Source organism: Felis catus, chromosome C2, assembly GCF_018350175.1.
Source record: "Felis catus isolate Fca126 chromosome C2, F.catus_Fca126_mat1.0, whole genome shotgun sequence".
Lineage (NCBI taxonomy): Eukaryota > Metazoa > Chordata > Mammalia > Carnivora > Felidae > Felis > Felis catus.
In genome coordinates, this window is record NC_058376.1 from 88,100,224 (window position 1) to 88,244,402 (window position 144,179).

General features: G+C 37.2%; 1 pseudogene; it reads right to left on the reverse strand.

The window, feature by feature from the left end:
• Positions 1-46,276: 46,276 nt before the first annotated feature.
• LOC101099897 lies at positions 46,277-85,236 on the reverse strand (annotated as a pseudogene).
• Between the last annotated feature and the right edge of the window lie 58,943 nt (positions 85,237-144,179).

Below are 144,179 nucleotides of genomic sequence, written 5' to 3' on the forward strand. Positions count from 1 at the left end.
CTCATAGGGTATTATAATGAATTCAGTAATCCTTGTTGAGCAAATACCATGGGCCAGGCATAATGGTAAAATCTGAGTGATAAGTAGGAGTTAATTAGGTAAGGAATGGAGTAGAATAGGTCTGCAAAGACAAACTAGCACAGAATGGTAGGCAAAGCACATGGAGAGTATGAGCGTCTAAACGCGGGTACCTCTGCTAGGGCATGGAGAGCAGATGAGTGCCCTTCATGCTTCTGTAACTTCTCTGAGGCAGGAGCCAAGTCTTACTCATCTTTGTGCTGCTAGTGGAGCTAAGCCAGACACAGAGTAAACATTCAGTGAAGGTTTGCTAAATTAATAAATGAATGACCAGATCATATGTCTCCCCAAGACTTTTGTCTGATGCTTGAGCTGGAGGAAATAACTGAGGCTTAATTTCCTGTTCATCAGCTCAAAGCCATGATATAGGAACCACCTTTAATTATTGAGCAAAATTTCCTGTATCCTCACACTAATAATCCAATGTTGCATTGATATGATAGTGGTGAATTAACTTCAAAAGTATTGTCTTGGATAATTATTCAGGAGCCATCAGTTTACACATCTTTAAAAGCCTATTAACACAGCAAATATTTGATCTTTTTAATCTGATCCTGTCATCATAGCAACCTCACAAATCAGCTCTTAGTGTTCTAACATTATAGCTTGGGCAAAAAGGGGCAAAATGGTTTTCTGTTCATGACACTGGAATTAGATGCATAATCAGGAATCATTCTTTCTCTAAACCTCTATTTTGAAGCCATGGGTCATCTTTTAGTAAGAGAGCTATCAAATGAAATAAAGGCCGCATATAAATAAAGGCCAATCTGTGTATGGTAGTGTAGACGCCTCAAGTAGCTCCATACTTCCAAGGTACAGAAGAGAGGCTTTCTGGCGGGGGTATAACTAGAGGCACAGAGCTTTACAGTGCTTGTTATTGAAATGCATACCATGCTGCTTTGGACAATTCTGAAAACCTCCTACCATCAGATAGCAATGACTTTCCTTTGATTTGGTACCAAAGTTATGCTGAATTTTAATCACCTCCTTAATGCTTAACTTCACAGAGAAACAGACTGAGTATTAGGGATATCTTTCTGATGTTTTCAGTGAACCAGAGGCACAGACGTGGCTGTCATCTTCATCCAAGGACAAATCATAATTGGCTAGACTAGCAAATTGCTTTTTCTTATTGGAAATTGCCATTGGCACATTAGATTGAAAATAAAATCCTTACTGTATGGATGTGATGTGGTTCTTCACCATGCAGCTGTAAGTGGAAAGTTGTTTTTCTAAACGAATGTTTATAGAGATAATTCAGTTTGTGATACTGAGAGATATAAATTTGGGAGATTACTGAGGATGATTCAGCCTTCATTTTTTTTTCTTGAACTCCTACAATTGCCTCTTTTCCCCCCTCCCTAAACGTAAAATGGTACATCCATCTTGTTAGGAACATCCTCAGAGGATATAAATGAGCAGTCTTCCTTAAGAAGAAAATGAGAATTGAAAGGAGGAATATGCCATCATCACAAACATTGTCCCCAGATGGCAGACGTGGGACTTCATATTGGCATCATTAATCATGGTGGGGCCCTGTGGCTGTCTGCCATACAGCTCTCAACTAGACACACTTCTATGTGTCTCTGAGGCTCATTTGTGGATGTTAAAGATGGTGGGTTCTGTGCTGTACTTAAGTGGAAACTCTGCCAGTGAGTGGGGGTCCTTCTCCTAGCTTGAACATAAGCACTGGAAACAGTATCCTCTTTAAAAAACAAGGTACCGCAGGTTTCTGAAGCAGAATAAAAATGTTCTTCCAGTGCAACCAGCCATTCTACGCCTAGCTGAGAACAATTGGCTAACTTTAATAAGCCAGTGATGGTGAAACTAGAACATCTATTTTTTAGAGTCCAATTTGAACCTCTCAGAGCTCTTTACTGTCTTCTATATCTATACTGCAGACAAGCTTAATAAACAAACATCATGGCACAGCAGAAACAGCAGAATTTAAAAGCAGACTGTGCAAATCAGGCTTTACTAAGGTAGGAACACAATTGTGTGACTAATGGACATTTTCCATGCCATTTGGTATTTAACAAAGTCTTGTCCTGCAGGAAAATAAAAGTTGAGTTCAGTATTCAGGTGTCACCCTAAGCTCTTAGATTCTAGTTTCTCTACCTGTGTACTCTTATACAGTGGGCTTTGAAGACAGACTGTTGGGATTTTGATCAGGGCCTCACCATTTACTGCTATGTGGTCTTGAGGAAGTTATTTGGTCTCATTTGGCTTACCTCTAAAGTGGGGACAATAGAATGTCTTTGAGGATTAAATAATGCCCATTAAATGATTTACACAATGCCTGGCACATGGTAAGAACTCAATAACATTTAATATTTTCTAGACCTTATAACATCTCTGCAAATAGATTTTGCCTCTGAACCCCAGTCATATGGCTGGGGTTTGGTTTAACTGCTGTCAGTCTTCCTGAATTCATCATGCCTAGCTGATGTTTCTGAGGTATATTAGAGTGATTGGTTGGTAAGGGGACTCTGCCTGTTCCTATTCTTGGTATGGTATCTGAAGGCTGAAGGAACCTAGAGCCCTTGATATTCACTTAGGGAGGTTGTGAGACAAAGGCTACACGTGTATGTGTGTATGTGTGTTTGTATGTGTGTGTGTGTGTGTGTGTGTATGTGTGTGTTTTGTATATGCATGTAGGGGCATTATAAATTTATGTAAGATGTGAAATTGGATGGTTAATAACTTGGGGTATGTTTGTGGTAAGGAATTGATTATTTTAGTAAAAGGCTAGGAGCTGCTGAAAGAATCATCTGAAGTATGAGATTGTTGGACTTTGAGAAGATATGCAGAGATGATAATACCAATTCACTAAGTACAGAAAGGGTTGGAGGTTGACTTGGGCAGTCTGCTCATCAATTATGTAGACATTTATTGTCTACATAAATTGGCATAGATGTGAGCAGTATAATTATTTGTTAACTCATCTGATTGATGATGAGCTCCTTGAGAGAAGGAACATAGTTTGTCTTTGAATCCCCACTGTTGACTTAATGCCTGGCACAGAGTAGGTGCTCACTACAAGTTTGTTAAATGAATTAATAAGTGGGGCCCTGAGAGGAAGGATTCCCTATAAGTCACATGGGGCTTGCAGCTTGGCAAGTTTTGTTGTACTCTTGGGGAACTTAACATTCATGAATACCCTTAATACCCTTGAAGGAACCAAATCTAAGTAAGTTTTGTTTTTTGATGTTCCTGTTTACATGGGACACTATCAACTTTGATTTTGGGGCACTAACAATCTTCTGACTTGGAAATATATCATAAGACAAATTTGGAAATGGAATAAATCTGGAGAATCATTTTATCATTCTTAGTTACATGTTATCCAGCATAGGATTGTGTTTCAGCTTGGTGATTGATCCACAGAGTGAAAGTTTGGGATACCTGCTATAATTAGTATTGCCAGACCTTTAAGTTGTTCTTTAGAGTCATAAACTCATTTTCATAGTAAATAGTTTTTTCTGGCCGGAGTGAGTTTAAGATTAAGTGAGTACATGAAAGTGTCTGAATTTCTGAATTAATAGCATATAACTGTGTCAGGAGAAACATAACAGGATGCCAGTGTGTTGTGAACAATCGTTTATAAAAGTTAAAGCTCCTTTGCATGTTGGTAAGATAGTGCTGATCAGTAAACCAGTGGTTCTTCCATACTACCTGGTCAAGGGGACAGTTAAGGAGCTATTTGTATACATAAGCATCTTAAATTGCCCTCATCCATCTCCCTAATGTTGGAACAATGATGTTAATGGACCAATTTGAGATTGCACAGGACTTTCTGACTCTTGGAAAGTTTTCATATCTTTCAGAAATAGGGGTATTTTAGAACTTTGAGTTGGGTCTCAGATGATAATGAGAGTCATTTCAAATGGAGTGTGCTGATATAGGTCACAGAAGTAAAATTAGGATTTATGAATGTATGATGGTACAAAGTCATGGATGATGAACTGGAAAATCTTCCATGTATTTCTCTTTCTGAGATCATATAGCTTTCTTTGTCTCTTTTGGGCTTAAGTTCAAACTTAATGGCCACTTTGTTAATTAGAACTGGACCAATAATTCAGAGATCAAGAGCAATGGGTATTTCTTACTGATGATGAGTACATTTAAAACCTACGATTTCCCGCCTCTTTTTTTCCTGATAATGAAAACTCATATTCCTGAAACCCTGCTGGAGAGGTTAAGGCCTACTGGATAAACCTGTGCTTTGCAATTTGGACAGTTTTCTCATCTGTAAAATAAGAGAGCTGGACAGATGATTACCTAATGTCCTTAGCCCTGATATTCGAAGGGTCTAGGATTCTGTGTCCCATGAAGCTCCATTTCCAGGGATATCCAAAGAACACATGTTTACAACAAGGAAGATCTGCGTTGGCATGACGGTGACATATTCACCTTTATAGGACCAAGGAATCTCTGGTTGATTGACTTAAAATACAACTATAAAGACTACATCCCTCCATTAAGTAAGTGCTTCTGTTGCCTCTGGTACTCCTGACAGTATATTGACAATCTTGATGCTTGAGTAATGCTGACACAGTTAGCTTGGAACATGTCATAGGAAAGTACCTTGAAATTATCTTTCTCTCGCCCCACCCTCAAGCCCCTGCCATCATTATCTCCACTATGCAGTTTCCTGATTGACTCTTTCAGAAACCGGAGCCTACTTGTCAAAAGATTGTAATATTAAAAATCTATTCTTCATTATATATACAGTGTGACTTCAGTAGTTTAGGTCCACTTAGTTTAATATTTTTTTAATGTTTACTTATTTTTCAGAGGGGAAGGGGCAGAGAATTTGGGAGACAGAGGATCTGAAGCCAGCTCCAAGCAGATAGCAGAGAGCCCAATGCGGGGCTTGAACCCACAAACCATGAAATCATGACCTTAGCAAAATCAGACGCTTTACTGACTGAGCCATCCAGGTGCTCCTAGGTCTACTTAATTTAAATCACAGTGTCATAAAATCTGAAGATTGGAAGTCAGTAGACAGATTTATTGTGATGCCTAATTCTCTGATAGTTTCTGTTAAATCATGTGGTATATGGATCAGGGATCCAGAATCAGATGTCTCAACAGAAGCACATACTTAAGTTAAATCCTCTTCAGCTGAACCAACAAAAGCTTCCCCCCGCACTCCCCCCCCCAGATGCTCCCTTGGACTGGGTTCATGCAGCTAGCTGGTAGAACAGGCCTAATAGCTGTATGGATAGGTGAGTCTCTCCCCAAGAGTCGGTGGGAACTGCAGATCTCAGAGGAGCTGCCTTGTATTCCTCTCTTAGAGATTAGAGATTGGGCTAGAGTGTGGAGAATGAAGTCTACTGTGTGATCAACAAGGTGGACTTGGGCTACACAGAAATCTGCATGGAAAATCATCAATGCTGACTTTCCTGTGCAAATCAGGAATCCAGCTCATGACTAAGACATTTTGGATGAGGTGACAAAGGATGGAATATAGATATTACTATTCCAGGGTATTGATTTTACTTAAAATGACAAAGTCTAAAAATCTAGTAGGAGATGGTATCCTATGAAAAGGAAATATAACCTCTGAGTATTTCTTTAGAAGATAGAAATAAAGCATATTATTTTCAAACTCTTGGTTGTTATCTCATGAATAGTAGATAATATATAGCCAAAATATCTTGGCAAGATTTCTTAAGTGAGGCAATATGTACATAAATTTCTAATGTGTTTGAACATAAATATGAGTGTACATTAGACAGAAAAAGAAAATAAAGCAGACACCACTTTTAGCCATATTTTCCTATTTCTTGTTGCAAAGAAAAGTAATTATATTTTATAAGATGAAACAGAATATAATTTTACATTGTGTTTCTACAAAGTAGTGAAAAGCAATATTTGCAATTATGATGAAGATATATGTGTCAAAGTGTAGTCAAACATGACAGCCATTAAATGCTTGGTTGGAGAAAGATCTTTAATTACACAGGACATTAGATACAGTTGGATTGAGAAGGATTATTGGCCAAGTCAACAAAATTATTTTTGAGGCTACATCCATGTTGTACCAGTGAATGAAATCAAGATGTACATTTTCAGCCACACTCAGATTTTAGGTACCATCAGGGTACACCTTCCTTACTGTTCCTCATGATCACTGGCCATGCCTCCTTGAAAGGGATGTTCTCAAACATAGTCACTGAGGCTTTGGGGAGTGTGAGCTCTCAGAATGCTTACTGATGTTTAAAAACACAGATATCTCAAAGGCTTCTTAAGAAGGAAGGCTGATGGCATGGAAACAAACAATATGGGAAAAACAAGGGAAGGTAGAGGTCTAGAAGGACTCCATCTTAGGATTTGGGGGTGGGATTTCTCTCCCAGGGAAAGGATTGGTAAAAACAAAGTTACCCTCCAGTCTTGGTTGCGTTAAAAGAATTACGGGCTGAGTGGGTCCAGAGTAATAATATTAGCTAAAGTATAGTGTGTGCTTATCGTATGCTAAACACTGTGCACACACCTCATTTAATCTTCAAAATGATCTAATAGGGTAAATAATAAGATTTTGCCCATTTTACACATCAGGCATTGTTCATGGTTGCAGAGTTGGGTAAATTCAGGGTGACTAACTATCTGAGTTTTCCCTCAACTTGTGGATTTCCTGTGACTGTAGACTTTCAGTGCTGAAACCAGAACAGCCCCAGGCAAACCAGGATGGGTTGATTACCCTAAAAGTGATGGTACCCACAGTCAAGCTCAGATCCTAATGTATTCTCCTGATTTTTACTGCCTTTCCAAGGCAGAAGTTCAAGTTCAGGACAACATGACAATGAATCCAAATGACAAGTACCTATGACAAAGGGAGGTTTTGTCTTGAGGAAATAAGGCTCAGCTACAATATTGACCAGAACAGCCAAGAAAGTGAATGTATGTTAAATCACCTAAAAGAGTGAAGAATGGCTCCAGACCCTTAGAGGGAAGGGAGCTGAGTTTGTAGGTCTGCTTTAGAAATTACAGGTACAGAGAGGTTCCTGACAGCAGGAAGCCTTACCAGTCATTTCCTAGTCAAGAACATCTGATGTTAAGAAGGATTAATGCCCATGATTTATTCTGGACTTTACCTTTGACACTAATACTATATAACAGTAATCATAGATGATGATCAAAACCCATAGAGTTTTATTGGAATGTCCTTTTGAGGACTTCGATATCCTTGGGAGTGGCCTTAGTGGGTATCCCTGTTCTCACAAACTCAGGGCAGATGCTAGGTTGATGCTTATTGGACCTAGTATGGCACTCTGGCCACCCTTAGCTGGCATAGAATAGAGCCTGGACAAGAGAGAGATCCTGGAGTTTTTGTGTCTGTTTTTCAACTCTTGCCTATTTATTTTATTTGATGTCTTCAGAATGTATGGCAAAATAGAAATTGCACAAAATTTGATGTCATATAGTTCTGTCTTTGAATACTAACTCTGGCTCTTATTGGCTGCCTTGGGAAATTGACTTGGCTTCTTTGAATCTTGACTTTTTCAATTGTAAAATATGAATTTAAATTTATAGAGGGCTATTCTAAGGATTACAAATAATTTATGTTAAATGTCTAGCACATATGAGGCATTCAACAAATGGGACCTTCTATATGACTATAAATCCAGACCTATAGGTTTCAAAATGGAGGCTTGGAATCTTTAATTGTTTTAAATTAAAACTATCTCCCAGTGTTGGATTTATCATTTTAGCCCAAGGCTGACACCTTGTGGAATTCTCTGACAAGTAAGAATTTACTTGCTGGTTTGTATATGTTACTAAATCTTTTCTGGAGGCTGAAGCAGAGATGCATATTGAGGGGAATATTCTAGTTACTTAGGTAATAATAATGGACAGAGTAAAAATAAATTAATTTTTGGAGTCATTTTGGGAGATTATTTCTGAAATTAATTTAAAATTTTTCATATTATTTAGTTATTTAGTGTTTTCCCAGAAAATACATTATTGCAGAATTTTAAACCCCCCATCTTTGCTTAAATTATCCAATTCCTAAATATTATTCAAAGTCTGACATCTGTCTTTCTTTCCATTTACTTCCCCTGACTTCCTGTCACTCAATGACAACCCACATGAGAAATTCTGTGTCACTTACAGGCAAAAGCAGGTATATAATTTGTAGGGCCCAGTATAAACGAATTGAACCTTTTGTTCAAAAATCATTAAGAATTTCAAAATGGCAATAGCAGGACCCTTCTAAACATGGGCCCTCTGTCTTTTATTAAGCACTTTAAAAAATAATGATCTATCTATAGATGGAATATAATTATTGACTAGCAGAAACAAAATACATTTTTTCTTTTATCTTAATTTCTGAGACCATTTTCCTTCCTCAGAACTTCCGCATTAGAAATAAAGGATCCAGCAATTGCATTATTAGATATTTACCCAAATGATGCAAAAATACAGATTCAGAGTAGTACATACACCCCAATGTTTATAGCAGCATTATCAACATTAGCCAAACTATGGAGAGAGCCCAAATGTCCATCAACTGATGAATGGATAAAGAGGATGTGGTCTATATATACAATGGAATATTACTTAGCTATCAAGAAGAATGAAATCTTGCCATTTTCAACAACGTGGATGGAGGTAGAATGTATTATGCTAAGCTAAATCAGAGAAAGACACCATATGATTTTACTCATATATGGAATTTAAGAGACAAAAAAGATGAACATGTAGGAATGTGGGGGGAAAGAGAAGAGAGGGAAATAAACCACAAGAGACTCAACAATAGAGAGCAAGCTGAAGGTTGATGGAGGGAGTGGGGTGGAAGATGGGCTAGATGGGTGATGGGTATTAAGGAGAGCACTTGTGATGAACACTGGGTGTTGTATGTAAGTGATGAATCACTAGATTCTATTTCTGAAACCAATATTGCACTGTATGTTAACTAAAATTTAAATTAAAAATAGATGAAATAAAAAAAGAGAATAGATTATTTTATTATTCACTGCTCCTCAACCTCAAACTTACTTTGACTTCCTTTTTTTTTACTACAACTTCCTCTTGCATGAGGTAGAGATATATGATGATACTAATAACAATAATAAAGATGATACTTTAACAGTAAATACACTTAAAACATTAAAAAATAAAGGAAAATTTTAAGAAGAAATTCTTTTTCCATCACATTTCTATACAGATAAAGTTTAGAGAAGGCAATCTGGCTCTGGGGGAAGTGTTAAGTTGTAAGTGACCTGTCTTGAAGCTGCATTAATATAACAAGCATTTTATTTTATATTTGTATGATTATTTGGGGCAGAACATTGTGGGGGCCTTACTGATGTAGATTATGGAGGGGTTAAATTATCTATAAACTATGCTTTTTTAAGATTTACATTCATCAGTGTAGAGACCAGGTTTTTACTTGAACCACATTGATCTAAATGATAGGTGGATTCAGACTTCCTGAAAGAGAATCGAAAACCAGTTCTTGAAGGGGACAAGCAAGTGGAGACTGCTCAATAGATGCATTGATCATGGTTCATAATGATCATTTTGTTCAAGTTCAAATTACTTAGGATTTTGATAGGATCACTTATCATTGTGCTTAGAAGATGACAAATGCTAAGTAACTGTTGACCCAGTGGAGATAAGGATACCCAGATGGTTCAGCATGACTGTTTGGTCAGTTGAGAACCTGGATGTCTTTGATAATGGCTCTTCTCCAGCCCAAGCTAGTAGGCATTTGCAGCGAGAAGAGCTGGGCTGTGTGGTTAGAAGCAGATACTTTCAAATGGTGGGCATTAGGGGCATTCATCTTTCTTTCCTCTGTTTTCCTTAATTCTCCTTGCCCTTTATGCCCTTATAATTCTAAACTGTCTAGAGCTCCCAGGGCACATGATTTTCTTTCTCACCTCTAGGCTTTTGCCTGGTTGTCTCCTCTGCTTTAGTTGCCCTTGCATGGTCCCATCCTCCTGAGTCCTCTCCTCCTGGCTAAAGCCTGCCCATCCTTTAAGAGAAAGCACAAACATCATCTCCTACTTCACTCATTGTCATCATCATTAAGAAAAGGGAACATCTCACTTAAGTTTTCCCTTATTCAGTACTGGGATAATATGCTTTTCCATCATTTTGAAATTTTAGAACTGTTCTTGCAACATTTTTTTATGGTGAGTTGTAGGAATAATAAGAAAGGGAAAATGAAATTATTTTGATAGGGACTAAAATGAATTTATGTAATATTAATTTTTCTCAAATTGAATGAACTAATGAAAGAGTTTCATTAAAGGTCTTTAAGGATCCCTTCTAACTAGAAACTACAATTCTAAGTTCCCCAAATGGTCTGATTTTATGTAGAATGGTTTTATGCTGCGGTCTTTATTTAATTTTCTCTATTTATTTAAGCCACGGCTTAGAGTGTGTTATTTGCAAGCTGGGAATTATAACTAGTGCCAGAAGAGGGGCAGTGAGCTGCATACTGGCAGGGAAGTCATCTTTGTAGTGTTCACCCACATGTCCATCCACAGCACTTTGTATAGTCAAAACAGTGTAGTTAGAAGCAGGGGAAAACACATTTGTAACACAGTTCTGCCGAAGCCATCCTGAGGGTACTGGAAATCAAGACAAAGATTTTACTTTATGGAGGCCCCTGTGCTGTGGTAAGTCCAACATGGCTGAAATTAGTTGGCAAGATGTGGAAGAGATAATTTAAGGTTTTTAAAGTTGTCTTCCATGTTTATGTGTATAGCGTGTTTTCCATACATAGAAGAGTGCCTTGAATTATTTTTTGAAGCAAGGTGACACATTCAAGAGTTTCACTGCAGTCTTCCTGAAGACTGTTTACAGAGATTTAGATAGACTCAAAGGATCCAATAAGGGATGATGACATACTCAAGGTCTAGCATGAATGACATTCACTTTTCCTCCCTGGGTCTGAGGGACAGGTGAGAGCCCAAGTGGCTGTGAAAGAGGGACTGTCAACAGAAGCCGTTGCCACAAAGAGAAGGAGCAAGAGGAATAAATACTCTGATTCTCTCTCTCCAACCTCCCCTAGCACCTCCCATTGTCCAATGCTAGCCACAAAGTCAGAGGCAAGGAAGGTCAAGGGTGCCGTTGTTAGAAGTGGGGCTCAGCACAGGAGATAAGTGTGGAGAATGGATGGGGTGCAGGAGTAGGTGGTGCTGTCCAGCAGCCCCTAGGCAGCAGTAGATAGCTGTTAGGTTGGCTCTTGACAATTGTATAGATTCAGTTGGTGAGGATGCAACAAGCCCAGATAGATTTAGACAGTTGATTGCTTGGTGCAGTGGGCAGTATGAGCTGCACGTCTGCCTCAGCTCCCATGGCTCCCCAGGGTCCATGAGGGCAATGTGGAGGAGTCCATGTAGATACTGTGCACACAGGGAGTTGTGCCACTGCTGATGAATAGTGAGTGTAGGAAACCCCCTTAGAGGGATGTTTCCCTCTAAGTGAACACACCCAACTTTTGTACCTTGTGGACAAAGTCTACACTTATCCTGGTAAGAAAACAAATCTTCTATCAACCCTGGAGGGGGAGACACTACCTCTGTTTTCCAAGGCTGTTTGCTGTGCACACATCTTTGAAAAGATGATTCTGAACAAAATCTGTCACAAGACTCAGAAGTGCCGTGGAGAATTGCCTCCCATCTGGTGCAAATGGAGATCAACCAGCACTGGCATGAATATGTTTAATATGTATATAATTTGTAGGTGAGCCTGGCTGTCTGACTTCATGCTGAGTTTTGCCCTGCTCCACATTCAGGCCTAAAGTTGTCCCTATGCCACAGTCCTCTCCTTTGCCTTCAAAGTGTGATTTTGCTATTTTTTTCCACCATGTTTTAAATGGACTTGGGAAAGTAGTGCATCTTAGTGAACCCAAAACTGGCTTCAGCTGAGACGAATCTGAGTTTGATATCCCTTACAATTCATTAGCTCATTCACCTTGGGTTTTGTTTTCCTTTGACAAACAGAGATCATCACATATATTTTATGTAGTATTTGTAAGGATAAAATGACAAAATGTTAAGTATCTAGTCCAGAGCTCAGCCCAGAGTGGGATACTATTATTGTTAATAATGTGGTAGAGGAAGGAGAGTCAGATCGTGTGATTGGCCCTTAGATGCTCCCCTCCCCCTTCATGTTTCTTAGGATAGTGTTGAATTTTTTCATATAATGGTTAAGACACAGAGATTCCACTGATGTTGAAAAGTCCAGGGGCACCTGGGTGGCTCTGTCAGTTGAGCCTCTGACTCTTGATTTCAGCTCAGGTCATGATCCCATGGTTGTAGGATCAAGCCCTGCATTGTGCTCCTCATTGAGCATGGAGCCTGCTTGGGATTTTCTCTTACTCTCTCTTTCCCTCTCTCTCCCTCTCAAGAAAGGAAAAGTCCAGGCAGAAATCCCTCATGACTTAGCATAAGCTAATGTCCATTCGTTCTAGCCATGCACCCATGCTGACTCTCCACACACCCCCCCCCCCACTTGCAGGTGCTTTCCACTGCTTGAAGGAAAGAGAGGTCCCTGAGGGGTTCTTATTCAAGTGCTTGAATTTAGATTAATGTTTGGGGAATAAATACACATTTTAATAACCCTGTGTATTCAGTGAAATAATATAACATGCATTTGTTCATTATCTAAAGTGTAGACTATTCATAGAAATTTATGAAAAATAGCACCTGGGGATCTGAGACCAAATAAATCACTAAAACTCTTTTCATAATGTAAACTCTTGTGGGCCAAATATGAAGAGAGGATGGTATATATTTGTTTAATATTATTAATGATTTGGAAATCACAAACTTAAGTTAATATTTAATGAAGTACATTCCTCTAAGGCAGGTGTAAATTAATGTCAGTAAAATAATATTGCAGATAAATATTATAGCAGAATGACTTTTGAGTAACATGAAACTAGACCGATGGAAATGAATTGTTTAATACATTTTGTGTAATTGAGAATGGATGCAGGTCGATGATGATAAGTTCAAGGTTGCAGACTGCAGAGATTTTCTGAAAGGTCCTCCAGCCTGCCTTTCTGGCCTTAGAGCAAATCACTTTCACCCTCATGCACACCCCCATACTCTGTGTCTCCATTTTAAGGACCTAGTCTACACAGTGCTATCACTCCTATTCTTCTGAGTCATTGCACATGCCTGGATTTCCTTGTCTTTTCTAATGTATAAGCCCATCCCGCAAGCCTGGCACAAAGTAGGAAATAAATACATGTGTGCTGAATGAACTGATTCATATATTTTTTTGAGCTAAAATGATTTTTATAGGCACAGTAAGAGGAGCAAGTAAGAGGAGGCACAGTAAGAGGAGACAAGGATGACATTCTTGTCTCAGCAAGCTTGAGGCTGTCTCCCCCAAAAGGTCATCTAAAGTTTTGCATAAAGGGATGTTATGACATCTCACACAGGTTGTTCTGTCTGTCATGATGGGTGGGAGAAGGACTTGTATTTCCCCCAGGTTAAACACTGAATAAGTAAGTTCATGTGTCATTTGGGAAATATTTTCTTCCCTCTGTGTCTCATATTTGATGTTATGGCAAAAAAACACATATTCTTATTTGTAAATGCGTAGTCTTGCTTCTGCTGTGAATATTCTGTTAGTGACTTGCATAAGGGATTTGAAATCCAGTATTAAAGGCATTTTTTGTGATACTTTACTAACTATAAAATTCTGTTCAATGACACTCCTATCCCCAAAAACCTCACAATTATTCTTGTGTAAATTAAATATTTATTGATTTTTCAATATATCTCAATGACCCATACAGATTTATATCAGTATTTTAAGAGAGAGCAAAAACAAACAAACAAAAACCCTGATAACCTGTCTCACATTATCTTCCCTCATAAAATCATAGAATCTCAGGCCTAGAATGGGCTCTGAATGTGGTCCCACCTTGAGACTAAAGTCATTCTGGACAGTAACTATTTTAGCCCATTGCTTCTTCATTAGTAATGTTCATATATCTCTTGGGGATGGTGTTAAAATGCACCTCTTCATGTGAAACCTAAGTTTAAGTATATTCTTTTTTTTTTTTTTTAATTTTTTTTTCAACGTTTTTATTTTATTTTTGGGACAGAGAGAGACAGAGCATGAACGGGGGGAGGGGCAGAGAGAGAGGGAGACACAGAATCGGAAACAGGCTCCAGGCTCTGAGCCATCAGCCCAGAGCCTGACACGGGGCTCGAACTCAGGGACCGCGAGATCGTGACCTGGCTGAAGTTGGACGCTTAACCGACTGCGCCACCCAGGCGCCCCTCAAGTATATTCTTAATGATGCTCAGGGAAGACCCCTTCCCAGCCCCTTTTTCTTCAACTGAGAGGAATGCACACTGAAAGAGACTGGGATAGGGTTGCCAGATGAAATACAGGACACAAAGATAAATCAAATTTCAGATAAACAACAATTTGTAGGTAGAGGTATGTTTCAAATATTTCATGGCCGTACTTACCCTAAAACCAAAACCAAAAACAAACCCTGTTGTTTAAGCAGAAGTTTGAATTTAATGGGGTATCCTGTACTTTGACTAAATCTGACAACTCTAACTGGGAAGTAGAGAAAAAAAAAAAAGGATGGGCTTTGGCATAAAGATTGAGCTGACAATAAAGATTGAGTCCTGGCTTGTCAATTACTCACTGGGTAAATGAGGCAGTCTTAGGACTTCAGGACCTCTCTTTCCTTGTCTATCTTCAATAAGAGAGAGAGAGAGAGAGAGAGAGAGAGAGAGAGAGAGAGAGAGAGAGAGAGAGGGAGGGAGGGAGGGAGGGAGGGAGGGAGGGAGGGAGGGAGGGAGGGAGGGAGGGAGGGAGGGAGGAGAGCACTTGCCATCAGGGGCTGTTGTGAGGACTAAGTGCGTTGGTGCATAGAAAGTGCTGGGTTCCTAGTTGGCCACTAATAATAAGGCCCACGGCAATGAGAATTGATAAGGTTTGCCCACGCTATCCATTCTGAAAAGACAGCAAGCTTTGTGTTTATTAGGATGTAACATTTGTAACGTTGTACATTTTAGTGTTGCCTCTGTAGAAAGTTAGTCGGATTTTCATGCAAACCTGGTTTTCTATGAATAATCCTTGTCGGTGTTTTTCACATTTTAGGATGCGACAGCATTACCTGGATGACTTGTTAAAACCCAGATTACTGGGCCCGGCCCCTAGAGATTATGATTCAGCTGGTCTTGGGTAGGTCCCAAGAATCTGCATTTCTGACACATTCCCAGGTGATGCTGATGCTGTTAGTCTGGAAACTGAGATTTGAGAACCACTGATCCCCGTCACAAGCAACATAGCCTTTTCAGGGTTCTCTTGCCTTGTATGCTTAAAGTGGTGCCACCTACTGGACACAATAGTATGTGCTTGGGTTAGCCTCAAAAAAGAGAAAGAATCACACTTAAGATAAAGGTCTGTTGTCTGACATCATGTAATCCTCCTGTTATATAAAAACTAACCTAAATGTTTTTGGGACTCCAAAGTACTTTTGCCTTTTCTTTCCAGGCCACAATTTCTATATCAGTAAAATGATGATGATGATGATGATGCCGCCAAACTTCCCTTATAGAACTATTTTAAGGATATATTGTATTTATTTGCTACAACTGCCATAAGTACTCCAGACTGGGTGGCTTACACAAGTATCCGCAGGGTTGGTTCCTTCTGAGGCATCTCTTTTCAACAGGTAGATGGCCGCTTCTGTGTCTTCATATGGTCTTTCCTCTATATCTGTGTCCAAATTTCCTCTTCTTATGAGGATACCAGTCATATAGGATTAAGGCTCACCCTAATGGTTTCATTTTAACAATCCCTCCGTCCAAATGTAGTCACATTATGAGATACTGGGAATTAGGGCTTGAATATAAGAATTTTGAGGAGACACAATTTGGCCCATAACAGTTGTGCTTAAAGCACTGTACAAACATCCTTTTAAAACTGTACCGTATCTCCTTGAGTTTCACGTTCCACACTTGTAAAATAAAGGTGCTTTCCTCTGGGAGTTCTGAGAACCTCCCAACTATTGGGTTCTGTTGTGCTAGCCTTTCTTTATCCCCTCACAGTCTAGAATTACAGAGAAGTTTCTCCAGTAGCCACTGTGTAGCAGGTCTAGAAGAGGAGACCATTCACATAAAGCAGCATAGTGGAAATAGATTGGAGTTAGATGACTGGATTTGATTCCAACTCAGCCATTTTCATACTGAGAAACCTAGGATACAATACCCTATCCCTCTGGGGCTCAGTTTTCTCCTGTGTGAGATGGGGCTATAGCATCTGCCTTGAGTTCTAATGTAAGGGAGAGAACATGCATAGAGCACCCAGCACAAAGGTCACTTGATGACAGGAGTTCAGTAAAAGGTAGTTTACACATTGTGCATTCAGCCTTGCCTTGCCTCTCCTAAGGGGGATGGCTGAGTCTTGCAGAAATGCCTTGATGGCATCTTGGAGACTATGTCATATCTTTCTTTCTGTTGCAGTCAGTTCTCTCCTCTGAGTCACACTGCAGACATGGGGAGCAAAAAGAAACCCACCTCTGTCCCTATTACAGAGCCCAGCTCCTTCCATAGGGCCCATAGAGAGCAAAGTTTATTCCAGTTATTCCAGCAGCTGCCCATCATTACGACATCAAGTGATTTTGATGCAAGCCCCTGAATTCGAACACCAGCCAGTACTTTACTTTCGAGGTCCCACCAGGAAGGTAAGAAATGCTATGTCCGCTCCAACAGCAACTCTAGAGGGAAATGCTAGGAAAATCAGGCTCTAAAGATTGGAAGAGGTAAATTTTTTTAAAGCCAGACCATCAACCAGAACTTTGGGGAGTCTTAAGTCACTTTAACCCCCTTTCCCTATTTTAAAATTGCCCAAAGTACAGGCTATCCAGGTGCTTTCTGGGAAAGGCTGTCTTAGGAGGAGAAGCTATCATATCATACTTAGGCAATTACAATATTACTTAAAATGTGAAAAACAAGTAAAGGCATTAATAACCCTAGCACCCCCAAAACAAGTATCTTCATTCTTTGTGCAAAAACTTTCAGTCTAATGTTCATGTGTGTGCATTTATATATTTTACAGAGCAAGATTGTATTACAGAAATACTTTTTGTTAAACTATTTACACTGGATCTTAGCTAAGAAATATTTTTCCACATCTGTCATTTTGATGGTTGAATTATATTCTGTAGATGGGATGGACAAAAATGTTTTCATTCTGCTATATAAGAACATTAGGTTGCTTCTAATTTTATAAATCATGCAGTGTGCATCTTTATACATATATATTTTACTTCCACTTTCTCTTAAGCTCTTTCCCTACAATAAATTTCTAGAATCGGACATGAACATTTTAATGTAGTTTGGACTTTAGAATTAAGTACCCCTGCCTTTCCTGCAAAGTGCTGTCTTCTTTACAATCTTTGATTCTCTGTGAAAGACAGCCTCTCCTATGATAAAACCTTTTGTTCTGATGCATAGGAGAGAGTGCCATCTGCTGCCTTGAAAACATTACTTCCTGCAATTTCCTGCTTCTTTCCGGAGAACATGAACAGATAAAAGCCCAAGTAGGATTTGCTCCAGGTTGAGTATTAAATGATAGAAAAGTGCTCATTAAGTGAAGTCACACTGCCAAATTGCCAGGCCCAAAGTAGCCCGTTATTTACAATGTTGAGTGCAGTCAGGCACTATTTCCTGCCTCCTTTGGGAAACACCAGTTGGTTCTAATAATTGGTTGATGGGAGCTTGTGACGCAAACCACTGTAAACTGTGTGCTGTGCTCTGGGCTGCTGGTGGTTCTGTCCAGGCTGTCTTCCTCCTCTTACCAACGCAGATCTGACCACCTGCATCTTTGGTCCAGCTCTGTGCTTTGGCCATATTGCTCTACTTGTGAAATGGCTTTTTCTCAGCTATGGATTCCAGTTAGCTTTGATGTCTCATCTCAGTGTTCCCTTTCTCCTCCCCAGGAGGCTTCCTATCCCTTTTCCTATCCCTACTTTTTCCTATCCCTGCAATGGACCTACAGTCAATACCACATCACCTCCCATGACTGCTCTTTGATTACTACATGGGGATTTTTTAAAGAGCAAGTTGAGAATATTTTCTGGGTCACAAAAGATTCTTTATGATTTAGCTCCTGATGATTTATCCAGCCTTAATTATCACAATTCTTTTGTTTCCAACACTCTAGGACAGCATTATCCAATAGAAGTATGTAATTTTAAACTTTGTAGTAGCCACGTTAAAATGGGAAAAACAAATAAACCAAGCAAACTATCCTCAACCAACAAGAGGTGACCCAGAATATTATCATTTTAACACTTGGCACTGTACACATTTCAGGTGTTCAACAGACACATGTATCCCTAGCTCTAGGAGTTCTAAGCTACATATAAATTGCTCAAATACATGGATTTGGCTTCACTGTTCATGCCTTTGTACGTGCTCATCTTTATTTTTGCTTGCACTGAACTTTCTCCAATGTGGCAAACCTTTACTTGTGTTTAAACACCCAGCACAAATACCACCTTTTCCAGCAATTCTCCCTTGACTCTGCAAATGGGATTAATCTCTCTGAATCTCTCCTTTGTTCTACCACTCTACTTTGCACATGCTTCTGCTTGATATTTATAACTCTCTATTGTAACATATTGATTTGCATTTATAAATGGTTTCTTCATAGCTTTATACTTGAGTTAGGGCTTCTAAAGGGCAGGTGTTCATTTATCGTCTCTGTATCCCGAGAGTCAAGAGCAGAGGGTGTTCTTACCGTCCACGTGCAATAAGTGGATGAATATCTATTAATTGAGTTAGTATCACTTGTCTATGTTGAATGCTTAAGTCTTTTTTAATGTTTATTTATTTGAGAGAGAGAGAATGAGTGGGGAAGGGGCAGAGAGAGAGGGAGACACTGAATCTGAAGCAGGCTCCAGGCTCTGAGCTGTCGGCACAGAGCCTGACATGGGGCTGGAACCCATGAACCTTGAGATCATGACCTGAGCTGAAGTCACATGCTTAACTGACTGAGGCACCCAAGCACCCTGAATACTTGCATACTTAGTCTTTATTCCTATGTCACCTTACAGGGCTTTATTATAAACCTGATGGAAAGATTTACCCAGAAAAGCCATCATTTTTTTTTTATTGTTCCATTTTTTTCTCAGAGTTAGAAGCAAAATGAAATAACTGATAAGAGAAAAAAGGTTGATGGCTTGATTTTGATGCGTCTCCACACTGATTTTCTGGGAGTTTTATGAGAATTGGCTTTTCAGGTTAAATTGAAAACACTGTTTTAAAGTATTCAAACTTGAGTGTCTTCGTACTTTAAATAAGGTGTTTCCTTGAGAAAAGCTCCTTCTTCACAAAAAATCTGCTCTGATGTGTAATGAGATGTGACCCAGCCTCATTTATAGTTAGATCAAATTCTCTTCTCATTAAAGTCTTCTTCCTAGGATTCTGAAAGAAAGCTATTGGGGAAGGCTGGAGGCAAGATTACTGGCATTGTATTTTGTGGAAAATATGAAACAGTTGCCTTTCTTATTTTATTCCACTTCATTTCATCTTATTTAGTATTTTTTTTTAAAGAGCACTTTAAAACCATTTAATTCCTGAAAGTTTGTGTAGGAAAGCAGCAGTATGAAAAGTCTCATTGTATGTTTCGTATTATCCCTACATAGAGTTACATAGATGACAAAAGACCAAGTCTGTGTTTGAAAATGTTGCATACCATAGGGAAAGAAACTTCAGTGATAGGCCTGGGTTTCATTTATCCTAAGATGAGAGATTTGTTACTGAGACCAGGTAAAGTGTTAAAATGAAAGATGATAAATATAAATATGAAATGTAATATAAAAGTAAATATGTTTGTGTACCAGCTCCTGTAACTTGGCCTTACTATTTTAAATCTACATACCATATATCCATAGGTACCTACAGATAATATATCTTTTAAGTAGGTCCATTTTATACAGAAGTGTGGATAAATAGATAAAATGCCAGGCATCAATAGCTTTTTAAGATCTGCAAAAATGGTTGGGAGTTGAAAGATAAAATACACTCGCCCTCAAATATGGAAAATCATGGTAAAATTAAACTTAAAAATATCTACTTGTCTCAAAACATAACACTATATAAACTTGGTCTGTAGTTAATTAATATTCATAAACATTTTATTATATTTGAATAATTTGTGGGTTAAATTTCTTCACATCACAAGAATTCTTGAGGATGTGCCATGATTGCTAGATAACTGGTGATCATAATTAAAAGAGTTAGTCACGCTCAAGTAATTTAAAAAACAAATTATGGAAATATATAAATTATAAAATATTTTACAAAAATACCTTATAGCGAAAATAATATTTACTGTGGGATGTGGGGACATTTTAATAGATTTGATATAATGTGAGATATAGCCTTGGGGCTTACAGCAACCTTAAAATGGCCCTAATTTTTAAGTTTTAATTAACAGACTTTATTTCTGAGAGCAGTTTTACATTAACAGAAAAATGAACGGAAAGTACAGAGTTCTTCTCTACCCCTCCCCAACGTTGCTTTCTTGTATTATTAACACCTTGCATTTACATTCATTACAATTGGTGAGCCAATATTATTATATTATTATTAACTAAATCTATAGTTTATAGTGAGGTTTACTCCTGGTGTACATTCTGTGAATTTTGACAAATCTATAATGACATGTATTGAACATTGCAGTATCTTACAGAATAGTTTCACTGCCAAGTGGCCCTAATTTTAAGACTCAGACATCTGTAACAAAAGCTCTCATTGCAAGTTGCACATGAGAGTTACATTTTTCATGGCCAATTAGGACACTGCTCACCTGCAGTGTTACGAAGCTATAGTCAATAACTAGTATGAATCTGTCCAAAATTATGTTTCTTATTATTTTTGAAGAGGGAGTTCTAAGGTACTGTTTTCCTCATTAGTATTATCCTGCTTCCTTTTATTTTATTCTTTTAATAGTTATTTATCTGGCTTGGCTCTTTTTCTCCTTTAAAATTTGTTTTTCCTCTTAGTGGCATCATAATTGGTCTATTTTTATGGAGACTAATTTAATCTTCTGGGGTGTGTTCCAACATTGGAGATTTAAAGTGCTTTTATTGCTGCCAGGGTCATTACTATGTTTATTCAGGACATCTAGGTGCTTAGTTTCCTTTCTTTTACAGTTGGTCACCTTAGATGCTAGGTCTTTATTTCCTGTTGTGTTCCAAAGTCATTTTCATAGATTATTACTTATTTTTGGATTTCCTTCCTTGTAGGTAAGACTCCTTACATATTCTGAGATAAACATAAAGGTATTATCTTCCTTTCCTAGAAGAAAAGAGATCTAGTAACTTAATCAAAGACACTCAGATACTTTGGTAATTCCTGGTCCAGAGCTCTTTTCTGCCTTTTAATCTTACCCACACCCATAGCATACACTCTGCTTTTAGGTTGCCATTTGTACATAGGGAAGTCCTCTCTCCTATTTCTATGACATTCCACTATGTATTGTGTCATCAGTCCCATCATGTCTTTTATGAAACAATTGTGTTTTCCTTGTAACGAACCCATTACAGTTTACTTCTTTCACCTGTACAATTATCCTCTCACAGAAATGTAGAGTCCCATTTAACCCTTCCTCTTTTGCCAACATTTTCTCTCACAACTTATACACCAATCTCTTTCCATTATTTCTCCTAGTGTCCTTTGCTTCAGCCTCCACTGCTACATTTTTCTAGATGGGACTTTTGCAATAGTCTCTTAGTTTTTCAATTCACCTTGTACTAAACTGGGTCAACCTTTATAATACTCATTTTGCATGTAACACAGAAATCTCCAGTGGCTCAGGATTGGGTATAATGAAGACTAAGTTGACTAACACTGAAAGATCTCAAGTCTGAGGAGTGCTATCATTTGATCATAGTAGGATCGGCAATTATGGGCCTAGTTGACCAAGAGAAACCAGGATCATGAATCTAGCCAAGAGAAAATAATGCCAGTCTAGACAGACAAGGCTCTCGTAGGTCTTCTCCCTAATTATTTAAACTGATCTGTTATTTTCCTCAACATAAAAATCTTTTTTCTACACACTCAGTTCTTTGAATAAAACTTGGACCCACTGTGCTTATTTAACTCTGTACCTTTGCTTATGTTGCTTTCTGATCACTTAAAATTGCATTCAACAAACATTTATTGAGCACTTTCAAGGCAAGAGGAATATAAAAATGAAAAAGATCCTTTGCCCTTAGTAGCTCAGAGTGAAGTAAGGAGGGGGGACAAATAAGTGATTAATTATAATGAATTGCACCAAATGCCACTGCTTGTAAAGTGTTTAATGGGGACACATAAAATGTGTTCAAGGCAGGCAGGAAAGGCTAGAAAGTGGAGATGACATTTGAACTGCTCTTCTGCTTCTCCTCAATCTTTCCAGATCCTGTTCAGGCTTCCATCCAATGGTGCTATGCCTCTCAAATGCCTGAGGCCTCCGTTGAGGTGTCAGCCTGCATTTATCAACTCCCATAACTCTCTTGGAAATTACTGTCGTTATCTCTTGTTTTGGCATTGATCATCGCCTGTTATTTCACTGTTCTCTGTGTACTTTCCTCAGTTCCTCCAAATAAGTCACAAACTCTTAAACACTACAGATCATGTTTTATACTCCCTAATATCCATCTCCAGACACAGAAACTAAATCCATGTTTATTAGAAGATTTCTTCTGATCCTTTATGTACATATTAATTTCCATGATTAACGTGCAGTCACACAATAGTGACTACAAGCTATAATGATAAAAATGAATTTTTCAGAGAGAAGAGTACACTCTGAAAGCACAATTATAATTTCTAGTGGAATGTATCATCAAATAATTCAGGTTATACATAGAAAATCTTAAGCTGATTATTATGATAGTGATGGCTCTGTTACTTAGTGCTCAGGGAGAAATGTACACATATTTAAAACAAGTACTGTAGGAAAGACAAAGTGATGCCATGTTGTCAAAAATGTATGTTGGGGCGCCTGGGTGGCTCAGTAGGTTAAGCGTCCAACTTCACCCGGGGCACGATCTCGCGGTCCGTGAGTTCGAGCCCCGCGTCAGGCTCTGGGCTGATGGCTCAGAGCCTGGAGCCTGCTTCCGATTCTGTGTCTCCCTCTTTCCCTGCCCTTCCACCATTCATGCTCTGTCTCTCTCTGTCTCAAAAATAAATAAACGTTAAAAAAAATTAAAAAAAATGTATGCAATGTTATTGCAACAAACATGCTGGGTAGAATGTATATTGATTTTTTCAGTCCTTGAGTAGGATTTCAGGTCTATAAAGAATTTCATATTGCTTACCAGTATCAAGTTTCCTTAAGCAAATACAGCTGACTGCTCTTTCCTGATGCTTTTCATCAGTGATTACCAGACTGCACCATGATGTACCCTTTTTCATTCTTCCCTAAGTACTTGAGGAAAGCATGAACGATGACTATTTTTGTTTTACTTATTTAAAACAAAAGATATAGATGAAACTGAACAAAAGTGGGCAGCTTTATAGCAGAGGAAGTGTGCATGCCCGAAAATAAATTAACTATTCAAATTGACTCAATTTGCAATTTAGGGAAAATTCAATCTAAACAAATTCAGTCTGTCTGGATTTGGATTTTCTGGATTCAATGCTCAGTTTATTAACCATCCTGTAATTCAAAAAATGTGAATCCAGTATTACTTTAAGTGTTAGTATTGGGCAATTACTTTGCTTTTTTCAGGAAGGAACTCATAAGATAAAACTGAAGCAAATTTTGCACAATACTTTAAAGGCATTGACAATGTATGAATTTGTCTCTACAAGCAGTTGTATCTCAAGATCCATTATGGGGGAACACTAGCAAAATTTAAACTAATAAAACTAGAATGTATTTATACTGGTTGCCCATTTGGGGATTTAAATTTATAAATGATTTCTTTCATAGACTTCTTAGTAGAGTTAAGAAACAGATTGAAAAGCTCATCTAGCACTTTTAAATTATTATATAAAAAAAAAACTATACAAAACATTTCTAGGTTATTTAAAAAAAACAGCTCCAAGTTGCAGAAAAGAAAAAATGTTTGTAAAATTGGAGTAGATGGTTACCTAGTTTTACTGTGTATCATATTATGACATAATCCACATGTCAAGAAATCGCTTTGTGTATGGGTTATAACATTTGCTCCTTTTATACGCACTAAACAACAGAGGACCCAAATTACACCATTACATGTAGTGAGGTCTAGAAGTGTGACCCATCACATCACCTCATTTCACAAGAAAACTTCTGCCAATATTGTCAGCAGTGTATTGGCTATGAATGATCAGGAAACTAGAGGCAACTCCTAAATATAAATTTTCATGTTCAATCTGCATATACATTTCATCAATATTCATTTTCATGTAGCATTTGCTCTTGCACTATGGCCATTCTGTCTGTTCATCTGCTTCCTTTTATGGTGAGGTTTATAACAGAGGTATTCTTCTCTGTTGCCCTGCACTACTTGAAGAAAAGTGTTTCATATGTTCTCAGCCAGGCTCTTACTTTAAAAAATTTTTTTTAATGTTTGTTTATTTTTAAGAGAGAGAGAGAGAGAGACAGAGTGCGAGCAGGGGAGGGTCAGAGAGAGAGGAAGACACAGAATCGGAAGCAGGCTCCAGGCTCTGAGCTGTCAGCACAGAGCCTGATGCAATTCAAACTCATAAGCCTTGAGAGCATGACCTGAGCTGAATGAAGTTGGAGGCTTAACTGACTGAGCCACTCAGGTCCCCCTCCAGGCTTTTACTTTAAGTTCATTTTGTTATGAGGCTTAAAAGTAAGACATAATTTATCTAAATTTTCATGGTGAGTTCTAACCAAATTCATTTGTTTTATTAATGTCTCAATACTGTTTCAAATATTATTCAAGATAAATCAGACAGTAATTTTAAAGCAAGATAGCTCAAGTACACCTATTCTGAAATTTATTTGTCATATTTTGACATTGTTCACTAAAATACATAGCACTTCCTTAATAGCATGGGTTCATTTTTTTCTTCTAGCACCTGATTATTCCTGATATTAATGGAATACCTTCCAAGCAAGACCTTGGAATAAAAAGTCAACTTTTTTTTCTTATCAAGTGCAATTTCACCAGAGAGAACAGTAAGTAAAAGTTTAGATGGCTCACTTGTAAGTTGTGGTGTAAATAATTAACGGATTTGATTGCCTTTAAGTTTTCTTATACTTTTTACTCTTCTACATAAATCAAGGGGGAAAACACTTTATCAGATGCTCATATACCATTTTTTTTTTGTTTTGCTATTACAGTGAAGTCATGTTTTCCTTTTGGAAGTGAGAAGAGTTAGGCTGATATCCAATAGGCATACCTTATAATACAGTAACACTACTCCTTTCAAAGTTATTCTGCTAATCATTAAAAAAAATTACTTACCTAACTGTATCGGTGTGAGGTTTAAAGTTAAAGTTGATTTTTTTCTGGTAGTAGGGAGGCTTCTGTGCTGAGCATTTTCTGGCTTGTTCATAAAACTGTGTTTGGTAGAAGAATAGGAAAGCAGTGAGTAAAACAAACATACAAACCCAGGAGAAAAGATGTGCCCTGAAGACCTGTGCTAGTAGCAACGGAGAGAGGGCAGGGACAGGGCTGCTCCTCTGGCACTTTCTCCTGATTTACAGTCTGTGTTAGCATAAAGGGCTCACAGGCAGACACACTTTTTAGATGAAATCACGTTTTTGCCCCTTCCTAAATAAGGCACATCGCACATTCGTACACCAACATAGCACGCAGTGTGCTAAGGTAATAGCTTATTGACATCTCTGAATTGCATAGAGTGATATAAGGAGCATGCAAATGTCACCTGCTGCTTGTTTTAGTAACTGTTGGAAATGCTTTCATTTGGTCTTCAACTCAAGTCATAAAACAGACCTACTGTTTTAAAAGCCCACTTTTATGGCAATTTCTGGCTGTAAGGCCTGGAAAAAAAGATCATATAGGCAAAGTGGTTGGTTCTGAGAATAAGTTACCCAGTCAGGAAAACATGAACTAGTTTCACTGCTTTGAAATTATTGACATCTTTGATGTCTACATCCATGTGTAATAAGGTGAAAAGGCAATGTTTTAACTTCAAAAGAGGAAAAGGTGTTTTTGTCGTAGATTTATTCCTGTTGTTAAAAAACAAAATTCAGCTGAGTAAATCTGAAGATCTAATGGGGTTTAGTAAGCAATTCATGAATTGGGCAGCATTCCATCTAGCAAGTGGAGGGATGCCCCAAGGAGTTGTACAAAATGGAAGATATTTATAGGAAGGTGATGAGGGCAAGCAGTATTAGCAAACAAAAAGAAAAGATTGTTTCAAACAAGGTCTCCTTCTTTTAGTGGGGAGCGCAGAGGGTCTTATTAGGTGCATTACCTCATCTTCCTTTGGGTATTGGAGAGCCTGTGTGACAGATGACCTCATGGGTGCCAATCAGAAAATTCCTCACTGACCAGTTAAGACTACATTTCTGCCACAGGTTAAAAGATAATTAGATTAGGTATTAAGCCTTGGTTTGATGACTTGGCCTAAGTGCTACTGTTTTGAGCCTATGGTTTTGTGTGTTTGTGTTTGTTTATTTGTTTGTTTCTTTAACACTGTGTATGTCATTTTAAACAGAAAGACTCTCAAAATGTTACACTGGAAATAAATGAAAAAAAAATCAAAATAACGTATTCATTAAAATGACACCCTATGAATGTCTTGTTCTTCAAAACCTTTACTGATGATTTTGCAACCATAGATGACTCTTGGCTGAAATACTTATTACAGTGGAGCTATCAATGGTGATCTTCTAAGTCAGTCACTCGCTTTATGTGTTTTTTTTTTTACTTTTTTTATTTTTTAAAAATTTACATCCAAATTAGTATATAGTGAAGCCATGATTTCAGTAGATTCCTTAATGCCCCTTACCCATTTAGCCCATCCCCCCTCCCACAACCCCTCCAGCAACCCTCAGTTTGTTCTCCATATTTATGAGTCTCTTCTGTTTTGTCCCTCTCCCTGTTTTTATATTATTTTTGTTTCCCTTCCCTTATGTTCATCTCTGTTGTCTCTTAAAGTCCTCATTTGAGTGAAGTCATATGATTTTTGTCTTTCTCTGACTAATTTCACTTAGCATAATACCCTCCAGCTCCATCCACGTAGTTGCAAATGGCAAGATTTCATTCTTTTTGTTTGCTGAGTAATGCTCCATTGTGTGTGTGTGTGTGTGTGTGTGTGTGTGTGTGTGTGTGTGTGTGTATACATATACATACATACATATACATATATACACCACATCTTCTTTATCCAATCGTCCATCAGTGGACATTTGGGCTCTTTCCATACTTTGGCTATTGTTGATAGTGCTGCTATAAACATGGGGGTGCCTGTGTCCCTTTGAAACAGCACACCTGTATGCCATGGATAAATGCCTAGTAGTGCAATTGCTGGGTTGTAGGGTAGTTCTATTTTTAGTTTTTTGAGGAAACTCCATACTATTTTCCAGAGTGGCTGCACCAGCTTGCATTGCCACCAACAATGCAAAAGAGTTCCTCTTTTTCTGCATCCTTGCCAACATCTGTCATTGCCTGAGTTGTTAATGTTAGCCATTCTGACAGGTGTAAGGTGGTATCTCATTGTGGTTTTGATTTGTGTTTCCCTGATGATGAGTGATGTTGAGCATTTTTTCATGTGTCGGTTGGCCATCTGGGTATCTTCCTTGGAGAAGTGTCTATTTATGTCTTTTGCCCATTTCTTCACTGGATTGTTTGTTTTTTGGGTGTTGAGTTTGAGAAGTTCTTTATAGATTTGGATACTAACCCTTTGTCTAATATGTCATTTGCAAATACCTTCTCCCATTCTGTTGGTTGCCTTTTAGTTTTGCTGATTGTTTCCTTCGCTGTGCAGAAGGCTTTTATTTTGATGAGGTCCCAGTAGTTCATTTTTGTTTTTGTTTCCCTTGCCTCCAGAGACGTGTTGAGTAAGAAATTGCTGCGGGCAAGAGCAAAGAGGTTTTGCCTGCTTTCTCCTTGAGGATTTTGATGGCTTCCTGATTACACTGAGGTCTTTCATCCATGTTAAGTTTATTTTTGTGTATGTTGTAAGAAAGTGGCCCAGGTTCATTCTTCTGCATGTAGCTGTCCAGTATTCCCAGCACCACTTGCTGAAGAGACTGTCTTTATTCCATTGGATATTCTTTCCTCTTTGTCAAAGATTAGTTGCCCATACATTTGTGGGTCCGTTTCTGGGTTCTCTGTTCTGTTCCTTTGATCTGAGTGTCTGTTCTTGTCCCAGTACCATACTGTCTTGATGATTACAACTTTTTAGTACAGCATGAAGTCTGGGATTGTGATGCCTCCTGCTTTGGTTTTCTTTTTCAAGATTGCTTTGGCTATTCAGGGTCTTTTCTGGTTCCATACAAATTTTAGGATGATTTGTTCTAGCTCTGTGAAGAATGCTGGTGTTACTTTGATAGGGATTGCATGGAATATGTAGATTGCTTTGGGTAGTATCGACATTTTAACAATATTTGTTCTTCCTATCCAGGAGCATGGAATCTTTTTCCATTTTTTTTTTTTTGTGTCTTCTTCAATTTCTTTCATAAGCTTTCTATAGTTTTTAGTGTATAGATTTTTCACCTCTTTGGTTAGATTTATTGTAGGTATTTTATGTTTTTTGATGCAACTGTAAATGGGGTCGATATCTTGGTTTCTCTTTCTGTCGCTTCATTGTTGGTGTATAGGAATGCAACTGATTTCTGTGCATTGATTTTATATCCTGCAACTTTGCTGAATTCATGAATCAATTCTAGCAGTTTTTGGGTGGAATCTTTTGGGTTTTCCATATAGAATATCACGTCATCTGTGAAGAGTGAAAGTTTGACCTCCTTCTGGCCAATTTGGATGCCTTTTATTTCTTTGTGTTGTCTGATTGCAGAGGCTAAGACTTCCAATACTATGTTGAATAACAGTGGCAAGAGTGGATATCCCTGTCTTGTTCCTGACCTTAGGGGGAAAGCTCTCAGCTTTTCCTCATTGAGGATATTGGCATCAGGTCGCTCGTATATGGCTTTTATGATCTCGAGGTATGCCTCTTCTATCCCTACTTGCTTAAGGGTTTTTATCAAGAAAGGATGCTGTATTTTGTCAAATGCTTTCTCTGCATCTATTGAGAGGATCATATGGTTCTTGCCCTTTCTTTTATTGATGTGATGAATCATGTTAATTGTTTTGCAGATATTGAACCAGCCCTGCATCCCAGGTATAAATCCCACTTGGTTGTGGTGAATATTTTTTTTAATGTATTGTTGGATACTGTTGGCTAATATCTTGTTGAAGATTTTTGCATACATGTTCATCAGGAAAATTGGTCTATAGTTCTCCTTTTTAGTGGGGTCTCCGGTTTTGGAATCAGGATAATGCTGGCTTCATAGAAAGAATTTGGAAGTTTTCTTTCCACTTGCATTTTTTGGAACAGTTTCAAAGGAATAGGTGTTAACTCTTCCTTAAATGTTTGGGAGAATTCCCCTGGAAAGCCATCTGGCCCTGGACTCTTGTGCTTTGGCAGTTTTTTATTACTAATTCAATTTCCTTACTGGTATGGGTCTGTTCAAATTTTCTATTTCTTCCTGCTTCAGTTTTGATAGTGTATATGTTTCTAGGAATTTGTCCACTTCTTCCAGATTACCCATTTTATTGGCATATAATTGCTCATAATATTCTGTTATTATGGTTTTTATTTCTGTTGTGTTGGTTGTGATCTCTCCTTTTTCATTCTTGGTTTTATTTGGGTCCTTTTTCTTTTGGATCAAACTGGCTAGTGATTTATCAATTTTGTTAATGGTTTCAAAGAACCAGCTTCTGGTTTCATTGATCTGTTCTACTGTTTTTTTGGTTTTGACAGCATTAATTTCTGCTCTAATCTTTATTATTTCCTGTCTTCTGCTGGTTTGGGGTTTTATTTGCTGTTCTTTTTCCAGCTCCTTAAGGCATAAGGTGAGCTTGTGTATCTGAGATCTTTCTTCCTTCTTTAGGAAGGCCTGGATTGCTATATACTTTCCTCTTATGAGTGCCTTTGCTGCGTCCCAGAGGTTTTGGGTTGTGGTGTTATCATTTTCATTGACTTCCATATACTTTTTAATTTCGTCTTTAACTGCTTGGTTAGCCCATTCATTCTTTAGTAGGATGTTCTTCAGTCTCCAAATATTTGTTACCTTTCGACATTTTTTCTTGTGGTTGATTTCAAGTTTCATAGCATTGTGGTCTGAAAATATGCACAGAATGATCTCGATCTTTTTGTACTTACTTAGCGCTGATTTGTGTCCCAGTATATGGTGTATTCTGGAGAACGTTCCATGTGCACTGGAGAAGAATGTATATTCTGCTGCTTTAGGATGAAATGTTCTGAATATATCTGTTAAGTCCATCTGGTCCAGTGTGTCATTCAAAGCCATTGTTTCCTTGTTGATTTTTTTATTAGATGATCTGTCCATTGTTGTGAGTGGGGTGTTGAAGTCTCCTACTATTATGGTATTACTATTGATGAGTTTCTTTATGTTTGTGATTAACTGATTCATATATTGGGTGCTGTCATATTTGGCACATAAATGTTTACAATTGTTAGGTCTTCTTGGTGGATAGACGCCTTGATTATGATATAATGCCCTTCTGCATCTCTTGATACAGTCTTTATTTTAAAGTCTAGATTGTCTGATATAAGTAAGGCTACTCTGGCTTTCTTTTGTTGACCATTAGCATGATAGATTGTTCTCCATCCCCTTACTTTCAATCTGAAGGTGTCTTTAGGTCTAAAGTGGGTCTCTTGTAAACAGCATATAGATGGGTCTTGTTTTCTTATCCATTCTGTTACCCTATGTCTTTTGATTGGAGCATTGAGTCCATTGATGTTTACAGTGACTACTGAAAGATATGAATTTATTGCCATTATGATACTTGTAGAATTGGAGTTTCTGGTGGTGTTCTCTGGTCCTTTCTAATCTTTGTTGCTTTTGGTATTTATTTATCTGTGTGTGTGTGTGTAGTTTTTTTTCATCTTTTCTCCCCTCAGAAAGTCCCCCTTAAAATTTATTGCAGGGCTGGTTTAGTGGTCACAAACTCCTTTAATTTTTGTTTGTCTGGGAAACTTTTTATCTCTCCTTCTATTTTGAATGAGAGCCTTACTGGATAAAGAATTCTTGGCTGCATATTTTTCTGATTAAGCGCACTGAATATATTCCACCACTCCTTTCTGGCCTGCCAAGTTTCTGTGGATAGGGCTGCTGGAAACCTGATCTGTCTTCCCTTGTAGGTTAGGGACTTTTTTTCCCTTGCTGCTTTCATGATTCTCTCCTTGCCTGAGTTTTTTGTGAATTTGACTATGATATATCTTGTTGATGGTTGGTTTTGTTGAATCTAATGGGGTCCTCTGTGCTTCCTGGATTTTAATGTCTGTGTCTTTCATCAGGTTAGGAACGTTTTCCACTATGATTTGCTCACATAACCCTTCTACCCCTATTTCTCTCTCTTCTTTTTCTGGGACCCCTATGATTCTGATGTTGTTCCTTTTTAATGAGTCACTGATTTATCTAATTCTTAAATAGTGCTCTTTTGCCTTAATCTCCCTTTTTTTCTGCTCATTATTCTCTATAAGTTTGTCCTCTATATCACTGTTCTCTGTTCTGCCTCATCCATCCTTGCTGCCACTGCATCCATCCGTGATTGCAGCTTATTTATAACATTTTAAATTTCATTCTGGCTATTTTTTATTTATTTTATCTCTGCAGAAAGTGATTCTAATCTATTTTCGACTCCAGCTAGTATTCTTATTATCATGATTCTAAATTCTGGGTCAAACATCTTGCATGTATCTGTGTTGGTTAAATCACTGGCTGTCATTTCTTCGTGTTCTTTCTTTTGGGGTGAATTCCTTCCTTTTGTCATTTTGAAGGGAGAAAAGGAATTAATGAGGTAGAAATTTTGAAATTGAAAAAAATCAAAATTAAAAAAAAGTAAAATTAAACATTACACACACACACACACACACACACACACACACACAAATTGAATAGATGATGCTAGATCCTAGGTGTGTTTTTGTCTGGGTGTTGAAAGTGGTTTGACAGAGTAGAGAAAAAAGAGGGGGGGAGGAAGAGAAAAAAAAGGAAATCACTTGAGAATTTGAAAAAATGAATACACTGAAGTAGACTAAAATAAGATGATGGGGGTAAAATAGAATTTGAAAAAGTATATACACAAGTAAAGAATATAGTAGAAAAATATTAAATAAAAATATTTTTAATAAAAATTAAAAATAAATATGAAATTTTTCTTTTTATCTAATTGAGAAGAAAAGAAAGGAAAAAGAGAAAAAAGATTAAATAGAAAAGAAAAAAGAAATCGTTTGAAAATCTGAAAAAGTGAATACACTGTAGTAGACTAAGATAAAATGATGGAAGTAATATAGAATTTGAAAAAATTTACCTAAAAACAAAAAATATAGTAATAAAAATTAAATAATGTTTTTAATAGAAATTGAAAGTAAAAATTAAGTTTTTCTATTTATGCATTCAAGAAAAAGAAAAGATTAAAAAGATAAAAAAGAAAAATAAAGAAAAAGAGGAAATTGTTTGAAAATTTGAAAAGGTGAATACACTGAAGTAAGTTAAAATAAAATGATGAAAGTAATACAGAATTTGAAAAAATTTACACAAAGATAAAAATGTAGTAATAAAAATTAAAGAAAAATATTTTTAATAAAAATTGAAATTAAAAATGAATTTTTCTTTTTCTGTATTCAAGAAAAAGAATTGTAAAAGTGAAAAAGAAAAAAGAAAAAAAAGAAAGAAAATTGAATAGATGAACCTGCTAACAGATTGAAGTAGGACTGAAATTGCTTCTTTTTCCCCTAGAAGTCAGTCTATGTAGTTTTTTATAGTCCATAAATTAAGCCAGCAGTGACACTTGTGTTTTTGAAGAAGAAAGTTGGCCCAGTTGGGCAGGGCTCCATGTAACAACTCTGCTCTCCACTAGATGGCACTGCTAGCCTACTGAGGTGGATTGTTGCGGTGCTCATAGGTGTGTATGCGCATGGGCAGGAGTGGTGAAAATGGAGCCACCCAGCTACCCAGTCTGTTCTCCCAGATCAGCAATTGTGCACCCGTCCTCTGTCTTCAGCTCTCATCCACTCCCCGCTTTTCCACTCTCTGTGACCAGGTCCCAGGCAGTACCTCTCTCCCAAGTTTTGTCTCAGATGTGGCTGTTTTCCCCCTCCCCTTACTTCTGAAGGACTGTGGCTTTGCCCGTTATGCCCCTCTGTGGGAAGGTCTCACCAAGCAATGGCTCAATGAGCCACGGCCGAATATTGGCTGCACTCAGGAGCACCAACTGGACCCTCCTGCTGCCGGTGCCCTGAGACTGTGGCCAGGTGCCAGCTGCCCCAGAAACAGTTTGTGAGACAGTGTAGCAGCAGTGTTTCAGGGATGGAAAATCACAACACACATCTGGCACCAGGCTTCACCCTTAAAGACCTTGTTCCAGCACCAGCGAATGTGGCCATTTTCTGGGGTCTGCTGGGACCTGATGGCCTCAACAGTCTCTACCAAATGTCCTTCCAGCAGTGGAACCGCTTTTCCCCGTGGGCCCTGAGAACCTCCTGGACCCCACTCTCTTCCTGAGGATTTGCCCTTCCCACCAGAGCACCGCCAGGTATTGAGCTGAAGAGTTGCAGCCTTTGCACTCCCCTTGTTTACAGTCTTAATGGAATTTAAACCTTTCCCTTTCTCCTTTATCCCTTTTTAGTTTAGTCCCTGTGACTGTTTCCAATTTTCTACTTTCTCTCCAGTTGTTTTTGGGGAGGGGTGCTTTTCCTGTATTCTCCCCCCACCCAGTCTCTGTCTTCTCTCTGCCCGGAAAAGCGATTCCCTACCTTTTGCAGCTTCTCACTCCCCAAATTCATCTCTCCGCACCATGTACCTGGTGAATTCTGTGGTTCAGGTTGTGCATATTGTTGTGTTAATCCTCCAGTCAGTTTTCTAGGTGTGTAGGATGGTTTAATGTTGGTCTGGCTGTATTTCATTGGAACAAGACACACAAAAAACTTCCATGCTGTTTTGCCATCTTGGCTCTTCCCCTGGGATCAGTTGCTTGATTTCTCTTTTTTTTGCTTCATTATTGGTGTATAGAAATACAACTGATTTCTGTACATTGATTTTGTACCCTGCAACTTTGCTGAATTCCTGTATCAGTTCTAGCAGTCTTTTGGTGGAGTCTTTTGGGTTTTCCATGTAGAGTATCATGTCATCTGCAAAGAGTGAAAGTTTGACTTCTTTGCCAATTTCGATGCCTTTTATTTCATTTTGTTGTCTGATTGCTGATGCTAGGACTTCCAACACTATGTTACACAACAGTGGTGAGAGTGGACATCCCTGTTGTGTTCCTGATCTCAGGGGGAAAGCTCTGTTTTTCCCCATTGAGGATGATATTAGCTGTGGCCTTTTCATATATGACTTTTATGATATTTAGGTATGTTTCTTTTAGTCCAACTTCCTTGAGGGTTTTTATTAAGAAATGATACTGTATTTTGTCAAATTCTTTTTCTGCATCTATTGACAGGATTATATGGCTCTTCTCTTTTCTTTTATTAATGTGATGTATCACATTGATTGATTTGCAAATATTGTGTCAGCCCTGCAGCCCAGGAATGAATTCCACTTGATCATGGTGAATAATTCTTTTTATGTGCTGTTGAATTCAATTTGCTAGTATTTTGTTGAGAATATTGCATCCATATTCATCAGGGATATTGTCCTGTAATTCTCCTTTTTTGTGGGATCTCTGTATGCTTTGGGAACCAAGGTAATGCTGGCATCATAGAATAAGTCCAGAAGTTTTCTTTCTGTTTCTATTTTTTGTAACAGCTTGAAAAGGATAGATATTAACTCTTCTTTAAATGTCTGGTAGAATTCCCCTGGGAAGCCATCTGGCACTGGACTCTTATTTGTTGGGAGATTTTTGATAACTGATTCAATTTCTTGACTAGTTACGGGTCTGTTCAAATGTTCTATTTCTTCCCATTTGAGTTTTGGTAGTTTGTGGGTATCTAGGAATTTGTCCATTTCTTCCAGGTCGTCCAGTTTGTTGGCATATAATTTTTCATAGTATTCTCTGATAATTGCTTATATTTCTGAGGGATTGGTTGTGATAAATCCATTTTCATTCATGATCTATTTGGGTCCTCTCTCTTTTCTTTTTCAGAAGTCTAGCTAGGCGCTTATCAATTTTGTTTATTTTTTCAAAAAACTAGCTCTTAGTGTCATTGATCTGTTTGTTTTTTTGTGGGGGGAGGGAGCGGATTCTATATTGTTTATGTCTGCTCCAGTCTTTATTATTTCTCTTCTTCTGGCCTTGGGGTTTCTTTGTTGTTCTGCTTCTAGTTCCTTTGAGGTGTGCTATTAGATTTTGTATTTGGGATTTTTTTTTGTTTCTTGACATAGACCTGGATTGCAATGTATTTTCCTCTTAGGACTACCTTTGCTGCATCCCAATGTGTTTGGACTGTTGTGTTTTCATTTTCATTTGTTTCCATATATTTTTTTAATTTCTTCTTTAATTGCCTAGTTGACCCATTCATTCTTTAGTAGGGTGTTCTTTAACCTCCATGCATTTGGAGGTTTTCCAAACTTTTTCCTGTGGTTGATTTCAAGTTTCATACCATTGTGATCTGAAAGTGTGCATGGTATGATCTCAATTCTTTTATACTTTTTGAAGGCTGTTTTGTGACCCAGTATGTGATCTATCTTGGAGAATGTTCTATGTGCACTCAAGAAAAATGTGTACTCTGCTGCTTTAGGATGAAAAGTTCTGGATATATCTGTCAAGTCCATCTGGTCCAGTGTATCATTCAGGGCCATTGCTTCTTTATTGATTTTCTGTTTAGATGATATATCCATTGCAGTAAGTAGAGTATTAAAGTCCCCGGCAGTTACCACATTCTTACCAATAAGATTGCTTATGTTTGTGATTAACTGTTTTATATATTTGGGTGCTTTCAAATCCGGTGCATAAACATTTATAATTGTTAGCTTTTCTTGATGGATAGACCCCACAATTATGATATAATGTTCTTCTTAATCTCTTGTTACAGCCTTTAGTTTAAAATCTAGTTTTTCTGATTATAAGTATGGCTACTCCAGCTTTCTTTTGACTTTCAGTAGCATCATAGATAGTTCTCCATCCCCTCACTTTAAATCTGAAGGTGTCCTCAGGCCTAAAATGGGCCTCTTATAGACAGCAAATAGATGGGTCTTGTTTTTTTATCCATTCTGATACCCGATGTCTTTTGGTTGGAGCATTTAGTCCATTTACATTCAGTATTATTATAGAAAGATATGGGTTTAGAGTCATTGTGATGTCTGTAGGTTTCATGCTTGTAGTGATGTCTCTGGTACTTTGTGGTCCTTGCAACATTTCACTCACAGAATCCCCCTCTGGATCTCTTGTAGGGCTGGTTTAGTGGTGATGAATTCCTTCAGTTTTTGTTTGTTTGGGAAAACCTTTATCTCTCCTTTCTGAATGACATATTTTCTGGATAAAGGATTCTTGGCTGCATATTTTTTCTGTTCATCACATTGAAGATTTCCTGCCATTCCTTTCTGCCTGCCAAGTTTCAGTAGATAGGTCTGTGACCAGTCTTATGGGTCTACCTTTGTAAGTTAGAGCCTGTTTATCCCTAGCTGCTTTCAGAATTTTCTCTTTATCCTTGTATTTTGCAAGTTTCACTATGATATGTCATGCAGAAGATCAATTCAAGTTACATCTAAAGGGAGTTCTCTGTGCCTCCTGGATTTCAATGTCTGTTTCTTCCCACAGAGTGGGGAAGTTCCCAGCTACGATTTGTTCAACTACACCTTTGGCCCCTTTCTCTCTCCCTTCTTCTTCTGCAACTCCTATGATATGGATATTATTCCATTTCATTGAATAGTTCTCTAATTCTCCCCTTGTGGTCCAGAATTTTTTTATCTCTCTTTTTCTCAGCTTCATCTTTTTTCATAATTTTATCTTGTATTTTACTTATTCTCCCCTCTGCTACTTCAATCCTGCTGTCAATGCCTCTAGTTTATTTTGCACCTCATTTACAGCATTTTTTAATTCATCATGACTATTTTTTAGTTCCTTGATCTCTGTAGCAATAGATTATCTGCTGTCTTCTATGCTTTTTTCAAGTCCAGTCATTATTATGACTATTATCCTAAATTTTTGTTAAGTTATGTTGTTTATATCTGTTTTGATCAATTCTCTAGCTGTCCTTTCTTCTTGGAATTTCGTTTGAGGAGAATTCTTCTGTTTCATCATTTTGACTAGTTTTCTGTCCCTTTTGTGTTTTAAAAACTTGTTATGTGCCCTGAACCTGTGAGCACTACTATATTAAAGAGGGTCATACACTGTCCAGGGTCTGGCCCTTCAGGAGGTGTTTTTTTGAGTGTGTTACTTGATTTCTGTTCTTGTGACTTTCAGTACTTTATCTCCCTACTCAGTGTGATGTTTTGGACCCTCCACCAGGTGTGCTTTGATTTGTTCCTTGAAGTATCCCTGGAAAGAAACACAAACAAACAAACAAAAACAAAAACAAACAAATACACAGAAAATCCCAAAACAGAAAACCAGAAACACCAGCTACAAGTAAACAACAGGGTGGAGGTGGTGCTGATGGAAGAGATCTTATCTCATACAAAGAGAGAAATGACAGGGGGAAGGGAAAAAAGAAAAGAAAATTGACCAGACAGAGAAACCATATGGCTTAATCCAGACAGAAAGGAAAATAAGGAGATGTAGAACAGGTATAAAGAGAATAGATTAAAAATGTCTGCTTAAACAAACCAACAACCAGAATAACCAGACTAGAGGAGGAGAGAGATAAGAAGGAGAAAAGGAAAGGGAAAAAATCAATATATAATAAAAATTGTCCAAGAATTAAATCAGGCAATGCAAAACTGCAGGGTGTGAGTGGCAGCGCTGGTCTGGAGGAGGAGCCATCTGGTTCATCAGGGTCTATCCCACTGAAGTAGATTTGCAGTTAGCAGGTGCTGAGGAGAGTGGTTTGGTGTAGGCAGGTCCTGCCTCCTCTGTGGGCCCACTGTTTCTTCCCTGAAGACCCACCTTGTTGGTGATGCAGAGAAAAATGGTGACACCCCAGTCTCTCCTCCACAGACCAGGTGTCCCAAACTACTCTGTTCAGGGCATTCTCACTGTGCTGGGGCGTGAACTAGGTGGTTTGTCCTCTCCGCCAGCTCCCGTGCCTCCCTGGCACTTGGTTGTAATTTAAAGCCTGATGTCTTAAAGAGTTCTGCTCTGTGCACCCTGATGGGGGAAGAGCTCCCCTGCTGCCTCACAGTGCCATGTGTGCTATTTGTCATGCTCTGCTGACTTCGATACCTCCCCGGCACTCCGATGGGACTTAAACCCTGATGTCTTAAAGGTTCCCACTCCATCTGCCCTGGTTTTGGGGAAGTGGCAGTCCATGCTGCTGGAAGTGTGGTCTCTGGCTGGTGGATGCAGGTAGGCTTTGTCCTTCCCACAGCACCCCAGGGAGGGGATTTCTTGCTTTTACTGTACTTTGAGGACTGTGCCCCTGACGTAGCCACTGAATGGGGGGCTGGATCCCCTCCTCCCCAGGTGCTTGATCTAGGCAGCAAGCCCCATCCAGAGCAAGCCCCACTGTTAGAGATTGGATCTTTCTCCATCCTGGTCTGAGGTTTTTCTCTTGTCTAGGGACAGTCCTATGCTTCCCCAGCTGCTCTTTCTCTTCCCTTTGTCTCTCTGAAGAAGGGGATCCCTTCCCTCCATGCCTACATGGCCCATTTTATCTCTCCCAGTTCGTAATCACCCACCGATGGCCCCCCAGGTTGTCCCAATGGGTCCTTGGAGGCATCTCTGTCACTTTGCCACCCTGACTCTTACAGTTCAAAGTCCTTTGGCCTCAACACTGCTGTGTTTGAGGGATGAGGGAACTTCGGATCCCCCTACTTCTCCACCATGTTGGATCCCCCTCCGATTTGCATTTCTTTCCTGTGTTTTTTAGATAAACTGGGCAAATATGCATACAGATAGATTAATTCTTTTTTTTAAGTTTATTTATTTTGAGAGAGAGAGAGTGTATGTGAGCACATGAGCAAGGGAGAGGCAGAGAGAGAGGCAGAGAGAGTTAATCCCGAACAGACTCCGCACTGGCAATGCAGAGCCTGACATGGGGGCTCAAACTCATAAAGTGTGAGGTCATAACCTGAGCCCAAACCAAGAGTCAGAAATTTAACCAACTAAGCTACCCAGGCACCCCATAGACAGATTAACTCTTATTTCACCTTTATTCTTTTTTTTTTTTTTCAACGTTTATTTATTTTTGGGACAGAGAGAGACAGAGCATGAACGGGGGAGGGGCAGAGAGAGAGGGAGACACAGAATCGGAAACAGGCTCCAGGCTCTGAGCCATCAGCCCAGAGCCCGACGCAGGGCTCGAACTCACGGACCGCGAGATCGTGACCTGGCTGAAGTCAGACGCTTAACCGACTGCGCCACCCAGGCGCCCCTCACCTTTATTCTTATACAAAACTTAGTGTGCTACATAAAACTCAAGAGTATACTAAATCTTGCGTAAGAATAAACCAATGTGTCTTGCTTTTTTTCCCCACTCAGTATTTCCTGTAAGTCACTCCGTCTTAATGCATAGAAATTTTCTGTGTTCTTTTTCATGACTCTGTAGCATAGATCTATTATTGCACCACTGTTTATTCAACATATCCCTTTTTAATATTCCTTATTAATTAGAATTAAGTAAAATTTTATTACAAATAGGACCTTATGCCTATGTTGTTAGTCTTTGTGGAGTTATATTTACTGCTGATGTATAAGAAGTCCTGTTTCCCTATAACCTCACCAATGAAGTGTTTTTCAAACTCTTGATTTCTGCCTGTTAGTTAACTAATGATATCTCTGTGTAATTTTGAGTCTCTGATATTATGAGTGATGTTAATACTTTAAGGACCATTTGACTTTTTTGTTCATTTTCTATGAACAGATTATTAATGTCTTTCAACTCCAAGTACTTGAAATTATTTTTTATTTTTGTAAAACTATAGATACACAGAAAAGTTGTAAGTATAGTGCAGAGAGTTTCCATGCACCCTTCACTTAGCTTCCCACATGTTAGCATTTTAAATTACCATGGTGCATTGACTGAAACTAAGAATTTAACTTTGGTATAATACTATTCACTGAATTATAGACTTTATCTGGAGTTTGCCAGTGTTCCCACTAATAGTGTTATATTCTGTTTGAAGATCCAATCCAAGATATGACATTGCATTTAGTTGTCATGTCTTCTTAATCTCTTCTGATCTGTAACTGTTTTTGAATTTTTCCTTCTTTTTCATGACCTTGACACTTTTGAAGAGTACTGGTTTGGTGTTTTGTAGGAAGTCTCTTGTGGGTTTTTCTGATATTTTCTCATGATTAGAGTGGATTATAAATTTTTGGAAAAAATATTGCAGAGCTGAAATGCCTTCTCATTGCATCATATCTAAGATATGTGATATCAATATGCCTTATAACTGATGATGTTAACCCTGATCACTTGGCTAAGGCAGTTTTTGCCAGGTCTGCTTACAATAAAATTACTCCCCTCCCCTGTCATATATTAAAAGTGAGTAACTGAGTTCAGTCCACACCCAAGGGAAGGAGAATTATGTTCCACCTTTTGGAGGAAAAGTATACAAGAGTTAGTGGATATATGTTAAAACCACCACAGGACTTAAAAAATATTTGTATAGGAGTGCTTGGGTGGCTCAGTTGGTTCAGCATTGACTCTTGATTTTGGGTCAGGTCATGGTATCACAGTTCTTAGGATCAAGCCCCATGTCAGGCTCCATGCTGACAACACAGAGCCTGCTTGGGATTCTCTCTTCCTTTCTCTCTCCCCTCCCCTATTTGCATACATGTGCACTCTCTCTCTAATAAATAAATAAACTTTAAAAAAAAGAAAACAATTTATAGAAATATTTTTGCTGATATGAAAATATTGTTTATCTTTAAAGTTCTGCCCACTAATTTTAGCACTTGCCTGCAGCAATTGTCACATGGTATTCCAACGGTAATTTTCTATTTCCCTCATTGCATCTACATTTATTATTTGGAATTCTTCTGTAAGGAAGATTTGTCTTTTAAACCCCATTTAGCTATTTATTCAATCATTTCTTTATATTAGTGTGGACTCATAGATACTTATTTTAATATTTGGCTTTAATCCATCATTGTTATTTATGTTTTGCTCAAATTGTTTCAGGCTGTTGGGAGTTCTTTCAGATGGTCTCCTGTGTGTGTGTGTGTGTGTGTGTGTGTGTGTGTTTACTACCTTGCTTTCTAACACTACAAAATACTTCAGGCTTGTCTTATATTTTCCCTATCATGTTCTATAGACACATACAAATTTTAAAAGCTTTTTTACTTTGAACTGTTTTTGAAAACAGGAACTTTGAAAGTTCCTATAAAGCCTGCACCCAGCTTTTCCTAATGTTCACATCTTATAGAACCATAATACAATATCAAAGCAAAATAGATATTTCTTCTACCTTTTCTTATCTATCATGAATGTGACACTTTTAAAAAGTACTAGTCAGGTACTATCCTCAATATGGTTTTATCTGATATATTCTGTTCTTAAACTGTGTATCTTGGGAAAAAATACTGCAGGGGTGATCAGACACATTTTTTAACCTCTCTCAACTTCAGACTCCTTGTCTGCAAAATGTAATGATACAAGGACTTTCCTCATAGATCTGATGTGATAATTAAAGAGACAATAAAATAAACTGCCCAGCATAAGACTTGATGCATATAAAGTTTTTGATCTTAGGTATATAATCATCATCATCATCATCATCATACTTAAGTTGGTAATTTTTTAATTAAAATTTTTTTCCCTCAGCTGCTGTTTTTAGCTTTTGAAAAAGCAAGTGAGAATCCATAAACTGAAACACACACACTTTAGAAAAAAAAGCTTTTTTAATAACCCAATAATGATGACATTGTAGAATGAAAATATATTCAATCACTTTCTAAGTTTGTTGTTAGAAAAATCAATCTTTTGTTGCAGATTAAAAATAAGTTATGAGCCCATTCCCCATGGCTTATGTATTTTTTAATTCTGCATAGTTTGTGTTGTAAACTTGATACCTTATAATATACTTTCACTAAATTTTAATCTGTATTAATATTAATATCCTAATTTGTTTAGGGATTTCTTTTAATTTTGGGGTGAACATCTTTTTTAAAATTTTCAGTATAGTTAACATACAGTGTTATATTAGTTTCAGGTATACAACATAGTGGTTCAGCAATTCTATACATGAGTCAGTGCTCACTGTGATATGTGTACTCTTCATCCTCTCTACCTATTTCACCCACCCCCCAACTCTCCTCTGATGAACACCAGTATGTTCTCTATATTTATCTTTTCATTTGTCTTTTTTTTTCTTTGTTCTTTATTTTGTTTCTTCAATTCAAGTGAAACATGGCATTTGTCTTCCTCTGACTTATTTCACCCAGCATTACGCCCTCTAGTTCCATTCATATTGTTGTAAATGGTAAGATTTCATTTTTTGATCACTGATAATATTCCGTTGTATATGTACCACCTCTTCTCTATCCATTAATCTATCAGTGGACACTTGAGCTGCTTCCATACTTTGGTTGTCATAAATAATGCTACAGAAAACATAGGGGTCCATATATCTTTTTGAATTAGTGTTTTTGTATTCTTTGGGTAAATGTCTGGTGGTGGAATTACTGGATCATATGATAATTCTATTTTCAGTTCTTTAAAGAACTTCCATACTGTTTTCCACAGTGACTACATCAGTTTGCATTTCCACCCACGGTTCCTTTTTCTCCATATCCTCACCAACACCTGTTGTTTCCTGTGTTTTTGATTTTAGCCTTTCTGACAGGTGTGAAGTGATATCTCATTAGGGTTTTGATTTCCATTTACCTGATGAGTGATGTTGAGCATGTTTTCATGTGTCTGTGGCCATCTGGATGTCCTCTTTGGAGAAATGTGTGTTCACATGTTCTGCCCATTTTTAATTGGATTATATTTATTTGTTTGTTTGTTTTTTTTATGTTGACTTGTGTAATTTTATATTATGCTGGTAATTGTTAATATCACTACTGTCCTCATTTCACCTTCATTATTTCAACAAATCTTTATTGAACATTTTACCATACTCAAGTCTCATTCCCTGTTCTCCTCAAATCCATCCAACATATATCTACTAGAGTGATCCATAAAAAACCAAGCACTTATTTGATCAAATTATTTCATTCCTTAAAATATTTCTAGGGGTGCCTGGGTGGCTCTGTTGGTTAAGCGTCCGACTTCGGCTCAGGTCATGATCTCATGGTTCGTGAGTTGGAGTCCCGCACTGGGCTCTGTGCTGACAGCTTTGAGCCTGGAGCCTGCTTTGGATTCTCTGTGTCCTTCTCTCTCTGCCCCTCCCCCATTCTCTCTCTCTTTCTCTCTCTCAAAAATAAACATTAAAAAAATTTAAAAAATATTTCTACTGTATTAAGTAGCTAACCATTACCTAGAGGGTGAAGTTTAAATTTCTTAATGTGACATCAAAATCATTCATCATCTGGGTCCCGCATACTTCTTCAGGTTTATCTCCAACTCGTGCTTTGAATAATTGCTTGTGGGTCCTCACAATAAAGATGCTCTTTCTTCTTTTTGAACTCATGTAGTTCTCTCTGCCTGGCTATTTTCTCACAATGTTTCACATCCTCCCAGTAAACTTCCATTCATTCTCAAGACTCAACTCTTATTTAATCTCTTCCCAAAACTCTTCTTTCCCTTTAGAGGTTGTTTTAAATACCTGTTCCATAGGTCCATAGCACCCATTTACTCATTTATAGAGTCAATAGATATTTATTAAACACTGTGTTCTAGGTTGGGTGTTAACCAGAAGCCTTAATAGGAGCAACTGTATAAGACATGGGATTGCAGGTGACCAGCAAGAAAACTATGGCAAGAATTATGACCAAGCATATACATTCTGGTTTTTCCTGCATTTAGATTGCTGGCAGAGGTAGACAAACAAAAGCCTATTTGAGTAAGTTGAAGTTTTTAAAAGCAAACCCATATTAGCAGTTTCTGAACTCTGGTACTCACTCCTAATATTTATTTGAGAAGAGTCAGAACTTAAGCAGTAAGCTTCCTTTTGAAACATTTATCCCCCCCTAGGATTAAAGGAATGGAAGTTCCAAATTTAGGGTGCACAGTATTAACTGTACCCTTTCCCACAAAAATGGATATTTTTGGAACACAAAGGTCATATTCAGAAGGAATAAGATTGAAGTTAGATTGTGAAATTGTTATATATTAATTCAATGCTCAACTTTTCTTATGGTTTTTATAAGTTAAAGTAAATTATTTATCTGCTAAAGTTTCTATTTTTCTTATGTAAGCACTAATATTCTCGTATTTCCCAGTAATATCTCATTGTTTTCAAGGGACCAAGTTCACTTAGATGGGAGCCAGTGTTTTTGAGAATGATGACAAGAGCTTGAAGTCTCTATGGATACCTGTGGTACCTTCAAGTTCATTTGTAATTTAATAAATTATTAGAGAAATGGAGTTTAACATGTAGAGTTGAGTAGGGATGAGAAATTGACAATTATTGCTGCTTTTTATTAAACTCCTATATGCCACTGACTATGCTGGGTGCTTTACATACATGATCTAATTTGACTCTTACAGTAGTTCTTCAGATTATTAATATATCCCTGTTCAGAAGAGTTGTCCTTGCCTATAGTCAGCTAGTTAACCATGCATGTGGGGTTTAAATCCATGTGTTCAGGATTTGAAATTCTTTGCTTTTTCCCTACAGGAATCTATTGTTCAAAAAGCGGTGAGACGAAGGCAAAAATGTGGTTGGAATAAGATGATAGAACATAGAGTCCCTCACTCGGTCAAGTATCAGAGTGATTAGAAGTAGCTTTTTCAAAATAGAGATTCCCAGGATCTACTAAGATCGAGTGAATCCTCAATGTTTTTTTAAAGGCTCCAGGGTAACTTAGATACATCCTATGGAATAGGGTTAAGCAATTCCTGAAATGAAGTATTAACAAAATATTTCAATTATATTGTATAGAAAGACAAGGACACTTGTCCTTGGAGAGGGTGAAAATATAGCCATAGGAGGGGAATTACATGAGAATTCCACAGAAAGAAGAAATGAAATTTAAGGCTGGGAAAATAGGTAATAATTTATTAATCTTGGTATCATAATATTATTTCTCAGAAGTTAACTTTAAAAGACTTTTGGCTACTTCAAAACATGCACCTCAGAGGGTTATAATTTACTACCAGTGAAGCTATTCAATAGAATGGGCTATTGAAGGTAATTTCTAAATAGGAGTTTCAGAAATTGAGTGATGGCAACTTTGTGTAGTTTCTTAAAGAGGCTAGGGTTTACTTGTAGAGATCTGACACAGGTTTCAAAAGAGCTTTTTCTTTTCTTTCTTTCTTTTTAAGATTTTAATGCTTATTTATTTTGATAAATTTTAACAAATAATATATATCTTATGTATCTCTTTCTCAAAAAGCTTATTAAAATAATAAGCTCCCCCCCATTGTATTTTAATTGGGGAAGTAATCTCATAAAAAGGAAATGTAAAATATAACAATTCTGAGGACCTCTGGTTCCATGCTATAATTTCCCAGCTGAAAGTTACTAATTTATGAAGTTCCTATACTGAAACTTTACAAATCAAGATATGCATATTAGGATGTGCTGTAGGTGCACTGGTGGTGGCTCATTGTGTCAAAGTCTGAGAAATGGATGCACGATATGTTCTACAGACATCCAGGAGTCCCCATCCTCTGTGGGAGCAGCATCCAGAGACATTTGGGGAAACTGGACTATGAGGAAGCCCATCAAAGCTGCAAACAGTGCAATGAATACAACAAAAGCCAAAGTGCCTTAGTAGTCTTTTTGTTTTGTTTTGTTTTTTAAGTTTATTTTTCAGAGAGAGAGAGAGAGCGAGTGCAAGCGGGGGAGGGGCAAAGAGAGACAGAGAGGGAAAGAAGAATGCCAAGCAGGCTCCACGCTGTCAGCAAGGAACCCTATGTGGGGTTTAAACTCACAAACCATGAGATCATGACCTGAGCCTAAATCAAGAGTGAGTCGCTTAACTTACTGAGCCACCCAGGCACTCCTTAGTAGTCTTTCTGGTGGAAGTCTTGAGATTTGTTGTTCAGGGAACTATCATGTCATAAAAACACGAGATAGACCATTTTGATGGATTATTTCTCTTTGCAGAAAGACTTAATGTGGCATTCTTGTCCTTTCTACTGTTTCTTCTTCAGATGGTTCCAAGTCACCTTTAGTTTTTAGTTCACATTTTTCTTCTTCAGCATCTGCCCGGGAATAGGTGCTTATAAATCCTTGTAATGAGGGATGGTGCTCTCTTTGTTATGATCCCCCAAAATGCCAACTGTTTGACCATCCCAGTCACCATTCCTGAATTTCCAATATTTCTGGGTAAAGAGATGATGGTCACTCTTCAAAGAGAAAATGGCTTGATGTTTAAAAAAGTTGAACTTTTTTTTTGAACTTGGCAGTCATCTTCATTGACAAGAAAGTTAAAAGACCTTTCATTTTGCAAAAGAACCCATTTTGGTTCTTCTAGTTCAGCATGCTTTTTGGCATGCATTATTTTTCAGATTTTCTCCCTGCTGAGTCATCATTTCAACTGCTTTACTAACCTGGCTTGCCTGATTAATAGCTCCCAATATCTAAGCCCTCCTGGCTTCTCATGCTGTACACTGGCTAAGGAACATTATATTCTTCTCCAGCTTCTTAATGATTTCCTGGGCCTGGCTGTCATCTTCACAGAACAATGTTAAAGACTCTAATAGACATTAGATATGTCTTTCTTCAGATTTTCTTCTGTCCAGTCACAGGACCTTCCTTCAAACTCCACTACTTTCTCCAAGGTAAACCAGTTGCATTATTGCTGGAAAACAATAATCTGAGAAATTTGGCCTTCACCTCCTTCTCATTAGCAGAAGTGTTGTCACTAAGCTTTTTCCTATTTTTAAAACGTGTTTAAAATAGTCACAAAACTTCATGTTAAAGTGAATTATTAGGGCTTCATTTATAATTTAAGACCTATCCCCATAGTATAAAATAACATAAGGTTGAATAGTCCATTAAAAGGAAATAACAGAAATTTGGCATTATAATTAAGAGATAGTTAACATGTTTAAGAAGTCAGGGTTTTATTCTGTATATACCAAACAGTTTAAAATATATAAAATATGACTTGTAGGTGCTGGAAGCCGAGCTATCCAACCAGCCTGATGGCAGGGCCCGGGCGGTGGATGGATCGGGACTGCAGGCGGCCCACCGACAGTGAAGCTTCTTGTACTACTGCTTTTATGTAATTTGGCCTTAATAAAAGTACCTGGGGAATTGTCTGTTGGGGAATTGCCCTCGACAGACCCCTGGGAAAAGAACCATTGGGGAAGGAAATAAGGTTCTGCAAGGAAATTGTGCAGCCCTACGTTTAGCCCTTGCCACCCCCTATAAAGACTCCTCTACCTAAAGGAAGGGTAGCCTCATACGTTTGCCAGCAAAGGAGGAATAAATGGATTTAAAAGCCCCACTCCGGCAACAAAGGAGTGTATCTATGGGCACAAGTTACTCCACCCATAGACCCACTTGGCCCCCAGAAGGCGTTCCAGATGATGATTGAACCTAGTAGGTTAAGGTACAGAATGTTTCATTAGTTCCTAGGTGCATTGTCTTTCTGAGAATGCATAAGGCGTGGGTTCCCAAGGCCCTCTTGGCCCCCTCCTGGCACCTCGGACTGAGGTGAATACTTTTGTTCCTCAAGCCACAAATGGTTCAGGGAAACAACTAAGAGGTCTTGTCCCTGTAACTGTTCCACTTGAGGTGTTGAGAGATAGATGACCTTTCATGAAAACAGCAAAACAAATGCTTTATAGATTATAGATAAACATAGATACATAATGAAAGTAATGTAAGAAATTAATCAATAAGCAAAGGGCAGGAGGGAGCATTATGAGAAAATAACCATGTTATTCCTTAAAGGGTGATTACATATAGGAACATTTTTAGAATTAGGTAATGCCAGAACACATAGATGATGCATGCTACAAGGAAATTGCTAACAAATATAATGCCACATTTGCCACAATAAAGCGGCCAGTTCAACACACTGCTGTTGTCTGTGTCCACTTTTATTTTTATTTTTTATTTTATTTTTTCACTTTTTCGCTGATGCCATTCATCCTTTGGGAACCCCTGGACCTGCTGGAGCTGTACTCTGGCATAGAGGGCTTCCGGTCTGGGAGGGTTTTTAACCCTCTAATCCAACTGCCCATTTTTTAATTGTAAATCTTTTGAAATATCCTTGTAAGAGAGGAGACAATGTGTGATGAAATAATCCACTAATGGAAATCTCATTGTTTCTTGAAAAGCGCACTCAATCTGGATACAATCCTGATATAAAAACATTTCTTCTTTTGAGATGGAATCTGGCTTCCTAATCATTGTTCTCTGTTCAACTTCCTAAGACCCTATAAACAAGGTCATCTCCATTTGCCACAGTCCAACCATCAGAGGTCTGGTGACTAAAATGTTCATTCCTCTTTAGACTAATCATCTCCATTCCTATAGTTGCTTTTCATATAGCATTATTTCAAGTCACGTCAGCATCCAGGAGGTGCTCTCTTGCAACCATTCTAGTTTCTCTATATTCCTTTCAAATGTGTGTATCCACAAGCATTTTAAAATTCAACAACATATATACTTCTCATTATATGGTGTCATAGTGATGGAGTCTAATGTAGTAGAAGGACTCCTCATTAGTCTAGATAGGATAATTTTTTATTATTTCTCCTTTGATGTCTCTCTTCCCCTGTTGGACTTTTAGCTCTTTGATGTAAGGGAATAGCTCTGTCTTGGCCCTCATTCTGTTTTCCATGCTTAGCATAATGCCTGTCTGATGCATAGTGTTCTATAAGTATCCATTAATTGAATGAATGGATGGATGGATGGATGTTAAGGTGTGTGGCATCATTTTTATTTTAATTCAGTAATAAATTATTTACCTGTGGTTTCAGCAGGGCTCTGATATAAACTAGTTTATGATAGTATCTCATAACTATTTCCTTCAAGAGCTATAAAATCTTTCTAGCATGACTTTTTACAAAGGAGAAACATTATGCATCAAGAGGCTGTATCCTAGAGGATAAGGTGATTCGATTCTGTGAGTCTGACCTGTGGAGCATCCAAGTTATTGATGGATATTTTTCCTTGTGAATTCTTTTATTGATTTCACCCTTTGGAAGGAGGGAAGTGTTAGGCAATTATTGATCTGAAATAGGCTTGATAATAACATGCCCTCAACATCTTAATCAAGATTATGGATCAAGAGATTTCTGAGAGGCTGATCAATATGCAAATAGAATGGATTTGGAATATACTGTGAACACTGGAATCTTGATTCAAATTGATCTCAGCAGATGGAATTGTGATGCAGTTTCTTCCTTTTTCATCGAAGATCGAGAGAAGATAGAAGAAGAAGCCATAAATTACATAGCCTGACTTGGAAACAAGAGCTTGTGGCAGACCAGAAGCTATAAGGCATGAACAAGAAGGGGAGTAGATAGGATGCTGCATTAGGCAGTTTGGTCTTCAGCAATATAGTCTTAAGGGCTATTGAAGAAAGTACTGCAGGACCTCTCTGAAAGAACCTCATCCCATACAGCAGCACAGGATCAAACAAGTGAAAGAGATATGTAAAAGCCTAGAAGTTTTTGCTAATGTTGAGAGGAGGAGAAATACTATGTTAGGCTGCATTAATAGAATAGGGAGGTGGTAGTTCAGTTTGGAATTTTATGTTCCTTACTAGGTGTCATTGTCTGAAAAGCAAGATTGAAAACCAATATATCCCAAAGAGTAGCTGAGATGGAGAGGATATTTTGGATTTTATCAGTTGAAGAAAGACCAAGGAAATTAAGACACTGGTTCTTAACTTGGCATGTGCTTCAGAGTCATTTGAATCTTTTATTTTTAATACACATACAGATGCCCCTCCTCCTAAGCATTCTTACTCTTTAGATCTGGAATAGGGAGAGGATATGCATTACCCCCCTGCCCCTCCCCAAAGTTTTACAGACAATTCAAATGTATACCTCTCTCTGAGAATCATCAAATTAGAAATAGCTTAGAGAAGAAAGTTAAGAGGGATAGGACTGTCTATAATTGTAGAGATGGCAGAGTTTTACTCCCTGAACCTCCTGGGAAACCAGTTAGTGAATTCCCATCTGGGGTCTTTTGCTAATTCCGGAACTGACAGCTAAGCGTTGTGGCCATGCTCTTTAGGTAACTGTGTCAGTTGAATGGGCTGGCTGCGATGGATATTGCTGGCACAGAATCACTGTGCTGTTTTCTCCTATGTTCTGCAACCAGATGCTGAGAATGGATTTTCTTCTTTCCTTTCTCTCCCTCCTTGAACATTCGTCTTGCACCAGGGGAGCCCAGGCCTTGGGGGATGGGGGTGGGATGAATCTGAACTAGCAGTGGGGCTTAGATAGGGCCTGACCTTAGTTTGTATGTGGTTCATAATTCAGCAAAGATATGAAATTCAGTGACTCTTATTAAAAGTCTTTAGTAACTCTCTTTTTCTCTCTTTATCCCCCTGTCCCCCCTCTTTTCTTTTCTCATTATTGCCTCAATGTCAGTTTTCCAAACAGGCTTTACTCATTACAAACATTCGCCACTCTTCTGTCCTGCCATCTTGGCCATTGTGCTTGAAAAGTAAGATAATAATATGCTTCTAAAACTATGCAAGACTCCCTATTTATTACAAAGTAGGTAAAATTAGTCACCTGTGTCCATGACTTCACTCTTTTCTCTCTGTTCACTATGCTTTACTCTCCTAATTTGGTAATCCCTGCCTGAGTAGATTTTTCTAGTTGTGTTTGTGGTTATCTGACTTTGAAAAAGAAGGAAGATAAAGCAGGCTCAGCTGTACTGATAATTTCCTTTTAAATTTTCTCTCCTTGGAAAAAGAATGGCAGAGGTCACATCAAGTTTAGTTTAGAACATGAGTATGTTTTGTCTCATAAAACATAGCATAGTCCAAACCTAATTATGTTCTAGTATTTGAGACCTCTCTAGAAAAGGTTTTGTTTGCTTGAATTTTGCCAAAGGTTGTCTTCCTAGGTAAGCTACATCAGTTGAGATAGTAACGTAACATCCCTGGGAGAAAGGAACATCTTGGATCAGATATGCTTATTACAGGGTCAGAGGAAGTTTGGAGGTGAAATGGACTCCTCACATTTTGTGTCTTTGGAGGAGGCTCTGAGACCCTATTATAACCTGTCACTTCCCCTAAAAGGACAAGACACACCTGAAAATACAGGCTCAGTGAAGTCAACTAGTTCGTCAAAGAATATTTTGTGTCCCCTCTGTCATCTAGACCATCCATCCTGAGGAAGGGGGAATGCCCAGCCACCCACTCTGGGACCAGTGAGATGAAAATAGGGAAGCAGGTATCTGGTTACTTTATCTGTTCCATGTTTTTCTGTGGCAGAGAAATAAATAGCCCCTTCCTTACCACTCCCCTCCTTATTTTAGAATACATAGGATTTTTTTTTATAATCCAGTACTTAATTCCTCAAGTGGTAAAATAGCCTCCTGCACTTTTCCTTTAAGAAAAGTGCTAATAGCAGTTTTTCCCATTTCAGGAAATGGTACTTTTCTGGATATGTTTACTTGGTATTTTTCTTAGTCATGTTTACATATTAAACCTCTCATTTAAAAAAATAGAAGCTCAGTCTTTTATTAAAGAAATTTCAGGGGCACCTGGGTGGCTCAGTCGGTTGAGCGTCCGACTTCGGCTCAGGTCATGATCTCGCGGTCTGTGAGTTCAAGCCCTGCGTCGGACTCTGTGCTGGCAGCTCAGAGCCTGGAGCCTGCTTTCGATTCTGTGTCTCCCTCTCTCTCTGCCCCTCCCCTGCTCATGCTCTCTCTCTGTCAAAAATAAACATTAAAAAATTAAAAAAAAAAATTTCAGACATGGTGGACTCTGGTGTGGCTAGTGGGACTGTGGGATATGCTTTGGAAACTGTGGTTGTGTCAGGGCTTCTACATTCATACCAAGAGATATGATATGATATGATATGATATGATATGATACAGAGCAGATGTCTACATTAAATATCTCTATCACTCCTGAATTTTTCCCAGCTAAGACCTCTGATACACATAGCAGTTTCCCTTAAAATCATGTTAATGACTTCAATCATTCACCACTAGCTTCATTTCTCTATTGGAAATGTCACCCTGACAAATCTATCTCATCATTTCCAAATGATTGATCGAGACCTTTCATATCAGTGAGGTCAGAGTGCATAGTGGTTTGGGTTTGGATCTTAAAGTCAGAAGAAACTAGGCTTCAATACTAACCTCTACACTAATTAGAATGACCTAGGACAAGTTACTTAATCTCTACGATTCTCAGATTCCTTATCTATAAAAGGGAGATAATGATGCTCAGCCCACAGAGGAAACGACACTACCTGCCTTAGAGTAAGCAGCAAATAAATGATGGCTCATATTTTGATAGTTGCCTTACTTACTAACCCGATGTTCTACTTGCTCCAGACTCTCTTCTCATTAGTTAAGCTAAGGCATTAAAAGCCATAGTAATGATGATTATAACAGTTATTGATAATAATTATAATTTATTCATATTTACTAAGTGATATATTTATGTGTATAATCTGGCATGTAATAAATATTCTTACCCCTATGTTTCATAGCAAAGCTGAAAATGAAGTCTGAATATTCTAAATATAGTTCATACTCACCACCCCCCACTACCCAAAAGAAATCTCTACTGGTTTTGAATTTCAATCCTTTCTTTCTCTTTTCTTGATGAAACTTGTGTTTTTTTTTTCCACAATGAATGCCATAAAAAAAATCTAACTCTGTGACATAGAAGTGGAAAAGGTAACTTTAGGGGATGATTTAAGCTGGAAACACATTTGTTTATAGCACTCACATTATCCCAGGGCATCCTGGACAGAATGAGTGCTGCCTCAGGCCACTAGCTTCTCAGGTATTCATTAATCCTGAAGAAAGCTTCAGGTTGAGGCCATTACCGCTTAATTACAGTTTGTGATTACTGGCACATTCTTTAGTGACCTTATTCTACGTGCTGGCCTGTTCATTCACTAGAGAATCCATGCAGCTGGAAATTTTGGCTGATTAGAAAGTATAAATGGGGATTTTTTTGGAGGGGGGGCTTGAATTGAAACCATTCTTGCTGAAATGTCAACACATTTTTCTCTCATCTGGATATGGTTAATCATGGTGCTTGCTTTGATATACTTTTTCCATAAGCTGCACTTTTGAGGTGTGCCTGAACTTATCAAAATGCTATTTTAAAGCTGAGCTTTGAGCAGAAGTGCTTGTCTATCATTATTTACCCTTTGTGGCCATAACAAGGGAGGTTGCTTATGAACAGTTCAGCATTTTAAAGCTTGCAGCCTAGGTACCATCCAAGACTAGAAGAAACTGGAAGGAATTTTAATTCGATGATTACTCTAAGAATAATATTGTTCTATAATCATAGGGAAGGAAGCCTAATCTAGGAGCAAAGAGTGCTTGGCTAGGAACTGGAAAATCTGACTGGATTCTCTGCTTACCTGCAATTGATTTGGGGGCAAAATAGTTTCACTTATAAATAACTAGTGAGTGTTTTTTATGGGCCACACACTGAGGAAGGTATTGTGAATACCGAAGTCTATGGGGCATGGGATAGTATTTTCCCTTTGTTCCTATGACACCTTCCCCAATGTATGATAATTATATAAGCAAATGAATGTGGCCAGGCTCCAATAACATTATATTTATGAACCATAAAATTTGATTTTCATACAATTTTCTGTATGTCATGAAATACCACTTTTCTTTTTTTTAAGTTTATTTATTTATTTTGAGAGAGAAAGAGAGAGAGAGAGCACAAGCAAGGGAGGGGCAGAGAGAGGGAGAGATAGAATCCCAAACTATGAGATCACGACCTGAGCCAAAATTAAGAGTCAGATGCTTAACCAACTGAGCCACCCAGGTGCCCTGAAATATCGCTTTTCTTTTGACTTAAGACACTTTAAAAATGTAAAAACTATTCTTAGGTCATAGACCATTCAAACAGCAGTATAGATTTGGCCTATGGGCTATAGTTTACCAACCACTGATATATACCACAAACAAAATAAACAATAGCATGATCATTGTTGGCAGTAGATTTTCTGGGTTTTATGGGAGCATGTAGAACTCTTGGGTATCTGAGTCTTTCCCAAGGGATGAGTTACATGATAGGACTGAAAGGATAAGTCCGTTGGGACCAAAAAGAAGGGTATGTGTGAAGGCCCAGAAACAAGAGAATAAATACAATAAATGCATGACTGAAATACAGAACATAAGAAATAAATACAAAATAAAAAAAAACAGTGATAAATGTATGGTCTGCTTAATTGTGCAGGGACCATATTTTGAATAGCTTTATGTGCCATATAAAGATTTTGGAGCAACAGAAAGCTTCTGGAAGGCTTTTAATAAGCAAGGACAAAATTAAATTTCAAGTTTAAAACATCTCTGTGGATACACATGGAGGATAGAATAGACATGGCTGTGCCTCAATATGACTTTATTTACAAAAATAGTGTCAGATCAGATTTAGCCTTTGGGCTTTCATTTGCTAAACCCTGCTGTAGAGTCAGACAGCTTGATTGAAATCTTGTCCCATAAATATTTTTTTTTTTGCAAATTGCTATTTTTTTTTTTTACTATTTTCTGTTCAACACTTCTTTTCCTTCAAAAAAATCCATCAGAAATCCATAAATATCTTAAATGAAGAGTGGACATACTTCATTTGCTATGTTGAAAGAAAGCACTAACTCTGGGAAGATATTGAGACAACAGCTACTTTATTTCATTGCATTGAATGTTAACTCCCAGGGATTTATCCTTCCATAGAGGAATTTGTCCCCTCATTAGTTCTAATGTCCCCTTTCCTGCACATCTGTATCCTGATTTCCAGCTTATGATATTGAGCTTCCTCTGTGACACTGGTTATATTTACTTGAGTTATAAGATGCCCAGATAACTAACTTAAAACCTAGCCTTAGTCTTCCAATTTCAGTGACTTCAAATGCAAGTAGAGAATGGCAAAGACTGTCTGCCAGACTACTTAATTTTAAAGGCTTCTTACTCACTTTGATACAAGAAAGAACAATTTCTCTAGTGGTAAGATCTCAAAAACAATCTTGAATACAAACATGTATAAGAAAAAAATGACAAAGAATGGTAGTGCCAGTGAAAATGCTGACAAAGGTGAATATGAATAAACTCTATAGAGGTAAAGACCTCCTTTTCAGCAAAGGATTCAACACAAATATCCAGAGTTGAAAGTTCAGCAATAGAAAGAGAAATTAGAAATTTGAAAAATCATGAACTCATTGACATGCTTGGCATTCTGAAAAAATTGTATGATTATATTTTTTTTAAATAAGAAGTGGGGAACACCTGGGTGGCTCAGTTGATTAGGCATCCAACTTTGGCTCAGGTCATGATCTCTGGTCTGTGAGTTTGAGCCCCTCATCAAGCCCTTTGCTGACTGCTAAGAGCCTGGAGCCTGCTTCAGATTCTGTATGTGTGTGTGTCTCTCTCTCTGCCCCTCTCTCACTTGCGCTCTGTCTCAAAAATAAGCAATTAAAATAAATAAACATTAAAAAATGTTAAAATAAGAATTGGGTTAAGCATCCAACTCTTGATTTTGGCTCAGGTCATGATCTTACAGTTCATGAGTTCGAGCCCCATGTTGGGCTCTGTGCTGACATTGAGGAGCCTGCTTAGAATTCTCTCTCCCTTTCTCTCTATCCCTCCCCTGCTCATGTGCACTCACTCTTTTCCCTCTCAAAATAAATAAGTAAACTTAAAAAAAAATGAAAGAGAGAGGGGTGCCTGAATGGCTCAGTCAGTTAAGTGTCCAACTATTGATTTTGACACGTCATGGTCTCATGGTTGGTGAGATCTGCATCGGGCTCTGTGATGACAGTATGGAGCCATCTTGGGATTCTCTCTCTCCCCTCTCTCTGTCCCTGTCCCACTAGTGTTGTCCCTCTCTCTCAAATTAATAAACATTAAAAAAGAAGACCCAAGGGATCTTTTCAAGGTAAATCAATATATGAAATGTGTAGTGGATAGACCCCAACGGGGTTGGGGGTGGGGTGGGGAACACAACCTGTGTTATAGTCCAGTCTGCAGTTAACCAGACGCTATTTGATTTTGAACAGGTATTATGATGTCATATGAAATGAGAAAAAAGACGGTATCGTGTTTTCTCCCCCTGAATTTGCTCCCTACTTCTGTCAGCCTATTGCCCCAGAAGAAATCTGGACTTAATTAAGGCAGTTTTCTCCAACATTAGTCAATATGTATACTTAACAATATTATAACAACTATAAAAGCAGTAATTATTCTTAAACTGATCACTCCAAAAATTGATAAGAAATCATACGTGGATTTGAAGACTCATATAGATGAAAATTCTTCCAAAATTGATCTTTAGACTTTAATTCCAATCAAAATTCTGGCAGGTAAGTTCTGCTTCTGAAAGCTGCAAAGGAATGTTGCTCCCATCCTAGCAGTAAGAGAAAGCCAGTGGTTTACAAATTTATCATTTAGCTCAAAGCCATCAGAGTGCTGAGGTCACAAGACAAAAAAGAAACCTGACTTCTGAAAAGTGACAGATCCCTTGGCATGAGGAGGACAGACACAGACCTTTCAACCTTGGCCAAAGCACAGGAAGAATATGTGGCTACCATAGAAGTATATAAGAAAAGAAGTCAGTTGATACTGTAAATACTTTTTTTTAAACTTTATTTAGTTGTTTTGAGAGAGAGAGCAGGGAAGGGACATAGAAGGAGAGAGAGAGAGGGAAACAGAGTAAAAGAGAGGGAGAGGGAGGGAGAGGGAGAAGGAGAGAGGGAGAGAATCCCAAGAAGGCTCCTCACTGCCAGTGCAGAATTTGATGCAGGGCTTGAACTCCAAGATCATGACCTGAGCCGAAATGAAGAGTTGGATGCTTAACTGACAAGCCACCCAGGTGCCCCATATTGTACATACTTAAAAGGCCAAGAGTGGGTAAAGATTTCAGTTTAGAAAAACTGAGAGCCACAGGCACAGGGGAGTTTGGCCTCACTCACAAACTCTTCTCCACGAGTGTCATCAAGTGCTCACACAGAGTAGGTTCAGGGCATGAGAGCCCCTCCCTACCTCTTGACCTGTGATAGGGTAGATGTGCAGGAGGTGATTAGATGCCACTGACTGACAGGCAAAAAACAGTACTTACTTCACAAGATCCTTCATCTGAAACAAAAGAAGTCTGAAGCCATGAGGAGGGTCAATTCATCCAGAAGATATAACCATCTTAAGTGTTTATGTACTCAATTACAGAGCTTCAAATATATTTTTAAAACCTGATAGAACTCTCAAAATAAAAAAATAGACCAATCTATAAAGATAGTCAGATGTCAACACTCCTCTGTCAATAATTAACAGAAAAATGGAAAATCAGAAAAATTATGGTAAGTATCCGAAATCTGTAGTAAGACTGTAGAGATCTGAAAAGTTCATCAACTGCCTAATTTAATGGACTCTTAGCAACCCATTTCATAACATCACCACACACATTCCATTCAAGTGCTTGCAAAACATTTACTGAGATCGAACATATTTTTGGTTATCAAAGTATGATAAATCTCAATAACAGGCTTATACCAGAGACAAATAACAAATATAAAAATTCTCACATATTTGAAAAGTAAACCATATATTTTGAAATAACTTTTGTATCAAAGAGGGAATGCTCAGAGTCATTTGAAAATAGTTTAATTTCATGAAAAAGCACAACATATCAAACTTTAGGGTATACAGCTAATGCACTGTCTAGAGTTTTCTCTATATAAAAAATAGAAATAATATAAACAATAGAAAATAAATATTAGAAAAGAAGAAAGATTTGAACTGAAAAATCTAAAGTTTAACAGCAAAACAAAAGCAAACTAAATCAAAAGCAAGCAAAAGAAAACATGTATTAAACTTAAAAGTTTAAGTAAAAGTAATTAAAAACAAGAAAATAGAGAAAATCAGTGAAACCAAATGCTGGTTCTTTGAAGAGATCAAATTGATAAACTTCCGGATACAGATGACAAATATCAGGAAAAAAAAGAACATCAGTATAGATCACAGACCTTGAGGTTATTAAAAAAAATATTAACACATTTATTTAAATACATTTGATGGCATAGATTAAAAGGACAAATTTCTAAAAGGTCACAATCTACCAAAGTTAATTCAAGAACGAGGTAGCTTAAGGGGTGCCTGATTGGCTCACACGGCTGAGCATCTGACTCTTGGTTTCTGCTCAGGTAATGATCCTGGGGTTGTGGGATGGAGCCTGGCATCAACTCTGCACTGGGTGTGGAGCCTGCTTGAGATTCTCACTCTCTCCCACTGTCCCTCTCCTCTGCTCATGCTTTCTCTCTCTCTAAAATAAATAAAATGAAAAAAAAAACACAACAAGAATTAGATAACTTAAATGGTCTTCTATTTAAGATAACCTGTGCACAAAGAAAATTCTAAGTGAGATGGCTTCACTGACGAATTCTACCAAATGGTTATAGGCTACAAAACAATTCTCTAGATAACTGAAGGAGGAATACTTCCAAATTTTTGAGGCCAGTGCTACCCAAAGACATGACAAAAAAAGAAAACTACAATATTCAATATTCCTCATGAGCATAGGTGCAAAAAAAATCCCCTTGAGAATAAATAGCATATTTTGTGAGCAGAAAATATTCTCAAAGGAGATCTTGGTGTCTGGAGCAATTTTCCAACCTCAATCAGCTCGAAACCCCTAAGAGTCAAGGGAGGAGTTCAGACTTCGACTCCAAGTTCTATTTGCTAATTTTGTCTCTAATCTCATTTCCCCAAACAGATTGTAAATACTTTGTAAATAGCACGAAATTGGAGATCATATCTTCTACTTAAGTTTTTTCCACTAGCATAGCAATTAGGTATTTAATTAATGTTTGTTCAGTAGTTTGAGAGACACAAATGTAGAAATCAATTGTATCTGTCCAACAGATAAATTGACTGCACACTGAGATTTTGATACTGAACTTAGTCTGACAGTTATCTTGGGCTCGCTAATGGCAGCTTCTCTCTCTCAATACATAAACCTTCCAGTGCAAACTTTTAATACATCTTCAAAATGCATAGAAATAAAATGTAGCAGAATAAATTTCACAAAGTAATACCAGCAGAATACCACCCAGATCCCAAAAATCCTCTTCTGTCCCCTTACAATTTAGTGCCAGGCCTCTAAGAATAACCAGTTTCCCGACTTTTAACACCTTAGGCTAATTTTGTCTGCTTTTGAAACTTTTATCAATAAAATCGTAACATATGCACTCTTTCGGGTCTAGCTTCTTTTCCTCTTCATCAGATTTACCCACGTTGTTATATATAATTATAGTTTGTTCATTCTCAATGCTGAATAGTATTTATTTGTTACATAAATAGTATTTAGTCTACTATCGTTAGATAGTTGGGTAGCTTCCAATTTGGAGATATTATGAACAGTGTCATTATAAACACTTGTACATGTCTTGTGGGGTATATATTGATATATTTCTATATGGTTTAATTAAAAATTTTTTTAAATGTAATTTATTGTCAAGTTAGCTAATATACAGTGTATATAGTGTGCTCTTGGTTTTGACGGTAGATTCCTGTGATTCGTCACTTAGATACAACACTCGGTGCTCATCCCTACAAGTGCCTTTCTCAATGCCTATCACCCATTTTCAAAAGTTTATTTATTTTGAGGTGTGTGTGTTGGGGGGGGGAGATTCAGAGAGAGAGAGAATCCCAAGTAGGGTCTGCACTGTCAGCACAGGGCTCAATCTCAATGCAGGGCTCAATCCCACGATAGTGAGATCATGACCTGAGCCGAAATCCAGAGTCAGACACCTAACTGACTGAGTCACCCAGGTGCGCCAGTTTTTACTAAGGAGTACAATAGCTGGATCAAAATATGCATATACTTGGCTTTAGTAGATATGGCCAGGCATTTTTCCAGTTTATTGTTCTAAGGGCAGTGTAGGAGAGTTCCAGTTGCTCTACATTGTCCTCAGTACTTGAAATCGTTACATTGTTAAATTTTAGCTGTTTTGGTATGTGTAGTGGTAGTTGGTTTGTGATTTAAATTCCGACATTCTTGATGATTAATGAAGCGGAGCACCTTTCTTTAGTATTTTTGGCCAAATGGTATGTTACTTTGTGAAGCACTTGTTCATATCTTTTATTCATTTGTTTTCAATTGGATTATATCATGTATTCTTCTTGATTTGTAGAAGTTCTTTGTATATTCTAGTTATAAATCTTTGTTGGATACATTGCAAATATTTTCTCTCACTTTGTGGGTTACCTTTTCTCAATGGTATCTATTTACAAGACTACTAAAGCTTTCCACAGTCTTTTAAACTTTCTGTTTAGGTTTTAGTATCCTGATTGCTACTGTTCCAGAAATTGGTAACTGTTGTGAGATAAAACCTGCAGTAAGCCTGAGGCTCCTCCTATATCTATCAAAAGCTTAGTTTTTTTCTTTCTCTGTCCTCCATTAGCATCCCTTTCTGGGATCTAAATTTAAATTCTCATCCTTATGCACATTCACAAAAGTTACAATGAACCTTGGATAAAAGTGATTGCAGAAATCTGTTCACTTTTCCTACATTCCTTCTCTCTGAAGTATGGCCCTTCCAATTCTCTGATTAACATGTTTTATCTTGGTTTTCCTTTTTGTTCTCAGTGGCAGCATTGGTCTGCCAAAATCCACTCCTTCCCATTTATTTTTTAAGCAGCAATCTACCACAGTATATTTTGGATTGATAGATACTGATAATTTATCAACTACCAATCAATCAAGAAACATCAGCTAAGTGGGATGCCTGAGTGGCTCAATCAATTAAGCATCTGACTCTTGATTAGGGCTCATGTCATGATTTTATGGTTCATGAGTTTGAGCTTTGCATCAGGCTCTGTGCTGTCAGCCTGCTTGGGATTCTCTCTCTTCCACTCCCCTGCTCATTCTGTCTGTCTGTCTGTCTGTCTGTCTGTCTGTCTGTCTGTCTGTCTGTCTCTCTCTCTAGATTTAAAAAAAACCTTAAAATTAAAAACAGACATGTCAATTAAGAAATATTTTATGTAAAATGGACTTGCAAATATTACTCTTCTTGAGGCTGACACATTTTGGGGTAAGTGGGCATCGGGAGACCTAAAGAGGAAGACTCTTGAGAGAGGAAGACCTCATCTTTATTTGCTTTTGGGAACTGAACCCTTCTTAGAAGCACTGGGAAACTAGAGTGGAGCTGATTGCCCTAATCACATGGGAGAAGTGAAACAGAAACAGATTTAAGGGTGTTTAAACACATTAGTAGTGATTTTTCTCGTGCATGACTAGCTTTGTTGCCAATTCAAGTAATGTAACTAAATCATGGCTTTGGGACTTTTCTCAGAACACCACGAAAAGAAACTGAAAAATTATTTGGCACATTGCACATAGAAAATTGCGATTTGTTCTGAAATGAATTTCTGACCTAGATTGCCAGCCTGATTCCTGTATTTATGCCAAGGGTGGAGCTTGAACCTATGATGTCATAGCTATCTAGGGCTAAGGCGGACTCATACTGGCAAACCACATGGCTGATGCCTGCGGATAACAACATGAACAATCTGTCTTTTTAACTACATTGTCACTCTTACTGGTATTTTAACTTCTTATTTAGGTTTCAGCAATGTTTGTATACAGTTACTTTTTTATCTAAACAACTGCCTCAACACAAAGCTGAAGACTTAATAATATTTTAATAATAGTTAAGCCCTCCCAGGGGATAGTTTTGGATTTTATTCTTGAGCCAGGAGATTTCCTAAAGATGATCTCAAACAATGTTTCAAAAACAGACACAGGTTTTTAAAGAAAATTCATATCCAAGTATCACTCACTATGATCGGGTACAAATAATGTGACACAAATAATAATAGTTAAATATGTAAGCGTGAGGTACATAAGTGTAAATATGTAAGTTTTCTCTGATTCTAATTTTAAAAATAAGGTTTATTGACTTTTTCTGATTATAAAGATAATGCTTTTCTGTGCAAAACTTTAAAGAAATGATTATTTATCATTTCACCCAGAGAAGTGTTAGTCTGTGTAAAACCTTATATTTTTATATCCTATAAATATATATATATATATACACACACACACACACACACATACATGTTTTTACATATGTATATAGATGTTTAAACTGGATTTATATTATATATTATCTTTTATAAACTTTTTTCATTTAACTATATATTTTGAGAAATTTCCCTTTCCATTACATTTTGTGTAAAATGTGATTTTAACAGGTGTATAGTGTAGCGAATGTATATGCTAGTACACTTTTGATGAACATATAAGTCGTTTGAAACTTTTTACCATGTTCTAAGAACATTCTTGTATATGAATCTTTCTGTACACATCTAATCATTCTATTAGAATAATTTCTTACAAAAAGAAATATAAGACAACAAATTCATAATTTTAAGGCTCTTGAATCATGGTATCAAATTACTTTTCAGGATAGAAGTGAGTGTATTAAAGCATATATTTCACTGAGAATTTGCCAGTACTGAAAATTGTGCATTTAATTATCTTTCCCAGCTTCACAGTTGGAAAAAAAAAAGAGTTATTTCTTTGTTCTTTTAGCATTATTTACCATTTGGCAAGACTGGGAATTTAGGTAACTGTTAATGTTCACTGGCCATTTGTGTAAGCTGTTCTTTATTGAATTGTCACTTTACATACTTTGCTTACAGTCATAATTGGCAGTTTTATTTTTCTTAAGATTAATGAGACCTCTTTTAATATAAAGATTGTTAGCCATATATCTGTCATGTATGTTCCAAAATATTTCTGTTTATAATTTGCCTATTAATTTTTCTGATGTAATAACATTTTTTTACTAGTCACATCATCCAAACCTATCATAGAAACAGAAACCATAGAAAGCTATTAAATTTCTTTATGGTTTCTTCTTATAGTTTCTTTGCTATCGTTTCTTTGCTATTGTTGATTTTTCTGTAGCTTCCTCCTTTGTTTAAAAAGGTCTTACTAACTCCAAGATCAAATAGATGTTTATCTACATTTTCTTTTATTTCTTTTATTATTTAATATTTTTATATTTAGTTCTTCAATCCATTTAAAATGTGTATGAGGTATGATAATTATCTAATTTAACTTTTTCTAAATATACAATTTATTACACAGCTTTTATTAGCAAATTTTTATGTATAGCAGGTCATTAAAAGATGTTCTTTCTGTTTGTGTTCTGCTTTTCACCTTTGTACTGTTTCACTTATTGCTTAAAATGTGTTTAGACAGGTAGCAGGCTACGCCAATTCTCTCTTCAGTATTATTCTGTTTTCAAAATGTGTTGAATGTTTCCATGCATTTTTTCCTCCATATTAATTTAAAGATAATGTTTTAAAGTATAGAAATAATCCCACACAGCTTTTCAAAACCATGAGTAAGCTTCTGGTGAGCTCTTCTATCTGAAAAAGAAAAAGTAATAGGTAAAAACAAAAACAAGATAAATAACCATATAGAGTAAACTATTTTTGGTGTTAAAAACGAATAAAAATTGCATTTGCTTGAATATGAGAAGGTTTTCTCTGGAAGGACACATAAACAGTTCTTAGTTTCAGGATTGGAAGACAGGAATGACTGGGAGGGTTACTTTCCATTAAACATTCTTCTGTACTTTCAAATTTGATATTATGCTGAAGAAAACAAATTCAAAATTTTCAGTCATCAAATAACAGCCTTGTAGGTGGTTTTAAAATTATTTTGAGGTTTACACATTGAAAGAATTAAAGCTGCAAGGTTAAAGCGCTTGCCCCAAACCATGTGACTAGTGAATGATGTGGCCAGGACTCTCTGAATGGACGCCAGAGCGTTCCATGCATAGTTCACTCAAGGATGGAGGTAAACAGAGAACCCACAAGCAACCGTAGTCCAGGAAACCCTTTTTTTTCTTATGCTTCCTAGTTTTTGCTTGAGTCATCTTAGACACAAAATTTTTAGTTTGAGTATCATTCAGTTTCTGAAGGTAACTTGTATCTTTAAAAAGTGAGGATAGGAAGTTAGTTTGAAGAGGAGCAGGAGAGTTGAAGAGACCCAGTGTAAAGAAGGTAAATGCCTGAGAACATAGAGGGATATAACCCATGAAAAGTTCTGTAGTGCCCTGAACTGTTGATGTGAAGTGGTTTGTAATGGTGGTATATAGGAAGTGTCACCTTACACATATAAGCAACTATGTTTCTGCTGAGTACCAAGTAGGAAGAGTGTCTCAACAAAGGGCATTAGTGCTTCCTATCTTGATAGCACAGGAAAAAATGGAGTCCCCTATACAGAACACTGAGAAATCAAGCATCCCACTCAGATAAGAGGGGCAAGGCTGACCATTCACACATTGCATTTGGAGAAGAGCAATGTTTTTCATAGTGGTAGACTTGACCACTCCGTATTTAAGAGCCTCTTATTGTTTGCCTCCCTCTCTGTTTTTATCTCACTTTTCCTTCCCTTCCCCTATGTTCATCTGTTTTATTTATTTATTTTTTTAAATTATTTATTTATTTAGAGAGAGAGCACATGCAAGGGGCAGAGAGAGAGGGAGACAGAGAATCCCAAGCAGACTCCACACTGTAAGTGCAGAGCCCAATGTGGGGATGATCTCAGGAACCATGAGATCATGACATGAACTGAAATCAAGAGTTGGATGCTTCGGGGTGCCTGGGTGGCTCAGTTGGTTGAGCGTCTGACTTTGGCTCAGGTCATGATCTCACGGCTCGTGAGTTCGAGCCCCGCGTCGGGCTCTGTGCTGACAGCTTGGAGCCTGGAGCCTGCTTTAGATTCTGTGTCTCCCTCTCTCTCTCTGCCCCTCCCCTGCTCATGCTCTGTCTCTCTCTCTCAAAAATAAATAAACATTAAAAAAAAGAGTTGGATGCTTAACAAACTGAGCCACCAAAGCACCCCTCATCTGTTGTGTTTCTTAAATTCCACATATGAGCGAAATCATATGGTATTTGTCTTTCTCTGACTTATTTCACTTAGCATAATACATTCTTATTCCATCCACATTGTTGCAAATGGTAAGATTTCATTCTTTTCGATCAAGTAATATTCCAGTGTGTGTGTGTGTGTGTGTGTGTGTGTGTGTGTGTGTGTGTGTGTATCACATCTTCTTTATCCATTCATCAGAGAACAAACTAAGGGTTTCTGGCAGAGAGGTGGGTGGGGGGATGGGCTAAGTGGGTGATGGGTACTAAGGAGGGTACTTGATGGGATGAGCACTGGCTGTTATGTGTTAAGTGATGGATCACTAAACTATAAACCATTAAAAAAAATAAAGAAAAAAGGGAATGAGGCTGAAAAGTGAAACTGGGCTGGGCCAAAGTCATATAGCTAGGATGTAGTCAAAAACACAGTCGTCTGCATCCTGACTACACATTCTGTGCTTTTTCCACAAGACTACAACTGTGGTATCAAATACAGCTACACATGACAATGTGTTTAGTTCATGGCTCATCCTCAGGGATAAAAGTAAACTAGGGTCCATGATAGTTGGCATAACTAAAGATAGACCCAAGTGATATTAAAATATGAGTTCGCTTGGGGTGCCTGGGTGGCTCAGTAGGTTGAGCATCCTACTTCAGCTCGGGTCATGGTTTCACAGCTCGTGAGTTCGAGTCCTGCATCGGGCTCTGTGCTGACAGCTCAGAGCTTGGAGCCTGCTTCAGATTCTGTGTCTCCCTCTCTCTCTGCCCCTAACCCACTCGCATTCTGTCTCTGTGTCTCTCATAATTAAATAAACATTAAAAAAAATTTTTAAAAATAAAATAAAATGAGTTCACTAAAAATGGCAACATTAAGTGCCCCTAACATATGTTCACATAAATTATCTGAATAACAGCAATCTTGTGAGATACATAGGGCAATACTGAAGCCACCAGCCACATGTGGCTACTGAGTACTTGAAATGTGGCAAGCCCAAATTGAGTTGTGCTGTAAGTATAAAATACTGAGTTTCAATGACATAGTATGAAAGACAATGTAAAATATCTTTATAAATTTTTATATTAACTGTAAAAAATTATTCTGAAATATATCCTTTGACTTTTGAAGTCAGATAAAACTGGGCTTTACTTCAGCCCCAAATCTTAACTGTTTAACCTTCAATGAAGGACCTGTTCTTTCATAACTTTGGGGCAAGGCAAGATCACCAAGCCTTTGTTTTTTCTTATGTCAAATATTTATTACAATACTTCCAACATTCACCCATTCATTCAACAAATTACATATCAGGCACTGTTCTAGTCACTGGGGATACCGTGGTAAATAAGAAAGAAATATTCCTGCCTCCATGGATTTTATGTTTCAATAGGGGAAAATGAAATGAAATAAAAATGATGCCATGTTTGCTAGGACATTTAGCACAGTAAACCCTGAATAATGGATATTATTCATATTACATTTATTATAAAATTGTATATGTATACTATAGCATTTAGATGATTTTGATTATTTTAGCAAGTACCTGAGCAAGATTCACGTCTGAATTTTAAAGCACTTGGCACAAGGCCTGGCAGAGCAGCAGACATGTGGCACCCACAAAGTTGGAATAAGACAGGAGCAGACCTCAGCCCTTCAATCTCACTGGTAAAAAAAAAAAAAACCTTCACTGGTCCTTAGCAAAGAGTTCTACAAGCTCAGAACCAGCCTAATATTCTTTAGTTGTCAAGTTTTATGTGTTACAAACTATGCCTAGTTCTCATATTGCAAGATTTAGCTCTTGGCAATGAATTTTACCATTTTTACAAAGTACTAAGTCAAAGAAACCTTTTAATCTGGTTCTGTATAGATATCTATATTGGGAGAATACAATTCTGTACTCTGAGTAGAAAAATAAAAGCCACCTGGGTGGCTCAGTTGGTTGAGCCTCTGACTTTGGCTCAGGTCAAGATCTCATGGTTTGTGAGTTCGAGCCCAGCGTCAGGCTCTGTGTTGACGGCTCCGAGGCTGGAGCCTGCTTCGGATTCTGTGTCTCCCTCTTCTCTCTGCCCCTTCCCCACTCATGCTCTGTCTCTCTGTCTCTCAAAAATGAATAAACATTAAAGAAAATAAAAAAAAATAAAAATGAAAGCAGCATTCCCTCTCTCTCTCTCTCTCTCTCTCTCTTTTTTAATGTTTATTTATATTTGACACAGAGAGAGAGAGCATGAGACAGTGCATGAGCAGGGGAGGGGCAGAGAGAGAGGGATACACAGAATCCGAGGCAGGCTCCAGGCTCTGTCTGAGCTGTAAGCACAGAGCCTGATGCAGGGCTCAAACTCACAAACTGCGAGATCATGACCTGAGCCGAACCAACTGAGCCACCCAGGCACCCCACAGTATTCCCTCTTCAGAGGGCTACATACTTCCCTGGTAGTTAGAAAATTCTAGTTTGATGAGCTTAAGAAAATGTACCTCTTTCAAAAGAAATTATACCTCTCTCTCACCTTTATTATTCATTTAACATTTATTAAGCAAGTCTTTGACATTGCTCAGAAGTGAATAAGGAAAAGGTGAGACAGCATATGGAATTTATTCTGATTTTGTGAAAGGTTTTGATTTTATCCCTTAAGGGTTTTTGAGGTGAAATTCATTACAAAGTGTCGAAGTATGAAGCGCAGACCTTCATCACTGAATATCACAAATCACTTAAAACTATTTGGGGAATCCATTGGGTTCTCTTCTTACATGAGAAAATGGTGTTTTTGAAGACTGGGTAGAGAAAGGTAAATTTTCCTAGATTAATTCTAGAATTACAGGGTCAACGTCAAATAGTCCAAGTATAACTAAGATAATTGTAGAGATAATGGGAGCGCAATGATGATATTTTGGAAGTGCAGACTACCAGGCCACAAGCACAAATAATTGTTTTCTTTTTTAGCAAAACCTTTTGGCTGCTCATTTCCATTTAAGAGGCTCAGACATATGGCATTACCCATTGCTCGGCAGGCATTTTCTTAATTGGAAAACATGTGTGCCCCTTTTAGAGTCACCAGGATACTCCGGAGAAATCATTTTAGCATCCATAGATGTTCACGTCTGTTCCTCTTTACCTGCATCAGAAATTGTATGTTAAAACAAACTCAGCCGCATTTGGTTGACGGCAATCACTATTTCTAGCTTGCTTAAGTGTTTGGGCTGAGAGTGAAGACAGGAAAAATCCCTAGAAGAGGAGATAATGCTTTTAAAGTCTTCACTGTATCCATTTAGAGGGAAAGATGCATGGCAAGGTCAAAGAACTAGAAGACTCGTATTTATAGAGGATGCATTGGAAATCAGACGTTTTCTCCCACTGTGTTTTTTTCCAGCTAGAAAAAGATTCCAAAAGACATTGTTGTCTCATATCCGTGGCTTTGGGTTTTGGGGAAAGGCTCCTCTGAGGAAGGATTACTGCTGTTCAACAACCTCTTCTCCCTCATTCCCCAGCAGCCTCTGGGAGGGATGTAGGGAAGAGAGTCCAGTGTTGGACTCAGGGACATCTTTGCGAGGTAGTAACCCAGTTTATGCATCCTGTTTCCTAACCTTATACCATTGTTCTCCAGGAGAATTGCATGCCAGGGAACAGATGTTATAGCTTTTCTCTCCTAGCGTAACCATAGGAGAGTTAATCCAAGCAGTTTGCTTTGCTTCATGAAGTACGAGGTTAAAGACTAAAGGTCCTATAGAACAGAGAAGATCTGTCACATCTCTTGCTCCATAGAACTGACATTTGCTCAAGTTCAATGTTTTTTGTTTTCTTTTTACTAGTCTTTTGTACTCCCAATGGCTATCAGCCCAATACTACGGGACTTGAAGGTCCTGGTCATTCAGACATGCATTAAAGCTCCCATTTAAAGGCTCCAAAGCATGTTGCCTTAACTTTACACCTGTCTCCTTCTTTCCCGAATAGGTAGCGCCCATTGGTCTGTTGTGATACAATTCTGGACAACTGAGGCATAGACAGCAACTAGTCTAAAGAGATTGCTTAGGGAAATTGGCCATGCTGAGAGCAATGTGCAAGGGCTCTATCTGCCAGTCTAGCCATCTCTGCAGTATTTCCTCTGTGAGAGGCACCAGGCAATTCTAGCAGAGCATGGGCTTTCCGGTCAGCCTACCTGGGTTTTGATCTTAATTCCACCTGCTAGTGCCTTTGTGACTTTGGGCAAATATTTTCATCTCTCTGCGTTTCAGCTTCATTCGGTGAAATGGGTTAATAATATGTCTACATAGAAGAGTTGGGATAATTAAATGAGTTGATACATGAACAATGTTTGGAACAGTGTCTGGCACATAGTAAGTGTTGTAAGTTTCCTGTCATTATCAGTAGGCAGAAGTTCTTTATCTTCTCAAGTTTTACTGGCTCTGTGAACTCCCTTGAAATTGTATACAGAATCTAATGCGGCTGCTTACATATAAAATTTCTTGGCAGAGTGCTCATACTGTTCATCAAAGTCATCTCTGAAATGAAAATGTTTAAGAACCACTGTGCCACACTGTATAGGTCTCCAAACACTAAGAGTTAGTTTCTATCATTACTACATGATTTGGGTTCCTATAAATAACAAATCTTCAAGTAAAATAATCATTAAGAATCTATCTATAGGGTATGTGAAAGCTATTGGTAAGGTATGCTACGTTTGTTTTCTACAACTGCCTTTTCTGAATAAGAAATTATTATTTCTTATCCACAATTACAGGCAGAGTTAGCTAGAAAGATCAATGGGCCAAATTAAATAATCAAAGAGAACATGCCATATTGAATAGCCCCCAAATTTGGGCATTTTTTTCCAGCCTTTCAGCTGCCCTGCATTAATGCAGTGACCCACTAGATGTCAATGTTTCCATGAGAATGAGTAAAGGCATTCTGTTGTCATCCTTAAAGCAAAGGATTAATTGATTGCTATAAAAAGTTAGATGAAATAAAATGTTCTCCTTGCTCTTCACACGAAGATAAGCTAATAACTTTGGACACAATTTTACTCCTCTGAATTCACCAAATGTCCAATTACATATCCTCTCTGCCTGGACCTTCAAAACAATATAAAATTGAATGAAGGCAATGAAAGAAGTCACAGGAGGATTTCGGCAGAGCACCATCCAGTTCAGAAACAAAGCAATTCAATATGTGTCTCCAAGACTTCTAAATGCAGTGACTTAGTAAGTAATGTTCTTCCTGTATCTCCCCCTATGTTCTTTTTCTTTTAGCTTTGGGACATTAAAAAAAAAAGTCTCTTTAAGAAAACAATGTTTCAGCCATCTTTCTTCAAGTAGGCTTGCTTAATTGGACAAAGATGACCCTATTTGAATCATAAATCTGTGTGGAATAGTTCTGTGTTTTTAGATGTTCTATTTTCCCACCATTTGAGCACATTTTAGATGATGTGCCTCAACCATCAGACACAGATAATTAGCAGAGCCACAAAGAGCTATCTAAAGAGGCAAGGAAACATAATAGATGGGATATAGGAAAATTATATAAGCAGAAGTATCTAAATGAGTAAGGAGGATGCTGAAAGCATTAATTCAAGGAGAACACCAGCACAAGGGCTTCCTGGTATCCTGTCCTTGTGGTTTTATTCAGTACATGTTTTTTTCTCCAGGAGCAAGGAGCAAAGCAAATGTTACTTTATAGTGGTTCTGCTGCATGTGCGCTGAAACTTCCCCAATGTCAAATATCACCTGGGAATTTAAGATCTATCATGTTTACTAGAAAATTAAAACCAGGAAGTTTGTCAAATACATGCCTGAGTTAAACAGAAAGATTGATTAGGCTGGAAATGCTTTTCTAATCAAAACAGTAGGAAAAATGTGTTCCAGGGATTCAGCGTCCTAGGTTATTTTCAGAGCTGACAACCACAGAAAGCAGATGGCCTCAGAGGCTGTGCTGGACACTGGTTAGGAAACATAACACAAGGTTAACAGTGACATATGCTGTCATCTGTGAGGTACCAGAGTTCCAAGAAATATGCTAATTTCAGGGTCTTCTCTGAAATAGTGTTTCCTCTGTGCATGTTCTAAAAGTTAATGTAATCAAGGCTTAAAATGGCTCAGAGAAGGGAGCCATTTTATTTCCCTTGGAAGATCTCCAGGGAACTTCCCCAGAATCCAATCCCTTTACTCCATCTTTGACAGTTTCCTCTTCCAACGTGTTGAAAGTAAAAGTGATTATTTGTGAATAACTCTTTATTATTTTCAGCAAGACAGTATTTCAGTATAATAGTCTAAACATCCTAGAAATATAATTCTTTATTTTAAAAGCAGTATAGATGGATTATTTATGTAAACCCAGGGTTTTAGACTTGAAAATATCCAGATTAATATTTATGGTGAGGTTTAGGGCTAGCAGTGGCTAGCAAAACTGTTCCCAAAGAAATCCCCTTTTTCTTCTTGCAACTTATCACTGATGTCTGAAATGGCCCCATTAGAGATTCACAAGAGAAATGCCTTTGCCATCAGAGGAGAAATCCCTTTATCAAATCACTATCATTAATGTCTTACTGTGAACTCATTTCTTTGCCTCTTTCTAATGTCATGGGTAAGATGGTAGAAACCAAGTGTGTAGGGTTCTTCCCAGAGAGGGTAGGTCAGGTGGATTGCCCTGGATAGTGATAGTATAAGGGAGCCCTGGAAGTGGGGGGTATGAGTTAAACAGAAGTATCCAAAATTAACAAGGATACCTGAAGTGTTAATAATAAAATCTTAGGAGAACATTCTTTTTTTTAAGTTGATTCATTGTTTTTGAGAGAGAGGGAAAGAGAGAAAGAGAGAATGTGCACGAGCATAGGAGGGGCAGAGAGAAGGAAAGAGAATCCCAAGCAGGCTCCACACTCAGTGAGGAACCCAATGTGGGCCTTGATCCTGTGACTATGAGATCATAACCCAAGCTGAAATCAAGATGCTTAATGGACTGAGCCACCCAGGTGCCCCAGGAGAACATGTTTTATCTCCTCTTTAATTTTGTATCAGAAGACACTGAGAACAGGGCATTGGTTCCTGAAAATTATGTAGCCAGTTTTACCTGAGAAGTGCCATTTTCTAGCGAGAAAAAGTAGAATTACAAGGGAGGCGTAATTAATGGAATTCTTGGTATGATGATATGTTGAGTTTAGTAAATCATTTTCCCTCCATTCCATGGGTGTTAGGAAAGACTGTTGCCTCTCTCCCTTTTTCCCAGCTGTGGATCCCTTATATAGGTACAGGGTTATCATGGTTTTAGAGGCAGCCACATGGTTTTCAAGAATTGTTTTACCACTATGTGCTGTTCACTTTGAGAATTTCCCTTAACCTTTCTAAACTTCAATTTTCTCCTCCTCAAAATGGAAAAACAAAACAAAACAAAACAAAACACCACCATAATCTGTCCAAACAAGTCATAGGGTGGTTTTAAGTTTAAAATGACAATTAAGTGTAAATGGATTGTGTGAACTGTGAGATGCTTTACATGATCCCTTGAGTGCAATTATTTGTATACATAGTGTAATTATTTCCTTTTAAAGTCTTTCTGGTCATGAAAACTAAAGTAATTGCAGGTAAAAATACGTCTAGTATGAACTCTGTTACAAAGCATGGAAATGTGTGTAAGCAGATTAGAAGAAAGTTATACCTCTGAGAAAGGAAAACAAGAAATACTGTGGGATTTTATTGGACCTCTGACAGCGGCACAAACTTTACAATGTGATGTTAGCAGATAAGGGGGATGGAGTGAGATTGTCGGACTTGTGACAACATCCTTCTGATGTTTTCTTTGGAGATGAAAGAGATAAGGTAATTTTTAAAAAGCATGTCCCAAATGCTGACTTGGCTTGTGACCCTTTCCAAACATTTGTGATCACTCATTTTGATGGCCTTTCTGATGTGACTAAACTTTATGAGTTATTTTTATTAAGATCTTGCAAGGTTGCCAGATAACTAATTACAGTGGAAAACAGCCAAGAAGCAGGGCCCAGAGTAGTGCACAGTGTGGATTGTCTCCCTCGCCTGTTAGTTATCAACTTCCCTAATCATTCTAACAACCTCCTTTTAAAACTGAACACACCTATTTCTGTGTATTCTTCTTTTATTTTGTCTGTGTCATGTGTTTGTAAATTGCTTGCGTCTTATCTCCTCCTCAACACAGCCTGTATTTTTTGTTATCTTTGAGACTATCTTCAGGGTCCAATGTACTTAGACACATGGGTCTTGCTCTGATGTATATCCTTTCACCTTCATGGAAAGGAAGATGGAGTCTGGATTCAACTGCGCTCCTTACTAATTGTACAAATTTTATAATTATCTTTACAAAATTGGATCTTGATCTTCTTATGAAGACCCAAAAGAAAAGAGGAAGCTTAGCTTATTCCTTCACATTAATTCATTCATGAAACACTGTTGAGTGCATGTTGCCTTCCAAGGCTCTGTATAGGGACGGGACTTACCTGACAGATTTGACAAGAATTCTGTCTTTGAAGACTAGAATAAAGATTTCAGAGAAAGAGAAACTCAGAGAAGGAGAATTTCAACTGGGTGAAATTTATCTTTCACAGAAAGATAAACCCTAGGTGCTGAGCTTTAAGATTCAGATATATTTGTACCTCACTTGTTTCTTTTATCCTGACCCTCTTTGAAAGAGGACATCTCAAAGACATTCCATTTTGTCCTCACACTTTGTTTTCCCATTGTGAAACTCATTATCAATAATAGGATAGTTCAGGTTATTGGGTATCTTAGGTGTCTCCTTACCCTTAAACTTGGCTTTACTGAAGTTTCTTCATAATGGTAGGATATAGAGGGAGCATTCTTGGGTCAGCTAGTAAGGCAGCACTAAGAAACAGGGCTCCATCATCAAAGATTACACAGGACGATTAAGGGAATTGGGGATTTGACAGAGGTGATAAAAGAGAAGATTAATGAGAAGAGGAGAGGCACTGAATGTATAAAAGTTCTCATTACCAGTGTACAAGTAGACTCAAGTGAAGTAAAGCAGAGGTTAGAAGTGAAGGAAGGGGGTCAGTCATTAACCCAAATCCTAGGTACCAAGATATTTTATGGATACTGTGGGAAGGTGAATAAACTTTTTGTCACTGTTCCTCACTAAACTTTCCTCCAATCCCCCAAGTCCCTCCTCCAGTGACAGCTGAAAATAATTCTTGGCTAAGAATTATATCTGAATGTAAAGCATTAAGGGACTGCTATCGTAAAATCTTAAGAGATGGTGCGTTAAAATAAGGAGCTGCAGAAGTCATCTGGATGGCTCTAATTGCTGATTATTTAGATGGGGGAATGGATCTGTGTTCTTAACGTGCCCTTTAAGTGGTCCTGAGTGTTGGCAGACATAATGGTAGAGGTATTCCTCCTCTATCTGCACATGCGGTTGAACTGGTTTGTTGGTCCAGATGCTAATATCATTCTGCTGCCTCTTCATCTGATTGTTGTGGCTCAGGGTGGACACTGGTTAGCACTCTAATTGAACCATTAATTCCAGATTAAGATAGATAGAGGATAGACAGGAGAGGAAAGGAAAAGAAAAAGAAAAGAAGTTCTCAGCAACACATCAAACGGAAGAATATCTGGAATTTGTGAGGCAAATGAGACATCTATATATAGATAAGGCTAGGGCATAAAATGACTAATCTTACCTAAGGATGAAACTCAATCTTCGTGAATAAATATACTAGTATATATAGAAGCAGAAATATACCAACTTATCTAGAAACAAATTCATTACAGTATCTTTTAAAACAGGAGATTGTTGGAAAGCACATACATATCTTGCATGAAAATAACGTATAACTACATTATAATCCTTAATGGATGCTATTTCATTTTATGCTTTTACGTGTGTCTAAGATTTTTTCCTTAGGATAAACTTCTTAAAAGAGAAGTACTGTGTCAAAGGATATACACATATTAATTGATTCAATATATTTTGTAATCTGCATGCCAGGAATGTCTCGAAACATTTAAATTGATGGTTTGAGTGATGTTTGAATAATTTATATCCCCACCAGCAGAGTATGAAGGTCTTATTTCTTCATCTTTTAGACATTGGGTATTTTTCCCTTCCAGCCTAATAGGTAAATGTTGAATTTTCTTGGTCTTATCATTTTTATTTCTTTGATTATTAATGGCTCTGGCCATTACTGGCTCGCTGGCCATTTTTATTTCTCTTTACAGGTTACTTCTTCATGTCCTAAAGCCATTTTAGGATATGCTTTTTTGTCTTTTTCATGTTCTTTTTAAGAAGTATTTATGTATTCACATCATATGTGTTGCAAATACCTTTTTAAAAATTTTTTGATGTTTTTAATTTAGTTTTTGGAGAGAGAGAGAGAGACAGAGCACGAGCAGGGGAGGAACAGAGAGAGAGGGGGAGACACAGAATCAGAAACAGGCTCCAGATGTGGGGCTTGAACCCACAAACTGCAAGATCATGACCTGAGCCGAAGTCAGATACTTAACTGACTGAGTCCTCGAATTTATTAGTCTTTTATTTTCATTTCTGCTATTGGTGTCATGCCTAGAAAGATTTTTCCACCTTGATGGCATTTAAAGTAAACACATATTTGCTCCTACTATCAGTATGGCTTACTCTCTTTATATATGATTCTTTCAACCTGATGACATTTATAATGGTTAAAAAAAAAGTAGGAATCTAACTTTTTCTCGCCAAATGTTAGTCAGTTTTCCCAATACCACTCATCGAGATATCTTCTTTATTACATTCTAGGTTTTTCTGTGTGCTTCTGTTTCAGACTTGTCTGTTCTTACACTTCTTACCACAGTGTTCAGATATTGTAATTCTAAACTACACTAATATATGATAGATATTATCCCCACCCTATCACTCATTTTTATGTGTTTTACAGTAATTTTTAATCCAATTACAGGAAAAAACTAAGATGTCAGAAAATAAAAATCTAAAGGTCCTAGTGTTAAAGAACTATCTCTTGTCAGAAGGAGAAGGTAAAGTATCAGAGATTTTTTGGATGATTTCAAAAAGGATAAAGCTTATCTAGCAGAGGAATCCAATTCTGATTCAACTTCAGATTCTCTAGACTCTGTTGATCCAGTTAATCCTGTAACAACTGCCACTTCAACAGATTTGGAAGGCAATTTGATAGCCTCTATAAAGCTGCCTTGTAATACCCAGGACCAAAATAACTATGGCTGGCAAGATATTCAATTAAAGTAGGTAGCATTGATACAAATGATGCAGAGTCAGACATAAGGTACTCAACCTTATATTTTATGATCAACCAGTGGTAGTGAACTATTTCCATTTAAAAAAGCAATGTACCTCTAGTGACCGTATGGTACCTGATATCAAAGGAAGCCCAGGCCCGTACTTGGGGATCTGCCATCGATGCCCTTGCTATTGGATCAGAGTAAAATCTTTGGCACAGGTCGGAGAAATGGACTTTAAAAAAAGTATCTGAGACCAAGACTCTACTAGGAGCTTAAGGAACTAAAGAGACCTATCACCCTAATCCCAAAGGTGGGCATATTTATTGCTTACTATGGATTCACCTTCTCATAACCTTACTATTAAAAACAATTCCAAGTATAGATAACATAGCCTAATTTTAAAGTTATAAAATGCTAACTTTAGGAGTTTTCAATATAAAAGCAGTCAATAAGATCGATTCTTATGAAACCACGGTCTTCACCACCTCAGATTAATAGATTCAATCTAAACTTTATACAAGAGCTGAAGACCTTTAGGAGAACTCTAACCAACTCTAATCGGTCATTCAGTCTCTATTTGAATATTTGCAGAGTCAGGAAACTCATATTTTTCTAAGGTAGCCCATTCTCTGCTCCTTAGTTTTATTAGATCAAAATAGCTTTTCCTATAACTTCTGCAATTCTATTTTCTGGAGACCCAACAACACATACCTACCCTCTCTTTGACAAGTTAGTTCTTTAAATGTTTGAAAGGACTAAATGTCTGCAGGATCTCCAGGCTGCCCCTGGTCCTCCTGTGGTGCTATTCTCTGAACTTGCATGTTTCCTCTCTGATGTATCAGAATCTGGAGCTCCAGATCAAATGAAAATTCTGAGTCAGAGTCAATCAACATAGAGTATAGTGAAATGAATCATTTTAAAAATCAGATATATTTCTCTTTGTATCCCCAGTGTGTAGCACAGAGCTCAACAAGTATATAATAGGTGCTTATTAAATATTTGAATGTCTAAATGAATCAATGAGACACTTTAGATCCTTTTCATGATCATTATAACAAAAAATAGGTTGTGTTTTCTGAACAGAATGCAATTCTTATGCACATATGCCCATATTCCTTGAAATGTGTGGAGAAAAATCGTACTAGAACAGGTTAAATAAATTTAACCTGCTTCGATTTTGCTTAGGTAGCTTCAAGTGTTACAGATTTGATTTGATTTTTATTCTGTTTATAGTTCTAGGACCCAGAGCAGAGGTTTGGTTCGTGGCAGCTCCACGTATCTCATAAAGGATCATTTCATGTGGAAAGTTCCTGTAATGTCCCAGTGCACAGACATTGGTCTTTTTAAATGTGCTGGTGCTAGAGGATGTGCGCCTCTTTGTTTCATGACCTGGCAGTTTGTTTCTCAGCTGCACGTTGCTTTTGTTTGTGTTTCTGCTATTGCCAGAGGCGTATCTGTTGAACCTGGCATCTGTTAGTGTACTTTCTCCAAAACCGAAAGCTAATTTAGGCTTTGTAGTGTATGAAGTCCTGCTAGTTCTTGCCATTTCTGATTTTTATTTTGGCCCCAAATTGTCACTGTAATGAGGCCATTTTTTAATTTTTTTTCCCTCAAATGATTTATTTTTCCTAGTGAGTTTTTTTTCCTCCTGGAATCTGACCTTGTACATTTGTGCTTGAGTTTTATTAGGAGTGCTTTCTATTAATACTCTGTGACTTCTCCCATTCTCCTCTGCCCTTTTTCCCACCTCAGCTTCTTGCTCTAATTTTTGTATAAGGTTTCCTTTGTCCAAAACTGAGAATTGGATCTCTACCTTACACTGTCTCATAACTACCCAAGTAGCATATTGTGGACTGTTCCAGGGTAGGATGAGACCCTTCCCTAGGAAGTGAAGAAGAATTAGCTGCAATATAAAGGAACAATGATAGTTTCAAAATGTCTATAGGGAGAAGTTTGGGGGTGATAATCTGGTTGATAAAATTGGAGGAAGAGTATGTCTGGATGGTTGTGTTGAAGCTGTGTTTGCATTAAAGCAAACTTTCTACTTAGAACTGATTGTATCTTTATTGAGGGGAGGACATGATCGGAATTACCTTAGCTAGCCCTCTGCACCACTCCTATGCCTTCACTTGGTATTAAATGGTCTGGGAGAGAACCCTCTTAAATGCTTGCCACCTCCCTTCCATTTATTCCTTCTCCAGGATCTGCTTTCCTCCAGTTTTATGACAAAGCTGGGAAGGACAAAGACAGCTCAATGATGGAATGGAGAATTCAGGAATCTAGTTTCCACCTCAGCTCCATATTTTCAAGATTCAAGCCTGCCTTCCCCAATTCCTTTAGCCTGGCTTCCTACTCTCACTCTCCTTTGGATGGGTGCTCCTGGGCATGGGGTGTGGTAAGAGAGAAATCATGTTGGCCCAAGTTGATGCCCACATTGGGATTCTGGCTGTGGCATCTATGAATGTGAGGCAACTGGGCAAGTTATTTGGCATCCTTGAGCTTCAGGTAACTTAATTAGAGAAAGGGGGATAAAGAAAAAAACCTACATTTTAATTTTATTGGTGAGTGGGAAGATTGAACCAGGTATTGTGTACTATTTGTATTAGAAATGTTGAACAAACACTATCTCTCCTCTTTCCCCAAGGAAACAGTAGAAATTATGTAGCAATGTGAGAAATATAAAGAACATTCTCCCCTCTCTGGTTGCACTTAATTCAGTTCCATTCAATATACTCTTTAACTGGGTTGATATAGCTAATGGAAAAGTGGTGTGTGGAGAGGGATCCAGACTTATAGATGGTGGTTCCTTAGCATTAACTTGACATAAAGGATTGTACTTGTTCAAAATTCAATAAAAACATTTCATAATAATACAATTAATAATTTGTAAGTAAACTGCTTGCTAGGAAGTACATTCTGTGATGGAGTTTTGTGTGGTGTGCATGCATGTGTGTGTTGTATCCATTCAGGGGACATCATTTCTTCTACCCAAATTGTGCGCACACACGTGTGTGTGTGTGTGTGTGTGTGTGTGTGTGTGTGTGTGTGTGTATTTCTATGTTTTTTTCTCTATATAAAGACCTGATGACTTATTATCTCATAGGTGTGCACATAGGTGGTGATACATGAGTACACTGAGTAATATGATAGGCTGTATTCAGGCATATGCTACTCTAAAGAAGGGCCAGGACCTTAGCAAGATGAGCTTTCCTCTAGCTGAATGTCTGGTTTTGAATTCCATCTCCACCACTAATGTTCTATCTGACCTGATAAATTATCTTCCTGAGTTCACTTTCTTGACTGTAAAGTAAGAGATTTTTAATTTTCCAAGTATCTACCTTGTAGAGTTTGGGACACATTTCAAATAATATAGCTGAAAGAGATTTGTAAATAAGAGTGCTATACATGTGCTACTTTTATTAATTAAGGTTGGGGTGGGGAGCTTCTTGTGTGATAAGCCAGCATTACGTTCCCAAAGGCAGAGACCATGATGGCCCTATTGGGGAATCAAAAGTTGATGTCCTGTGGGTACTTGTCCTGGAAGCCAGAGGGAGAACATCTTCTCCCTATTGAAAATTTCCCCTTCCATTTACTTCCATACTTACATAGTGAATGCAATAGTGATAGCAGAAACACTACCAGAAATAGGAAGCTTCCTTAAAAAGCCCTCAAGGTCACTCATTAGTATCTTATCACATGGACTAAGATTTTTAAAATGTCTTGATTTTAACACATCTTAATTGAAGCCTGCTACACTTCTTTTGTGTGTGAGTCATCTGAAATCTTGCACTGACCTCTAGAAGCAGACACATACAAGGATATGAAAAGTGATGTTTCAAGTAGAAGGAAAATATCATTCTGATGTTTTCTTTTTCTTTATGTAAATATGGTTATTCTGTAGAAGAAGTACTTCCCACCTTGTCAGAATAGGGCTCTGTGAGTTTTCATGTAAAAGAGTAGATTAGTAAACTGGAACTCAAAGTGACATTGATAATATTAATATAGATGGCATTTATTAGAGTGTGTGTGGGGAAAAAGTAGCTTTACATATGCATTAAGTGATTTATTATTTTTTTTAAATTTTAACCTTTGTTTATTTTTGAGATAGAAAGAGACAGAGCAGGAGTGGGGTGAGGGGTGGCGAGAGAGAGGGAGACGCTGAATCTAAAGCAGGCTCCAGGCTTTGAGCTATTAGCCCAGAGCACAACATGGGGTTTGAACCTACGAACCGTAAGATCATGACCTGAGCTGAAGTTGGATGCTCAACTAACTGAGCCACCCAGGTGCCCCATGCATTAAATGATTTTAAAAGAAACTTCCATTTGGATGAATTTACTTCTCTCAAATATAGGTATGTTAGATTGAGAAATATTTGCATTTATTAGAGTTGAAGATTTGCTATTTTTACTGTGTACCAGTTGAATGTTTTACTTTTTCTCAAAATATGTAAAAGAAGAGTTCCCATCATGACTGAGTGCAGGTGGCCGAGGAACTTGGATATGATCAGGGATACAAGATGGGTTTATTGATCTGTAGGGACCAGGTCTGGGAAGCACTGAATGAACAGATGGTCATGAGGAATCTTCTCGCATGAGGCGACAGACAAAACTGTAGTTGCATTCCAGAGGGGATGTCACATGCCAGAGAGATCTGTCTATGGGTTCAGAGGCAAGACACTAAACATGTTGCTGAGGGAACCCTTAACAATTTTGTCAAATGGTCCCTAGTCAGCTGTCTTCATAGAACTGGGTACACATCAGTGATGTTTACTCAGGGGCATCTTATATTTCAGCTAAATGAGGATGAGGTCTAGGAGAGGGGCAATAATGCTTCCAGGTGAAGTCCTCTCTGGGGAAAGATATGTACAAAATGAGAAATAATAGCACAAGAGGAGAAATGGGGGACATTAGATAATTTTTCCCTGAGCCAGCAGTTACCCCTTCCTTCTTTCTAGAAGACCAAATTATAATAATGAAGCTCATAGCCAAATTTGCTTTGGGGCTATAGAGTATAAACACCATGGAAAGATAGGTCCTCACTCCCCATAATGTGCAGATCTAGGATTTGTACAACATCACATTGTCTTCACTCTTATACGTAAATGGATAGATTCGTACATTAGGAGTTTAATAGAACATGAATATCCTCTGAGAGAAAGTCCTAGTTTCTTAAATGAGGCAGCTTTGGGTTAGTGCTATTTGTGGTACGCTACGGAGTCAGAAAAGTCACACCAACCTTTCAAAAGTGACAATATTTAGAATATATAAGATGATGGTAGATAAATAACAGCTTCTGTAATCAACAGATTTTTTGAGGGGATCAAGTTATCTATGTATAAAAATCTCCATACATAGAAAATACAATCGTGATATAGTATTATTTAGGTGAATTTGAATTGCCGTGCCACCATGCCCCACTAAATTAGAATCTAAAAGTGCATCTCCCCTAAGCTTCTAATTAATTTCCATAATGTATTCTACCTATAACACATTCTAAAACAAGTAGGATCTGTCTCATCCAATTTCCCCAAAGCCTTAAATGTTCTATGTAAAAATAAAAACTATTCTTCTGGGTTCCCCTGGGTTTACCTTTCAATCTTCATACTCTTTGTGTATTCAGGCAGTTTGATTAAGTCACCTGTGAGACTGACACCAGGGGTAGTTAAATCCAGTTTCTCTCTGCTCCACACAAACTGGTAGATGTTGCCGCTAGCCAAGTGTGTAGGAATTTCAGGTGGTTTTCCTTTCCTTAAGTAGTCATGGCTCACTCACATGCTTCTTTGTGTCTTCTGGGATTAGAAACATATATCAATGTCTATCTAAATTAGATGAGCATGCCTGGTAGAATGTGCTGCAATGCTATGTGCTGCAACCCTGAGTGTCTGACATGTGACCTTCTAGTGGGCCATATGGAGCCAGGGGACATGGAAGAAAATACAGGCAATAATAACTTGGCCAACTTGGGTTGAATATTTACTGTGTATAAGGCACTGTCCTTCCCACAGCAGATCTTATCAGCACCAATAAGAAGCTCAGGTGGTAGGTAGTGCTATGATTTCTATTTTACAAGTGAGAAATAGGAGGCTAGTTGATTTCAATGATTTTTTGTATGGCCAAGTTGCAAGGTGGATATAGAACATCAATCATCTGGCTGCAGATCCATGTACTTAACCATCACCTATTTCAACTCTTTGTCCCTGGCCTTTAGACATTTAAATGTTTGATCCATTTTTCTAATAGCATCTCTTCTTAATATGCCTGTTTCACCTAATCCCTCAGAGAAAAGAAATCCAACCATTAAGACACTGGCTGTCTACCATTTCCTGGTATAAATAGCCCACTAGAGCATTACCAAAAGCAAAGTAAAACAAAGCTAAACAAAACAAAAAATGAGGCTGGACATTTTTAACCATGAACTGATCAAAGCAGATGCATTCTGTCTTTTAATATATATTTTTTTATCCTGAAGTTTCTTTTTCCAAAAGAATCTTCAGGAAGAGAGGTAAAGATACACAATTTTAAACAAACAGAACAGTAAGGCATAAAGTTTTCTAGGCAGAAAGAATATTTTTAGGAAAACATTTTCTGTTTAATACATTAAACTCAGTTTGGATTCTGATGAATTATATCCAACATAATTTGCAATTAAGATACTTGAAAGTAATTAGCTATAATAATCATTGAGTATGAAGCAGTATAACATAATATTGCATATCATGGACTCCAGAGTCAGGAAACGCAGATTCACATCCTAGATTTGTCACTGTTTTGTGGCCTTGGATAATTCACTTAACCTGTCTAAGCCCTTGTTTATTCCTCAGTATAATGAAAGTAATTATATATCTGCGTCAAAAGTTTGTAAAGTTCTAAGCTCAGTTCCTGTATTATATAGTAAGCAACCAGTAAGTAACCCATTATTATATAAGTCTGTGATGCTTGGGGGATATTTAGAATAATGTTCAGGCATGAGTATTATAGTCATGTAGATATTAGTTGTTGCCATGAGTTTAGGTTTATTTCTTCAGGAGTTATTCATAAAGTGAAAACACAGGGGTGAGAATGAACCATTTAGGGTGGAACAATGAGGAGGAAATAGGCTGTGAGGAAGATTAAGGGATGGCTGGAGAAATAGAAAGAAAATTAGGCAAGAGGGAGTGTATTAGGGTATTGAAGAACCAAATATATATGAGGGTATTTATTATAGGAATTTATTATAGGCTCATGTGATTCTGGAGGCCAGAAAGTCTCATAATCTGCCCTCTGCAAGCTGAAAAACCAGGAAAGCTGGTGGTGTCATTCAATCTGAGCTCAAAGACCTGAGAAACTGGGGAGCCAATATCATGCTTCCGATTCCAAAGGCCCAAGAATCTCAGGGATGATGGTGTAAAATATGGGTTTGAGTCTGAAGGCTTGAAAATTAGAAATGCTGATGTCCAAGACCAGGATGAGACAAGCCAAAAGAACAAATTAGCCCTTCCTCTGCCTTTTTGTTCTATTCAGGCCCTCAGTCCTCAGTGGATTGGATGATGCCTGCCCTGGGGGATGAGAATGATCCTCTTTACTTAATCTGATTCAGAAGCTAATCTCATCTGGAAACACCCTGATAGACACACCCAGAAATCATGTTTTACCAGCTATCCCTTAGCCCAGTCAAGTTGACACACAAAATTAACCTTCCTGAGTCCACCCCTTATCAACTTGGCACCCACATAGGTCACCTTAAACCATACTTAATCTCCAAATAAAGACAATTAACAAGGTCATAATTCTGCCTAACACGAGACAACTATCCTGCATACAACTGAAAATGCACTAATCCTTTCCTCAGAAAGGAGGTAAAGTCCATTAGTGGTGTTTACTCTTCTCCTGATATTCCATAACTTAAATACTTTGATGTAGAATTAACAATACTTAAATACTGATATAACATCAATACATCTTATGTTACATCATAAACAAAACAAAGACTGCTTTTATATATATCATATATAAATGTGTGTGTGTGTGATGTATTCAGAACAAAATAAGGAAGAAATATTAATGGCAACTATAGTTCTCAATTCTGTAACTGGTCAAATAGTCTTAGCTGGTGTTTTAACAACCTTTTTCCCCCATCCATTCTGTCTGTATTCCCTTTGTCTTTAGCAGGCACCTTAACTAGTCACAGTTTTTCACCTGACAGGGTGATTCATATCTTAATTCATGAAGGGTCTGAATCATTAGTAGTCTTGCCTGGATTGAGTTATTGTAGGTTCTATTGACCTTAATCACAGGGCATGGTAATAACAAGAGATGGCCTGTATTCCAGACATACTCTTCTCTATTTCCATCGTGGAGTAGTAGTTCAATTTCTCTTGGGTAGTCAGGATCAGTCTCCCCAGCCAACACCACAGTTACCCTCTTTGCCATTGATCCAAAGCCCAGACTGGCTAGGTGGCAGTTCAGTAGAATCATTGTGTCCCTTGGTAGAACTATTACTTCCTCTGGAACTGACATCTGTACACCAGCAGAACATAACGCAACAAACACAGGAAACAAAAATTTCACTGATTGGTTACCAGAGGTAATGGTGAATGGTGCCATTTCCATTTCTACTTCTTGATTCCCGGACCCCTGAATCCTGGCTATTGGAGAATCCATACCACATATTGGATGCTGATTCAAAGTATAAAGAGCCTCTGGAGAACCTTTCTCCAGCTCTGCAAGGAACTGCCATCTAGCTGGCCCTATAACTGAGTCTTCAAAAGGTCATTTCACCATTCTATGAAGTCAACTGCTTCAGGGTGATGGAGAGCATAGTAAGACCAGTGAATTCCATGATCATGGTCCCATTTGCCTCACTTCTTTTATGTGAAGTGAGTTCCTTGATCAGAAGCAGTGCTGTGTGGAATACTTAAAAGAAAATGAGTTTTACCCACCAAAGGAATTGCAGTCACCTAGTCAGGTGAGGAAAAATATGCCCATTGACTTTGACAATTATATATGTCATGGGCAATTTACAACTTTATAGTAGGTAGAAGTGACCTTCCAAGTGTGAATGACAAGTGTGCCACTTAAGAGGGAAAAAGGTTGGTAGCTAAAGGAATCAAAGAAAGGGTTTTCTGTTGTTGCTCTAAGTTGTTTTTGTTCTTCAGGTAAAAAAAGGCATGTGCTGAATGCCAAAGGGCCAGTACTGGTAAGAGAATGGTTTAAAATATAAATGAGAAGGTGAGTCACAATCCCTTGAAGGGAATGAAGGGCTAGGACACAGAACCCAGGTTCTTCATGCATGCATTCCTTCATCGTTATTCTACCAGTACAGCATTTACTTCTTGTCAGGCACCAAAACAAGTACAGGAGACATTGTGGCAAACCAGATGTATAAATCGTGATTCTCTTCTTTGTGAAGTTTTCACTTTACAGTTTGGATTTTATTCCAAGTCCAAGCAGAAGAAGTCATCGAAGGAATTTAAGCAGATAAATTGTCTGACTTGTTACATAGCATCGTTGCAGTAATGGCTCATCAATATGTAAGGAACAGAGTAACATGTTAAAATCATCCACAGGAAAGTAATCGGAAACACTTTAAAATGGTTCTGGGTAGCTCATGGTCTAGTCAGGTGAGAATATGGGTTCTTTGGTCTAGCTCTTTCATCTGCTTGGGACCTCTTTTCCCATAGTGTTTGCAAGGCTGGCTCTTTATTGTGATTCATTTAGCAGCTTAAACTTCATTCTGTCAGAGAAGCCTTTCTTAATTCCTCAATCTAAAATAGCTACCAAGTTGCTCTCTATCACCCAATCTCAGCTCTTTGTATAGCTTTATCTAGCTTTATGTCACAATATAAAGATGTTTATGTATAGATACTTACTTATATTTTATTGATTCTCTTTCTCTATTGGAATCTAAATGTCATGAGAGCAAGTACTATTGTGTGAATTTCACAACTGTGTTCCTGCATCTGGAATAGAGCTTGGTACATCAAGCAGGTGCCTAATGAATGGATTTTATGAATAAATACATAAAAGCATAATATTAATATAACGTAGCTGCTGAAACAGAAACATGCACCAAACACTGTGTAATACAGAATAAGAAAAACTGCAGACTAAGTATCATTTGTATATCAATAGACAAGGAACCCAGGGGACTTTCTATTTTAAAGTAGGGATGTAAGCAATTAATAACTCACCACACTTCTAATAAATAATAGAGGTGGGATTTGAACTCAAGTTGAAGTGGGTTCAAAATCGACACATTTTCACCCCGCCATACTGCCTTTCCTTTCTCCTATGGGTGAAAACAGGGTGGTTTTTATTAATTTCTTATACACAAAAGGAACATGTTTCTCTAGTTATTAATATAGAAGACAATTTAACATGATCAGCTGAGGAATGAGACAGACCTAGTTTGAAGCCTGACTCAGCTGTCTACGAACTGTGTGACTTAATCTCTTGGCCTTTCATTTCTTCACGGTCATTGTAAGGATTAAATGAGATGATACATATTAAGTGTTATGATACATATCAAGTATGTATACTTGTGTATTAAGTATGATGGTACATATCAAGACTATTAGAATAAGTGTTGGCTATTTTTATTCTAATAGTCTCATTAACATGGGCACTATTGTTATGACTCACTTGAAAGAAAAGCTGCCACTCAAGAAAAGAAACTAGGCTGTTTCTAGATTCTTCTGTCATTGTTACAGAAAGCTTGGAACTTGGAGGCAGCAGCATATGAAAATTGCTTGATCTTAAAGACCTAGGTTGGCATCGTATCACAACCCTTGTCACTTGCACCAAGGATGTCAGTGATGAAGTCTGAGTGAGATGCTCCGGCTAAATATGACAGGGATCAAGAAGAGGGAAAGAACTCTGTGAACCAGAGCCGAGTCCTTCTAGGCTGGGCCCAGCGGAAGCAGAGGCCTGGGAAAGGTGGAAATATATAAATTCTGTTCACAGTGTGCTAAGTAGGGAGGCTTGGGTAGAGTGGTGGGATCCTGCTTGGGGGGCTGATGTTAGGACATTATCTTGTCAGAAACAAAACGTGTCTGTTATCACTTTACCTGCTTTGAAGAGTTTTCTTTCTAGGAAAGTAGTGTCGCTCTGTAATCAGGAATTAAGTCTGATATTTCTCTTAGTTCTGTTTAAATGTATTTTGGAAAAATGCCACTTAAAACAAATTAGCCTCCTCCTCCTCAACAAAGTGTTCTGTTAACATCCCAAAGTGATCCTGCTGTACCTTTCCCGTGCTTGTTTTAATGAGCTCTTTTTATCTTTTGAATCCTATAGACCTTCCCTAAAACCATCTGAAAGCCTTTAATTTGTTGCATTCTTACCCAAGAATCTTGCCTCCAATACCTATGTGTCAGGAAACATGCATAACATGTTCAGTCCGTTATCATTTGTAATCACAAAAGATAGGAAATAACCTTAATGTCCATAAGTAAAGACATTAAGATAAATTGTGGTACAGTTACAGAATAGAAAACTACTCAATAGTAAAATAAAGCTAAATCTACGTGATTTAAAAAACAGTGTTCAAGTTTAGAAAGCAAGGTAGCAAGTCATGTCTAGAGTATGATAGCATTTGTATAAATTTGAAAATTCCCACAAAACAATAATCTATGCTATTTATGGAGTTATAAATAAAAGCATTAAAACATGGATTAGGAAGATAGAGATCAAATTCATGGGAATGGTTGTGTCTGGGAAGGGGATGTGGCAACTGGGATTGGGGAAGGCCTCCAGGAGGGCTCAGTGTTAACTAAAATATTTTATTTCTTTTGTAAAATTAAGTAAAAAAAAAAAAGACAAAATATGAACATTTACAGGGTGCCTGGATGGCTCAATCAGTTAAGCATCCAACTTGAGCTCAGGTCATGATCTCATAGTTTGTGGGTTTGAGCCCTGCATTGGGCTCTGTGCTGACGGCTTGGATTCTGTGTCTCCCTCTCTCTCTTCCCCTCCCCCACTCTCTCTCTCTCTCTCTCTCTCTCTCTCTCTCTCTGTCTCAAAAATAAGTAAACATTAAAAAAATATGAGCATTTACTCATTCAGTGAGGGCTTACGTGTACATTGTTATCTTTTTCTCTGTAGTTTTCTGTATTTTTTCCATCCTATCAAGAATAAAAGTTAAAGATAAAAATGATCATTAAGGAATAGATTAGAATGTAAAATCTCACACTTTCTACCTTCTAAGACCACTTTTGTTATTCTCCGTCCCTTATCAATGGACTTTATAGTCTGAAAGATTTTGTTTGACAAGTTGTATTTATTTAGCATAATTCATATCCTCACTTAAGAAACAAATGTAAAAGCTAGGGCACCTGGGTGATTCAGTCAGTTAAGTGTCCTACTTCGGCTCAGGTCACGATCTCATGGTTTGTGAGTTTGAGCCCTGCTTTGGCTCACTCCTGTCAATGCAGAACCTCCTTGGGATCCTCTGTCCCCCTCTTTCTCTGCCCCTCCTCCTCTTTCAAAAATGTAAATGCCAATACGAGCTTATCCTGAAATAAACAGTCGTAGAGGCACATGACATGGTGATGGTCATTTTGCCCAGATTTGTACTTGCGTGAATGTTGTGAGGTTATTGATGAAGGGGCTGGTAGGGGGGGCTGGGTGACTGCCCGGCTCCTCCTCTCCAGGCGACCCTGCTGCTCCCTGCTCTTCATTAGCCAGCTGATGAATCTTGTAAAGGGATTACACACTTCGTTTTGCCACAAAACCATCTATACTCAAGGTTAATGTTATAATCCTGACTATGCTTTGCAATGAAGTTTAGAATTATTGGGGGATGTGTGGGAATTTATGCTGATAGCTATAATCAAGTGTTCAAAAATTAAGGATATCTAAGGCAGTATCTTTAGTTATAATGTACATCATGTCAGGAGGTATTATATAATGTAATATATCCACAGTTTGGAAGAATCACCTTGGGAATGCCACAGGTATAATATAACTCCAACCAAAGCAAAGAAACCTGACATTTTAGTTAGCCTATATAATCTTATTTGGGGCAAATACCTGATTACTATTTTAATTTTTGAAATATTTAAAGCAACTTGAAGATTTTTATTAATATCTTTTAGAGCCCCCCAAGTAGTGAGGGATTTCACACTGGGGACAACTACTCTCATAGGGATCCACTTAATGTTTTTTGAATCAATGAAACAATTTCCTTTTATCTCTAAATAAGCCCAATAGCTTCACAAGTGTGACTATTTCTTTATTTAGTCTGAATTTAGGAGTACGATGGAAAAACATTAAATCACAAAAAGACACATTCTGGCATGAGAAAATGGTGTATAGGGCACATGAAGATGTGCCATTTATGGGAAAGAAAGACTGAGTCTGGGGTTGAAAATCCATTAGTATGATGAGGTCTGAATTTGGGGTAAGTATTGAAATCACCATAGTAAAACTAAAAACGTAGACCAAGAAAGCTGAGGCAATAGTTTCTCGCAGAAATTCTAAACTGAAGAAAGGAAACCATTACTCTTTGCAAGTCACTGTAGCCTATCCATTATCCCTACCTCTGGTGAATACTTGGCAATGCTTGGGATGCCTACCAGTAATGCTGGCTGACAGGCGAGAGCATTCATGCTAGAGCTGAGATACTGTGCCAGATTTCAGAGGTAATTTTAGGTCACCAGATCCAAGCCAAATATCCACACTTGAGAAAGACTGCTTAATGCACTAGGAGAGAGAATGGGGGAAGGGGACCCCTACGCCTCCAAACTCTTTCGGGGCTCCTCCAACAGTTATTACTTCAGTTAGATTTCTTTGCATGGCTCCAGAAGGCTGGAGTGAAAATCTGCTTGCTAATGACAACTCATTTAGTTGAATGACAGCTGTTTGATGCTCACAGGGAATGAAGCGAGCATTGCCTGGTGCATGCTATACCCTCTTTTAACAGCTTTGCTGCCAGAGGATCTTTACTACTATGGCACTAGAATTAAATGGGAGCTTTTAATGAAGGGAAATCTCGCACTACCAAACAATAGCCTAAAAAAAGTATGAAAGAGAAGAAAACTCTGAGAAATAATACCGTGTTTTACTCTGGTCTACTAGCTGAATCGATTGCTACACCATTCAAATCTATGGGGTGCTGATGCAATAGGGCTTGGGACCACAGATACATCAACATAAATCCTTGTTTGCATTCATTTAAGAATTCATAGTACTGCTTGTCATAGGAAATAGGGGTCTTTTAGGCTGCCCATCTGTATGCAGACATGCTCTTACATACAATAGCATTTGTACAATTTAGAGTTTAGGTAGCAGTAAGTCTGGATTCTGAACAGCTTTATGTAAAACTTTAAGAAAATTGCCAAAAATGGGTTCTATAATACGATCTTGACTACCATATTCGATTGATTTTCTTTGATGAGATTTTGTAGCCTACTTTGATATACTGTTTCTTGAACCCATCAAAACAGAACTGGAGATGAAGTACAGTGACTACCGACATTGCTGCTGCTCTGCTCAGCTCATCAAAGTGATTTGATCTGCACACAGAACTCCGTTTTGTTTGGCTGCTTGAGAGATAACTATTACAAGACTTTTACAAAACGTTAAAAATTGTTATTCAAATTTTATATTTCAGGGAAGAGTGATTTCTTCAGGAATTTACATTTGGTGAAGAAAATGTTGCTTCTCTTTTAGACCTCAGATTCCTTTTTGTAGCAATGCACAGTTGGCTACATGAGCATAAACAAATGTGAAACCACATACTGAGAGACGCTACATTAAGAAAGTGAAATAAATTCAATGCAACGTCAGGAAATATCACTCTCTGTCACTCTCTGAAGGAAAGGGTAATGTATTTCTTTGTGCCAGACTCCTCTTGGCATTAAAAAGACCTAGAATACATCTTTGTGCTATTCATTATTTTTCTTCCTCTGAGCCCTCATTCATAAACCTGAGACAGTTAGGTATGTTTACTGCCTTGCATTGCCTCATTCTTACTTATTCTAGGACACAGAATTTTTTAAAATGCTTAAAACCGGTGATTTGATGCGGTCCCTTACTAACAATCTAGCAGTTTCCTTTTTGGGAAACGTCAAAGAAATCTTCCTGCTTTCCATGCCCTGCTTGGAAAACTTTACTGTATTAAATCCTTTATCAAGAATGAAGACCTGAGGGGCACCTGACTGACTTGGTCAGAGAAGCATGCAACTCTTGTTCTCAGGGTCATGAGTTTGAGTCCCACGTTGGGTGTAAAGATTACTTAAATAAACAAAACTTAAAAAAAAAATGAAGACCTCGAAGGAACCAAGTAGGCAGAGTATCATTCACTATGGTATTCCTTAAAGGAAGATAACTCACCCTTGATCTCCTGTCAGAAAGGGATTTGACTCTTTGCTCAAGGTGAAAACTATTTATCCTATTACCTCTGTTTTAAAACGCTTCTTAGAAGACCATGGGGGGCTCTAGCACATCCTTCTGCACTCCAATTACATGGGCATATAATGAGGATAAGTATGTTAAGATCACTCTGCTGGCTCCCTGTTGCCACAAGGTTGTCCCACTTCTTTTTTTCCACACAAATTATGTGTATATATACGGGCTTGAACTGTGTGGGTCCACTTATATCCTGCCTTTTTACAGTTACAGTACTGTAAATGTATTTTCTCTTCCTTAGATTTTCTTAACATTTTCTTTTCTCTAGCTTCCTTTATTGTCAGGATACAGTATATAATACATATAACATACAGAATATGTGTTAATTGACTATGTTATCAGTAAGGCTTCTGGTCAACAGTAGGCTATTAGTAGTTACATTCTGGGGGACTTAAAAGTTATACATGGATTTTCAACTATGCAGGGGTCAGTGCCCCTAATCCCTATGCTGTTCAAGAGTCAACTGTATATGTAAAGTACACAACATGATGTTGGATATACACGTACACAGTGAAATGACTACTCCCATCATGCTAATTAATATATCATTTTCTCAAATAGTTACCATTATTTAAAGTGAGGTGTAATTGACATCACAAAATATACTAGTTTCAGGTGTTCAATATAATAGTTTGGTATTTGTATACATTGCAAAATGATCACTACAGTAAGTCTAGTTAACATCTGTCACCACGTACAATTGCAAAAAATTTTTTTGTTTTCTTGTGATGAGAACTTTTAAGATTTACTCTACAAAATACAATATTAATAAGCACAGTCATGATGCTGTACATTATATGTCCATGACTTCCTTATTTTCTAACTAGAATTTTGTACATTTTGACCCACTATATTCATTTGCAACCCCTGCCCCTGCAACCTCCACTCTGTTTTCTGTATATATGAACTTGTTTGTTTGTTTTGCTTCTTTCTTTAGATTCCATATATAAGTGAGAGCACATTGTATTTGTCTTTCTCTGACTTATTTCACTTAGTGCAGTGCCCTCAAGGTCCATCCATTTTGTCACAAATGGCAAGATTTCACTTTATTATTGCTGAATAATATTTCTTTGTGTATATATATAAATATTTGAACCTTTTATCTATGAAAGAACTGCTGGGTCATATGATAGTTCTATTTTTAATTTTTTGAGAAACTTCTATACTGTTTTCCATACTGGCTGCATCAATTTACATTCCCAACAATATAAGGGTTCACTTTTCCCTTCATATTCCCTAAACTTTTTATTTCTTACTTTTGATAATAGCCATTCTACCAGGTGTGAGGTGATATTTCATTGGGGTTTTAATTTTTTTTAATGTTTATTCATTTTTGGCAGAGAGAGAGACAGAGCATGAGTGGGGGAGAGGCAGAGAGAGAGGGAGACACAGAATCAGAAGCAGGCTCCAGTCTCTGAGCTGTCAGCACAGAGCCCGACTCAAGGCTCGAACTCACGAACTGTGAGATCATGACCTGAGCCGAAGTTGGACGCTCAACTGACTGAGCCACCCAGGCACCCCTCATTGGGGTTGTAATTTATATTTACCGGATGATTAGTGACGCTGAACAACTTTTCATATACCATTGGCCATCTATATGTCTTCTTTAGGAAAAAAAAAATTACTCAGATCTTGTGTTCATTTTTAAATCAGATAGGTTATTTTTTTAATTTTTACTTTTTTAATGTTTTATTTTTGAGAGAGAGAGACAGATTGTGAGTGGGGGAGGGGCAGAGAGTGAAGGAGACACAGAATCCAAAGCAGGCTCCAGGCTCTGAGCTGTCAGTACAGACCCTGATGCAGAGTTTGAACCCGCAAACCGTGAGATCATGACTGGAGCTGAAGTCACACACTTAAGTGAATGAGCCACCTAGGCACCCCGAGATTGGTTATTTTTTGTTTTTGTTTTATTTTTGCTAAGCTGTATGAATTTTTAAATATATTTTGGATATAACCTCTTATCAGATATGTGATTTGTAAATATTTTCTCCCATTTGATAGGTTGCCTTTTCATTTTGTTGATGGTTTACTTTGCTGTGCAGAAGATTTTTAGTTTGATTTAGTCCCAATTATTTACTTTTGCTTTTGTTTTTTTGCTTTTGGTGTCAGATCCAAAAATCATCACCAAGACTGATGTCAAGAAGCTTACTGCCTGTATTTTCTTCTAGGAGTTTTACGGCTTCAGGTTTTCCTTTCAAGTCTTTAATCCATTTTAAGTTAATTTTTGTGTATGGTGTAGATAGCAGTTCAGTTTCATTCTTTTGCATGTGACTGTCCAGTTTTCCCAACACTATATATTGAAGAGACTGTCCTTTTCCCCATTGTATGTTCTTGCTTCCTTTCTTATAAATTAGTTTTCTGTATATGCATGGGCTTACATCTGGGCTGTCTATTCTGGTCCATCGATCTGTATGTCTGTTTTTGTCCCAATATCATACTGTTTTGATTAATATAGCTTTGTAATATAGTTTGAACCCAGTGAGTTACAGTTACCATTTTTGTGTGTGTGGTGAGAGCACCTGAAATCTACTCTCCTGGCATATTCCCTGTATTCCTTCATTAAAGAGTCATCTTATTTATTTTTCTAGTTAAATGCATACTCAATGTTTAGATTTTAATTTGTGTTACTTTTTCAGAAAAGCCTTCACTCGTCTCCAATTCAGGTTTTTTGAGTATTATACTTTTATGGAATCATGATATTTTCTTTCCTATGTAACACTTCAGCTTTTATCAATTTTATTTGTCTTATATGACTGTAAACTCAATGAGACTAGGAATTGTGTCTGTTTTCACTGTTATCTCAGGCACATATCATGTTTCCTGGTACTTAAAATAGTACATAGTAAAATATACATAGTAAAATATTGTTTAATAAATATATACCTGAATCCACAAAAGACTTGAACTAAAAATTTCTACCAATTATCAGTAATTTCAAATGTATTCACAGAAAATAAAATGACCTTACCTTTAATATCTTATAACTAGAAGCAGTAATTTTGCCTTCAAAAGAAGACTCTTTGATGCTTTATATTTAAAAGGAAGATGTAAGGAAGAAAGTTTCTCAAAACCATTATAATATAGCCATCTCAGTTGTTTTTTTTTAAAAACATATTTTTCAAAAAAGACTTAGAATTGCATGGGTAGACTTTTTCTACTGATCACATAAGTGCTTAACCAGCTCTTCAATTTACATTGGATAGGCAAATATCAGCATAATGGGAGAAGTTTGCATAATGGAAAGTGCTCTGATACCCAACCAGCTGTGCCAAGATTCAATTTTACTTATTTACTGTGAGCACACACATCAAATGCATGCAGTAGACAGCAAGGGGTTGCCTCGTGAGGAATGTGAGGCTATGTCTTGGGGCACATGAGGTGACTTAGCTCTCAAGAAGCTGTTTACTAGGATGAGGGATAAAAGTGACTCCCATCATTATCCTGGAATCTTTTTTTTTTTTTAATGTTCATCTATTTTTGAGAGATAGAGAGAGGGAGAGATAGGGACGGGCAGAGACAGAGGGAAACAGAGAATCCCAAGTAGGCTCTGCACTGACTGAGCAAAACCTGACGAGGGGCTTGAACTCACAAATTGTGAGATCATGACATGAGTTGATAACAAGAGTTGGATGCTTGACTGAGACTGAGCCACCCAGGAACCCCCTAGCCTAGAATCTTTTTAAAGGAAGGTGTCTTGTGCTTCTTCCCTACATACATCATATTCTGACACCTTATTCTCCAGCCACACTGAACTTCTTATTTCACCCCAAACACAGGCCCGGTCACACTTTATGCCTTTGTACATACCTGTCCCCTATCCTACTTTTTATTTCCTTCTAGTTGAAACAAGATATGAATTTGGTCTTTGAAGAGTCCATTTAGGGGCACCTGGGTGGCTCAGTCGGTTAAGTATTTGACTCTTGATTTGGACTCAAGTCATGATCTCATGGTTTGTCAGTTCAAGCCACACATTAGGCTCTGCACTGACAGCAAGGAACCTGCTTAGAATTCTCTCTCTCCCTGCCTCCCTCCCTCCCTCCCTCCCTCCTTCCTTGTTCCTCCCCTGCTTGTACCCACACTCCCTCTTTCAAAATAAATAAATCATGTTGGATAACTTCTCCTGACTTAAAAAAAAATAGTCCTTTCCCAAGCTCCCTTATATGTCTTCGTGTCTGTTTTCTATGCCCTTACCCCTCTGAAGCTAACCATTTGGTTCATGGTCTTTCTCCTGACCCCATCTCTCTCTCTCTCTCTCAAGGACATTATGCTCATACTTACCTTCCTCTCTTTATAATCATCAGTCTTTCTTTGTTGTTTCCTGTCCTCAATGCTTATATATTAAAAATCCAACTCCCCCATCTATATAAAAATAAAGACTACCTGGGATATGCTTTGTAGTCATTGATTGACCTTATATTATTCTCTTGGAAGGCCCAATCCAGTGTCTGACCACCTGGCCCCTCTGCTTCTGCATCTACCATTAAATTAGACCCAGTTTTTTCTTTTTTTTTTCAACGTTTATTTATTTATTTATTTATTTATTTATTTATTTATTTATTTATTTATTTATTGGGACAGAGAGAGACAGAGCATGAACGGGGGAGGGGCAGAGAGAGAGGGAGACACAGAATCGGAAACAGGCTCCAGGCTCTGAGCCATCAGCCCGGAGCCCGACGCGGGGCTCGAACTCACGGACCGCGAGATCGTGACCTGGCTGAAGTCGGAAGCTTAACCGACTGTGCCACCCAGGCGCCCCTAGACCCAGTTTTTTCAATGGCACTAAGATGCCCTTCTTGATCAGATTTAAAAGCTTCCTAGACCTCTTATTACTTTATACCTCAGTGATAGACGTTCTATTGGTAACTTCAGTCTCAGACTCCACTTTGCCCTTCCTCCCACTCTCTTATGTGTCTTTTCCCTTCAGTCACCAGCTCCTCTTTCTCCTACAGTCTCTCAACCATGGGAAGTCCCCAAACTTTTTTTTCTAGTTCTTCTTAAACTTTGTTTATTTTTTGGAGGCTACTATCCTCTTTTTCTGTTTTAAATCTTCACCTGTAGCTCAATTTTTCCTATATCCTAGTCTTTTACCCAGTCTCTCCTTTGTGGTACAGCCCTTCAGTTAAAACATCCTACAGGAAAACTTCTTTGGAAGTTTCCTTCAAACCGAAAACTTAAAAAAAAAAAAAACAACTGAAAACTTTAGAGTGACTATAAGAAAACTTATTTTTGTCCTTAAGAAGGCTCCATTTGTCATCATCTGCATTTCAGATCATGTCACCAGTACTTTTAATGACAAAGCCCAATGTTCTCCCCATTTTATTGTCCTCCTGTCATTACCCTATGCGAGGACTTCACACTCATGTGTGAACTTAACAGCTTCCTAGTTTTATTTTCTATATCTCATATCTTCCATTCTCCCCAGACTGTATCTTACTTTTCTCTAACTCTTTTTTGCACTGAGTAACTGTATTACACAACTGGGTCCTCCTATTATAAGTAGGTGGTTGTCTGAAAGACTATATTCAGAACTCCATTTATGAAATCATAAGTCTTAGTAATCTTCTGCTTCCTCCAATTCAAAAGATTTTTATTGCCTTAAAAAAAACAACTTACTATTTATAAGAAACTTAATAATGTTTGTAACATGTTCTCCAAAATGAGCTCAAACACAGCAAGCATGTGGGCCATTAGGAAAATGAGTAGGGAGATGACAGCAATTAGGCACAAAGGCATAGGAATCTGTTGGTGATGGACACAGTTGCCCTGGCACTCAGATCTCTGCTGTCTGTGGAAGTTTATAGGCAGAAAGTCTGAGAAAGAAGCATTGCTACTGTTTTATCTTCTATTGTACTGCAAGAGTTAGTATACTGCTTACTATTATTTGATGAATTGTATTCTCCCTAATATCTCCATATGAAGAGAAATCATGTTTCCCAGTTTGTCTAGCATATCTAGTTTCATAGAGAAAAACCAAAACATCTATAACTCTATTGACTAAGTTGTATTATAGGTAACATGAACAAAAGTTAGAAATTAAAGATTCCATCATTAAATAATTGGAAACACATACATGTTAGTTTTGTTTATCTTTAAATGTGAAGCCTTTTAGGAGAATTCAAACTGCATACCGGTGTGTGTGTATGTATGTGTGTGTATATTTAATGAACATAGTCTCCTTCAATTTAAATGATTCTAGATCTAAAATGTCTTTTATATGTAACTTAAAAATTAATAATTATATTATACCATCAAAAAGTTTGATAAGTCTTGAAAAGAAAAAATTAACACGATGTCACTAATCATACCCATCTGTTAACAATTTTCTGTATTTTTTTCACATTTATGTGCTCTGCACTTCTGTAATCATAGTGTGCATGCTATTTTTTCCCTATGAAAATTTAAAAACAGCATTGTATTGTGAATATTCTCCCTGCATACGCTATATGGCTTCTATGTTTCTGTGATGTTTTTAGAAACAGGATCTCACTAGTAAGCTAGATAAAGTCTAAGGACTTGGAGCCATGTGCTTTCCTCTTTCATTGGTAACATGCCAGTGGCCCTTCCACTCTTCTCAGCTTCTAGCTCACTGTGCCACACACTATTACATGATACTTAAAAAAATAGTTAATTTACAGGAAATAATTAAGACTCATTGCCTCGAGATTAAAAAAAAATCAGAATTGGCTCTACATGAAAGCTTCTCTCCAGTGTAATGCTGACTGAGAAAACAGAGTAATGTTTCTATCTGTGAAATAAATTATCAGACAGTCTAAACACATTCATGCTGAGAAGGAAACATCCAGCCATTTCAATGTTTTAGAGATACAAAAAAATTTGATCTCGTCCTCTCTGACATCTCTGTCATTTTTGGCCACCATCTTAGCTGTCAGCCCCTGCCCTACTACTTACATGACTTGTTTGATCTGTGTTGATCAGTTATTGCATCGGAAGCCCTAACTCTCTGTTAGTTCAAATCAGTTTAAATAAGACAAAATAGGTCTGGGTTAACTACAGACTTGGCTCTCTTTATTTTGCATAATACCTTTTACTTTCCCCTTATATTTAAATCAGTTCTTTCCTTTGCCCTAATTATTTGCTTCCTTCCTCAGTGCCCTGTATCATCTGTATGTTACAAATTATATTTTGGTTCTTATCTGGGGATTATTTTAGAGAAACAGCTTTGTTTTTATTACTCATTATTATTTCCCATTTTATTTTAAAGAATTTCATTATTTTAGTGACCACATTTATATTTCTGGCTGAATCTGAAGATATATCAACCTCCATCCCATCCATTCATCCATCCCATGCATCCATCCCTGCATTCTTTCATTTATTTATTCATTTATTGAGGGTCCTCTTTTGCAGTAGGCAAAACCTAGTTGACTACTTTTATGAGTTGAATCACTTAGTCCAATTAAAGAAAGAGCTAATTTAGTTAAGTAACCATTTGTGACCTATCAATTTTTCCAAAGCATTCATGCATGAAATCAGAATCTGTTTCCTAGAAATGGAGTTTTTATATAGCATCTCCTGTCAGAAATAGCAAATACATTTTCCCAACAACTATTTAAGATTTTCCTTTTCATATCTTTATTTTAAAAGCTCACGTTTTGTTTCCTAAATCTATATATTGGGTCCTCTAGAACTGATACATGAATTCAGAAAAGTTGCAGGATACAAAATCAATGTACAGACATCAGTTGCATTCTTATACACTAATAATGAAGCAAGAGAAAGACAAATAAAGAAACCGTTCCCATTCACAATTGCACCAAGAAGCATAAAATACCTAGGAATAAACCTAACCAAAGATGTGAAAGATCTGTATGCTGAAAACAATAGAAACCTTGTGAAATAAATTGAAGAAGATATAAAGAAATGGAAAAACATTCCATGCTCATGGATTAGAAGAGTAAATATTGTTAAAATGTCAATACTACCCAAAGCTATCTACACATTCAATGCAATCCCAATCAAAATTGCACCAGATTTCTTCTCGAAGCTAGAACAAGCAATCCTAAAATTTGTATGGAACCACAAAAGGCCCCGAATAGCCAAAGTAATTTTGAAGAAGAAGACCAAAGCGGGGGGTATCACAATCCCAGACTTTAGCCTCTACTACAAAGCTGCAATCATCAAGACAGCATGGTATTGGCACCAAAAGAGACACATAGACTGGTGGAATAGAATAGAGACTCCAGAATTGGACCCACAAACGTATGGCCAACTAATCTTTGACAAAGCAGGAAAGAACATCCAATGGAAAAAAAAACAGTCTCTTTAACAAATGGTGCTGGGAGAACTGGACAGCAACATGCAGAAGAATGAAACTAGACCACTTTCTTATACCACTCACAAAAATAAACTCAATATGGATAAAGGACTTGAATGTGAGACAGGAAACCATCAAAACCCTAGAGGAGAAATCAGGAAAAGACCTCTCTGACCTCAGCTGCAGCAATTTCTTACTAGACACATCTACAAAGGCAAGGGAATTAAAAGCAAAAATGAACTATTGGGACCTCATGAAGATAAAAAGCTTCTGCACTGCAAAGGAAACAATCAACAAAACTAAAAGGCAACCGACAGAATGGGAAAAGATATTTGCAAATGACATATCAGACAAAGGGCTAGTATCCAAAATCTATAAAGAACTCACCAAACTCCAACTCGAAAAACAAATAATCCAGTGAAGAAATGGGCAGAAAACATGAATAGACACTTCTCTAAAGAAGACATCCGGATGGCCAACAGGCACATGAGAAGATGCTCAACGTCGCTCCTCATCAGGGAAATACAAATCAAAACCACACTCAGATATCACCTCATGCGAGTCAGAGGGGCTAAAATGAACAAATCAGGAGACTATAGATGTTGGTGAGGATGTGGAGAAATGGGAACCTTCTTGCACTGTTGGTAGGAATGCAAACTGATGCAGCTGCTCTGGAAAACAATGTGGAGGTTCCTCAGAAAATTAAAAATAGACCTACCCTATGACCCAGCAATAGCACTGCTAGGAATTTACCCAAGGGATACAGGAGTGCTAATGCATACGGGCACTTGTACCCGAATATTTATAGCAGCACTTTCAACAATAGCCAAAGTAAAGAGCCTAAATGTCCATCAACTGATGAATGGGTAAAGAAATTGTGGTTAGAATACTACTTGGCAGTGAGAAAGAATGAAATATGGCCTTTTGTAGCAACGTGGATGGAACTGGAGAGTGTTATGCTAAGTGAAGTAAGTCATACAGAGAAAGACAGATATCATATGTTTTCACTCTTATGTGGATCCTGAGAAATTTAACAGAAGACCATGGGGGAGGGGAAGGAAAAAAAAGAGAGAGAGAGGGAGGGAGCCAAACCATAAGAGACTCTTAAAAACTGAGAATAAACTGAGGGTTGATGGGGGGTGGGAGGGAGGGGAGGGCAGGTGATGGGCATTGAGGAGGGCACCTGTTGGGATGAGCACTGGGTGTTGTATGGAAACCAATTTGACAGTAAATTTCATATTAAAAAATTAAAAAATAAACATTAAAAACCCTATATATTGGGGTTATACACTGACATTGTTTCTGTTTATAAGATAGTGTTTCTTTCTTCACATGCTAGTTGTCATTATGGTTTATTGTCCTTACTAACACTGATAATTGGTCTATGAATGTACTTTGAAGAATGACTTTTGCTTATACTAATGTACTAAAACTTATTTTCTTTTTCTTCTGGAGTTTTCATTAATGTTTTTTCCTGTTCTGCATATTGAAGAAAACAATTATTTCATTTTCTCACATTCTTCAATTCTTTCTGTAAAATATCTTTGATGTTTTATTCAAGATTATTCTTTAGATAGTCCTCATAATATAAGCAATTATAAATAGTTATTTTGGTATAATAATATTAATAAAATAATTACCTAGCTCTTTGCTGCTGGTTTATTACATTTTAAATTAGACAATACTGAATTGAAGCCAAGTAAATATTCTAAGTGATATTACAAATTTCTCTTTTCTGGATCACTCTTTGTGGCAGGTTTCCTGATGATTGTTTTCATGCTTCAGGCAAAAGTGTGTTTCTTTACAAGGTATTTTGAATCTAATACCAACCATCCTATGCCCACTGGTACTGGAGACATTTCTTCTTGGCCTAGTAAATATTCATTGAAGGTTTTACCATTAATAGTCTTTTCTTATATTAACCATTCAAATTCTTTCAGAATGATTCACGTACATTTAATCAACTGAGAGTAAAACCCTATATTTTTAGAATCTCGTTACGCATCTTCAGAGCAATGAGTAATTCCTGCTAAAGGAATATTTATTGGGAAGAAAAGCAGCATCAGTCCAAATTTCATCATGTTTATGTATTATGATATCTGAGGCATTCCATTTCTCAGGAGAACCCTTCCCTACTCTACACTCTCAAAATGCATTTATGGTAGAACTATATATGCTTAACAATTGTACAAACTCTCTTTGTATGACTCACATCAATTGTGGTCTTTTATGAATTGAGTTTTACTTTTGTGTGTATAACAAATGAGTTTAACACAGCTTGATATGCAGCATTGACCAGAAAACTTTTAGATCATAAGTCAGTACTAACTTATGATCATAAGTTATGATCATTGACCAGAAAACTTTTAGATCATAAGTCATCGTCAGTACTAACAGATTTTTTTCTATTACATCATTACATTTCCACAGCTGATGAAAACACCTTTCCCCACACTCTCACTGATATAGAGCTTCCTATCTGTTTCTGCTGTAGCAGCCTGCCGCTACATCAGGATTGGTCTATGTTCTCTCTCTTTCTGTATCTCTATTATGAAGTGATATTTAAATACCTTCTTGTCTTAAAAAAATTCAAACAGTATACATGCATGTAAGTAAATGTAAATATTTTTCTTTATTTTTTCTCCGGGTAACTACTCCCAATAGTTTAGTTAGCACATCCTTTATATATCAATTTTTAAACACATTTAATTGATATGTATGTGTATGAGTTTTTGCATATACATATTAAGGTATAGGCATTGTCCTATCTTTATTTTTTCTTAAGAATATTGTAAGAATATAAATCTATTTTTAATAGTTGCCTGTATGCTTTTTTGTTCTTTTAGGTATATATATATATATATATATATATATATATATATATATATATATATTTATTTATTTATTTTAGTGAAAGAGAGATGGCAAAAGTGAGCAAGGGGGAGAGAGAGAGAGAGAAGCAGAGCTCACATGAAGTGGGGCTCGTGTTCACCTTACGCAGTGCACCCAATGTGGAACTTGAACTCACAAACCATGAGATCATGACCTGAGCTGAAGTCACATGCTTAGCTGACTGAGCCATCCAGGCACCCCTATTTTTTCTTGATTATACGTAAAAGAATACCCATAATTAAGAATGCTGAGTAGAAAAATATGTCTAATTTAATTTATTAACACTTGCTTATTAATAGAATTGATCACTTTCCCCATGTCCTTAATTATTTTTAGCTTGTTTTATCTATCAGTTTCAAAAAAAAAAGGAAGAAAAAAATTTCCCACATTGTGGATTTGTCAGTTTCTCCATAGTATTAATTTTGCTTCATACATTTCAGGACTAAATGTTCAGTGATGCACAGTTATGATTATTATAACTTCTTGGTGGACTTCTCTTTTATCATGATTTTATTTTCCTCTTTATTGCTACTAATTTCTTTAAATTCTGTCTTGTCTAATATTAGTATTGATATACCAGCCTTTTGTGGGTTTTTTTTTTGTTTTTAGTTATTATTTGTTTGGAGTACGCTCCTTTCTTCTTTATGAATCTCATGTGTATAGAATTGGATTAATAATAATTTATAGTTCTTAATGCACTGTCATCATTGACATCCTTTATCTTCATTTACATAATTTAATTTTTAATAATATTCACTAATGCATGTATATACAGGTGTTACTATCTTTAAAATCTCAAATATAATATACATTTTTAGGGTTAGATTCATCATTCATTATCCAGTTGCCTTTTTGATACTTTTGAACATTTTTGACTGATTTCTTGTCACATTTGACCAGTTCATCGCTGATTTTAATCTAATAGCATGACCGATGATGAGCTCACTTTGGGAGTACAAGTGCCAGCTGTGTCATTTTAGGTTTGCTTGTGTTTTCTGTATTATTTTTAGCCTCTTGTTTCTTGGCAGAAATATTTAAACTCATTTGACCCTTTTTGTGGGGATTAGCCTCGTTAAAACGCATAATATAATTGGCAAATCCACTTGATATCATAAATCAAAATATAAGCGAATAAGGGAGTAAGGTCACCACAGTAAACCCCTTTGGGTTGAGGAACCCTTTTTCCTCCCTTAGGATATAACGTATAATGTATGATACATAATCATTTGACATGCCAAAATGAGGGTACTGGTGTCCAATAGTATATTAAATATTTAGTAAAGCTTTATTTCTTGTTTTAAATACAAATTGCATTTCAGAGAACATATGCCATTTTCCTCATCGCAATAAATCAGATAGTGGAGTGATTCTCAAAGTGTAGTAAATGAACACCTGGGGATCCAGAGACCCTTGTTAGAGGTCCACATGTTCAAAATTATTTTTCTAATAATAAGAAATTATTTACCATTTTTTAAACTATGTCTGCCTTTGCACAGGTGATGCATATGCCATAGCAGGCAAACCATGCTAAGTGGAGTCTTAGCATGAACCAAAGTAGTGGCAACAAACTGTTCTGGTAGACACTGTATTGTTCATTGCAATGCAGGTACAGAAAAGGGGGAAAAGTTTCACTTACAAATGCCTTGGATGGAGCAGTAACAATTTTTTTTTAAATTTTATTTGTTTTGAAAGTGAGAGGGCACATGTGCATGTGAGTGAGAGAGGGGCAGAGAGAGAATTCCAAGCAGTCCCCATGCTGTCAGCGGGGAGCGTGATGTGGGACTTGATCTCACAACCCTGAGATCATGACCTGAGCTGAAATCAAGGGTCAGATGCTTAACCGCCTGAGTCACCCAGGTGTCACGAGAATTTTAATTTTGTTTAATCTCAATTCTTGAGTACACATTTTTTTTAACACTGTATGTGAGAAAGTGTGCATAAAGCATTTCTGCTACATACCAAAGGGCAGTGGATGACTCATTGCGCAATGTTGAGAACTTTTTTTTAATGAAATACTATTTTTTGCTTGAAAGAAATTATGGTTATCCAGACTTGAGTATTTGGCAGACATTTTCTTGAGAAAGAATGAAGTGAGCCTGCCACTTGAAGGAAAACAACTGACAGTATTTTTGGCCAATGATAAAATTTGAGCTTTCAAGTTACAAATCAGAATTTTGAAAACATGTATCTGCCACCACAAACTTGATAGCTTTTCAATATAGGCCCCAGTGCAAAATGAAAATGTGGGGTCCTTGTTGAAAGAGCAAAAAAAAAAAAGTGCCCTTAAGGGTACTAACATAGAAAGCTTTTTTCTTTCTTCCATAGTTTCTCTTATTTTTTGCTTGTCATGATATTTTTTATTTGCTACTTAATGTTGTTCTAAGTAAAGGAAGTGAAATTTTAAGTTATTAACATGAATTTTACCCTTTATATTGTGCAATGGCAGGTTTATATACAAATCTGAGAACATTTGATTCATATGCAAAATCACAAAAATTGCACAATTTGTATTTCATGGTTGATATGGGTATATTTTTGTCATTACAGGAGAGTAGAAATGATGTAAAACTCTGAGGCATTTGTATGTTCTGTGAACACAATCTTCAGCTTATTTGTGACCAACAAAGGACTGAAAAGAAAAGGGACTATGGGCTGCTTGATCTTTCATTTTCTTACTGTCATCATTTTCAGGGAAAATGGTTGGCTATCACAAGAAAGGAACACCAATGACAAAGGATATGATAGAGTTCCTAGGTGCTTCATCTTTCTTAGAAAGCACTACCTTCTTTCTGCATTCAAAGCAAATTCTGATTTGATTGTAGAGTGTGGTTTCTCAGGGCCGTTAGCACCCCAACTTCATCATAGGCTTACAAGCTTACTTTGCATTTTGAATCTTGCTGAATTCCCATGCTGTGGGCACCCCAGAGCTTTGTGAATTTTGAGCATTGTATGCAATGTATGTATATGAGGCACCAAGGAATGGCTGACATATATATTGCATGTATCCCTTCTGCTTTTGTTATCTAATTAGGCTTCACTTATAAAACACAAGTTCAAAGATAAAATTATTAAAAATTTCAAGATTGCAATAGCAGGACACTATTAAACCAAACCCAGGAAGTTTCTGAGTGTGGGGCCCTCTACCACTGTGCAGCCTACACTCGCACAAGGCTGATTCTGCTTAAAGACGTTTATGAGATCAGTGATGATACTAATGCGAATTGTTTATATTGTATAATGCAATGTGTCAACATTTGGGAGATTTGCATAAAGCTGTGAACTGATATTTTCCAAATGACCAATGCATAATTATGAATGGGTAAAATATCCACTCCAAGTGCAAAATAGGCCAATGTATTTTAATGTCAATGGAAAACAAAGAATTCATTGCTATGGTTTCAGATTCTACATAGCAACTAATTTTTAATAAACTATCACTCATTGATTTGGGTGCAGGACCAAAGAAAAATATTCACAGTTACCAGAAAAAACTGTGATAATTTTTTTTCCTTTTTTCAACTACATACCTGTGTGCAGCTAGACTTTCTTCATACTTAAAACAAAAACATATCACAGTACATTGATTGCAGAAGCAGATAAGAGAATCCAGATATTTTTCTATTATGCCAGACTTCATTAAAAAGACTTGCAAAATTACGGAATAATTTCACTGTTTGTATTGATTTTTTTTTGCAAAATATTTATATTTTTAAATTATCCTATGTTGGCTAACATGAACTAGGCTTGGACTGTTATTTTCAAATTAATTTATAATTAAAAATTTAATAATTTCTATTGTGACTTGGACTAGAAAATACCCAGTAGAAAAAATTTATATAAGATATTGCTCTCTGGGACTCTCAATTTTTAAGAGTGTCAAGGGGTTCTGAAACCAAAAAGAGAGAGAGCCTCTTACCTAATAGATCAACGAATGTGACATGACTTCTCAAAACAAAAGTAAAACTCATTTTATAAAAATCAGACTGTTGGCACTTTTTTTAGAGACCTATTTTTTAAAGTTTATTTATTTTAAGAGGGACAGAGACAGCATGAGCAGGGAAGGGGCAGAGAGAGAGGGAGACCGAGAATCCCAAGAAGGCTCTACACTGTCAAGAAGCTGTGAGATCATGATCTGAGCCAAAACCAAGAGTCAGACACTTAACCGACTGAACCACCCACGTGCCCCAGACAGTTGGTACTTTTAAAAAGTAGTAAATATGCTACCTCTTAAAACAAAATTCTTAATAATAGGGTGTTATAATACAGTTTTAAGACCTTGGATTTAGGTAGGAAAAATAGTATCACCAAGCATAAATATAAAACTAATGCTTTCATTGACTGTGACAAAATATTTTGTTAAAATCCTCAAGATACATGCTAGTTTTTGTTCATCTCTTCTTCTAAATTTGCATGTTTTTATTTCCTAATCATAAAATAACACATGTTGACTAAAAGAATTTCAAATGTACAGATGTAGAATATTGTAAATCCTCTGAATGCTCACACTTTTTAAAAAATTTACATCCAAATTAGTTAACATATAATGATATGCTGATTTCAGAAGTAAATTCCAGTGATTTATCTCCTATGTATAACACCCAGTGCCCATCCCCAAAAGTGTCCTCCCTAATGCCCCTTACCCATTTGCCCCATCCCCCCTCCCACAACCCCTCCAGTAATCCTCAGTTTGTTCTCTGTATTTAAGAGTCTCTCATGTTTTGTCCCCCTCTCTGTTTTTATATTATTTTTGCTTCCCTTCACTTATGTTCATCTGTTTTGTATCTTAAATTCCTCATATGAGTGAAGTCATATGATATTTGTCTTTCTCTGGCTAATTTCGCTTAGTCTAATACACTCTAGTTCCATCCATGTAGTTGCAAATGGCAAGATTTCATTCTTTTTGATTGCTGAGTAATACTCCATTGTATATATATATACCACATCTTCTTTATCTATTCATCCATCTATGGACATTTGGGCTCTTTCCATACTTTGGCTATTGTTGATAGTGTTGCTATAAACATTGGGGTGTATGTGCTCCTTTGAAACAGCACACCTGCATCCCTTGGATAAATACCTAGTAGTGCAATTGCTACTCGGGTTGTAGGGTGGTTATATTTTTAATTTCTTGAGGAACCTCCATACTGTTTTTCAGAGTGGCTGCACCAGTTTGCATTCCTACCAGCAGTGCAAAAGAGATCTTTCTATGCATCCTCACCAACATCTGTTATTGCCTGAGTTATTAATTTTAGCCATTCTGACTGGCATGGGGTGGTATCTCATTGTGGTTTTCATTTGTTTTTCCCTGATGATGAGTCATGTTGAACATTTTTTCATGTCCCCGTTAGCCATCTGGATGTCTTCTTTGGAGAAGTGTCTATTCATGTCTTTTGCCCATTTCTTCACTGGATTATTTGTTTTTCAGGTGTTGACTTTGGTAAATTCTTTATAGATTTTGGATACTAACCCATTCCGTCAGTTGCCTTTTAGTTTTGCTGATTGTTTCCTCTGCTGTGCAGAAGCTTTTTATTTTGATGAGGTCCCAGTAGTTCATTTCTGCTTTTGTTTCCTTTGCCTCTGGAGACATGTTGAGTAAGAATTTGCTGCAGCCGAGGTCAAAGAGATTTTTGCCTGCTTTCTCCTCTACAATTTTGATGGCTTTCTGTCTTACGTTTAGGTCTTTCATCCATTTGAGTTTATTTTTATGTATGATATCAGAAAGTGGTCCAGGTTCATTTTTCTGCATGTCACTGTCCAGTTTCCCCAGCACCATTTGCTGAAGAGACGGTCTTTATTCCATTGGATATTCTTTTCTACTTTGTCAAAGATTAGTTGGCCATATGTTTGCTGGTCCATTTCTGGGTTCTCTATTCTCTTCCATTGATCTGAGCGTCTGTTTCTGTTTCATCAAGACCATACCGTCTTGATGATTACACCTTTGTAATACAGCCTGAAGTCTGGGACTGTGTTGCCTCCAGGTTTGGTTTTCTTTTTCAGGATTGCTTTGGCTATCCGGGGTCTTTTCTGATTCCATATGAATTTCAGGATTGTTTTGAACTCTCACACTTTAAAGGCATTATCACTTTGTTGCATTTCCTCTGGTGTCTTTTTATCCCCTAATACAAATAGCATTATAATATTATAATTGTTATATGTCAGAATCTGGTATTGATATTCTTTTTCAAGATAATAATATCTTATGTTTTATGAAGACTTCTTTCTATTTTATTATATGAGTTCTGCCTTTAAATATTATATTTTTTAAAGACATATATGAAATTTGGATCGTTTCTAGTTTGTAAACAAATATTTACCTGAAATGAGTGATTTGCAATAGACTCTTATTTTTCATCTGATGGGATTTATGGTTATTAAGCACATTCATAAATGAACTTTTCCAATGTGCAATTGGTCAAGACCAATACATAATAACTTGTTAATAAATTTGACATTATGATTTGTGAAAAATTCAAATTCAGTTATGGTTAAAAATGAGCATTATGGAGTCTCTGGTCTAACAAATGCTAGAATCATATAGAGGAACTACCATGTACATAAATAACTGTAATACTAGTAGTATGTCACAGCCTATTAAAAATGAAAGTGCCTTGTACTTTGTGACCTACATGAATTAATATTTGATTAATAAAATTAATGTCTATAACAAAAGTGTTTGGTAAAGTATTTTCCATTTTACCAGACATTTTCCAGGTTAAAAAGGTTTTTCTTGAGCACTTATGCCATAGTTTACCCATGCTAGTATTAATAATTAAATGAAATATACTGAATACAGTTCAGCTCTTGCCTGAATCAGAGTTACGGCAGGTCCATTGCCATATTTAATTGTAAAAAAGAAGAATGTCAATAATTTGCTCACAAATGTCTTCTATACTCAATTTGGGTACCATTCTGCTATCTCTGCTATTGCTTAGTCTATTTCAATTAATGCTTAGCAGATGAAGACATCTACTCAAGAAGCAATATATAAACTTACCATAAATCAAGTTATTCAAATTAAAACATAATGCTATTCTTATATTAGGTTATTTTTTAAAGTATTCCTCCAGTGTTATAAATATTAGAGCAATATCAGTCAATCATATAGTGCAAATTTATATCATCCTTTTTGAGAACATTACATCAGTACATATAAAGAGACAAAAAAATGCATTCTCAACTCAGGAGTCTAGTTAGGGGAAATGTATTATAAAAATGTTTAAACAAAACTAGAGAAGCTATTAAAATTATTTATCTCTGTATTAAATTTCCAATATTAATGGAATATGGAATAAATCATTGTCTAACAAAGTGATTAAATATTATGTGGCCATAAAAATAGCAAAAAGCATTTGCAAAAACAAGGTAACATGTTCAATAAGTCAAAATGATAATAAAAATTAGCAGATACTTGGATTAGGCCTGCATAAAATTGTGAATTTTAGTTAAATATTATTGGGGAATACACATGCACACACACACAAATAGAAATGTTATGCCAAAGTAATAGCATTATATTTGATTTATTTCCATTTTGCTGAACATTGTTTAATATCACTTTTTCTTGGTAAAAAACAAATGAATAGACAAAGAGCCCAAGAGGCTTTCTGAGGCATTTATAGTATAACACATTGTACTTGGAATTGAGATTCAGGCTGGAAGCCTCGCCATCTTATACATACATACATACATACATACATACATACATACATATATGTATATATACACACAAAACATATATATACATATATATACATATATATACACATATATATATATGCTTGTATATCTCATATATATATGCTTGTATATCATACATATATACACACACATATGCCTGTAGATAAGTAACCTAATTTTATGAACCTTAATTTCACCATCAGTTAAATATAAATTCCACTAGCCCTTCAGAGTTATAAATTAGTTAAGACTATATATGTGAAAGAGCCCTTTACAATCCCTGAAACATAGTTGATATTAAGTATATTTTAGTAGAATCTGAAATAAGGGAGATTTTTTTCTCCTTCTAGTATTTTAAGAATGTTAATAAACTTTGTTGAAAGGCTTAACATGCCGGCCTGTAGAAGGTTATATACCTTGGGAATTTTACTCCATAAGTGAGTGTACTTATTACTTTCAACACGTTGATTGTGTGTGCTTGAATGATTTTAAGAAGGAAATCCAATTTTTAGCTCCAAAGACCATTTATTGTCCCACTCACAATTATAAAAAGGGAGTCAAATGCAGGTGTGTACATAGTACAGGCAAAATGCTATGCTCTATCGAAAAAGCAAGGAATCTGCAATGATCTTCTATAAGGAGACTTTCTAATTTAAATTCTTTCACTGTTCTGTATTGTACAAATAGTTGCAAAGGATTGTAAATTCTTTAGTGGTATTTGACTGCAGGATTCTATGGAAATATTTACAGAGTACCTAGTGGTATAGTGGAAATAGCAGAAGAGTGAAATCTGGGAGAACTGGGTTCTTACAAATTCAGCTTTATCTCTTCCCTCTTCATCTGTCAATCAGGGGTTGAATTAGAAATTATTTAAGGTTCTTTTTCAGTTTTCAAATTCTGTGATCTTATGATTCTTTCTTTCTTTCTTTCTTTCTTTCTTTCTTTCTTTCTTTCTTTCTTTCTTTCTTTGATCTATCTATCTATCTATCTACCTACCTACCGACTGACCGACCAACCAATCACCTACCTGTGTATCTACCTATGTACCTACAGATCTGCTTATCTAGCTAATGGGCATTATACTGTTCTTGACATAGAGTACACTTTTAATTATATATGATTATTACATGATTTATCAGCCAACTACATGTCCACAAATGTCTGAAGTAAACCCTGCTAAAAAGACTGCATAATTCCCTAAATATGGCTGTCTTGTAGGCTAACTTCTTTCACATATTTAATAGTGGAGAAAATCTACCTCATTGTTAAAGGAAAGTCTGTAATAGTCTAGAAACAGCATAGTCTAGAAACTAACTTTTTGGAGGAGGTGGGGCTAATACTTAGCATTTATTATCTTAGGTAAATACTGTTAAATATGTAAGGAACTTGATACCCAGAACTCAAAGGAAACTTTCTTTAAAGCCACATATTTAAATAGCCCAATTGGTGTGAAAACCCAGGTCTACCTGTGTCGAAGCCTGAGATCTCTGTAGTATTCTATAGTGTGTTATAAGAGAAACTTGGCTAATGGACGTTTCCCCAAATGCCTCTCTTGTTTATCATGACACATCTATAGATATTCATAGGCAGCCTTTTTCCAAATGGAAATGAAAGTTTCTGTTCTAGATTTCAGGATCCTCGGTTTGCCAAGTGAAGAGAATGAAAGCATAGAAGGAAGGAAGCTTTATGTCAATTTTTCAAAGGCAGCAGAATTGGGAGCAGCTATACTAAAATGAAAAATCAGAGCAAAGCAGAATAAGTGGGGAAAAGACAACAAAGATGTGATTGAGAAAGTATGCTTATTGAATTATTACACAGGATGAGGCAGGGAGAAAAAAAAGATGTTTCCACTAATGATGACTGATTGTTGGAAAAGATATTTTTGAAACAAGATAGCCCATTCTCCACAAGTCAAGTGACAGGACCAAATCCAAATTTTAACAGAAAAATGTGGCTATGATAGAGTGCGCTTGTATGAACATCACAGGCAGAGCTCTGTCAATTGATGTTTCCCGCGACTAAAGCAAGATATTACTGAAGTTGCACGTTCATCACTTTCTAAACTAGATGTCAGAGATCTTAAAACACTCCAGAAGGAAAAGTCCCATTTTTTATATGGTGAAAGAGATAAAGCACACAGCAGGAAATGTAATTCTCTTGAGAATTCTTCCCAAAGGATTTGATAGAGCATAGCATTTCTTATGTGGTTTTAAATAAATATCCTACACAGAAATTTTAGCTTTTGGATCCAATTAAAACCATAATTCCTGTGCTAAATACACGTGAGGACACACCAGATTTGAATATACAACATTACCATGAACCTGAAGGGATGTCTGTTTTCACTCCTCTCATGTAGATGGAGCTAGAGATGCTTGATGTTTGAATAAGGCAATCAGAACACTTAAGGTCATAAAGATGAGGAAGGAATGAGTGAAACTGTCCCCTTGGAGATGACAGGACATTTAAGTAGAAAGTTCTCAGGAATCTGTGAAACAACTACTAGAACTAATAAGTGAACTTATCAAGGCCATATAAAAATAAATTATTACAATACATTTAACAGCAACCAATTAGAAAATAAAAATTATATTTAAAAGTCTACTTAAAATACTATCAAAACACCCAAGAAATTCTTAGGAATAATTTTAACAAAACATGCATGACCTTTTCACTGATAATTATAGGATATTCCTGAGAGAAATTATAGAAGGCCAAATATAGAAGGCCAATGTATATGTATATATACATATATATAACTTAATATGTAAAATATATATAACTTAAGATACATAATATACATAATGTATATATAACATATATATAACATATGTATAAAATATATATACATATATATAACATATATGTAACCTAAAAATATGTATATAAAATATATATAAACTTAAAAGAGATTAGGGAGACATGGCAACTAAATCCATTGGATACCAGATCAAAAAAACTGGAACTATTCCATACATTAATACATTTTTCATAAAATATATTAATGAAACAATTGTTGAAATTTGAACAAAGTATGAAATTGAGGTAATTATACAATATTAATGTCAATTTTTAATTTTGACAATTATCCTGTGGCCACATAATAGAAAGTACCATTTTTTAGAAAGAAATGCTGAAATATTTAGGTATAAATATACATTATGTCTCAAACAGTTGAGAAATCAGTGTGTATTTGTGGAGATTATATACAAACACACACACACACACACACACATACACACACATAAAGAGAGCAGACGAGAGAAAATATGGTAAATGTTAACATTTGGAGAATATGGGTGAACTTATGAGAATTCTTTGTACTAATTTTGCAACATTTTTGTAAATATAAAGATATTTCAAAATTGAAAGTTTAGAAATTAATATCCAAGATAAAATAACTTTAGGCAGTTTCATCTATAATAAAATTTTCAAGGGAACCTTATGGTCTAAAGATCAGTGAAGTCAGTGTGATTTTAAAGATATAGGTAAGGATGAATAGAAAGCCATAGCAATTGAGACTATGTAATTTTGAAATAGTCATAGAAAAATTTATCAGGAGAGAGATACCTAGAAATGCTACGTGACAGAGAAAGGATAGTAGTTCAGTTGTGAATGGAGCCAAATGAATAGAGCTTGTGACAACTGGTTATTTATGTGGAAAAAATTACGATTAATTTTCTACCTTCCAACATAAAAAATATCTAGCTGATTTAAACAATAAAATGTGAAAACAAAGAGCTCAAACTTTTAGAAGAAAATATTTTTTTAGAGCTCTAACGGTTTATTTATTATATAATTTATTGTCAAGTTAGCTAACATACAGTGTATACAGTGTGCTCTTGGCTTCGGGAGTAGATTCCCTTGATTCATCACTTACTAGAAGAAAATATTTTTTTGATTTGGCATAGAAAAAATAGTTTTTAAATATTATATAAAAACTACAAGCCACAAGGGAAAAGACTGATAAATTCAATTATGTTTTTAACTGTATCAAAATATACCTTACAAACATGAAAAAAAAAAATCAGAGCCTATGAGAAGGTATTTAAAGATTTTAGTACTTAGAATATCTAATGAATTCCTTGTAGTCAATAAAAAAAAAGAAAGAACCACATTATAGAACACTGAGCAGAAGATATGAGGCGGCAGATATGAGGAGGATGAAGATTCAATAAGAGGAAAACAAGTAACCCAATTTAAAAATGGACAAAAGATTTAAACAGACACTTCAACAATGAAGATGCAAGTATGGCAAATAAGTACATAAAAGATGCCCAACGTTGTCATTAATTAGGGACGTGCAAATTAAAACCACGATGAGAAACCACTCACGGCCTACTAGAATGGCTGACACCAACAACAAAACAATTTGACATTACCAAGTGCTGTGAGGACACATAGTGACTGCCGTTCATGTGATGCTGGTGGTAATGTGAAATGGTACAGTCACTTGAGTACTTAGAACCACCCAGTGGGAACTCTTTTTAAAGATGGACAAACTGAGGGGCACCTGGTGGCTAAGTGGGTTAAGCATCTGACTTTGGCTCAGGTCATAATCTCGCAGTTTGTGACTTCAAGCCCTGCATTGGGCTCTGTGCTGACAGCTCAAAGCCTGGAGCCTGCTTTGGATTTTGTCTCCTTTTCTCTGCCCCTCCCCACTTGTGCTCTGTCTCTCAAAATAAACAAATGTAAAAAATAAAAATAAATAAAAATAAGGGTGGAGAAACAGAATTAGAGAAGTCCATGCTGTGCCCATGGACACCCAGTTCGTTATTCTGATTAATATTAACTTTTAATTAGGGATCTGTATGCTTATTGGTTTAAAATTCTTTTAACCCTCAGCATTCACAGAAATAAGACTTAAAATTTGCTTACGATAAATACTCCTGCATCAGAAGTGATTTCTCTGGCTTCTGACCATATAAAGATCACTGTGAATGTGCAGCTTTACACTGTTATAATTAAACAGAAAGAGAATTGATCTCATTCTTCTTCATTTTAGAAACTGTAAACATGTAGGAAAAATGCCTTTGACTTTTGACCAAACAGGAACAGAATTAAAAATGATAAAAGGGATATTTTGGAATTTACACTCTCCTCCCTTCCCTACTGGGTTTGAAGGCCCTTTCCTTGTATTTGTTCTTCACCTTCAGAGATTGACACTATTTAATTTCCAGGGACTTCAGTCAGGAATAAGTATCACATCATGACTTGAGGTGTAAGAAGAGTCTATTCCCACTGAAGCAATCACCTCACAAATTGACATCACCTCTATTTGTATATTTTGAAATATTTCCTTATATTTAAAATTTCATTTGTAGGGGCCAAGGTAGGCAGAAACAGCAATGTTTTCTTTATTTTTTAAAGCTGAATAATATATAAATAAAAAGTAAAAGAAAATCTTTAGACATTAATTCTAAGTACTGATCAATTTCTAATATTACCAAAGGAATAAAAGATACGATGCTATAGCATCTGTATAGGATCCTAACTCCTTTGAATTGAGACAATTGCTGTTTAGAAAAGTATGTTAAATATATACAATATGTCACAGAAAGACCCAGAATCATACTTGTTTTTTTCTTTTCCTATACAACCTCACTGGTTAATAAAAATATGAAATTCTGAAGTTTGGAAATAAATGGTATAGAATCCATTTTACAGACATTTTAAAACTATACCATCTATGTGATCAGATGGAAACTTATGTATCTTGACACCTAAGAAACACATAATTCTATTTTAAACTTTCTATCATTCTCAGCACTTTTAGCCTTGAATGCTATGCTCTTGGCATAAATTTTTTATGATCACAAACTCCTTGCTTTAACTCATATTTCAAAGTATGCTTTGGGGGGAAAATAGCCCTACTCAAAACAGTACCCATCTTTGCACAGTGACTGTGCCACTCTCACTTTGACATTTCCTAAAGGTCATTCTTCAGGTTTCAAGATCATGTTGCTGATTTTTCTGTCTCTTTTTGCACTATCAGGGAAAGAGAATATTCTGCAAACGTTTCCTGGGCTCCTCTGTTCCCAGTGGAGATTAAACAGAAGAAAACTGATTCCTTAAGGTTCAGAATCTCTAGGCTAGCTTCAGATTCTTATTTAGATACAAACACTCATAGCTTTCAGAAACCTACAGAATCTTAGACATAAAGCACTGAGGGATTATAAAATCTTTTCAGAGGCCACAGTCTCTCCTAAAAATGAGAATGAAAAAGTATCATCACCACCACTGTAAACCGTCCCCCCCACCCGGAACGTGCAGTGTTTTAGTTCATTCAGCCTCTGTTGGGAGCAAAACTCATCATCATATCAAGGCATTTAGCTGTAATTCAGTGATGATATCTCAGATGTTGAGCCCATGTGTGGAGAAACATGAAACAAAGGGGGTCCTAATATTTACTGGATACGACATATATTCCCACTTAATCTTCACAGCTCCATGAGGTAAATAATTATTAGAATTCTTAAAGAGGGGGAGAGTGGGTCTAGGGCTGAGAAGCAGCTTGACCAAATACACAGATGAATCTGATTGGCTTTTGTTGCACATGTGGTTATCAGGTGCACAATCCTCAAATGTTGGTGGACCAATTCTTTTTGGGTTTTATTTTCCTAAGGATCTTTGTTGCTAATCTTTAAAGAATTATAACTATTGTTCTTATTAAGATCATTTAAAAGGTAGCTGACTGAACTCTTTCTCCTCCTGGAGAACCTTGACAACAGAGGCAGGATCTTACTCCGCTAATTAAAGCAGGTCAGGGCTGTGTCCCTTCGGTAGGTGAATGTTGTCAATAACATCAGCATGAGTCACGAATTCGTCCACTGCTTGTTTCAGCCATTCAGGGGATTTCAGCTCAATCTATATGTGGTAGACCAAAGGATCATTCAGTTTAATTGGTTCTGTAGATTGTGCATTCTTGAAGGAACAGCAAATGTTGTTTGGGGTCTAATGTGAAGAGAAACAGAAGAATGGCTGCTGCAAAATGGAAATACAATAATTTCTTGCCTCCCTTCTGAAATGTTGAGACATTAATGAGACTGTACCCATAACATCATTAGGCTCCTTAGAAGAAAGCTGCTATATATTCCCTAAACCTTTTCCTGCTTAGTTACTGTCATCACTGCTGGAAATAGTATGGGACTTAAATCTAAAGCTCTAGACCTGAGTCCTGGCTCTGCCTGTAATTACTTGTGAAACTTTGGGCAAATTACTTAACCTTTCTCAGTTTTTGTTTCTCCATATTTGAAATGAATATTTTAATATCGAATAAGAATTTTGAGAATTAAATGAGCAAAAGCACATGAAAATGGATGGTAAGCCATAAAAAGTATACAAATAGTAGTTATACTCACATATTACTAGAAATTCAATACCACATTTGTATCACAAGATACCAATGGTTCCCAAAGTGTGCTCCATGGAAACTTAATGCTACAGATGTTCTCTAAAAAGTGGATTTTTAGTATTGGGGGCACATTTATTTGTTGCAAAATAGCCTCTGAGTCTTGGGAGATGGTCTGTCTATTCAGTCGGTAATGAAATGTGGCTCTAGGTTTTCTGTTTTATGAGGCTCATGGTCACACAATATGCTTTCCTTTCTCTTTGTACTCCAGATCCGGTTTCAAAAGTGTATGTATTGTCTTTCCTGGATGGATCACTTCCATCCCTATTTATTCTTTTGCATTCTGCTCTCTTGAACCTTAGCCTCCTCCCGTAACCCCTTTCCCCTCCCAGTGTATGCACACAGTACAAGGGACAATATGGATAGCAATTTGGTTTTTCCTAGTCTTGGAAAAAGAAGTAAAAAGAGCAACTAAAGCTGTAGTCTATTGATTTGTTTTTTATCCTAACAGTCCAGTTTATTGCTAGATCCCCTTTTTTATATAGCATTTTCAATCATTTTCTCTAAAGTTGCTCATAAGAGACTTGTCTAACTTCCTTTATTTTCCCAGGTCCCTTCAATCTAAGGTCTTTACATCATGCATCTTGAGGTTCTATATCTTCTGGGTAAAGATCTTTTGTCTCTTTTGAGAAATATATGCCTGCTTCTAAAACTAACGTAGCCACCTCTCAGAGGTGGAGAACAAAGCTTGAAGGGTAGAAAAGATGTTTTTCATTTTTGTATTAAAAACTCAATACTCTGGCTTAAACTTGCTGCAGACAAGCCATGTGTTTGATGTTCTAAGGGTGAACTACATAGTTCTGCTTCTATGCATGGTGCCACATCCCACATTCCACAAACAGGTTCCACTTGCGGCATCTGATTGAAGTAGAACGTGTTCCAATCTTAGAGTCATAGGATTTTTAGAGCTGTGAGTCCACTTGGCCTATTATACTATATATCAAGAAAGGTATCACATATTTTTAACAGCTTTCTTCTGACGTCCACTGAAGTTTTAGAGAAAGTGTCTATTGTGAGCTATGAATAAGAAGCTGAGAAAGAGGAGTCAGAAAATAAATGAGACTTGGTTCAGCTAATATATGGATCCATACTAGGTTGGCTTTATATTGACTCCTTAATTCATTTATCTATTTACTTCAATCATTCATTTTTTAAGTATCATTTTGTGCAAAATGCTAGGGGAGTTGGGCGTCGCCTAGGTTCAGAATGGCCTGTTTGCTGCACACTTGGTACCTTTAGCCCTAATCGTGTTCCTATGGCAGAATCAGGCAGAGCACTCTTTGTCTAGGACCTCCTCTGAATTCTTAGCATAGTGCTCCTGCAGCTACTCAACTCCATCAGAGTTGGCATGTGAGAAAAAAACAAAACTATTGACCATCTCTCACCTAAGTGGTAAAGATTATAATATTTAAATTACTGAGCCATGGGGTGCCTGGGTGTCTCAGTCTGTTGAGTGTCTGACTCTTGATTTCAGCTCAGGTGATGGTCTTACAGTTCATGGGATAGAGCCTCACATTGGGCTTTGTGCTGACAGTGTGGAGCCTGCTTGGGATTCATATTCTCTCTCTCTCTCTCTCTCTCTCTCTCTCTCTCTCTCTCTCTCTCTCTCCACCCCTCTCCCTCTCCCTCTCCCTCTCCCTCTCCCTCTCCCTCTCCCTCTCCCTCTCCCTCTCCCCCTCTCCTGCCTCCCCCTTCCCTGCTTGTGCTCTCTCTCTCAAAATAAATAAATAAACAAAAAAGATAAATAATTGAGCCACTATGCTAAGCATTTCACATACTTTATCTCAGTTAATCCTACAACACCCTGTAAGAGAGGTAAGATTATCATTCCTTTCTTACAAATGTGAAGCCTGGGGCTCAAAGTACCTTGACCATAGTCATGCCAATATAGCTGGAAACTGAATCCAGGCAGTTTGAATTGAGAACCAGTGTCCTGGAAATAGTTCTTAGAAAGGGTTTCATGATAAGAATATTAACAGAGAACTTAGAGTTCACTTGTAAGTGGCATTAATGAAAATAGAGTTGACATTATTATTTTGAGTTCCATTTCCAACTCTGACATTCAAAACCCACTTGATTCTAAAAAATTATAATGGGAATAAAATACCTCTATCTCAGGATTTTAGAGGAGATAAAAATGAGATAAATTAGCATATATGCAAAGTTTTTATAATGAATGACCTACACATGGACACTCAGTAAACATTGGATTGCTCTCTTTCTTTCCTGAAGTATATAAGGGAAAGTAGTGGATTCTCATATTTGCTCTGTCTTCTTTCAGCTTAGGAAATAAGATCTTTTGTCCTTCTGAACGTTGGGATAGAGCCCTTGTGCCCCATTGAGATGATGGGAGACAGTCTGCCTACAGAAATGTCAGTAAGTCTTATCATCTCCATAGGAAAGCCACAATCATCATAACATATGTCTATATATCTCTATCTCTATCTCTATCTCTATCTCTATCTCTATCTCTATCTCTATCTCTCTTTTAGGATATACATATTGGCCTAAAAGACTTGATACCTATCAAATATAGATTCTTCTGAGTTGAGCAGTAGTTGATGTTGTTGTCAGCCATTTACATTTTAACATTAATTGAAACTTCTATGAGATGGCTTTGTAGGGGGTCAGGATCAGAATGCATTGGTTTATGAGACTTTGGATAATATAAATATGGAAAAAAGGAGAAAACATGTAGGTGGTAGAGTGTTGAAACATGTCACCCACTTCTGGTCATGCCCAGGGTTGCTTCTGCATCCCTAATTGCCCACACAGCCAATGTAATGAGCGATTTCAAAGTACACATGTGTGTGGGGAGAAACAACAGTCTGGGTGCAAGGATATGACCTGTGTGGTATTTGGTGGCTGTAGAGAAAGAAAGAGGAGGATTAGTCTGTGACTTTACTCAAATATGCCTTACTTTGAGTCTGACATCATTTTGAAAGACTGGCTTCCTATTGGCAAACTTCTGGAACAGCCTTGGTGTATACCCTTGGGAAGTGGCTTCATATTAATAGTCATCCCTGTATTCCATCAAGGCCAGCAAATGACCCAGTGGCTTAAATTCTTCTAGTGACCAATTTCAAATGTAGTAAGTGAAAGATTGTTAAGAAACAAAACTGACCTCTAAACAAATCACCATTAGTCATAAGCCTTGCCTGAGGAAGTAATCTCAATGAGAGGTATTCACAGCTAAAGGAAGAGTGTGTAAATGAGTCTTAACATGAGACAACTTGGGTTCAAATACCAGCTTCACCATTTCAAATTGGTGTGGAACCTATTGTTTAAGTCCTTTCTTTTTTATTTGTTAAAATTTGGTTTAATGTTCTATTTCTGAGAGAAAGAGAGAGAGAGAGAGAAAGAGGGAGGGAGGGAGGGGGAGAGAGAGAGAGGGAGACACAGACTCTGAAGCAAGCTCCAGACTCTAAGCTGTCTGCACAGAGCCTGATGCAGGGCCAAACCCACAGACCGTGAGATCATGACTTGAGCAGAAATTGGATGCTTAACTAACTGAGCCACCTAGGCGCCCCTTGTTTAATTCCTTTAAACCTGTATTTGTTAAACAGAAATATTAATATGTATCTTTCTTATTGCTGAAAAGACTAAATTAGAAGAATAAGTGAATATGTTTGGTATATTAAAATGATATGTTTTGGCCCTTTAGCTAAATGGCACTTGAAGTGTTCTGATCTATTCCAGGGGCATCTGGCATAGAAGTATATATGACAATTCTGTGATCTCCTCACGACCTGAGGACTCCTTGGAAAAAGGGCTCCAGGAAAGTGAGTTTAGGAAGCATAAGATTGGTCCTACTTCTGTCGTTAAGTGGCATTTTCATGGAGAACCATGAAGCTTATGCTAGACATCTTGTACACCATCTCTGTGTCTTAGGACCACCTCTTGTCAGTAGAAAGCTCAGTAGCTTTTCCACCAATTCTCTTTTTAGCAACAGAAGTTGCATTAATCAATGAAGACACTGAACTAGGAACCTGGAGATCTGAGTTTGCAAACCACAGAGAACTTCATGGGGCCTCTAATTTCTTACTTAGAAAATGGGGACTTAGAAAGAAATGGAGGCAGAGAATGTTCTCCAATCTACAATTTAGCTCTCTGAGTCTATTTTATTCAGTCTTGATTCTACTTGACTGTCCTAACTCCTCATTTTTCTATCCTTGTTTATATCTCTATAAAAATGGATAATTTTTCTTCCTTGTTTTGTTTTTTAAGATTTTGGCTTCCTTTAGAGAAGAGACACTTTGTAAATGTGAAATAGAATGCTAGGACTATTTAATTGTAAGACAATCTTATTCCAAAAATATTATATTGTGATAGAGATTCTTTTGGTGAATATGCATGAAAATTCAATTATTTAATTCTGTATCTATGTAAAAATGTGTTTCTCTAAATGCATACTCCTTTAATGAGGATAATTGGAGTTTCGAAAATAAGCCTTTATGACAGTGATCTCACTATTTTCTTATGTTGGTGATATTCAAGTTTTCTACTCTAGAGGTCACTATAATGTTAAAAATGGAAGACTTTTTCATGATAAGATCTTAAAAACAAGGTCCTTAAATCTGAATCTCACATAAAACTGAAAAAAGAACTCTCTAACCACAAAAAGACACTTGTAAAATGACGATAATCCCAAACAGAATGTCCAAAGGGAATTAAACAGTGATTGAGGTTGGTGACTGAATTACATGCACAAAATACTTCCTCAAAGTTATATAATCTTGGGAACAACATATGATGAGCAGAAGGTGGAAAATAATGTAAGAGAAAACTAAACAAAAGAAAGTCATGAAGAGGCATCAGATAGAGTGGGAACAGATATTGAAGATCATATTGAGAAAGTCACTTTGCAGATTCTAGGGTGCCTACATGATATTTAAATAACAGTGACAAGAGAATAGAGGAAAGAAATACCTGCATGCACATTAGGAGGGTCTACATTTTACAAAAATCACTGGTCTTCAAAAAGCCACATTCAACTCTTACCTCTCATTCTCATCCCATGGTCCTGCTTCCTTGTCCATCTAGAAATCCAAGGCGATAGCTGTGATAGACTTTCACATACAGCCTTGCAGACTAGTTTATATCTGTCATCAATCTTGCTTCTTCTTGCTAGTATCAGAAGGAAGGATACACCACTTTTTGTTTAAATCTAAATTCTTTCAGTGTTTATGGCCCCATCTCCTCCCTGCTCTGCCAAGATTTTCTCCATTAGACATTCAGCTTCTTCAGTGGATATCTTTAACCCTATTTTTAATTTTTTTTTTAATTTCCTGGCTCATCTTCCTCAGTCAATAAACATGTTTGAGCATTTCTTTTTTTTTTAATTTTATTTAATTCCAAGGTAGTTAGTATATAGTGTAATAATGGTTTCAGCAGTCAAACTTAGTGATTCATCCCTTACATATAAGACCCAGTGCTCATCCCAGCAGGTGCCCTCCTTAACGCTCATCACCCACTTATCTTCTCCCCCCTCCAGCAACCTTCAGTTTGTTCTCTGTATTTAAGACTCTCATATGGTTTGCACCCCCCTCTCTGTTTTTAGCATTTCTTATCCAAAATAGGAAGAAGAAAGAAAAATGAACCCAAAAACCCTTTATCTTTTGATCTTGCTTACTGACTATCCATCTGGTCCTCCAAATCTCTGGTAAAAATAATCTATAATCTCTTCTAAATTCACTATTTAATTCACTACAGTATAATGTTTGGCCTCACCATTCCTCAAACTGGCCTTACTGAATGACCTTCTAATTGACCAATTCAATGGATATTTTTTAATCCTGCTTTGTATACTTTCCTTTGCATTTGACATTACAAATTTTATCCTTGAACTTTCTAGTCTTTTATTTTTGGTGACATTTTATTCTTCTCTTTTACATATATATCTCCGGTCTTTGCAGACTGCTCTTATCCACTGACCGCTTCATTATTAGAATCCCCAAGTCACTCCCAATATTTAGAAGTCTTAAATGGCTCTCCATCACCATCACATAAAATCAAACCTCTTGATATGGCATGGCAGGCATTCCATAATCAGATGCCTTGCCTAACACAGTACCTTGAGCCTAGATTTATAAATATTTGCAAAAGGAAAATATGTAAACATAAATGCATATAGTTCTTAAATTTTTAGAGTTTTCACTAATTTAATGTTTTCATGTGTCTATTCAAACTTGGACCATGAATCACAATTTTTGTTTGGACAAATTAAGTCTCTAAATGTTTGGCTGATATAAGGTAATAAAATATAGCTGTAGTGAATCATGCCAATCTATCCACTTAAAATAGGAAATGCTTTATTTTGGCATATGGGCCTTCTTTGGGGAACTTACCTCCTATAATAACATATGGCCAAGTTTTGAGCATGGAATTAATTTTTGTCACTATCACATTCCAAGAATTCTAAGTATCATTTACTCTTCTTTCCTTAAAAGACCTAATAATGTTACATTTATTGAACCTAGTATTCATTTCAGCCATGAAAATGGTTATTTGCTTTGCTTTTTTCATGTATTATTCAGTATCTATTACACCTGGTCAGTTTTTCCTGGTGCAAAAGCAATCATTGACTATATATATATATATATACATATATATATATACATACATATATATATACATATATTCATATATATATATATACATACATATATATATACACACACACACACATATATACATATATATATGGTTGTGTTTCAATAAAACTATGAATACTGAAATCATATAATTGTGTCATAAGATACTACTCCTGCTATGAATTTTTCAACTATGTAAAAAATTTAAAAAAAAAAAGAAGAAGAAATTTAGCCTAATAGGCTATACAAAAATAGGCAGTGGGTGGCCAGGTGGGCACTGGAATAAGTTAGCCTGGCATGAAAACTGGACTCTGTAATAAATGTCAGGACTTTGAATATGCCATTTAACCTTTCTGAGTTTTTTCCTTGACTTTAAAATGGAAATGATATTACACACAGGGTTTGGTGAGAACTAAAAAATACTACATGAGGATATGTGGACACAAAATATATTCCTACTAATTGAAAAATCCACATGTTAGGTATTTTTATCTTACCTAAAATCATAATAATTCCTGATAGAATAAGTGTTTACCGGGTGCCTGGATAGCTCAGTCAGTTAAGCATCCAACTTCAGCTCATGTCATGACCTCATGGTCCATGGATTCTGTGTCTCCCTCTCTCTCTGCCCCCCCCCCCCCACTCGTGCTCTGTCTCTCATAAATAAACGTTAAAAATTTTTTAAAAATAAATGTTTTAAGGGTGCCTGGGTGGCGCAGTCGGTTAAGCGTCCGACTTCAGCCAGGTCACGATCTCGCGGTCCGTGAGTTCGAGCCCCGCGTCGGGCTCTGGGCTGATGGCTCAGAGCCTGGAGCCTGTTTCCGATTCTGTGTCTCCCTCTCTCTCTGCCCCTCCCCCGTTCATGCTCTGTCTCTCTCTGTCCCAAAAATAAATAAACGTTGAAAAAAAATTTTTTTAATAAATAAATAAATAGAAAATAAATATTTACTTGTCTTTAGTGTCAATAGCGATAGACCTTTTTAATATAATGAAGTCCATTGTGCTTTTATCAACGTTCAGTGGGTTTTGCTCTTCTGAGTGACTCTCAACATTCACTCACAGATGACATTTACCTCTGTTCATGTTCTTCATTGTGTAGTGTTTCCTTGTTTCTTTGAGAAACAACTTACCAGGAGATTTATGAGATGTGAGAAAAAGCTACTGGGAAACTTTACTACTTTATTTTTGACTTAGGGTAGTAAAATGATCAATAATAATTTTTTGTTGACTTTCAAGGGTTTTCTTTCACGTTTTAAAAGTAATTGTAACTTCACTTTTTGAAATGTTTTCTGATATTATGAAGTTTAAAAAAAATATATTTTATAAAAGTATTTTGAGCAATCAGTTCATTTAGAAATAGTAGAATGGCAATACCCGATTTATCTATACCTGCCAACCAGTTTCCGGGGCTCGAATCCTGGGAGTTAGGGGAGAAAACAGTTTTGTGGGAGAGTCTTAAAACTGGGAGACTTCCTGACATGTAGGCATCATTACCATTCAGATTATTTTCACAGAGGGTGGGCTGTGTTTGGTCTGCCACGGGAGAAGGAAGCAGCAGCAAAATGCTGATTTCTCCTATTCCCTGTTATTCTTCATGTCACGTATGCAGCGTGGGGGGTGAATGGGACAGAGCATCTCTCTTAATCCCACCTCCCTTCATGGATGCCCCCCACCAGGACTCCCCGGTAAATCCTGTGAGATGAAGATTTTATCCTGGTGTTCTGGCCAGCTTCCATCTGGCCAAAGGCATTTTATCTAAATATTTCTAAGGCGCCTATCTCTGCAGCATTGAAGTGCTCAATTAGATATGGGCTAAGTCTTTGTAGCATATCAGTCTGCACTGCTGAACAGCTGCTGCATTCCAACAGAGGGTGAAGTCATCTCTATATATAGAGCATGGCAAGCTGTTTGGAACAGCAGATTTAAGCAGGCAAATGCACACCTGAGCTGTAAGGCAGTCAACTGCCCAGAGTGATAGAAGGGTCTGGAAAAATCTTTACTTTCTGAAGGGGCAAGTGGCATGGAGACCACAGGGTCTTTTATTCAGCTTTTTTTTTTCTATAGCTTATAGCCTCTCCTAAGTACTTTACTCCCCCCCCCCCCCGTGAACTCCACAAATACACTGTCTACAAAAGTAGCTTTATTTTCTTCTGTGACTTTCTCTTACAACTTGTTTGTTTATGGATAAAAATCTCATCACATATTAGTCAGTATCCAGGATATTGCCATTTAGTAAATATCACTGTTGCCGCGAAGCCATTGTGCACTTATTCATTTCATGCCTGTTTTCCCTGTTGAATTGTAAGCTCCTCACTCCTGATGCATAATACTTGAATAAGTACATAAATATTTAGCATTGTGACAATTCACAATCCCTCATGGAGTATGATGTTCTGGTCCCCATCAAAAGGCCTAATTATTGCGCCTTCCAAAGTGATCAGCAAAAGATATGAAAACATTTCTGAAATTTTTGAGTTGGTTCTCAGAAGGCTATAGTTACCAGTGAAGTGACTGATACCTGGCACTGGAAGGATCCTGGGAAGTTGTCTAGGTGTCTCTCTCCTCTCTCTCTCTCTCTCTCTCTCTCTCTGTCTCTCATGGGCTGAACATAGTTTGCTTTGAAGAGAAGGACAGGATGAATAGCTAATTGTGCAAAGATGCCTGGGCAAAGAAACAAGATGGAGGTGGTCTTGGAAGTTTCTGGAGTTCCATCCTGGCTCAACCACTTCCTAGCTGTACTACTCTGGTAAAGTCATAGAACGCTAATGGGCCTCAGTTTCTTCACCTAACAAATGGAGATAATAAGCCCTGCCCTGCTCCCCTCACAGGGCTGTAAGGAGGATCTTCAGCAGGACTGAGTCTGAAAATGCTATGCAAATGATACCACTTTTAGACATGAAGGCACAGTCCTATTTTTGTCATCCCTATTTTATCTGTCACTGAGGGTCAGAGAGCCTCCTGAGCATCCTACTCTAGCCACCTGGAAGCAACAGCTCCCTGTCTGCCTTTTTCCCCTGCAATGACTGTAATGGTGTATCAAGGGGGCAGGCAGGTGAGAGATGCTGAGAGAGCCGGCTTCCGGGCTTCTGATATTGCAAATCACCTGAATAGAGAGCCACTGTGACTCACTCTCAGACTCTCCACTCTGCCCCTCAGCAGGCAGTGATTCTGCCTCATTTCATGGAATCGGAAACCACTGAAGGTCAAATAGTGCCCAAATGAGAAGCACCAGAAGAGAACATTTCATTTATGGCCAGTGCTCTCCTTATCCCACAACCCTGTTCTCAGCTATTAAAGCCAGAGCGTGTCTGTGGGAAGGTAAATTACTTTCTGGGGATATAAGCTGTCCTTTCTGTCAGCACTCAGATCCCTCAATGATGAATTTATAAAATGAACTTTGCCTTCTGTGAGGCAAGCATGATGCAAACCCTTGTCTTGTGATTTGTGGGACACACCTACTTTTTCATTGATTAGTCATTAAACAGAGTCAGAGTGATATAAACACATGCTACCAGGAATGTGAATCAAGGAGCCCAGAGCAAAAAAGACCTCCCTGGATGAACAACTTCTTTAAATCTGTTATAAAATCCTGCTATGGGTCATAAAACTCTATTCTCAGTATACAAAATAACCCCATGTAGGTAAATGTCTTACTGGTGCTAATACTTCTTTTTTTAAATTCTATGAGAGCACAGATGACAGCATATAAGTCCTCTTCGTCCCTTAATTTTTCTCTTGCCCACCTCTGTCTCTATTCAGTCTGTATTGGTCCTTCCAAGTCACCTAAATTGCCAGCTATGTAGTCTGACAGCCAGATACGTATGGGCAGGAGGGGGAGGAATTGAGCTGATTACCTATTAACTTTAGCCTAAATTAAATAGATTTCCATATTGCTTTAAAATTCATAGTTCTTTTTTATGCATCCCCCCTGGGTTTCCATGCTCTCTCTATAAAAAGGCAATGTGACAAATTCCTTTGCCAAGGCTTAGATGTTGGGAACTCAGAGTTTTTATTTAATCATGGTGCTGAGTTCCTGTCTGGCCTTGGATATGCTATTTTACATTTCAAATATTCCATCTGTAAAGGCAGAATGATATTTCTTCCCCATCTTGCAAGAAGTTAGGAGATGATCCATCACTTAGTGTTTTTAAGAGCTTTGGAGACACCAGGTGCTTAATGGACTCTCTGAACTGATTAAGAATACTGGGAAAAGTTGATGCTGAAACATCATTGACCAGCTGACCTGTTTTGGCATAAAATCTGCTAAGGTTTCTCTTTCCATAGCACTCACTGAGTGGTGCTGCTCTGCATATCTAGTAATCAAAAGAATCTGGGTCATTAACTTGGATTGTTGAAATAGTGCAGTTCCTTATTACTTGTCCTATTTTATTTTATAAGAACACAATTCTAAACCATCATACCAGTAGAGATCCCATTATATAATAAACATGCCTAAAAAGAGCTATTTTATCATGAAATGTGCTATGTTTTTATCTTAAGGTCATAGTTGGTGGTTGGGGTAAGATAATCCCTGGCCAATGTAAGCTTTTGCAAGCAAACTATAATTATCTTTGAGGTTTACCATTTCTGTAATGAGGACTGAATCTCTGAGATTTGGGGGAATTCCTCTCCAATTTGGATACATTTTATATAGACATTTCACTTCTTGGCCAATATACACCGAGTTTCTATATTGAGTCCAGCCCACAAATATAAATATCTCTATTATGCACAGTGTCTCTATCATAGAGGACTTTATAATGTTGAAGAAGTGTAGACATTAAGTACCAACTAAAATGTAAGGTGAGATATAAATAGGATAGTGTATGAATACAAATGAGGGTAACTATTGTCTTAGAAGTCCAGGAACGATTTCTCAGATATTGGAGACATTTACATGGGAATCTTGAAAGAAGAACATTTTACCAGGTAAATAAAAAGGGATAGGAAATAAAAGAGTATTCTTTGCAGACAATGTAGTGAGTGTATTGAATATTTTAGGTTCACCATTTTGTAACAGGAAATGAGAAAGTGGCATATAGATTTACCTACTGAGTTCCACTTAGATATTCTGGAAGAGGCCCTTTTACCTTTATTGATCACAAATTAACATCTCTTGCAAGGAAGAGCTCCTCTTTTCCAAGTACCCTTCAACACAAAGTTTACTTGACTTCTCATACAGCTCATATGGGTGGAGGGGAAAAAAAAGAGTCTCTTGAAGGACATATTCTTTACCATGAACCAGAATTGCTCTTCCTTGACCCTTGTGTTCTATTTAAAGTGATGACTAAAATCACAAGAGGCCCTCTTCACAGTGAATGGCTGCTCCTTAGCAAGCACACACTCCTCCAGCTTAAAGACCATGTTGTAGGGAGCTACAGAGGTCTTCGATAATACCTTTAATCAACCCTTTGGAGTGGAAGACATGGGAGAGCTACCAAGGTACCATAACATTACGTGACTCTCTCCTGACTTCATTAGACTCCAAGGGCAGATATTACAGAGGTTGTTTGGGCAGCCTCTACTACAGAGGGCTGTAACATCATAAATATAAATTAACATTTCATCTTATTTGGTTCATTTTTATTATACTTACTATGCCAGGAATTGTAGTAGTTATTTTCATATATTATCTGATTTCTATGTAGTATTTATACAAACCCAGTATTTTTAGGTATTATGTTGATCTTATAACTTTATGCATTCTTTTTTTTAATGTTTATTTTTGAGGGAGAGAGTGAGAGAGTGAGTCAGGAAAGGGTGGAGAGAGGGGGAGACAGGATCCAAAGTGGGCTCTGAGCTGTCAGCACAGAGCCCGATGTGGGGCTCGAACTCATGAAAGGTGAGATCATGACCTGAGCTGAAGTCAGACGCTCAACTGACTGAGTGACTCAGGCACCCCTAACTTCATGCATTCTTAAAAACTATATATGTTTAATATAATAGGATTAATTTGTTGTTGTTGGATGCTTCTTGACTTTACAGCAGGGCTGTGAGCTACTTGAGAGCAGCCACTTTGTCTAATGCTCATTATGCCTAACTAGGCACATGTAAGTATGCCAACTTTAAAGTTCTCAGCGTGACCGTTTTTTAACTGAAGAATTATTGACATGCAATGTTTTATTAGTTTCAGATATAAACATAGTGATTTGATATTTATATACATTATGAAATGGTCACCACAATAAATCTAATTACAATCTGTCACCATACAAAGTTATTACAATATTATTGGCTATATTCCCTATACTGTACATTGTATCTCTATATCTTATTACTGGAATATTGTACCTCTTAATTCCCTTCACCTGGTTTGCCCATCCACCCATCCCCTCCCTTCTGGCAACCATTAGTTTGTTATCTGTATCTATGAGTCTGTTTTTGTTTTGTTTTTCAGATCCTACATATAACTGAAACCGTACTAAACCTTTCTCTTTCTGAATTATTTCACTTAGCACAATACCTTCAATTAATGTCACAAGTGGCAAGGTCTCATTCTTTTTTATGACTTAGTAATATTTCAGTGTGTGTGTGTGTGTGTGTGTGTAAAATATGTTCTTTATCCATTCATCTGTTGATGGACACAGCTTTCTTGCATATCTTAGCTATTGTAAATAACATCACAATGAACATAGGGGTGCATATATCTTTTTAAAATTCATGTTTTCATTTTCTTCCGATAAATACCTAAAAATGGAATTGCTGGATCACATGTTAGTTTTATTAATTTTGGGGGGACACTTATACTATTTTCCAAAGTGGTTGCAACAATTTATATTCTTAACAACAGTGTAAAAGGGTTCCTTTTTCTTTACATCCTTGCTAATAATTGTTATTTCTTGTCTTTTTTAATAGCCATTCTGACAGGTGTCAGGTGATACCTCATTCGGGTTTTGACTTTAATTTCCCTGCTGATTAGTGAGATTGAACATTTTTCTTTGTGATTGATGAGTTTCTGTTGTGTTATGTTTGGATTTCTTTATCTCTCTCTCTCTCTCTCTCTCTTTGTACTATTATAGGTTTTTGGTTTGTGGTTACCATGAGATTCATATGTAACACCCATGTGTATAGTAATCTATTTTAAGTTTGGTAGTCACTTAAGTTTGAACTCACTCTAAAAGTACTACATTTTTACTACTCTCTGTCCCCAAATTTTATGTTTTTGATGTCATATTTTTTTAATGTTTATTCATCTTGAGGGACAGAGAGAGACAGAGCATGAGCAGGGAAGGGGCAGAGAGAGGGAGACAGAATCTGAAGCAGGTTCCAGGCTCTGAGCTGTCAGCAGAGAGCCTGATGTGGGGCTCGAACCCACGAACTGCAAAATCATGACCTGAGCCGAAGTTGGACGCTCAACTGACTGAGCCACCCAGGCGCCCCTTGATATCATATTTTATATAGTTTTATTTTGAGTATTTTTGGCTGATTATTATAGACATAGTTGATTTCACTATTATCATTTAAACTTCATACTAGCTTTATAAGTGGTTGATCCACTGCCTTTACCATGTTTGCCTTCACAGTGAGGTTTTTTTCTTTCATGTATATTTTGATTTCTACTTACAAACTTTTTTTTTCCATTTAAAGAAGTCCTTGTAATAAATGCCCTCTATAAGGACATTTTAGTGGTAATGAATTCCTTTTGCTTTTGATTGTCTGGGAAACTATCATCCCTTAATTTCTGAATGAGAACTTTGCCAGGTGGAGTATTCTTGGTTGTAAATTTTTCCCTTTTAGCATTTTAACTGTATCATTCCACTCCCTCCTGGCCTGCAAAGTTTCTCTTGAATACTTAGTTAATGTCTTATGGGTGTTCCCTTACACACACCATTTCTTTTCCCTTGCTGCTCTTATGAGTCTCTGTTTTTTGACATCCTAATTGTAGTCTGTCTTGGTGTGGATCTCTTTGGATTCATCTTTGGAACCCTCTGTGATCTCTGGACTCAGATACTGTTTCCTTCTTCAGGTTAGGAAAGTTTTCAGCTATTATTTCTTGAAGTACGTTTTCTGTCCCTTTATCTCTCTTTTCTCTTTCTGAGACCACCATAATGTTAGTATTGATGTTATCCAGAGGTCTCTTAAATTATCCTCATTATTTTAAATTCTTTTCTCTTTTTGCTGTTCAGTTTGGGGGATTTCCACTACCGTGTCTTTCAGATTGCTGATCCATTCTTCTGCATTCTCTAAAATGCTATTGATTCCCCCTAGTATAGTTTCCATTTTTGTTATGTATTCTTCAGCTCTGACTGGTATTTTTTTATATTCTCTCTGTTGCGAGTTCTCACTGTGTTCATTCTTCTACTGAGTTGGGTAAGCATCTTTATAACCATTACTTTGAACTCTCCATCACATAGATTGCTTATCTCCCTTTCATTTAACTCTTTCTCTGAGGTTTTCTCTTTTTCTTTCATTTGTAATGTATTCCTCTGTCTCCTCATTTTGCTTAACTCTTTGTGTTTATTTCTTTGTATTCAGTAGCTCAGCTACATCTCCAAGTCTTGAAGGAATGTTCTTATGTAGGAGATGTCCTGTGGGGCCCAGAAACATAATCCTCCCTCACCACCAGAGCCAGGTGCTCCACAGGTGTCCCCTGTGTGGCCTGTCTATGCCTTCCTGTTGTAGTGGGGCTATGACTACTGCAAGTGCACTGGTAGGTGGGGCTGGCTTCTGACCCAGCTGGCCAGCCACAAAGCCTGGCTGCAACTGCTGCAGGTGTGCTAGTGCAGAGGGCTGGTCCCTGACTTGGCTGCCTGTGAGGCCTCACCATGGCTGTTTTGGGCATGATGGTGGGTGGGGGTATTGTCTTGTCTGCTGGGAGGTCCAGATGAGACACAGAGTTGCATGGATCTCTTAGCAGGACATGTCCTCTGACCTTAGCAGTCTGGAGGAAGGATTCCAAAATGCCTGTCAGCATATGGATCAGCATGCAGAAAAAGATAGCAAAAATGGTTGCCATCGGTCCTCAGGGAGAGGACCAGTTACTTCCTGCCTCTCAGGTGGGTGTCCCAAGATTAGTAAGTGGGACTCCTTCACCTATGGTCTATACATTTTTTTTGGATATGGTGATTTTACACTGGTTTCCAGGTCAAGACAGTCTGCGTGTGAGCCCTTTCAGAGTGAATTTTCTTTCCCTACAGTTCTATAGTTTTCCTGGTCATATTCCCTTTTGTTTTTCAAAGCCAGGTGTTCTGGGGGCTCATCTCCCTATGTAGGATCTAAGGGTTGGGGTGCCTGATGGAGCTCAAATCTTTCACTCCTCAGGGAAAAGCCCATACCTTTGGGATCACTCCCAACTGTAGACTGCCACACATGGAATGTGGTTTGTTCCTTGAGGGTACTGCATCTCTACCTCTTCCACCTGTCTTGGTGCTGTCGTTTGTTGTGGAGTCTTTGGTCCCCTTCAGGAGGAATTATTCCACAGATGGTTATAGATTTGTTGCATCCACAGGAGAAGGTAAGCTCAGAATCTTCCTATACTGTCATCTCGAACCTATCTTTCGACTCTTGACATGACTTTAAAGGTACATTACAGGAACAACACATCAAGCTCTCAGGCCCAAATGAGGGTGAGGCTGAGGGGTACAAAACCAGTAACTCTATTAGTTTTCTATCCTACAGAACAAATTACCACAAACCCAGTGGCTTAAAGCAACATACATATATTATCTCCTTGTTTCTCTAGGGCAGAAGTTGTGAATGGCTCAGCTGGGACCTGTACTTAGGATTTCACAAGGCTCCAGTGAAGTATTAGCCAGAATGTTCCTTTAAGGAATCTGGTGTCCTCTTCTTTTTCTTTTCTTTTTTTTTTTTTAAGAAACATTCTTTTTTAAAATTTTTTTAACGTTTATTTATTTTTGAGACAGAGACAGAGCATGAACGGGGTAGGGGCAGAGAGAGAGAGACACAGAATCTGAATGAGGCTCCAGGCTCTGAGCTGTCAGCACAGAGCCCGACGCGGGGCTCGAACTCATGGACCGCGAAATCATGACCTGAGCTGAAGTTGGACGCTTAACTGACTGAGCCACCCAGACGCCCCTTTTTCTTTTTTTTTTTTATTTATTTATTTTGAGAGAGAGAGAGCATGAGCAGGGGAAGTGCAGAAAAAGCAGGAGAGAAAGAATCCCAAGCAAGCTCTACACTGTCAGTGCAGAGTCCCATGTCAGGCTTGATCCCACGAACCATGAGATCATGACCTGAGCCAAAATTAAGAATCAAATGCTTAGTTGACTGAGCCACCCAGGCACCCCGAGGATCCTCTTCTAAGGTCATGTGGTTGTTGGCAGAACTGGGTTCCTTATGGCTGTAAGACTGAAGTACCCATTGCTATACTGGCCGTCAGCTGGAGGACACTTCCAAGTCTTGCCATGTCTCTCTCACAAGTCCTCCCACAATATGGCAGCTTCCTCATTCAAAGCCAGGAAGAGAATCTCTTTCACCAGTATGCTAAAATGGAGTTATATATGTTGACACATACCATGGAGGTGACTATTCTATCATTTTTTGTTTGTTTGTTTGTTTTTACAATATTCCATTGGCTAGATGAAAATCCCAGGTTTCTCTTGCATTCAAGAGGAGGAAATAATACAAGAGTGTATACACAAGAGGTTGTCTTAGGGTATGTTTGCCACACTGAGGGTGAGATCCACAGTGATGCTTATATCCAGCTATCAAGCACATGTCCCTAACTCTTTATCCCCTGAGCTTGATTAATGGTTAATAGAATAACAGTTGTGCTAATACTTATGTAGATGTAGGTACCAGAAGAATTAAAAAGGATACCAACGCTTAGGTAGATTGTTCAAAATGAGTGTGTATGGGGCCTGGACCCAGGTTTCAGAGTGATTAAAGTGGGGTAAGAGGGAAGTCCTCATTAATGAATATATAGAAACATCACTCTCAAATCTAAGAGTGTACAGTAGCTATTATGTTACAGGTTAAAATCACTAGAATTTAAAAAATGAGAAGATCTCGTTGCCTGAGTATAAACCAAAACTAATAAGATACAAATTAATAGAAGTAAATGAAAATCCACATATGTATGTTTTAGCATGTTCCCTGATCCTCATCATTAATCCCAATGATAGCCTCCATGAAAGAGTGTTAAGAAAAATGAGATTAATCTTTGGAGAAACAAATGGTGCCAAATATATGAATGTATTATATGGCATCTGATGAATAGAATTACAGTGACCAGATAAAGGGTGATAAGAATCCATCTGATATCTGTTCTAATCATACTCCATCTCGAACCCTCTATTGGGAATAGTGCAAAGATATCACATTTCCTGAGGAACAAACTAAGCCTCTAGCATTGGAGATCTAGTAGAAATAGATGTCATTAGTGGAAAATTAATGCGAAAAATGGCTAAGGTAAGTTAGGTTATGTTGTGTGGACGTGACTGGTGATTTAAAATATCTGAAAGCTGCCACATAAGAAAGAGGATGGCTTATTTGGGGTAGGACCAGTGGGGACCAATCATGTAGGCTACTTTGTAGGTGGGAGTGCTCTTCACAGGCATGCTCAGAGGAGATTTTGGAGACTGGTGAAAGAGGAATTACTGGGATTGGGGAGAAGTTGTCCTTTTTTAACTCCAAGGTTTTTGATTTAATGAGAATGGAAAGCCCTGAATGGGTGATGCTATAAAAGCAGATGAATGAAGAAGCTTGAATCTCTCAGAGAAAGAACAAAAGAGAATGAAGAGCCTACTGGAATAGAAGGAAATATAGTCCTAAAAGCACAAAGAATAAGGCTGAGTGGCAGAGACACTTCAAGACCAAGTCATTTCAAAGAAGCAGTTCAGAGAGCATTTCAAAGAAGCAGTTCAGAGAGCTGACTCTGGAAAAGTGCAGCCAGGTGGCAGATGGTTTCATGCACAGAATCCACAAAGGTACCAATGGTGCTTGAATCAACTACCTTCAAGAAAATGATCTCTAACTTAGAAATGAAGAATAGATCTTTCTTTCCTAGAGACCCTGATTTCTGAGCCAAATAGCCCTTGAATGTGTAGTAGAGAAAAGGAAGAAGGGAGTTAACAATGATTATAAAACCTATACACATGGGTACTTATAACTACTAACTTGAGTATAGCTTGTCCCATAAGTGTTTCTAAATTGTAACAACACAGCCTGTTCATGTTAAAGAACAAATTTTTCAGAAATGGCCACTGAGGAATTAGCAGTAAGATTCTGTCCAGTGGTTTTAAAGGAGTGTTCCTTGGTCAACAGTCTCATGGGAATGGGAGAAAACCTGCCAGAGGATATTCTGTTTGGTGCCTTTTCCTGGAGGGATTTTTCCATCATTTCCTGGAACCATGGGAAAGCATCTAATGTTATTCATGTGCCAAAATAAAGAACACTGTCTTCCCATGTTTTATTTATTTATTCTGGGTTATAGGCCCTTTCAGTTTGCCCCCAGGGCTTCTGTGCTCCCATGTATAATGGCTTTTTATCACACTGGATTGTTGACTTGTCTGCCTCTTTCCCTCTTCTGAGAGCTCCTTGAAGGTGAGAAATGTCTCAATTTATCTTTGGCACTAGCATTTGTCATACATTTGATTGGCATTAAATATTTTCTAAATGGATAGATATCGTCACCACATCAGAATTCTGGAAATCCAGTTCTTTGAAGTCATCATGCCCCTGTTACAATATTCGATATAGAGACTCTTCACATCTGATCAGAAATCATGTTATAAACATAGTTAGAGACATAGAATCCTAGAAATATAGTTGGGATTTTCATCTAGAGTTAAATACAAGTTTAACAAAAATCTCAAAAATAATTGTCAGAAATTTTTCAAAAATTAATAAAGAACTCATTAATCTGTTCAACATATACCAGACACTCTACTGGATCCTAATGGTTTAAGATGTATAGGACAATATCCATGTCTAGGATGTTTTCCCAGTCTGGAGAGAGAGAGAAATATGCAAGCAGATAATTCCAGAAACAGTGAATAAAATGCTAATGTAGATTTGCACAATGTTACTTGAATCCAGAAAAAGGAACAACTAGTTAAGGACTCATAGAGTTGCTGATAAATATCACATAATGGGTGAAAAGAGAGGAAAAGCATTTCACATGAAGATAACATTCAAGAGAATAGCAGCATGAAGGATCATGGGGCCCTTGGCAATAAGAACTAATATATTACTCCTAGCAGACCACAGGGTCCATGTGGAAAAGGCAGGGGATATAGAAAAGTGATGAGGACTACCTTGTGAGACGGGTTTTATGCCAGTCTAAGGCATTTGGGTCAGGATAGGGAAGAAAGAAGCTTATGACTGTGTGGGAAACACCAAAGATCTTTTTTATTTAATTAACAGGTTATTGAAATATAATTACTACAAAAAAACTGTGCACGTATTTAATGTATATAATTTGATGAGTTTGGATATATGCATATACCCATGAAGCCATCACCACAGGTAAAGCTATCAACCATCTCTAAGCTTCCTCATACCCCTTTGGTTTTTCATTTGATTTTGTTTCTTTTGTGATAAGAACCCTTAACATAAAGCCTACCCTCCTCACAAATGTTTTAACTGAAACACGTAACTGTTGTTAACTATAGATATTGTGTATAGTAGGTCTCTAGTACTTGTTCGTCTTGCATAACTGGAACTATTAGCCATTGAACAATACCTTCCCATTTCTTCCCCACCCCCAGCCTCTGACAACCACAATTCCACTTTCTGCTTCTATGAATTTGACTATGTTAGCTACTTCATATAAGTGGGATAATGCTGTATTTGTCTTTCTCTGATTGGTTTCTTTCACTTAGCATAATGTATTTCAGGTTCATCATGTTGCATATGGGAGGATTTCCTTCTTTTTAAAGGCCGTGTAATATTCCATTATATGTAGGTACCACATTTTCTTTATCCACTCATCCACTAATGGACATTTACGTTATTTCCCTAATATTGGATATTGCAAATAATGTTGCAATGAACATGGTGGTACAAGAGGAAAATACTGCCAAATCATATATTTGATAAAGAGTTATTATCCAAAGTATATAAGAAACTCCTATGACTCTATAGCAATAAAAACACATAACCTGATTTTAAACATGGACAAAGGATTTGAATAGATGTTTCTCCTAAGAAGACATACAAATGGCCAACAGGTATATGGAAAGGTATTCAACATCAGTAATGATCAGCAAAATGCAAATCAAAACCACAATGAGATATTGCCTCCCAACTACTAGAATGGCTATTATTAAAAAAACAAAAGGTAACAAGTGTTTTCCAGGATGTATAGAAATTAGAACCCTCATACACTGTTTCTCGGAATGTAAACTAGTGCAGCTACTATGGAAAACAGTATAGAGGCTCCTCAAAAAATTAAAAATAGAAATACCATACAATCCAGCAATATCACTTCCAGATACACATCCAAAATAACTGCAATCAGGATCTTGAAGAGATAACAAAGACCTTTTTAACTAAAGTACATCATAGCTGCTGCTCCTGTAGGGCCTTACAAGTATGTATTTATATTCCTCAGATGACTAGGCAAAACATTTCATACTCTTTGTACAGAACTTACTGGTGCTAATTTGGATAACAAAGCCAGAGACTGGGATGACTCTCTGAGAAAAATGTAGAGATAATAAGTTTTCTATGTTCCTCTGCTCTTGCACCCAACAAAGGAAGAGTGAATGCAGAAAAGTTCCCAACCTCTTCACCACCATCTCATCAGACATTGGGAACTGTGAAGTTCTTTCCCTTTACCTCTACCTGTTGTTAAATACTGATCTTTGTGCACCGATATGCTAGACACCCTAACTTGGTTTATCTCATTTAATCCTCATTCTGTAAGGTAGATTCTATTATTTGAATCTCCTTAGGATGTTAGGAGATTCCAATCCAGAGAAGACAAAATAGATCACAATGAGATAGCTCAGGAGCCAAGGACCAAAAGCCAAAACATAGGAGACAAAGAATAATTGAATCAAAGGAGTTTCAGATACGGGAAGAAAAAGTTTCAGGATTTCAGGACCTGTAGAAAGGGGGCATGCTCCAGGCTTCAGTAGGGAGCAAAGGAAAAGAGTTCTTGGTAACTGCCTAGAATATTAATAAGTGTGTATGATTTGCTTTGCTTTTATGTCCCAACTGGAGCATAATATGAGACAGTATGAGATGTAGGTAGGTTTAATTTAAAAGAATGGAATGGATGGGGTGCCTGGGTGGCTTAGTCGCTTAAGCTTCTGACTTTGGCTCAGGTCATGATCTCACAGTCTGTAAGTTCAAGCCCCACATTAGGATTCTGTCTCCTTCTTTCCCTGTCCCTCCCCTACTTGCACCCTATTTCTCTCTGTCTCTCAAAAAAAATACATGTTAAAAAAATAAAAGAATGAAATGGATGTATTTAAATCATGGATAAAGTTGAAGTTTTTAAAAATTTCACTGATTTACAGTTTTCATTTTAGAACGGGAAATTTAAGCCTGAGGTATAAAGCTCTAATAATTATGTGGATCTGTGAGCAGAAACTTGAGGAGGCTTGAGAAGGTCGGAGGGAGATACAGCCTATTTTAGCAGTCACTGAATCATACCTTACATGAGTAAATGTCTTGTTTGTCTACCACAGGGATCCACAAACTAGGCCAGTGGGCCAAATCTGACTCATGGCCTTTGTGTAAGGTCTTCTAGTTAAGAATAATTTTTATATTTTTAAAGGGTTGTAAGACACACACACACACACACACACACACACACACACACACACACACACACTGTATGAGACAGAAGCTGTATGTTTCCTATAAAGCCTAAAATAGTTGCTCTCTGGCCCTTACAGAATAAGTTTGCCATGTCCTGGTGTGTCAGACAGACCTCTGTATGGATTGCCTGGTTTACTTCTCAGCCTCACACAGCCTGACTAAAAAGAGGCCTCTCCCCTCCCAGGCTTGTTGTGTTCTCAAGTAGTGCTCTCGGGCATCATCCCACAGCCCATTATGCAAATTGGTAGACCCCATTTCAACCCTTAATGGATGGTGACATGAAAACCACATGTGCAGATGAGGCCCTTTCCAGGAGTCCCTACAGAATGAAACAACCCATGAAGACCAGACCACCATCCTTTCGTGTTGTGAGGCACGGCACCTTGCCAAGGCCTTTAGAAGTTTAGTGACTGGTGCTGTCAGTCTGTCTCCTTTCACAAGCACTAAAATCATGAAGAATTCATGGGAAGCTGCTGTAAACATCACACATTTTTGAAAGAAAGCTTTTTAATCAATTTAAAAAATAATGGTTTCAAGTCAAAACTTATAGGATTTCCATGGCTTCCTTTATTGATATCAAGAATAGTATTATTGATGCTTAATTACTTTTGTTTTGATGTGCTAGAGTCTATACTAAAAATATCAATAGTTTAGAAACTGAAGATAATTTAGTTATTGTAATAAAATGACGGCAATATTGGTATTATCACCTTCCATCTCTATGAAAACTTACATCTTTCCGTGAATCGTCATATTTACATTTTATCTAATCCACAAAATTACCCTATGAGTTGTGAATGGTAAAGCTGATAGTGAATTTATTTCTTCACTAAAGGAAACTATACTTAGCAAAATTAAGTAATCCAACACAATCAAGCCAGAAAATAAAAGAATAAGGACAAAAATGAAATTATTTGGACTTCTGGTCTGTGATTCCTCTCCTCTACCAACATAACACTTACCTAATACCATGAAGGATTTTAATGTTTAAAAATTGTAATTATACAAATGAAAGGATTAAAAACGCATAAGAGCTAAAAATAATTTTAAAAACATCTTAACTGATAGCATGACTACTATTAATGATCACTTTCCTGCCTTTGAGCAAATTTTGTAAGTCTAAAAGATAAAAAAAAGATAACTAAAAATGTTCCTGTAGATCGATTCTAATTACTTGTCCCTGGTAAATATTTTTTTTCCTTCTTCCAATCCTTCAAAAGATAGAGAAACAACCTTTTTATTACTACCCTGGCTAGATTCCTTATGGTCTAGTCATTTTTTTTTTTTCACAATCACCTAAGGCCATGACCATGGATGAAGAGATTCCTTGCCAGTAAACCTCAAAAACAGCTTTCAAATCCTGTTCGATTCTTTTGGAATTTGTTTTCAAGTTGACTGCTCTGTTCCTTGTTTAATGGAAAAAAGAAAATGTATCAGAATCAAAATGTATCAAAGTCAACTCAAAATTCAGCCCTAAACTTAAAACTGAGAAAAAGGTAGCATTATTTAAAAGACTGCCCACAGTTAATTAAAGATAACTTTATTTTCCATAAAATATTCTATTAATAAATTGCTATTTAACAAAAGATACATTTTAAAGATAAAAGAAGCTGTACTTTAGTGTATATCAGATTAGTAGTAAAACTGTTGAATGAAAGGCTAAAGTGCTAGTTGTAAAACAAAACCTACTTCTATTGTACATTAGAAACAAAAGGAAAAAAGAACAGTCTGGGAAATCATAAGAGAAAGGGCAAAGCATTTACAAGTGAGGCATTTTATGTAGTACTGATGTTAGACAAAACAATAAATTCCATCACTAAAGAATAGAAAACTGGTTGACATAGCTACTAGTATGCTTAAATTGGTGAGTTTTAAGGAAAACAAGGTCCCTACCTAGGCCTATTTAGCTCTTTTCCATGAACCATTCTTTTAAACAAATTGATGGTTACTTTCTGAAAACAAAATAATTCTCAATGTATAAAGCTTGGAAACAGAAAAAAAAAGAAAGAAAACTATTATATTAATTCTCATTAATTTTTAAATTATTTTTTCAATCATTTTTAAAAAGAAATCTTTTGTTTACAATATACTGGATTGATAGAACTACAGTGAAGTTTTTTAGCCAAGTGAGAGTTACTTGACTCAAGTGGTACCAATCCAAATCTCTCCTGACACTTTGAATACAGTGATTCAAAGATGGGGGGGGGGGAGGGAGAAGGAAAGAAGATTTGAATCATGTAATGGTAAGCAGATGAGGCTGACAATTAGCTTCCACTGTCTGTATCCCAAAAACTGTCTCCTCTGAGATTGATTCATCGGCTCCCTTCCCCCTCCCCTTCATCTTCTTCCCTTTCTCCTTCTTCCTTCTCCTTCTCAACTTCCTCTTTATCCTCCATATCTTGCACCATATCCTTTGGTTTAAATTAGCTAACCTTTGTTTCTGTTACTTTCACCCAAAGAACCATAACTCCTGGATATGCTGTTTTGTATCCTGTTTTTGTTATTATATAATTTTATTACATAGTATTAAAAATGTTCACTGGGGCCCCTGGGTGGCTCACTTGGTTGAGTGTGGACTCTCAACCACACTCAGGTGGTTTTGAATCAGGTCATGATGTCACAGTTAGTGAAACTTGAGCCCCAAGTCAGGCTCCTGGTGATGGTGTGGAGCCTGCTTGGGATTCTCTCTCTCCCTCTCTCTCTGCTGCTCCCTATTCTCTCTCTCCCTCTCTCTCAAAATAAATAAGCATTTAAAACAAACATTCAATGCCTTAATGATATTCCATCACATGGATGTTTCCGAAAATTTTTAACCAAACCTCTAGTGTTAGATATTAAATAACCCATCAGTGAATATCTTTGTATATAGATCCAGGTCCATATGTCTAATTATTTTCTAAGGTTACATCCTGACATAAAATTACTGAATTGAACATTATGGGCTTGTTAAGAATCTTGCTCTTTTAAAAAAATGTTAATTACACTTTAGTCAAGATTATATTTGAATATATTTCTCATGCTCTTACGTTATTATGACTTAAAACTATCTTGCTAATTCAATGGGAAAAATGATATCTCTTTATTTGACTTCATATATTTCTTTCACTGCAATGGATACTTCCTTTTTATCCTTCCCATTGAGTCTGAATGATAGCATGAAAAGAAATGTCACATTTTCCCTACAATTGGCAGTGTGATCCAGTGGTTTATAAATCAGTTAGGTTATAAAAGGTTTAAAAATGCAGTATGAATGTCACATTTTAAATTGGTTTAGGCTCATGCATTTATCTAGATTTGGAATTCTTACTATATAAACACTGTGTGTTTCATCTTTTTATTCATTTGATGAGATTGCTTATATTCATTTCCCACATCTCTCAAAAAGGGCTTAGTTCAGTGAAAAAAATTGTTTTGTGTTCTATGGAGAAATGTGTTATTACTTTGTTGGACCAACCTGCTGTAGGAATTACTTCTACAATTTAGTACCCTTGACCTCACGTACAAATTTTAAAATATAATGTAGTCATATTAAGGTATGACTCAATCTCAGAAACTTTTTCCTATTTCCTGTGTGTTTTGCTTCTAGTTTTCATGTTAGGGAAAAAAGACTACAATTAAG